Source organism: Prionailurus bengalensis, chromosome A1 (assembly GCF_016509475.1).
Source record: "Prionailurus bengalensis isolate Pbe53 chromosome A1, Fcat_Pben_1.1_paternal_pri, whole genome shotgun sequence".
NCBI classification, from domain to species: Eukaryota; Metazoa; Chordata; class Mammalia; order Carnivora; family Felidae; genus Prionailurus; species Prionailurus bengalensis.
This window is the reverse complement of record NC_057343.1, coordinates 98,398,988-98,543,166: the sequence shown is the minus strand read 5'-3', so window position 1 is coordinate 98,543,166 and position 144,179 is coordinate 98,398,988. Positions and strand designations below refer to the sequence as shown.

Sequence of the window (144,179 nt, the reverse complement as noted above, 5' to 3'; positions counted from 1 at the left end):
GGTGTTCTGGAATGAGGCAGGCTCCCAGAAGTCCCCACTGGACAAAGGCAAGTCCAAATCTGAAAGGACGTGTGGAACATCAGTCTCCAAGCAGGGAGAGTGAAAACAGGACAAATACCCTTTTGTGAGAATTTGCTGATGAGATTCAATCTTCCTGTTTCTTGGAGAATCCCTAGGTAAGAAGGTGCAAAAAGGAATTTTAAAAAAACTTTTTGTGGTAGAAATTTTCCAGCATAGAAAAAGTAAAAGAAATTGCACAACAGGGATGTGGTGCCACGGACCTATCACCCAGTATGAACAATTATCAATATTCTCTCATTCTTGTCCCATCCACCACACCCCCTCCCTCACACCACACACATAGCTTTTTGTTCAATTCTTTTAGTTTCAATGTTTGGAGGAGTGTGAGGGGGTTGGGGAGTACTATATTTTGAAGAAAATCTCAGACATTATATCATCTCTCACTAAATGCAGAAGTATTTATATCCAATAGATAATTGTTTTTTTTTTAACCAGCACTATCATTATCTTATGGAACAAATTTAACCACAATTTCTTGATATCACTTTATAACCAAGCCATACTCCAATTCCCTTAATCATATCAAATGTCTTTTTTATACTTCATTCATTAAAACCAAGATCCAGGGGTATCTGTGTTGCTCAGTTGGTTAAGCATCTGACTCTCGATTTCTGCTCAGGTTATGATAGAGTTCGGGGGTTCAAGCTCCATGTCAGAGCCTCTTTGGGTCGGTCTCCCTCCCCCCACCCCCCCCTCAAAAATAAATAAATAAACATTTTTTAAAAAACAGAAATAAATCAAGATCCACACACAGCATCTGGTCAATGTGTCTTTTAGTCTGTGAGAGCTCCTCCTACCTTTTAGGGGGAATTTATTTGTTGAAGAAACTAAATCATTTATCCTGTAGTATTTTCTGCAGCATGGAGTTCATTGGTTGTATCTTGTGATGTCATTTAAGATGTTCTTATATTACCCATAATTCCTTCCAAACAGGCAGTTAGATCTAGAAAATTAATTAGTTTTCAATTCAGTTTCTCGTTATTACAAGATTATTTTATAAGTGGTGTTGTGTGCCTTCCGATTAAATCACAACAGTAAACACATAAGGTTGTCCCATGTTTAACCATGTTGAGATTAATCAGTGGGTTCCAGTGCTGTCGGCTTAGCCCCTCCACCATAACGATCCCATCAGCCTTTCAATATTTAGCATTAGTAAGCCCTGATGATTATGACTTCATCAGGAGTTGAAATTTCATTAAGAGTTCTAATCCCTTCATTCCAAGGAAGACAATTCCCTTCTTTTCCCACTACACCCATTTTGCCCCTCCCCTCTAATAGCCATCAGTTTGTTCTCTATATTTATAGGTCTGTTTCTGTTTTTGTTTGTTTATTTAGAAGAAGGAAGATTCTTAAGGCATGTTTCCTAGATCCAGAATTTCTCAAGGAAGCAAACCTCTCTTCACAAAAGAAAAGATTATTCCAGTGGTACCAGCGAAGATTCTCCACACTGGGACATACTTTACTCATTCCTTCATTTCTTCATTCTTCATTCTGTAAATGCTTATTGAGTCCCTACTATGTGACAAGCTCTCTAGATCCTGCAGTTGAACGGTTATGAACGAAACAGACAAAAGCATTTTCTCCCAAGTAGTTTAATTCTGGAAGACAAGACAGGTCATCTTTTCAAATACATCAAATATGTAGTAGGTTAGATATTGACAAGTAGCATGAAGAAAAATAAAACAAACTGAATTTGGGTCTGTAAGAAATGGGACATTTCTATGTTAAATGGGAAATCATGGAAGCCTTTACTAAAAAGATCCCTTTTCAGTAAGACCTGAGAGAAATAAGAAAGTTTATAGCTAAGGTTCTATTTTCCACACAAAAAGAAGAGGTTAGAGCCCTGGATCAAGGGTTGCTTGGCCTGATAGACTATCACCAAGGAAGCCAGTGTAACCAGAACTGAGAGCCGAAGAGAACGGTAAGAAAAGAGGTCAGATAAATAATGAGGGACCAGATAGTAAGCTATTGTCAAGACTAGCTTTTATTCTGAGTGACATGGGAAGTGTGGAGAATCTTGAGCAAGCAATTACATTTTTTTTTTAATTTTTTTTTCAACGTTTATTTATTTTGGGGACAGAGAGAGACAGAGCATGAACGGGCGAGGGGCAGAGAGAGAAGGAGACACAGAACTGGAAACAGGCTCCAGGCTCCGAGCCATCAGCCCAGAGCCTGACGCGGGGCTCGAACTCACGGACCGCGAGATCGTGACCTGGCCGAAGTCGGACGCTTAACTGACTGCGCCACCCAGGCGCCCCAGCAATTACATTTTAAAAAGGTCATTCTGCTCTGTTAACAATAGCCAACTGGTAGTTAAGGGCAGAATCAAGAAAACAGGGGATCTATTGGGGCACTAGCATTGCTCAGTCTGTAGAGCAAGCAACTCTTGATCTCAGGGTCATAAGCTCAAGCCCCACATTGGGTGTGGGGCCTACTTAAAAAAATAAATAACAGTGGTCCTACTGCAATTATCCAGAAGAGAGATGGTCCAAAAATAAATAAACTAGACTTCATGAAAATTAAAACCATTTGCTATGTGAAAGGTTCTTTTAAGAGTAGGAAAAGACAAGCTAGAGACTGAGAGAAAATATTTGCAAACCTCATATCCAATAGACGTAATATCGGTAACATGTAAAGAACTCCCACACTTGGAGTAAAAAAGTAAACAATCTGATTAGAAAATGGACAAAAGATGGGAAGAGATGTTTGAGTAAAAAGGATGTGCAGATGGAAAATAAGCATATGAAATGATGTCTAATGTCTTTCGCCATTACGGACATGCAAATGAAAGCCACAATCAAACACCCCTACATACCTATCACAGAAGTTTAAATTAAAAAATTGTGACAATACAAAATTCTAGCAAGAAAGTAAAGAAACTTGACCATTCAAACACAGCTGGTGAGGATGTAAAATGACAGCCACTCTGCAGAAGACTGTGGCACTTTCTTAAACTAAGCATACAAGTACCATCTAATCCAACAATTACACTCTTGGGCATTTGTCCCAGAGAAATGAGAAGGCTGTTCATAAAACATATCCTTGGATATTGAGAACAGCTAATTCATAACAACCAGAAACTAGAAACAACTCAGGTCTTTCAGTGAGTGAATGTTTAAATAAACCGTGATACATCGATACCATGGAATTCTACCCAGCAATAAAAGAGGAATGAACCTGGATGAATCTCCAGAGAACTATGCTGAGAAATAAAGCCAATCCCAAAAGCTTACATATTAAATGATTCCATTTATGTAACAGTTTGGAGATGACAAAATTATAGAAATGGAAAGTGGGTGAACAGTTAAGTGGTTAAGGGGTAGTATGTAAGTGTGAGAGGGAAGTACGTGTGGCCATAAAAATGGCAACATGAAGTATCTTTGTGGTCATGAAAATGTTTTGTGTCTTGATTCTATCAAGGTCAATGTCTTGGCTGTGACATTATACTATAGTTTTGTAATATGTTTCAATTGGCCAAAGTGGGTAAACTTGACATAGTATCTCTCTGTATTATTTTTTACACAGCACGTGAATGCACAATGATCTAAAAATTAGTTAAGTGAGTTTAATTTAAACTAGTTATTTAATTGAGTTAACTAAAAATTAGTTTAATTAAAAAAAAAAACTGGACTAGGAGTACTTGTTTAAAAATACAGGTGGCTGGCTATGGGATTCAGGTAAAGAATTAGCTTGCTTCTCCAAACAGATTTTTCTTAGCACCTGTGCAAGTGTCCATGGAAGGCACATTGAGTAAACCCTCTTGGCTATCCATGGGAGAGCAAGAAAGTTACTGGAAAAAAAAACACTCCATAAACCAGTGTAAGGCTCAAAAATTATCCTCAGGAGCGCTAGACTAGCAGCTAGAAGGACCTTGAAGATCTCTAATCGAATCTAAAATTCTGGCACCAATTCTAACATGCAAGGGAGTGGCTTCCCCAAGCAATACTCCAACACCAGCTGTTCATTCTACAATTCAATTCAATGTGGACACTGTCTACCCCCAAGACAGCATCAGATTCCACAGGGTAAGGGGTAAATCCTATATGACTTCCCCAACCCACCCAACCTACCCCTGCTCCACATACACACACACCTCGGACACAAGCTGTCACCTGTGCTTCTTACCAACTGGCTGTAGTTGGGAGGTTCCAACAGCCTACCCCACCTTGAGTTCAGCTATTTTGCTAGAGTGACCCACAGAACTCAGAGAAACATTTTGCATACTAGATTACCAGCTTATTCTAAGAGGATATAACTCAGGAACTTCCACCAGCCAGTTGGAAGAGATGCATAGGACAAGGTATGGGGAAAGGGCGTGAAGCTTCCATGCCAATCTCCCCAAATCTCTCCCAAATCTCTGTGAATCCCGCCCTTTTCAGTTTTTATGGAGGCTTCATTATATAGGCGTAATTGATGCAATCATTGGCCAGTGAGGCCTGATCTAACCTCCAGCCCCTCTCCCCTCCCCAGAAGTTGAGGGTGGGACTGAAAGTGCCAACCTCTATTTACGTGGTTGGTTCCCTGAACCAGTCTCTATCCAAGGGCGCTTCCAAAGTCATGTCATTAACATAAGCCACCTTCATGGCTCTTATGACTTAGGAAATTCCAAGAGTTTTAGGAGCTCTGTGCCAGGAGCAAATACCTATTTCTTACTATATCACACAACCACCTTCAATTTCTACAGCACTGCCTTCAAGAAGTTGCCTAGTCTAGGGGCGCCTGGGTGGCGCAGTCGGTTAAGCGTCCGACTTCAGCCAGGTCACGATCTCGCGGTCCGTGAGTTCGAGCCCCGCGTCAGGCTCTGGGCTGATGGCTCGGAGCCTGGAGCCTGTTTCCGATTCTGTGTCTCCCTCTCTCTCTGCCCCTCCCGCGTTCATGCTCTGTCTCTCTCTGTCCCAAAAATAAATAAACGTTAAAAAAAAAAAAATTTAAAAAAAAAAAGAAGTTGCCTAGTCTATATCTCACTACTTCCAATGATAGAAAACTTACTTCCCCTCCAAGCACCTACAACATTTATCTACAGAAAACTTAGTAAAATCTTAATTTAAGAAAAGGAAACATCTTGTTTACCGCATTCATCACAGTCAAACTCTCTGGGGACCATATCAGTCTAGAATAAACTTAGGGGCACCTGGGTTGCTCATATGACAGCCCAGAGCCTAGAGACTGCTTCAGATTCCGTCTCCCTCTCTCTCTCTCTGCCCCTCCCCTGCTCATGTTCCATCTCTCTCTCTCTGTCTCTCTCAAAAATAAATATTTTTTAAAATTTTTTAAAGAATAAGCTTAATTGTTTTATTGTAACAAATAACTTCCCCAAAAAACAGTAGCTTAAAATAATAAAAGTTCATTTCCTACTCCTTGTATGCACCACTGTGGGCTGGCCAAAGTTCCACTTCTCATTGTCCTCATTCCTGGATTCAGGTGGATAAAAGCCACCACTATCAGCCTTCACTGACAAAGAATTCCAGAGTTTCACACTGCCATTGAATGTTCTGTCCCAAAAGTAACACATTGCTTCTAGCCAAAATTGTTGATCACAATCTTAAGTGTCTCCCCATCTTCTGAATTTCTTAGGCAAAAATAATCTTGAACAGTACCAATGAATAGCACAGAGATCATGTAGAAAAATCCTAATCACTCCCCATGAGATATGAGACCTAACAAAACTATCATGCCACATACAAAACTAGAGTTAGCACTCAGATCTCTTAGATAAAAATTCATCACCTTTTCCTACCATGCTATGTTGGGATTTTTATACCAGGATGATATAGTTGGGATTACATGGCATTTACTTCATTTTTTGTTTTGTTTCTTTTTTCTAAATAGACTCAACAGAGGGAGGGCTTGGGAGTTCCTAAGCCACTTGCCTTAAACTGAAAAACAACTGGAAAATAATTTCACTGCCTCTTGAAATGTGTGACCCGGTAAAGAGGAGAGGTCTGGGAGGATTTTATATTCTGAATTCAAGGAAAACAAAGGAAACAATCTTTCCAAGACTTTTCAAGCAACAGGAGGAGAAACTCTTGGCTCTCATGTTGCTATTTTGATTTCCTTGTTGACACTCCAGGTCTTTGAATAATGGTGGCAAGAGCCAGAGTCTAGCCAAGACAAAAGTCTAGATAATAGCCTGACAGCTCCTGCAGAACCAAATACTACAGAAAATGCTTGAGCTGAATCCTATTTGCTCACAGGTCTGTGCAAAGCAACAAAGGGTTCTGAAACATTTGCTTCAAATAGCTTTTGTTCTTAGTATCTTAAAGGTAATTTCACTGCAAAATATTCGCTCCATGATGAAAAAGAATGCATACACAGGAAGAAGATTTTTGCATTGAGATAGGCTGCTTACTTTGCACCTGAAGGTACAATGCACCGCTCATTAATTAAAGGCAATCTTCCACTCTTCCCCCAATTGTAGACCAATGAGTACATCATCCCCAGCCTTTAACCCATCTTGGTCATAGTTATTTTCTGAAAGAACATTGTTCTCCTGCTCAAATTGTAAGTGGCTTCTGAATTAAAATCTAGAACATTCAACCCAGTACTCAAAGCTCTGCACAATTAAGGTCCCTGTTGAGTTTTCCAGGTGACAACACAACACCTATCTTCTCATCTCCACGCTACGGGGCCAGACTTCCCCACCTCAAACAGAGCACCTTCCTTGCTCAAGTCATTTCTTTCAAAAGTACAGATTTTCAAAGAGCAATTTGTATTTTGTTTTTGTTTTCATATATGACGCTATTATATACCATTGACTGTAGTCCCTATGCTGTGCCTTTTATCCACATGACATTCATTCTATAATGGGAAGCCTGTACCTCCCTCTCCCCTTCACCCACTGTGCCCATCCCCCCACCCCCTCCCCTCTGGTGAGACCATCAGTGTGTTCTGGGTATTTACAGGTCTGTCAAAGTACAATTTGTTTTTAAGTTGAACTAAAACCCTACTTTGGAAAAGAAGCCTCCCTGGGTGTCCTAATGAGAATGGACCACTGGTAGTTGTACCTCTGATAGCTCTTTTCATATCCTGCCTTTGGATCAGTCTATTAATGAATGTGTCTCATTCACCCCCAACACGGTATGAATCCTTGAGAAGAAGAGGCTATGATTCCTTATCTCTGGAATCTCTGCAGCTCCTTGCACTTAGTATGAGCTACCTCCCTTACAGGCTCCCCCAACCCCCAAAAACAAAGCTCAAATAAATCAAATGCCAAAACACAGGATCTTCTTTTTCTCTAGACCAAACAATATCCTGACCCGTTACGTATCTTTTCCTCATCCCAGCACAGAAGTGCTATCTCTGCATCTATCCCAGAATTGGCACCACACCCACATGCCTGAACCAAAGCGAGAGCCCTGGTCATCCTGTGTCATCAACCCAACTCCCTTCATCTCCCTCTCAAATGATTTTTTCCATTGCCTAAAATTTAGCCATAGAGATTCAATCCTTTGAATACTTAAACCTTCTGAGAAGCACTACCTTCATTTCAGCCATTATTAGCCCCTGTGTTAGGAAGGACTAGGGGAAAAGAGGCTGAGAAGTGGGCCATTTTTTCATGGGATAGGAGATGTGGAAATTGGGAAAAGAAAGGATGGTATCTGGCAGGGAGACAGATGTTGGCCATGGTGGTGAGAAAGTATCGAAAATAAATATTCAACTTCTTCAGAAATTTGCAACAGACAAGCTCTTCCAGAGATGGTGTCCCAGGGTGAAGCAATGTATTAAGAACATAAAACAGGGGCTCCTGGGGAGGTCGGTCAGTCAAAGGTCTGACTCTTGGTTTCAGCTCATGTCATGATCTCACAGTATGTGAGATCAAGTCCTGCCTTGGGCTCTGTGCTGGCACTGCAGAGCCTGTTTGTGGATTCTCTCTCTCTCCCTCTCTCTCTCTTTCTGCCCCAGCCCTGGCTCACATTCTTTCCCTCTTGCAAAATAAATAAATAAACTTTTTTTAAAGAAAGAACACAAAACACATATACCCATTGCAAATTAGCAATGTTAACAAACTGAGATGAGACTCAAGGAGTTCAAAAAACCAGAGTAATCAAAGTTTAATTATAAAAGAGCCCAGAGTTTGCAGTAAAACGCACAACTAGAAAGGACACCACACCAGGGACTCAGCTGCTAGGAGTATAAACTGTAAGCAAGTGAAGCAAGCTTTATGAAGCAGAGTTAGATGATTATTGGTGCCTAGAAAAAACCCTGGCCAAAAGGAATAATCTTAATGGAGCCATATCTCCCTCTAAACCTATCTAGTAGGGCTTTGAAAATCTCCGTGAACCTAACACCTTTGACATCAATTCATGGAACTAAATGAGATTCATGGTCTCAGTGTCCATGCCAAAAGATGGGTGGTATATCTTCAATGAGGAGGGGAATGTGAAATTCCCACAAATCCCACACTTAAAATGCCTCTTGGTCTATAAATTATGCTTCTCTGATATTTACAGGTCTGTAATGGATTAAAGAGAAACCTGCTTCTAGGTGTGACAAGTGAGGTCACTGAAGATTACATGTTGCCATTAGCCCATGGTGTTTGCCCCAGGGAAAGTGATAAAATGGTCAGCTCCCACTTTTTTTGCTGGGATATTTATTGGTTGACTCTACAAGAGTTCGGCTGCAGGCTGTGAGCAAAAGCCTTCTGTCAATCTCATTGAGTGTGTATATGGATAAAAAGCCAGTAGAGGCTCAAAACAGTTGAACATTCCTACCTGATACAGAGCCAGCAGCCGTGTACTAGCAGATGAGTAATTTTCAAAGGTACTTTCAAGTGTGTATAAAACCCTTTGATGGATTCTCTGTCACTTGGATGACCCAAAATTTCCATCTCATTGAAATCTGGAAAAGAATTCAGGTTCTGTCTTCCCCAGAGAGAGGAGGCATCCAAAAGTTTCACAAACCTAGAGTTTATGTAAGCAGTCAAGTCAGATTGTCTTAGTGCTGGAGCGTGACAATACTTGATCTCTGATTTGATACTTGATAAAATCATTTCAAGTATCATTTCTAAGAACCCAGTGGCATGAGATGGTGGGCTAAGTTGAGGATCATGATTAACGCATTAGTCCTCCACATGCCCACAGTCTAAGGCAAGTCTGTGAATATAAAGGAAAGGGAAAATAGAAATGGCAGACCAAATGAGAAGGGCTGAAGTAATTGCTCTGCCATTATGGATTCTTTCCCTCCCCTGCCATCCATCATGGATTCTTTCCATTCTCTGTCTGCCATCCCCCCATCTGTCCATCCATCCATCTGCTAAAAGCATATTCCAACCATGGCGACCAAGGTGGAGGCAAAGTCTAAAAGGACAGTCCAATAGCTTCTGAGATGCTCAGGGTTGGAAAAAACTTTGATGCCTGTGAAATCCAGTCCCCAATGGTACTCCAATTCAATGGTTATCTTGAATTTCCTGTGCAATGAATTTCCTCTACCAAGTAGTTACTTGGCTCGTATTCCAACAACTTAAGGCCCAGATATCCAACATTTCTGTCCCCCAAAAAACAAAACAAACAAGAAAAGAACAACTCTCTGTATTTGGGTGGGGATAACAGAAGACTCTTCCTTGTGATACAGGTGTGCTGTTTCAAAGGGGCACATGCACCCCAATGTTTATAGCAGCACTATTGACAATAGCCAAAGTATGGAAAGAGCCCAAACATCCATTGACAGATGAATGGATAAAGAAGAAGTGATAGATACACACACACACACACACACACACACACACACACACACACACACAATGGAGTATTACTTGGCAACCAAAAAGAATGAAATCTTGCCATTTCCAACTACGTAAATGGAACTAGAGGGCATTATGCTAAGCAAAATAAGTCAGAGAAAAACAATATCATATGACTTCATTCATATGTGGAATTTAAGATACAAAACAGATGAATAGCAGGGAAGGGAAGCAAAAATAATGTAAAAACAGGGAGGGGGACAAAACCTAAGAGACTCTCAAACACAGAAAACAAACTGCAGGTTGCTGGAGGGGTTGTGCATGGGGGGATGAGCTAAATTGGTAAGGGACATTAAGGAAGACACTTATTGGGATGAGCACTGGGTGTTATACATAGGGCACGAATCACTAGAATCTAAACCTGAAATCATTATTGCACTATATGCTAACGTGGATATAAATTTTAAATATATATATATATACACACACACACACACACACATATATGCATATGTATGTATACACACACACACACACACACACACATACATATATATATGGAAGCACTTCCTTGTAAGGACACATCTACTTTCCCAGAGGTTGCTGTTTCTCGTTGCATCCCTTGGGGCCACAAATAACAAATCTGCATCCCTCCATTAAGACGGTCCTTCTAATTTTTGAAGACTGTTATCTCAGCTCTTCAAATCTTTTCTTCAACAACAGAACCCTATTCTTCCAAACATCCAGGGTTCATTTCCTCTTTGCCATTCATCTTTCTCCTGAAAGTGTCCTAGTTACTTTTTGCCCTAATGTGCATTCCCCAGAACTGAATGCAGTGTTTTCCAACTAAGGTCTAACCAAGGCAATGTGGGATGGGGCTCTTACTTCCCTTATCACAGATATCTCTCCCACACCCAGTTTTAGGTAGGCATGTCAAACTGTTCAGTCCTACTGAGCTGACTTGGCCACTCTGAAATAACCACATTGCAATTCAAAACCATTATTTGTTACCAAGTAATATAGCCAAATGGTATCCAGACCCTTTCTGTCCCCTACCCAGAGCCCATCCATAAGTCCCACTCCACAAACACAAAAGCGTGAGTGAAGTTTTCTGTTTTGCATATTCCTTTTAAAAACCTGACAATTGTTTGATTTGGCCAGGATTCTTCAAAACGTCCCCAAGTCAAAAAATGGTCATCTCTAAATTTTATGCAACTTGATGAGCTGACTGCCTAAGCCTTTAAATCTCATGAAGGGATACCTGAAAAGGTAAGCCATTCAAGGTCAAATGGTATCCTGTCTAGTTAAGAGCTGAATGTCAGGGAAGGAACTCAGGTCAGTCTTTAGAACTACCTGAGTTTGAGTCAGAGCCGCATTTATCAAATGGCCCAGGCAACTTACTCTGAGCCTCAGTTTCCTCCCCTAGAAATGGAGATAATCCTCCTATCCTGCCATGTCCTTAAAGTGCTTGATGTAATACCTGGTCTATGGTAGATAAAAACTAAATGGCTTGTTTCCCCTCAGAGCACAGATCATTACTAATTACATCTTATTTCTCTTAATCGATTAGTAGCCCTGAGAGAAAGGGACAAACTCTTGTTTATCCTCATATCCCTCAGCACCTTGACACGTAGCATGAGTAGACACAAACTTCCTTCATTCTTTTAAATGTTTATTTATTTTGAGAGAGAGAGAGAAAGAGAGAGAGAGAACACATGCACGTGAGTGGGGGAGAAGGACAGAGAGAGAGAGAGGAAGAGAGAGAATCCCAAGCAGGGTCCACACTATCCTGCAGAGCCCAAGGCAGGGCTCAAACTCAAGACCATGAGATCATGACCTGAGCAGAAATCAAGAGGCAGACACTCAACCAGCTGAGACACCCAGGCACCACATCACAAACTTCTTTCTTGAATATATATGTGAGCATCTGGCTTCAAATTCAGTTCTATATCACACAGAAATAATTGCATTTATATTCTGAAATCTCCGCTATACCAGGGATATTGACAATTCCCAGGGAGTATCTAAGGTTACCTGTTATAACAAAAAAAAAAAAAAAGACTCCCCTCAAGTCTCAGGCAGCCATGGTCAAATGATGCTTTAGGTTTCAGCTTTTTGGGAAAACAGATTGGCATTGACATTTCTAATATTTTTAATGCTGACCTAGTTTTAAGCTCTATTTCTCTCCTAAAGTAATGATGTTCCTAGACACGGCTAACACATGAGGGGCAATAGGAGGTTACTGGGGAAAGCCAACATCTGATATATTCAATTTCTGACCTATGGCTCAGGAAGCTACAGCGAAGTTTTGTTGGTCTCCCGTGTCTACCCTGAGCAATAAAATTCAAAGAGTTCACTCCCACACAGCCTCGACCAGGTTGAGGTAATTGTTACTGTTATGGCTTTAGCAATTTGAGTGGGAGAAGATGAGAATTTCAAAAGAGATTTATTTACTGCAAGGCATCCCAAATATCTCATTAATCTGCTTTTCATTTGGCAAACTTTTCCTTCATCAAAAGTGCCACGGCCTGCAGTTTATGACAAGGCAGAATTGCCTCTGGGAACACACAACGGCAAAATGAAAAGGATCTGGGCTCGGGAACGAGGAAGATGTAAGTTTGGTTTGCAGGTGTGCTGTGTACTTGCTCTTAACCTTGAGCAGTTTCCCTCAGGCTGCGAGAACCCCAACGTCCTCATCTGTAAAGAGAGGATCATTGTCCTGCCCTGGTTTATGAAGAGCTGAGATCAATGGTCAGACCTTGGGCAGGTCTGTTTGTGTTTGTTACTTCTGGAAGGCTTGGGTGGTCCTCTGCACAATGAAGATTGTAAAAGTAGCACTGCACAGGGTTTATGATGAGGATTCAAATGAGTGAATATATGTAAACAGATTAGAACATTGTCCGGCACAGGGGGGTGCTATATGTCTGTTACCATCATCATGATTAAGGATTAATGACCCATGTAAAGAGCGCCTTGCACAGCGACTTGACATCTGGCACATAGGTAGTGCTCAATAAATGTAAGCAAAAACACCTCTGCCCAAAATGAGAGAGTTTGCACTGGGGTCTGAAGAAACTCCTTGGGTAGGAGGACCTTTTCCACAATTATATACTCAGAGCTTTAAAGAAGGAGAGATCAGGGGTGCCTGGACAGCTCAGTCGGTTAAGCATCCCACGTGGGCTCAGGTCATGATCTCACAGTTTGTGAGTTTGAGCCCCACGTCAGGCTCTGTGCTGACAGCTCAGAGCCTGGATCCTCCTTCCGAATCTATATCTCCTGCTCTCTCTACCCCTCCTCTATTTGTGCTAAAATGAAGTAATATTAAATAAATAAATAAATAAATAAATAAATAAATAAATAAATAAATAAATAAATAAATAAAATGTATGCATGCATGCATGTATGTTACCTTAAGAAATACCTTTCTACAGAGTTCAAACTGTCAGGTGGCATCTGATCCTCTTTGTGACTTGAACAAAAAGGAATCTTTGCACAGAGCTGACGGGAATGCAAACTGACGCAGCTACTGGGGAAAACAATACGGAGGTTCCTCAAAAAATTAAAAATAGAATTACCATATAATCCATTAACTCTACTACTGGGTATTTCCTCAAGGAATACAAAAATACTCATTCGAAAAGACACATACACACTTATGTTTACTGCAGCATTATTTATAGAAGCCAAGATAGAGGAACAACCCAAGTGTCCATCAACTGATGAATGAATAAAGGAGATGTGGCATATGCATATATTACGCAACCATAAAAAAAGAGCTAGACAATGCCACTTGCAACAACACGGATGAAGCTAGAGGGTGTTATGCAAAGTGAAATAAGTCAGAGACAAACACCATATGATTTCACTCATATGTGGAATTTAAGAAACACAACAAATGAACAAAGGGAAAAAGAAACAAAGACTCTGAAATACAGAGAACATACTGGTGGTTACCAGATGGGAGACGGATGGTAGACCAGGGGGTGGGTGAAACAGATGAAAGGGATTAAGAGTAAACTTATGAGCGCACCTGGGTGGCTCACAGTTGATCGTCCGACTTCGGCTCAGGTCATGATCTGGCGGTTCATGAGTTCCAGCCCCACGTTGGTCTTTGTGCCGACAGCTCAGAGCCTGGAGCCTGCTTTGGGTTCTGTGTCTCCCTCTCTCTCTGCCCCTCCCCTGGTGTGCTCTGTCTCTCTCTCTCTGTCTCAAAAATAAATAAATATTAAAAAAAATTTTTGTTAAGAGTACCCTTATCATGGGGCACCTGGGTGGCTCAGTCAGTTAAGCGTTTGACTTCCACTCATGTCATGATTTCATGGTTTGTGAGTTTGAGCCCCACTTGGGGTTCTCTGCCGTCAATACAGAGATGGCTTCAGATCCTCTGGCCTCCTGTCCCTCTGCCCCTCGCGTGTTCTCTCTCTTTCAAAAATAAATGAACTTAAAAGAAAAAGAGCACACTTATCGTGATGAACACTGAGAAATGTAGAGAATTATTGAACCATTATACTGTATGCCTGAAACTAAGATAACACTGCGTGTTCATTTTACTTGAATTTTTAAAAAGTTGTTTTTCTTTAAGAGAGAGTAAAGAAAAGACATGGGCTCAGGACGTTTTGGGGAGATGCTTGCAATGTCAAGGGAGAAAAGGTCTTCCCAACAACATTCCCAGGAGTCCCAATTCAGGGTAAGGAATATTCACCTCACTCTGGACAGTAAAACAGGGGCAATAAACTCAGGAACTTGCCACCTGTGAATTGATTCAAAGAGCTGTGTATCCTTTGGTTAGTTTTATCCCCCTCCCCCTTTTTAAAAAAGTTTATGTATTTTTGAGAGAGTGCAAGCCAGGGGAGGGACAGAGAGAAAGGGGGACAGAGGATCAGAAGCAGGCTCTGTGCTGGCAGCACAGAGCCCAACGCGGGGCTTGAACTCACAAGCTGTGAGATCATGACCTGAGCCGAAGTCAGACGCTCAACCAACTGAGCCACCCAGGCACCCCTAACCTTGGTTAATTTTAAACACTGCTTTTACAGCACAGTTCAGATTCATTTTGTTTTGTACACATAATACCTCCGAGTTCCACATTCCTTACTCCTTAGCCCTAGGAATGACAATGCGTTCCTACTGCTCTGGTGTCACTCACTTCCGGGGGGAAGTAGGATGTTCCTCTTCTCAATGGCCACACATACCTTTGCTTCAGTGGGTTTCTCTCATTTCCTCTCCTTCAGTCAGGAAGATAGATCTGACCTAAGGAGTTTGGCCTTTCAAAGCAGCTCTCACTTCATGAATTTAGGATTAAAAAAAAAAAAAAATCAATTAGCCAAAGGAAACAGGAGACTACAAGAAAGAGAGAACAGAAAATAGAAGGGGTGAAAAAAATCAACCCGGGTTGAGCACGAAGTATTGATATTTTGTGTGCCCCAAGCTTAACCTAGGTTCTACTTTGTGCTGAGATTCTGGACCCCTCTGGCAGTGAATAGGTAATAGTCTGCCAGGAAATGCTAATAAATATTTTCATTAAGAACCAAGGGGAAGATAAAGTGATGGTCTTTAGACAGCTTTTAATGTTTCCCAGTCTTGCCTGTGACCTACCTCCCCTCACAGACTCACCTCTCAGGGCTAAAAAGAAAGGGCTTGAACTTCTGAAAATAAAATGGAAACATGCTAACAACTTTGCCCTGCCTTGAAATCCACACTTATCCCCAAAGGGGAAGACCACACTATATCCTTCTGCCTGACTTACGTTAAGAACCCCAAGAACAGAATCAGAGGCGGGGGCAAGAATGGTACTAGGGGAGGCTGCCAACAAAGCAAAATCTGTGTTCCCTCGGAGGACAGCCAGTTTTCTCCAAATGACACTGAAGCAGGAGAGGAAGGAAACACATCATGACCCCCATGGGTGGTAGAAAGAACTAGAGAGCATGTAGAAGACAACCCTTGGGGACTCTGCTGAGGGTTGGGTGGGGAGGCACAGAGGTTCATACCATCAAAGGGATCAAAAGCTACAAATAAGGGTTATAACCATTCGTGTGACCCCTTTTAAAACTCCAGGCTAGTGTGGCCTGAGAAAATGGGCTGACATTGGTAATATCACCTCCTTCTCTTCTTTTTCTACAATTTAAACTGTACACAGGGTTATAATGAAGCTCCCTAGTGGGCTGTGTTCATCCCAACTCTTAACTGATGCAGGCGTTCCCACTAAAAGAAGTATGATTCTTGACTCTTAGAATTTAATTATGTGCTGCTCTTCAAATATTGGAGTAATTCAAACTACTGAACCACTGGGTATATGATTTGTGTTACTTTCCTTGTAAGTGGGATGGGCAGGTACTGAATCATCCATTTTCTCACTCAAATTCCCTTGTAATTAACTACACATGTTTGAGAAACAGCAGGTGAGGGGTAGGGGCACAATCTGTGTCCATGAGAGAATTTCTCTTCAAAGAAGCAATATAAAGAACCATGAGATCAACGTCTGATACTTTAGCAGCCCCTATAAGCAAGCAAACCAGAACCTAAACCTATAAATGCCTCAAGGTTAAGAAATCAAAATCTCTAATATGGGGGCACCTGAGTGACTCAGTGGGTTAAGTTTCTGACTCTTGGTTTCAGCCCAGGTCATGAACTCATTGTTCATGGGTCCAAGTCCTGCATCAGGCTGCGCACTGACAGTGTGCAGCTTGCTTGGAATTCTCTCTCTCCCTCTCTCTATCTTTTTTTTAACAGAACTAAGCAACTCTGGTCCAGAGGATAACAAAAATATTCATTATTATTAGCTAGAGCTTTAGGTTTAAAATGTCCGGGCCTCAGTTTCTTCATGAATTAAAACAACAACAACAACTCACAGACTTATGAGGGCCAAAAGAGATCTTCTGAAACATTTTTTTTAACCCATAAAGTATCATAAATAATAAGGGGCTGTCTTGTCCATTGGCATAAGAGGTAAGTTAAAATACCTGCTTCCCATATTATGCTGAGTGAAATAAGTCAGTCAGAGAAAAACAGATACCATATGTTTTCACTCATATGTGGATCTTGAGAAGCTTAACAGAAGACCATGGGGGAAGGGAAGGGAATATATGAGAACAAACTGAGGGTTGATGGGGGGGGTGGGGGAGAGGGGAAAGTGGGTGATGGGCACTGAAGAGGGCACTTGTTGGGATGAGCACTGGGTGTTGTATGTAAGCGATGAACCATGGGAATCTACCCAAAAAAACCAAGAGCACACTTTACATACTGTATGTTAGCCAATTTGACAATAAATTATATTAAATAAATAAATAAATAATAAAATACCTGCTTCCCAAACTGTGATATTACAGTTTAACAATTTATAAAACATAACACTCTGGCTCATAATTCCCATGTGATTGCCTGAAGTTCAGGGCAAAGAGAATGAATATCAAATCCTTGCCCTTTCTGGGCAGTTTTAGCTCGTATTAAATCTAGGAGTGACACTTCATTCTAACATCCAATATTAAGCTTCCTCCCAATAAACTAAAAAGTTTATTGTGCCAATACCAAGTTGCTTTTGTCCCTGGTATCTTAAATGCACATGGATGTTTCCTTAAGGCACTTCATCAATCAATATGTCCCCAACCTAGAGAAATGTAGCCACACTCACCCAAAGTGTGACTAAACAGAAGCATCCTTCCCATGAACACAACTATTGGATTTTAGTGAAGAGAGTAAGAAAATACATTGGAATCTGTGCATGGTGACAGCAGAAGTGGGTCATCCTTTTAAAATCTATTTCCCCCAAAGTTTCATGTTAACATTAACAGAAGCCCAACCTCCAAAAATGAGTTTCCCATTGCCCAGGGGGAATGATGTCAAAGTAATTTTAATATTTTTCAAGTAACTTTCCTTAATACTCTATGCAACTGAGAAATCCCACAGGCCTGTAAATGTTAGCAAAACCACTGTTCCCAGCTGTCAACTTTGTCTTTGGGTTTGTCTTTCTCTCTTCTTTTTATGGATGAATAACATTTTCAATCGAGTTGTTTTTCTAGTTACTCTGGGAACCAGACTCCATTATAATAAGCAGATATTCTAATAGAATAAGCGGATAGAATCCTCTATTTCAGGTTCTCTGGCCTCAACTTCTCTGTCTTGTTTCTGCTAGAGCATGACATTCACATTCCAGGAACTGTGTGGAATACAGGGGAGACATTTTGGGTTGGGACAACAGACTTTTGAAATCTTAAGAGCAGGGTCACCTGGGAGAAGACGCTTCACCCCTCTGAGTCTGATTGTCCTCTATAAAACGTGGCCAATAATGACACTAGTAAGAATCAAATAGGACTTCACTCAATGACACCTCCTCTACAAATGCTCTCCTGTAGACTGTCCTTCCCTTAGTGAGAACGACCCACTCCCCACCTTGTGTCCCTTCTCTGATGTGTACCAACTTCAGACACAACCTTCTAGCTCGTTTCCTGGTTTATATTTCTCTCTCCCCCCACCAGATTAAAAACTTGCCTTATTTATTTTAGGAATCCCCAAATCAGGAGGGCCAATGTTTGCTACGCAATGGGTTCTAATAAAATGTCTGTTGAAGGACTGACATGTTAATCAACTAGTTGACTGATTGAATGCTACAGATGAAAGCACCTTATAAAGCTCCAATCACAGACAAATGTAAATCATTATTACATGGAATGCTGTGAATTTGCTTTGAACTTAAGGTAATGAGGCAATTGCTCAAAGTCAAGAGGTAATGGACCTTATAAATGTTATTTCATAGCATCTTTAGTTTTTGTTTGTTTATTTGTTTAATCCAGACAGGTGCCAAGAACTCAGACACTCTAGGAGAGCCTGGGTGGCTCAGTCAGTTGAGTGTTTGACTCTTAATTTCAGCTCATGTCATGATTCCAGGGTGGTGGGACCAAGCCCCACATCAGGCTCAGCACTGAGCATGGGACCTACTTAAGATTCTCTTTCCCTCCCTCTTCACAACTCACATGTGCTCTTGGAAAGAATGAAGGAAGGAAGGAAGGAAGGAAGGAAGGAAGGAAGGAAGGAAGGAAGGAAGGAAGGAAGGAAGGAAAAAATTCACACACTCTAAAATAATAACACACTAAAAAAAGCAGTGTATGAGGGGGGAGGGAAGGGGGTAAAAATAGCTACAGAGAGGGAGGGAGGCAAACAATAAGAGACTCTCAAATACAAAGAACAATGAGGGTGGATGGGAAAATGGGTGATAGGCACTGAGGAGGGCACTTGTTGGGATGAACTCTGGGTGTTGTATGTAAGCAATGAATCACAGAAATCTATCCCCAAAACCAAGAGCACAATGTACACACTTTAGCCAATTCAACAATACATTATATTTTTTTAAAAAAGCAGTTCATGCAACAGAAATACTGAAAAATATTCTGCTGGTTAAGTTTGTGTTGCCTCTAAAAGACATAATAATGAAATAACACACTTGTATCCACTTGTATCCAAGTGCTTCTTGGGTACAAACTGGCATCCTGGTGAGACCATTAACACAAAAGGCCAACATGAAACACTGAGGTGACAGTCCTCAGACACCCATTTTGTTTTTACTGATAACTCTTGGTATAAGGATACTTATAGGAAGTACTTGGGGGTGCCTGGGTGGCTCAGTTGGTTAAGTGTCTGACTTCAGCCCAAGTCATGATCTCACAGTTCATGAGTTTGAGCCCTGTGTTGGGCTCTGCACTGACAGCTCAGAGCCTGCCTGCTTCAGACTCTGGGTCTCCCTCTTTCTCTGCCCCTCCCCTGCTCACACTCTGTTTCTCTCTCTCAAAATAAATAAATAAATAAACAAACAAACAGTAAAAAAAAAAAAAAGTACTTGGCTTTGAAGGAGTTTTTTTTTCCCCCACTATTCAACTTACAAATATTGGACACCAGCTGCACATTGTCCAAATCCAAGAAATGCAAACACAGTTTCTAGATGGGCTGTGGGTTGCATGACAGGGTGTTGACAAGAACACAAATATCATAATCAAGGTTGAATGTAAACAATAAAATACAGACGTAACTTTTCCAGTGTAATGGGTCTAGAGACAGAGAGAAATAACAGGCACTTGGAGGACATCAGAGAAGACTTCATGGAGGGGGCGGTATCTCTGACAAAAAGTTAAGCTTTGAACAGTTTGTCAATGCACATACAAAGGGCACATAGCGTGGAAGGGTGGGGGAAGAGTGGGGATTGGGAGGAAGGATTGTGATGCTGCACAGAAAGCCCAGAAGGGAAGACCAGCTTCCATGGCGGTCTTTAGTCTTCATTTCCAGAAGTTTCCATTCTATCTGCTCCTGGTACACTGACTCTAATTACCAATTCAAAATTGGCTGCATTTAATGTAAAGTAACACTCATATTATTACTGTGAAGATCTCTCCCTTCTCACAACAGTGGTAAATATGATTTTGAAGGAATGCATTGAATACTACGTGTATATAATATCCCTGGAGAAATTATTCATAATTGAAACACATTTGGGGCATACTGTAATTACATTCTTTAATTTTCATTAGAATTCAAAACAAATCCTTCTTAGCCTTTTCTGAAAATGATCAGTGCTTAACATGGAAAAACCTTTTAATTATTAGAGCGTAACATCTTGCCAACTTATACATCATTTTGCCCTTGCGAAATTCTGATGTCTAGCATTAGAATTTGTTTCTTTGGGATATTTTTAAGAGCTGGGAAATGCAGCTGTAGAACTGTATGACATTTCTTAACTCCATCAAAGTTCAGAGAAGCCTCTTCCATCTGTGATAGAAATAAATAATAGATTTAATGGAACGTCTCCCAAACTGGTGTTCTGCCAGATATTAAAAGATGTTTCATTTAAAAAAAATGGGACGTGTTATTAGAAAAAATTTAATTAAAAGTTTTTGTTTTCCCTACAAGACTTCTCAGTCATTAGTGTATTCTTATAAATTGTGAATCTCTAAAGAAGTGAAGGGACCCATGTCTCCATACTTACTATACAATGAAACATTTTTTCAGAACACATTCCCAGAATGTTGTTTCAAGAAATGCCAACCTGAGAAATACTCATGGAATGAATTACTCTAAATTAAAGATAAGTCACAAGTCATGTTTGGGGGGGTCAGTTGACCTCCAGAGAAACTATCTCCTTCATCCAACAAAGAGCAGGCTTAGCAAAACAAATAAAAACACACAAAAAACAGAGTATGGATCTAAAAACAAAACAAAAGTTATATGAATTAGGTGGCAAATGCCACTTAGATCATTCTTTCAAGATGCCAAAACAAAAACTTCAATCATGAATTCCAAAGAAATACTGAGATTTTCCTGTAGTATAAAACATGTCTGAGAGGCACCTAGGTGGCTCAGTTGGTTGAGCTTCGGACTTTGGCTCAGGTCATGATCTCGTGGTTGACAAGTTTGAGCCCTGAGTTGGGCTCTGTGCTGACAGCTCAGAGCCTGGCACCTGCTTCAGATTCTGTGTCTGCCTCTCTCTCTGTCCCTCCCCTGCTCATGCTCTGTCTCTCTCTGTCTCAAAAATAAGTAAATGTTAAAAAAAAATTGTTTTTAAATAACATGTTTGGTGTACTAGTAAGTTAGTCAGTTACCATGTATGAGACAAGTAGAAACACAAGCTACTTTACACAGGTTTCCTCATCTGCTGAACACTTAGCATCAGAATATCTACTTTAATGGGGATCCTGGATGACTCAGTCCATTGAGGGTCACACTTGTGATTTTGGCTCGGGTCAAGATCCCAGACTTGTGGGAATGAGTCCTTCACATCCCCCCTCCCCCACAAACCCATGTCAGGCTCTGGACTGAGTATGAGCCTGCTTACTGCTTAGGATTCCTTTTCTTTCTTCGTCTCTCCCCCACTTGATACCTCTCTCTGTCTCTCTCTCTGTCTCTCTGTCTCTCTCTCTCTCTCTCTCTCTCTCTCTGTGTGTGTGTGTGTGTGTGTGTGTGTGTGTGTGTGTGTCTTTCAAATAAAATAAAATAGCAATAGAAAAGTCCCCTCTGGCTGTTCTCCAGACAGACCTGTATACTCTTCGATCAAAAGTGCTGTGTATTACCACCGTCACCTCCCTCACCTTACTAAGGGAAAAATCAACCCAAAGAGTAGAAAGATAGAAAAGCTTGTGAAGGAAGTAGGTACATCTAAGAAGGATGGAAAAGCCCAAAATTTAGAAGGGAGAAGTGAGAAGACAGAAGTTTGGTCATGCATTGTTCCCCTCTGCCAAGACTATGATTTTTTTTTCTATGTGTGAAAACTTTGAAAGATATTTGAAGTTGTACTTGGTTCCAGAAAACTTCACTTTGTTGCAGAAGGATGTAAGAGTGATTTAGTGATTTGGGAGCAAACTGTTTTGAGTGGGTTGGAAATGCTTTACAATCTTTCCCATTTAAAATAATGGGATATAGGTCACCACAATTCCAAATTTTAACATCCAAAATCTTTGCTTAGATGTGGTGAGGAAAGATGCCTGAATATGTATATGAACTATTCATGAGTTAGGTGGTTCAATACCTGCCAAAATAAAGAGTTAGCCTTTCTCCAAGTAGGCACCTTGGGAATCTATGCCTTTTATCCGATAATGCTGCCATTCCTCAAAATATTTTGGAACAGCTCTTTTAAAATTGCCTTTAGTTTGTGACATATACTTTTAAATTTCCTCAGTGGTGAGAAATTTTCAGCAATTATGGGTAGATTTGATTTGGAGAGTAGACAAAGACATTCAGAGCTGCATCTGGAAAATAAAGTAAATGGTCCTTCCAAGAAATGGTATTTTGCTCCATGGGAGTCTCCATATGATGTAATGACATGACATTTCTCTTGTCACTTATGAAGTGGTTTTTAAATCAGTAGGATAGAAGGAATTCCAAAGTGTTTTTATTAATGGCAGCATCGTTAGAAAAAATATATTTTTCCAAAATGAAAGTAAAGAATAAAATTTTTTGTTATGAACATGTAGATACGGTTTTTCAAAATAGTTCCTATTGCTTTTTCCAGATTTTTTTTCAAAACAACTTGTCCACACAAGGCAAATCCCTATTAACTGGATACCTACCTGTTTTCATCCAAATGGGTTATTTCCCTTTCAAGTATTATTTGGAAGGAGACTTACTCTGTCTTCTCTTGAACCCTCTCATTTACAGGACTTAAAAAAAAAACTGATAGGAGATTTAAAAAAAAGAAGAAGAAGAAAAGGAAAAAAGGCCCAAGTTGGGTGGATGGGAACTGGTAGGTAGTCAGCAGGTATTACCAAATTGTCTTTTGACCTGGAGGTCAATCAGATCCCCAAAGTAAAGACGGTTTCAGTATCTCCCAACACCTCTCAAAGCAACCACACAAACCAATGATGGTTTTGCATCACAGTATTTTTTTAACTTTAATTTCAAATAACCTTAAAGGTCCAGTCCTTTTGGCCCTAAGCAATGTGGCAAAGTGCATTTAAGACACTTGCCTTCCAGTCTCCATTCTGTGCCTGCAGGTGGGAACTTGGCCCCTGAGCCAGAAAACCCTGTTTTTGTCACTAATGAATGAGTCCCAAACACTTAGAATGTGCACTTACAGGTACTCAACAAACACCTGCAGCAAAAGGGCTTAATCTCTCTAAGCTTCAATTTCCTTATCTGTTAAACGGGGATACTGGTTCAAACCAAGAGATTCCATTCACAGGGATACAGTAGTTACTAATAGAGCCTCATCTTTTTTTTCCTTTCATTTCCTTTCCAGGGGTACAAACTTCTCCCCAAACTAGACCAAAGGGCAGAAGATCAGTCATGTTAAAAAAAAAATATATATATATACATATATGTATATGTATACACACACACACACACACACACACACACACACACACATTGTGATGCAAAACCATCATTGGTTTGTGTGGTTGCTTTGAGAGGTCTTGGGAGATACTGAAACCATCTTTGCCTTGGGGACCAGATTACTGTCTGTATTATCAACAGGCACTTTACTTTCATAAACTCAAGATTTTCCCAGAAATGAAAATGAAATGGGACAGAAATGACTGGTTGCCCACGGAATAGCCATGCTTTTCTTCTTTCTCAGTAGAAGTTTCAGTTTTGCTCCAACTATCCTGTGTTCAGCTAAAACAAAGGGAAAATATTTCCCCACAGGCCCTGTGGTCTCTGTAGTTATAGGACACAGCTCTGGGGAAAGCTGTAACATTTCCTAGAAGAAGAACAGAATCTCCTGATAGTGCCATAGCCATCTGGAAACAAGGGTACCCACCAGGGCTGAGATGCTGGAGGTGGGCCCGCCGTGTAGAAACCTCTAGCAGGGGGATAGGGGAGGGCCAGGTGGAACAGTCCCAGGGAGATCCTCCAGGAGGCACTCAGAATCAGATTGTTCCAAGAACATTATTGGGACAGCATCCACGTTTTTCTTTTCATTTCATTTTTCTTTTCATTTTCAGGTCACATGAAAATAAAAACCTAAGTGGAGGGATTGCTTAAACTGATGATAACAAGAGCTAGAAAAGATCAATGATCTGCATATAAAGATGGACACTCATACGTATGTAAAGGATATCAGGCGTATATACACCAAGGCACTATTTACATTCACTGTGTCTTTCTTCATCAGACAGTTCTGGGATCATCTGAGTTGAATCAAAATAGTTCAAACTTACCTAATTATTAAAACTCATTTGCATCACATCCCCTAACACGGTTCTCAACAGCCGCCACTTACTCACCAGGAGCTAATTGAGGTGGGGACTTAGTTTTCAAATTGAACCAAAAGGCTCAGGCAGCCGGGACCCAGAGGGTAGGGAGCTTTAGTAGTCTGAGGACCTCTTTCTGGACACCACGTTTCCTCCCGCTTCGAAGAATCTCCAGGTAATGGTGGTGCCTGCACCCTCCAATGAGGAAAGCCTTCCAGAAGCTTCAAATGGAGGTGTTTTATCTGTTACATGGATCATGCCAACATTGTCAATGTCCACCAGGCCACAGGGCACTGACTCTTGATTAGGAAATTCTTTATGGCTACTTCTTACAGTCAAGCAAATGATTCGTAAGGGAGCCCAGAACTGCTAAGACCTTCCTGGAGCCACAGCATTTATCCATCCCTAGACCTTTCAGGAACCAGACTTCTAAAGCAAAACCTCTGAGTAGATCAAGGCCAAAGCTGACACCCCCTCACCTACCTTCCCTTACAACCATTACTGTGTTTTGTTCTCTAGAAGCTTCTGGGCACTGCACACCACCCAGAAGTTCTGAAGAGCCTAGCATTTCTTTGTTTTGTGTGAGCATTTTTGTCATCCTCCCTAAAATCATATGAATTAAAAAGCAATCCATACTAACATAAACTGGCTTTTGTTCTCTTAGAAAGACAGGGTTTCATTCCATGAATAAGAAGCACCTGCTCCCATCCTTCAGCTTCTCCTCCTCATCATCTACAGCTCCAACCACGTGTGACCCAGTCACTGTGGCTCCAGGAGGGCAATGCGGGGGCTAAGTGGAGAGCGTCACTTTCGGCCATGGCTCACTAAAGCCAACCCAGCAAAGGTTGGCTCGCTCACCAGCGAGGTAACAGAATTTTCTTCACACGGTGAATTTTTCATTCCCATGCACCTCACCACACTCCACCAAGGATTGAGGAAGGAATATATGGCCACTTAATCAGGTTAAGAAGAGAAACCTATGAAACCAGCTGGGAAAATTTACCTGAAAATTAGGTTTGTTCTGTTTTGTTTTTAAGGAAGGCATGTATTTAAGGTAACGTCAGGGTCCATCTTGTTTACATTTAACATTTTAATGGTAGGAAGGTTAAGGTTTGGGAGTGAGACTTGTTGCTACTCATGTCCAAGCAACTGATTTTATTTTAGTGAACCTTACCCCCTCCCAGGCATTTAAAGAGTCCTGTTATAATGTCAAGCCCTGATCTTTTTTCTGAAAGCAGGCAAGAGAAGAATTAACTCTATAAAATGGCGCCGTGTCACAGCAAAGCCAGCCTACCTACAGGGGAGCTGAAAAGACAGAACAGACAGTGAGTTGAAAAGGACAGAGGGGAAGGAGCACCGGAGAAACGAAATTTCATGCTAAGTTGTCTGCAGAAAAACAGGAGGCAAACTCTTGGGAGGGGATTTGAGGTGATAACTCCCATTACAAGCTGGGGTTCTGCGGCCGATTTCTCACCCTGTCTGCCCTCACCCTCCTTCTCTTTCCAAACTTATCTTCGTCCTTGCAGGTTGCAAATAATTAACAGGTGCCCCCAGATGGAGGACCTTGCCGTCATGCCTTAATGTCTTTTCCAATTGCCTAAGAAAACGGGAATCTGGGATTTACTAAACCCGTTCCGCATATGTACCCCAAAAAAGAAAATTGTACACTCACGCCTACTGTCGATGGCCTTTCCACAGTGAAATGTGTTTTCTTCAATTTCGAGCTGCTAGTTAAATAGCCAATTCCACAGAAAATTGTCCCTTCGGAGAGAGTGCTGTGATTTCCAGTGCGGGAAGGTAAGAGGGCACTTTCAGGCCATCGGTCCCCACGGGAGCGAAAACCAGCGGCCCAAGTCAGAGCAGCCTCAAGAGTGGCAAGCTCCCTCCTTCCACAAAGACAGCTCCAGGTGGCCTCGGGACACAGCCCAGATGAAGGAAAACAGGTGAGGAAGAGCAAGTTGCCCTCAAAAAGCACCTGAGCACAGTCCTCATGCCAAATAGGAACTTAAAATACTATCACGTCAGAGAAGAACTTTCTGTTGTTAAACCCAAACTCCCTAACCTGAAATTCCCTTTCATTTTTTTTTTTTTTATATTTTATTTACTTCTTTATTGTGAGAGAGAGAGAGGGACAGAAAAGCAGAGGCAGAAAGAGACTCCCAAGCAGACTCCGGGGCTTGAACTCATGAATCATGAAAGCATGACCTGAGCCTAAGTCAGACACTTATCCAACTGAGCCACCCAGGCACCCCTCTTTTTTTTTTAAGATGCTCTCAGCTACGGGGCACATTCGAATCACCCAGAGAGCTTGGTGGAAAAAAAAAAGTGATGTCTACTCCCATGCCAAACCAATTACATAAGAATATCTGAGGGCAAGGGGCAAGCACTGGGGGGAGGGTACCAAAACCTCTCCAGATGATGCTAATGTGTCAGGAGGGTCCACGGTCCCTGGACTCCACCATCCACACCTTGATTAAGCAGGCACATCTGACACACTTCTTGTGACAAGAAATTCCCTAACCTGGGGCACCTGGGTGGCTCAGTCAGTTGAGCAACTGACTTTAGCTCAGGGCATGATCTCATAGTTCATGAGTTCGAGCCCGGCATCGGGCTCTGTGCTGACAGCTCGGAACCTGGAGCCTGCTTCAGATTCTGTGTCTCCCTCTCTCTCTGCCCATCCCTGTCACGCGCTAGCTCTCTCTCTCTCTCTCTCTCTCAAAAATAAATATTTTTTAAAAATTTTTAAAGGAAATTCCCTAACCTTCCATGGAAATCCATTCCATGTTGAGACCGTTCTGATTTTTAAAGGCTTTTCCTTACCTTGAGGCTCAACCTCCCTTTCCATAACATCCACCAATTTGTCCTTGCTCGCTCTGCTCACAAGGGCCACGGAAATCCACACAACACATATATGGAATTTGGGAAGGGTACAAACCCAGAGGAACTTCTGTGAGAGCACAACTGACAAGCTGAAGGCAAAGGTGAGGCCAAATTTCACAAAATAAAACCCAACATGTATCTGCATCCTGTCTTTTACTTAATCAAAGAAACACCTGTGAGAGGAGACGATGGGGGAGAAAGGGTTTTAGCAGCATGACTTCCGGGATGGACGTCCAGCACAGCGATGGAGGGGTGGGGGCAGGATCTTGATATGAATCATCAGGGGGACGTGGCTGTCCACTTTGCTCATGCTGTCCCAGGCTGCGTTCATAGACGTGTGATCCCCAGAAAAAAGGGCACTCAGGAGACACACCTGTAGTAGAGCCCTATCGTGACCATCCTTCAAAATAGATGGAGGAAAACAGAGGAGAAAGACCCCAATGGTGATCGATTTTTAAAGGTCTTCAGTAAAGAAGTGTTGGCAGAAAAGCCACTGAAAAAGACAACATTAAAATGGCAAGAGAGGGGCGCCTGGGTGGCGCAGTCGGTTGAGCGTCCGACTTCAGCCAGGTCACGATCTCACGGTCCGTGAGTTCGAGCCCCGCGTCGGGCTCTAGGCTGATGGCTCAGAGCCTGGAGCCTGTTTCCGATTCTGTGTCTCCCTCTCTCTCTGCCCCTCCCCCGTTCATGCTCTGTCTCTCTCTGTCCCAAAAAAATAAAATAAAACGTTGAAAAAAAATTTTTTTTTTAAATAAATAAATAAATAAATAAATAAAATAAAATGGCAAGAGAAGGGGCCGGGTTGCTCGGAGCATCCAACTCTTGATTTCCGCTCAGGTCAGCATCTCACAATCATGGGACCTCTACATGGGATGCTCTACAGAGCATCGGGCTCTGCATGGAGCCTGCATAAGATTCTCTGTGTCTTTCTCCCTCCCTCTGCTCCTCTCCCCTGCTCACCCATTGCTCTCTCTCTAAAATAAAAAAATAAAATAAGATAAAAAATAAGTAAATAAAATGGCAAAAGGAAACTCACATTTGAGTTTATGCTCTTTGCCAGGTGCCCTATATCCATTCCTTCAAGTAATCAAGACAGCCTCTGAGGCTACCCGATGATCTAAAGGGAAGGTGTTTCCATGATTTCAAGGAATAAAACCAGGCAGGTGGGGTAGGCTTGAAGCTTAAAGGAACAGGTATCTGCAACTCTCTTTTTTCTTTTTGAGTCTCCTTCAGAGAAGACTCAGTTCATCATGCTTCTCACTTGGTGACACTCCGTTCACTAGTCCGAAAAGCCTCCTCACCTACTTATCTAAATGAACCCTTTTTACCGTTTATTCACATGTATATGGTTTTAAATCCCACTCTTCTCTTCCGCTTCAAAGATAACCATATATATTCTTTTCTTTGCGTATGTCCTTGTAGAATTTTGCAGGTATTCTGTAAATTTTTCTTTCCTGTAATACTTTGCCATTTTCCACTAGAGTTTGTATCTTTTTCCTGTTAATTTGCAGGCATTCTCTGTGTTCTAGGTATCAATCCCTTGTGGGCATTCACCACTTTATTTCTAGTCTATTCTGATCTTTGTAATAACATTTCCCAGATGTCCTGAAAATCAACTTTTTTGGGTATGGATTTTACATCTGAAGCTTTACTTAATAAATCCTTCCCTACCTAAGGTCACAATAAATTCTACCTTTTCTTCAAACAACTGTATCATTTCAGCTCTCCTATTTAGATTTTTGATTCATCCGGAAGCTACCATTGTGTGTGGTGTGATGACAAGGTCAGTGTTCTTTTTTCCATAGAATGAGCCTCATTTTCCAGTAGCATCTGTTACACAGCCCTTCCTTTCCCCCGTTGACTTAGGGTGCAACCTTCATATTTTATCACCTTCCAATCAGTGTATGAGTCTGTTTTAAGCTGTTCCTCCTATCGCATTGGTTGGTCTGTCCTTGTACCAGTACCACACTGGCTTAATTACTATGGCTCTGGAGTCTGTCTTAATATCTGCCCAGGGAATGGTGCCCCACTTACTCTTCCCTGTCAAGATTGGCTTACTGTGAAAAACTTCTGGACATCTGCCATACAACATTGTGTACATAGTTAACAGTACTCTACACTTAAAAATTGTTATGAGGGTAGGGGTGCTCAGTCGGTTGAGTGTCCAACTTCGGCTCAGGTCATGATCTCACAGTTTGTGTGTTCGAGCCCCCTGTCGGTCTCTGTGCTGACAGCTTAGAGCCTGGAGCCTGCTTCAGATTCTGTGTCTCCCTCTCTCTCTGCTCCTCTCTCTCTCTCTCTCTCTCTCTGCCCCCCCCCTCTAAAAAATAAACATTAAAATTTTTTTTTAATATTTATTTTTGAGACAGAGACAGAACCTGAACAGGGGAGGGGCAGAGAGAGAGGGAGACACAGAATCTGAAACAGGCTCCAGGCTCTGAGCTGTCCACACAGAGCCTGACGGGGGGCTCAAACCCACGAACTGTGAGATCATGACCTGAGCCGAAGTTGGACGCCTAACCGACTGAGCCACCCAGGCACCCCTAAGAAATTTTTTTTAAAGAGACTGGCTCACTATTTGTGGACTGTAATTATTCTGTATAAATTTCAGAGTAAAGCCTATCAAGTTGATCGAAAAAAAAAATCCAAATGAAATTTTTTATTGGGATTGAATTGAAATCACAGATAATATATGAAGAATCACCATGTTCATGTTTAAGTCATCTCATGAAATGTCTCTCCATTTACTCAGATCATCCTCTATGTCCTTTACTTACATTTTAAGCTTGTCTCCATAGAGCGTGTGCATAATCTTGAATAAGTTAATTCCTAGATACAGTCTTTCTGGCGGGAATTCCTCTCCATGGACTGATAGAGAAACGATATCTGGACAGCAGTTCACTCTTATCGGTGGAGAATATGTTCCAAGACTCCCAGTAGATGCCAGCAACCGCAGACAGTACTGAATCCTATATGGGCTACGTTTTTTCCTCTACATACACACCTATGATAAAGTTTAATTTATAGATTAGGCACAGTCAGAGATTAACAACATCTAATAAAATAGAACAATTATAACAACATACTGCAATAAAATTTATGTGGATGTGGTCTCTCCCTCTCAAAATATTTTATTGTACTATACTCAGCCTTCTCGGGACCACGTGAGATGATACCATGCGTGTGCAGTAAAATGAATCGAGGTGAATGACACAGGCTTTGTGATGTAGCATTCAGCTACGTATACTGCTGTCAGAAGAAGGACCATCTTCTTCCGGACTTTGTTGACCGAGAGTGACTGAAACCGCAGAAAGTAAAACCGCGGATAAGGGGAGACAGCTATGTAATAGAGAAGCCTCTCACATTCATACCCTGTGCTATCCAGCAACAGCAGGTGTATGCAAAGCAGCAAACCCAGCTGCCATTGGCTCCTGTGGTCAGGACCCTACGCGTCCTTGATCTGTTTCCATCTGCTTCAAGCCCCAGGTGTGTGAAAGCCAGCACAGATTTAGCGCTGGTTGTATAACCTCTGCACCACAGACCCGAAGTCTCTGTTTTTTTCCCAGCTGGTTGCTGTTCACTTCCCGGGTTAGCGCCTCACCCAGACAGATCATGTTCTCTGGTTAGTCCCCAGAGAAGTAGATTTCAGCTCAGTCCCAGGAAGGACTTTCTGTCCCAGCTGTCCTAGGAGAGAGTGGCTAACAGGTAGTTACAACCTCACCTAGTGAAGAGGGCATTCACTCAGCCTGGTCAGAGAGGTGATGGTGCAATAATCTGGAAACTGTGGTCTCTGTGGTCCCTCCCACTTCTGATATTTCGTGGTTCCCAGGCTTCAGGTACCTCTTTTCATGGCCCAGCTTCACCTTCAGAGGACCACTCCCCTTGTTCATCAGTGGTCCCCGCTTACCCCTCTAGGTCTCCAATCCAGAGCATACAGCGCTCTAGTCTGTCTTCTGGAGAGCTAGAGGGAGAGAAGGGACAATGGAAGGATCTGGCAGCCTTGTGGCACATCTTTGGGCACAGTGGGCATCACCCATGCTCCAAGAGTTCAGCTGGTACTAAGGAAACCCCACCTCCCTGCAGAGGGGTGCACTACCCCCACACACAGTGTGAATCTTGTTCATTACTCTAGATCCATAAAATGAGCTGGGCAGTTTTTACTCTCTGGAACATCTAGGAGGAGTTAGAAATGAACTGTTTCTTGGAAGTTTGGTAGAACTTACCTGTAAAACAACTTGAGCCTGGGGTCCCAGGGAGGGGAAGCCTCCTGAAATATTTGTTTAATATTGATGGTTCTATTCAAGTGTTCTATATTTGCACTAGTTCTGCCATTTTATGTTTTTCAAGGAACATATCCATTTCATCTGTTTTAAGTTCCCTTGCCTATAGGAGAGAAAATCCCATAATTGGATAAGTAGAGTGAAAACAAACAAAAGAAATCCATTGTGTAAGCGCAGAGCTGTTGAATTGCAAGGTGAACCAGATGTTGGGGGCAAGCCTGCACAACCAGGGGCTAAGAGGGGCAACGTCACAAAGTTCACACTTACCCGGCTCGCTGCAATGTGATGCCATCTAGTGGTAATTGTCTGCTCTGGCTTAAATACACAGCAGAATACTTCTGGGACCCAAGGCTGGCCAAAACTTTCAGGTCACTGCCAGCAATTCCAGAAATGTCTCTGGTTGCCCAATGCTGCAGATTTGGGCTAAAGAGATCCCTGCTCCCTTTCAGGCCTCTTCAGTAGTTGCCTGCATCTGCCCTACCTCAGTCTCACTCCCACACAACGGCCCCAGAAAAGATCAAACTTGAGCCCACAGCCATTTGAGAACAAGGGCAGGATACATCACCAAGCTCAGTGTATCAAGTTCATGTTATTGGGGGATATTAAGGTAATCTTTTGTGTGTGTGTGTGTGTGTGTGTGTGTTTCTCCCTCTCTGTCTGCCCCTCCCCTCGCTTGCACTCTGTGTCTCTCAAAAATAAATAAAACATTAAAAAAACTTTTTTAAACATAATGGTGTTCTTACCTTACTGTAAATTATAAAGACTTTGGCCTGCTATAGGAAGAGGTGCTCTTGCCTAATTTAATAACTACATATAGACGTATATCTCCAGCTTTCCTGGATCAGCTTATGTCCTATGAGGTAAAAAACCAGCTTTAAGTTAAAAGCTAGCCTGTTTCCCTGTTTTCTGATTGCATTTCTGATTACGGTTTATTGCTTATCATTTATTTCCCATAGGTGTTACTGAATGGAGTTTTACCCTGAAGCTTCATTTGTTAAAAAGAACACTATTAACATAAAAGAACTCTCACTAGAACTCCAAGGAAGATGTATTACTCCAGTTTTTTCTAGTAGCAGCCAGCACATATTTTATTAAAAGATTTAATAGACTATTGTTTACAAAAATGACGCATGGAAATCTAAGTCACAATTTATTTCTGAAAGATATAATGGGAAGGATCAGTCATAGAGGAGACACATGAGGAGTTGAGAAACTCTTTTGTTAGTCGGTGTCTGATATTATATCCAGCCTTCTAAAAAATAATTTCACCTTTCAGGATAGCCTGAGAGGGAAGCCAATCAGCCAGAAAGAGTTCTCTAATTTTCTTCAGCATATAATATCCATGCAAGGGAAGGGGTAATTTTAAAAGATTGAGAGCCTCATATCCCAAAGGTAAGGCATCCCCAAGGTGATATTTTTAGTTTTATAGATGGTTTCTCCATTATGCATATAAGGGTTTTCATCTTTCAGAAAGCCTTGAGTTTGGCTTGAGGTATAGTTTGTTTTTAATTTTGGATCATTTCATGTTGGTGTAAGTCTGTGGTCCAAAAGCTTCCTCGCCCTTCATACTAAGGCGACTGATTCTTCTGCAAGCTATTTCACTGAAGAGAACACTATTACACCTATGTCTACCCAGTGGCCACCTAATCCATTCTGGTTACATTTATAAAGGAGAATAGTCATAAAATTCCATATCCCAACTAGAATTCCTTGCATTACCTAATGAATTCATCTCAATCTGAAGGACTACACAAATATAATGATTTGCAAGACAGGTTTCACATTCCATTTTCATACAATTTGATTCTCACCTCGGACCCATTACAACCGATCCCAGGCTACATGGGCAAAACTCCTATGATGCTTATAGTCTCCTGATGTTGCCTCTGAGCCGCCATAGAGTTAAAAACGTAATTTCTGCAAACGAAAATTGCCTTTCCTGAAATTCAACAGTTTCATGGTAACTATCCATCCATATTTAATTTTTATGCACTATCATTTGGATACATTTTCATTTAATATCATCACATAAGTTCCCCCTGGGGCCCAGTGATGTTCATGTTGTCAACTTAATCACCATGAGTCAGGTGTGTATCTTGGTGTTTCCCAGAATTGCCCTTTTTCCTTTGCCTTATGAAGTCAGTACTGCCCTTCTTAGGCTCAGGAGTATTTTATACTAAAAGAGGCGAGATACCTTCCAGAGCTTTAGAAAAAAAAAACAAAAAATTGTGGTTGGCTTTGTGGTGGAATTGCACCACCCCAGCTCAACGGGCCACATACGCATTTGCTACTAAAAGAGCTTGAAGACCAGGCTCTGATCTCCACCGCCTCTCACCAAAGAGTTCTGGAAATCCCACCTTCCTGGGGCTGGAATCCACTGAAGGCATGGAGATGGGGTGGTGCTGTGACCTGATCATGCCTCAGAATCACCTGGAAACTTGTTAACACAGACTGCTGAGTCAGTAGGTCCAACCAGGCCCAAGAACTTGCGTTTCCAACAATGAACCAGATGGTAAAGACACTGCTTGTGCAATGACCATAATTTGGAAACCACTGCATAAATCCCACGGCATTAACCTCTTATCTGGAAAGATACTAACTTTTCTCAACGCATACCAATTGCAAAGACTGAAAAGACTGGAAAAACAGGTAGCACCGTCAAAAACTCGTTGGCGGCCTACTTCGAGATATGGTGGATTTTGTAAACCACTTGCCAAATCTGGCAGATTTCCTGGCCTTCTAGATTCTGGACCTTCCTCCCTTACCTAGATTTCCAGAATTTTCCAGACTCTCTCTGCTTCACTATTGGACTGTTGTTACCCTTGTCTCAGTATCACGGCTTTATTACCACATATCTTCTGACTCTGATAAAGCCTGCTGAAGAAAAACTTTAGTCATATTCTGAAAGCAGATGAAAACTGCTCACCAGGTCAGGATTCCTGACTAATAGTCTCCTGACTATTTAGATTCCTCTAAAAGCACAAGCCCTTTTAAGGGTTCGACATAAACTAGCAATTCCGGAAGTCCCTGCACATTTTCAAGTGACTCCAAACTCATAGGATGGAGAAGTATCTGATATTGGCTTCCACTATTACAAACACTTTAATAGCTTGTGAACAATTCAGAAAGGCAAAACCATGCCCTCAATGAGCTCATGGCTGCAATAAAGGCTGGATGAGGCTAGAAGAGGGGGTAATGTGACTGGGATTCACATCCCCCTGATAGTCCCCTTAATTCATTCCTGTTCAGGCCCAGCCATTTACAGATGCACTCACAATATAGCTTCGGCTCACTTAGAGTCCCTGGCACAAAAGAGGTTTCACAGGGCACTGCTATTTTCATCATCGAGCAAAATTATGTGTTGATTACCTTGGGATAGTTTGGGGAGAAGTCATGGATAATCTTTATTAAAGACAAACACCTGGTGGGGCGCCTGCATGACTCAGTAGTTAAGGGTCTGACTTAGGCTCAGGTCATTATCTCCTGGTTCTTGGGTTCAAACACCACGTCAGGCTCTGTGCAGACAGCTCAGAGCCTGGAGCCTGCTTCAGATTCTGTGTCTCCCTCTCTCTCTGTCCCTCCCCCAGTCACACTCTGTGTGTGTCTCTCTCTCAAAATAAATAAATAAATAAATAAATAAAGAAGACAAACACCAGTTGGCTCAGTCATTTAAGCAACTGACTCTTGATTTTGGCTCAGGTCATGATCTTACCATTTGTGAGTTTGAGCCCTGCATCAGGCTCTGCGCTGACAGTGTGGAGCCCGCTTGGGATTCTTTCTCTCCCTCTCTCTGCCCCTTCCCTGAATGCTCACTCTCTCTCTCTCTCTCTATCAAAAATAATAATAATAATAATAAAATAAACTGTGAACTCCCTAAGGGCAGGAGAAAAAAAAAAACACGAGGGGCACGGGGTGGCTCATTTGGTTAAGGGTTAAAGGTCTGACTTTGGCTCAGGTCATGATCTCAAAGTTCATGAGTTCGAGCCCCGTATCAGGCTCTGTGCTGACAGCTCGAAGCCTGGAGTCTGCTTCGGATTCTGTGTCTCATTCCCTCTCTGCCCCTCCCCCGTTGCACTCTGTCTCTTTCTCAAAAGTAAACATTAAACAAGCAAACAAACAAACACCATCACCACCCCCCCACAACAAACCCTCTGAATTATCTTCTCACAACCAACATAATGATTGAAAACAATGCCAGAACATATTAACGACTACAATTGATTTATGGCACGGAGCAAGAATTTCAAACCATAAATAAGAAGACCTTGTGTGGCCCAGTTCAGTTGTGCAGCCCCCCGACTTGACATCACAGAGTCAGAGAGGAGAACCCAACTGTTCTACTATCCAAAATGAGGTGGTCACCCTGGTTCCTAAGTCCATGGAAAACACGTCAGCCATGTTGGCTGCTCTCTGGTTATGACTGCCTGTCTTCTCTGAAGCTAAGAGGCTTCTTCCCCCTTCACATTTGGAGAAAGAAAACCTAACACTGCAGAGCAATGAAATTCATCTCCTTCAGGCAAATGTAGCAGAGAGCCTCCTGGCTTCAAAAGCAAGGGTCACCGTTCGCCTTGGGGTCTTCCTTGCCTTAGGCAGTCAAGGCCACAGAAGGAAGGAAGGAAGGCCCTTTGTTAGTCCAGGCACAGACTGGAGTGAGTCCTGAGCGGCCTCTTCTGCTTGCCAGGCACCCTCCCCACCACCTTCTTCCCTCTCATTAGAAAACCTCTCATATCACCACTTAATTTTTTTGACTGATTATACTTCAAGGTAAATGAATTCCAATGCTTCATCCCAGCCAGGTGTTCGCTTTTATGCACTTAATCACTGAGGACAGATTGTGGTACCCTCTCTCAATACTGCTGTTTCGGCCAGCAGCAAGTAGTTGGAGGGCAAATTTTCAGGGAATGGTTGAGAATTGTTTCCCAGAAATAGAAGGGATATGGTAGGTGGGAGCAAGAGCCAGAGGAAAGTGGCACCTGAGGGACTGGAGCCCTTGTTCTCCAGCACAAATATCCCAACTGCCATACAGGGTCAGCCTGAATGTCAAGAGCATGCCTTGGGGAGCCTGGGTGGTTCAGTTGGTTGAGCGTCCCACTTCGGCTCAGGTCATGATCTTGCGGGTTCATGAGTTCAAGCCCCGCCTCAGGCTCGCTACTGTCACCGCGGAGCCCCCTTTCAGATCCTCTGTCGCCCTCTCTTTCTGTCCCTCCCCTACATGTGCTCTCTCTCTCTCTCAAAGTAAATAAACATGGGGGCAACTATGTGGCTTAGTCGGTTAAGTGTCCGACTTCAGCTCAAATCATCTCATGGCTCGTGAGTTCAAGCCCACTTCAGGCTCTGTGCTGACAGCTCAGAGCCTAGAGCCTGCTTCGGATTCTGTGTCTCCCTCTCTTTCTGCCCCACCCCTGTTGCACTGTGTCTCACTCTCTCAAAAGGAAATAAACATTGAAAAAAAATTTTTAATAAAAAAATAAACATAAACATAAAAAAAAAACACAACTTGTCCTTTCCTACACACACCAGTGCCACACCAGATGCCAGGATCCTGGGCCCATTAGGACACACAGGGGTGTCTCTTGTTATCACAAAAACTCAGGAGGACCCCCAGCATTTCCCAGGACTCCTTACTCATCTTTTCAAACTGGACAGAGGGTGGTAGGTCACTGGATCAATGTCTTTCGTTGGATTACACAAATATCCAGTGATTCCCCTAAATGAGCAGCTTCTTATAAACAGAGTTGGAAAACACAGCTTAGATCTAAGGCCACAATATAGCCTTTTACCTCAACTTACTGTGTCCAAGAAGTCAGGGTAATGAGGGGCGCCTGGGTGGCTCATTTGGTTAAGCATCCAACTTTGGCTCAGGTCATGATCTCACCATTCATGAATTCAAGCCCTGAGTCAGCCTCTGTGGACAGCACAGATCCTCTGTCCCCCTCTCTGTCTGTCTCACCCCCATTCTCTCTCTCTACCCCCCTCAAAAATAAACATTAAAAAAATTTTTTTAGGGGCGCCTGGGTGGCGCAGTCTGTTAAGCATCCGACTTCAGCCAGGTCACGATCTCGCAGTCCGTGAGTTCGAGCCCCGCGTCGGGCTCTGGGCTAATGGCTCAGAGCCTGGAGCCTGTTTCCGATTCTGTGTCTCCCTCTCTCTCTGCCCCTCCCCCGTTCATGCTCTGTCTCTCTCTGTCCCAAAAATAAATAAACGTTGGAAAAAAAAAATTAAAAAAAAATTTTTTTTTAAAAAGAGGCATAATGAAAAAGGCTATAGCCTATAATTAAGGATATCAAGAACTGTGAACAGGGAAGTTTCCTAAAAAGGGGGTGTGACTGAGCCAGCATTACTGGCCACCTTTGGAAGGAGGGCTGTGACTGGAACCTGATATCTGGGAGGATGAGATGCATTGGCTTTGCACTACACTTACATATATGAGGGGACTACCTTTTTTTATGAAAATGTTCAAATGTGCACAAAAAACAGAACAGTATCATCAACTCTTATCTCTTTGACCCTACATAATTCAGTGTGTCATTTCTCTAACAGAAGGACACTTTCTTTTAAAAGTTTATTTATTGGGGCGGCTGGGTGGCGCAGTCGGTTAAGCGTCCGACTTCAGCCAGGTCACGATCTCGCGGTCCGTGAGTTCAAGCCCCACGTCAGGCTCTGGGCTGATGGCTCAGAGCCTGGAGCCTGTTTCCGATTCTGTGTCTCCCTCTGCCTCTGCCCCTCCCCCGTTCATGCTCTGTCTCTCTCTGTCCCAAAAATAAATAAACATTGAAAAAAAAATTTTTTTTTTTAAAGTTTATTTATTTTTGAGAGAGAGTGAGCAAGTGTGAGCAGGGGACCGTGCTGTCAGCACAGAGGCTGACACGGGGCTTGAACTGACGAACCGTGAGATCATGACCTGAGCTAAAATGGAGAGCCGATCACTTAACCAACTGAGCCACCCAGACATCCCAGCACATTTTCTTACATAAGAGAACACCACAGCTGCCCTTAAAAAAATTCCTAGATATCATCTGGCATCCAGTTTCATATTCAATCCTGAAAGAAGAGACATGTTTTTATTTTGCGTGGATAACAGGCAAACTGGTAATATTGAAAAATCGGTTATAGCATCGCTGACTGTAGATACCAAACAACTGTAAAAGAGAAACAAAACTTAGGAACATTTGGTAATTAACACTAATCACAATGATTTATTCAACTGCCTGACACTTATCCCCAGTAACCACAGATCATAATAACAATTATGCATGTCATTAAATGTTCACGGGAGTACAGCTGGAATCAAATAAAATGGACATGAATAGGGACAGCATCTGCTTGCAAATTTACAAGAAAATTGTTTCCTTCTGACAAAATCGAATCGACCTAGATCATCTGAGTTCAGACCCAAGGAAGGGTAGTTTCTATCAAGAGAACCAAAACACTTTGGACTTCATCAAACTCCTACCTTTTCTCATTATCTTTGCAATGATACATTATGCTCTCGGCTAGGTGGAGAAAACGCTGATCCCAAATCAGCTGAATTACAGACCCAGCGCACCTGTTCTGGCATCTCTGAGAAGGAGCTCATCTCCCATGAACGTGACAGAGTGAGAAGGGCAGGTTTTGTGTACTGTTTAAGAACACTTCGTCCTCCCTACCCCTCCCTAAATGCACTTCAGTTTGCAGGACTGCACATAGGTGAGGGCACAGAAAATTGACCTGGAGCAAATTCCTTCTGTGACTCGGTTTGTCATTTGGGGGACACTGATGGTTACATCAGAAGGCTTTCTGTCATGCTAGTGCACTACCTGTGTGACAAATTTGCGTGGTCCTTTCTAAATCCAGGTATAGGGGCACCTGGGTGGCTCAGTCGGTTAAGTGTTCAACTCTTGATTTCAGCTCAGGTCCTGATCTCAGGGTTCGTGAGTGTGAGCCCTGTGTCAGGCTCTGCATTGACATCACAGAGCCTGCTTGGGATTTTCTCTCTCTCTCTCTCCTCTCTCTCTCTCTCTCTCTCTCTCTCTCTCCTCTCTCTCTCCTCTCTCTCTCTCTCTCTCTCTCTCTGTCCCTCCCTTGCTCTCGCTGTCTATCAAAAGTAAATTTAAAAAACATAATAAATGAATCAATCCAGATATAAAAGGATACATTTAGTTCAAAGGCAAAGGGTCCAACAGAAGGTGAGGGCACTCTGTGCACCTAAGTCTCCATTCCCTAGCAGTTGGTGTTTGCCATGAAGGCAGCCCAGATCTCTGTCTCATCCTCTCCAGTGCTGGTGGCCACTTGGTTTTTTGGACACAGAATCTGGTGAACTCAAGGACCCCAATCTGCCCCAGGGATCAACAGCTGGGCTTAGAGCCCTTCTGACAAAACCATCCCTGTAATGTTGACCTTGACTTTTTAGTAAGGTTGTAAGTATAACTGAGCGGGTTTTGTTAAGTTTACATTAGCCTAAGCCTTCTGCACAAGGGGAGGGAGGAAGAGAGGAAGGTGAGAAGACAGGCAGGCAGGCTGGGCTTGGAAATGGGACTCTCTGAACCTGAAACACTAGAGAGCCTGTTAAAGGCTTTGGGTCTGACAGCCCAGCTTCCCCATTCCACGGCAGCTATAAACAGAATATAATTATACTTAACAGAAGCCACCTGCGTTTTGAAGTTGCCCTAAATTTAAAGCTTCTGGGAGAGTTAATTAAATTTAATGAAAACCAAAGCCGCTAAACAAAGATGTATTGTAGCTCCCACTTAGGTATTCCTGAAGAAATTAAGTAGAAGTCATGAAGACCTACCTCACCTTTCCCATTTAAACCTCTGGATATTAACGCCCTAAGTCCATAAATAAGGTAATGCGGTCTTCTTTTCGTTAACTAATAACACTGTCAAACTGCTCATCCGTTCCTGTAGCAAGCAAGTAAAACAAAATTAGAAGGGAAAAGAGGAGGAGAAAAGAAGGAAAGCTATCCTGAGCATGACACGGGGTAATATCCTAACTGACTTCCCATCCCTAAAGCCCCTCCACCCTCTCCACCCCACACCCAAGTGGCATCTCTTTAGTTTGTGAGAAAACTGTATGTTATTTGCCATTGCAGAGCAATGCAGATCAGAATGGATACCTGTAAATCACAGCACCGGAACATGTGGCTTGCTATGCTCTTGTGGTCATCTTATTTAACCCAGACTATTTCTATGTAGACGCCATGGTGATCCTTTGGGTGGAGTTTAGCAGTAGGCTGGTAGATGGTAAAAGGTGACACCAGGCAGAAACTTTTTTTTAAGTTAATTTGCTTATTTTTGAGAGAGGCAGAGATGGCATGAGTTGGGGAGGGGCAGAGAGCGAGGGAGAGAGAGAATCCCAAGCAGGCTCCACGCTGCCAGCGCAGATCCCCACGAAACCACAAGATCACAACCTGAGCTGCAACCAAGAGAAGGACGCTTAGCCAACGGAGCCACCAGGTGTCCCAGCAGAAAACTTTTGTCTAGAAGAAGGACAGAAGAGGAGGAGGTGAAGTGACCTTATCTGCCTGCACAGAGGGTAACCAGACAGTCCGGGACAGGGTGCTCATCACAATCCCCTGGGGAGCTTGTTAAAACATAGATTGCTGGACCTTACTCCCAGAGTTTCTGATACACATACGCAGATGCTGACTGATACTGTGGTCCACCAGACCATATTTTGAGACCCACTGATCTAACATGTAGTGTCTCCAAAGTCTAGAAAACAGGGGCATTTTTTAGGAAGTGTTTTGGTATTGGGTCAATCCAATCCAAAAGCACAACACAGTGTTGAGAAAACTGAGCCGCCAATGACAGGAAGTAGGCAGGTAATGGCTGAGTCCCAGACATCTGCCCCATCTGGCAGACCCATCAGTATCAGGTGAGCAACAAAGCCTCCCCCTTGAAAAGTGAAAAGAGATGGGTGGGGTCCTACAGCCACTATCTAGCTGCTGGAATCAGATTACAACCTCAGCCCTTAGGGGAACCAAGAATAAGCTGTGGAGGGTCCCCATGGGCTGAGGAATGAATTTGGGACAGACTGCTTCAGGCCAAGGAAGCTGGGAGCATCTCCTACCTATGAAAAAACCTGACCCTCCAGGAATATGCATTCCCCTCCTGGCATCAGAACCTACCCTCTCCCCACCCATGTCCACAAATGCTCCAGCTCTTTACAATTCCTGTATAATTAAGCAAAATACCCAAATCACTAAAGTCCACACTCATCTGCCTACAATTAGAGCCCTGTACACCAGTTTAATGAATGATAAGGCAGAGAACCATAACGCAAAGTTACTAAAACACTTTCATGTTCACTGTCATGTGACTCTTCAAACCACCCCATGAGAGGTACCAAGAGAACAGGCAAGATAAAGTAAAGGATTCTCAGGCATCACAGGACTGGCCCTCAGACCCACAACTGTGTGAAGTCGAGGCCAGCCTCCTGATTCCAAGCCTGGCCTTTTGACTGCAAGTCTAGTATTTTTCCCCCCATTAGACCACACTCCCTCCCATTTAAAAAGGATTTGAGGGGCACCTGGATGGTTCAGTCAGTAAAGCATCCGACTTCGGCTCAGCTCATGATCTCGCAGTTCATGAGTTCAAGTCCTGCATCGGGCTCTCTGCTGTCAGCACAGAACCTGCTTCAGATCATCTGTCCTCCTCTCTCTTTGCCCCTTCCCTGTTTGCTTTCTCTCTCTCTCTCCCTCAAAAACAAATAAACATTAGGGGGGAAAAAACACTTATGTAAAAATAAATAAATAAACAGAAGAAACTTCATCTCTCCTGCTTCATTAAGCAAACACCCAAATCAACAGATTATCCAACAAGCATGTTTCATCACTGCACTGAACTTTATAACACTTAGCTTAGTCCATTTCCCCACGGAAAGGGAAGTCCCTCCCCTGCCTTAGGAAAAACAGACTTCTCCATCCCTATAGGTAACCAAGCAAAGGAACGTTACAGAATTACTCACCAGGTACATTAAAAAGGGGATTCAAGTATTCAGTGGGATGGATATTGACAGATATGGCTATTGATTCTACTGATTATAAATTCTCTTAATTTCTTCATTAGGCTATTCATTAAAAAACACTCAAGGGGCACCTGGGTGGCTCAGTCTGACTTTGGCTCAGGTCATGGTCTCACAGTTCATGAGTTTGAGCCCCACATTGGGCTCTCTGCTGTCAGCACAGAGCCTGCTTCAGATCCTCTTGTCCCCCTCTCTCTCTGTGCCTCGCCTGCTCACATTCTCGATCTCTCTCTCTCTCTCTCTCTCAAAAATGAATAAACATTTTTTAAAAATTAAAAAAAAAGTATTTAAAAAAACACAATATCCCTATCACCCTCTCTGTCACTTTTTTTTAATTTTATTTATTTATTTTGAGAGAGAGAGACAGAGACAGAGAGAGAGACAGAGAAAGAGAGAGAATCCCAAGCAGGCTCTGTCCTGTCAGAGCAAAGCCCAATGCAGGGCTCGACCTCAGGAACCATGAGATCATGACCTAGACGAAAGAAACCGAGTCAGATACTTAACCGATTGAGCCACCCAGGTGCCCCACTCTCTCTGTAACTTTTAGGTGCAAAAATGTTTCTGTGGGCACACTAATTTCAAAGGACCATGAAAGCCTGGTATTTTTGTCGCAACAATGAACATAAATGACAACGTATTGTTTCATACTTGCCAGCTAGTTCATTTTTGTCAAGTGGAAGAACACAGTAAGATATTTCTTACTGGAATCCATGGGTTTGGAATTCCAAAATTAGAACAATCCTAATACCTCACAACCCCAAGTCTGTGTATTTCTTTTCCAATGGTATCTTTGCTATTTGAAAGTGTTATCTTTAATCTTCTTTAATGTATTCTTCCTCCTTTTCTATTGTTCTCACTGTCAAGTTTTCAAATAAATGTCCATATGCATCAACTCTGTGATGTTCATTATGAAGTCTACAAATTTTTAGTACAATCATTATAAAAAATTCTGCCTGTTAAACCCGAGTACGAGTATGGATACATGAATATTTTTTTAATATGAAATTTATTGTCAAATTGGTTTCCATACAAAACCCAGTGCTCATCCCAACAGGTGCCCTCCTCAATATCCATCACCCACCCTCCCCTCCCAACCCCCATCTACCCTCAGTTTTTTCTCAGTTTTTAAGAGTCTCTTATGTTTTGACTCCCTCCCTCTCTAACCTTTTTTTTTTTTCCTTCCCCTCACCCATGATCTTCTGCTAAGTTTCTCAGGATCCACATAAGAGTGAAAACATATGGCATCTGTCTTTCTCTGCCTGACTTATTTCACTTACCATAACACTCTCCAGTTCCATCCACATTGCTACGAAAGGCCATATGTCATTCTTTCTCTTTGCCAAGTAGTATTCCATTGTATATATAAACCACAACTTCTTTATCCATTCATCAGTTGATGGACATTTAGGTTCTTTCCATAATTTGGCTGTTGTTGAAAGTGCTGCTATAAACATTGGGGTACAAGGGCCCCTATGCATCAACACTCCTGTATCCCTTGGGTAAATACCTAGCAGTGCTATTGCGATACATGAATATTTTAAATGGAAAGCCCATCAAGGCAGTGTGCCACGTGGAATTAGGAGACAAGTGGTCTAAGTTTGACTCCCGGCACCACTACATCCTAAGTCTGTGACTTTGGCAAAGTTTCCTCTCTGGGAAAAAAAAAAATGAAGAAAACTGCACATAAATCACAGGAATAAAATGCAATAATGTCGGGGGTGGGGGGCGCCAGCATAATGGATAAGGCAGCATTTTACCATGATGAAAAATGAAAACCATGTGTCTCCAAATCCCAGATCTGCCACTTGACAGTGATATGATGGTGAGCAAGTGATTTAACCTCCCCAAACCTATTTCCTCATCTTTGTAATGAGGGTCATCATATCATCTACCTCACAGGTTTGTTGTGACGACTGGCTGGGATGGTGCTTGTAAAACTCTTGGCACAGACTGCTCCCTTTCCCAGCATCCTTTTCCCCAGGGTCCTCAGGTCTTCCTATGCACCTCTCTCCCTATCTTGCCATCTTACGTGGCCCAGAAGGAGATAATACATGTAAGCTAGATGCTGAAGCCTCTCAGGGAAAGAAATGTATCTGTTGAGGTATGTACAATGGAATCCTTGTTATTGAAGAGAAACTCCCAAATGGCCTGGTTGAGAAATGAGCCAAACCACTGGATATGATAAAGGGGGAGAGCATGGAGCTTCCAGGGGCATGAGAGGTGAGCAGAGATGTGAGAGGAGCCATCCCATTGGGGAATGGCCAAGGCACTTGGACAGTGGGAATGGCCAAGGCATTTTTAAGAGCCAGAAGGTCTAGTATATGCCATGAGTAGCCAGTTGGGCTAAGCTGTAAGGTGAGGTTCATCCAAGTGTTTCGGTATCTGCCCAGTACACATAATTACCTTGAGTGTGTGTGGACAAAATGTCAACAAAAGTGAATGCTGCTCCAAATTTAGTTTCAGGGTAGAAAGGAATGGCTGAGCCGGGTGAAATGAGAGATTATGATCCAATGGAATCAGGAAATCATATCAAAAGGTGACTGGAAAAGCCATTAAAACTCCCCAAGAATACTTGGGTGCATTGGTGGGGACACTGGATTTCTCACTGTAAGCAGGAATGAAACTCTGGATTTAATTATTAATGAGGGGTGATGGAGTGCTGGAAAACTTGGGCCTGACCCCCTTCACCTATCAAGACTGCTAACAGCTTAATTGTGCCATTTTCCCCTTTTCATCACTGGCTTTTAACTGGACATATGTATGATTCTTACTCAATGAAGTGAAATATTTGATTTCAAAGCAACGTTGGAAAGTGCATGCTCATAGGGTTCTGGAAATCTTGAAGCAAGACAACCTTCTGGCAGTGACCTAGTCCATGCTCGTAACAGCTAGGGAACCAGCCTGGGGAGTGGCATGCCCAGATCTCACAGCTCATTCCAGCAGTAAATGGACTGGAGCTCACAGCCACAGGCAGCCATTCCCCTCCTTATCACTGGGCTGGTTTGTTTCCCGTCAGAAAGGGAATAAAAATGAGCCTGAGTGTGTAAGGTGGCTCACAAAACCAGGCAGCTCTTCCTAGTTCCCTGCAGACGTTCCAGAGTAGAGACACTAGTGAATCCATTTCAGCAACAATCTGTTTCAACTACACCAATCAACTATGTCAATAGGTTATTAGATCCAGTAACTCTGACGACAAATGAATGTTCTTTTGAGGATAAAATATCATGATAAGACTCATTCTTTGACATAGAAAAGTGAGATGAAGTATGAAAACAGGCCCATTGGACTATCAGAGCTTGTAAAGTTTTAGGGCACCTGAGCGGCTCAGTCGGTTAAGCAGCGGATTCTTGATTTCAGCTCAGTCACGATCTTACGGTTTGTGAGATCAAGCCCTGCATTGGGCTCCATCCTGACAGGGCGCTGAGACTGCTTCTGATTCTCTCTCTTCCCTCTTTCTGCCTCTCCCCTGCTTGTAGTTGCTCTCTCTCAAAATAAATAAATACACTTTTAAAAATATTAAAAAAAAAAAAAAAAGAACTTCTCGAGTTTTCATTTGCTTTTCTGTGTCGTGAACTGATTTTCTGGTGAGTTGAAACAAAACGAACACAGGTTTAGAAAATTGAATGCCTTTACAAAGAATACAAGACTGAGCAATTTTTGTGGTTGTAGTCTAATTATTGAATATGTGCTTAAATTAAATGTCACTGAATGTATGAAATAAAAATGAACTAACCGTTTTAATTAACTTCATTTGGAGATTTTAAACCTGTGATTTTTACAGAATGGCTGAATGATAAAGGCATAACTCCCACAGTTATGATATAGGCATAACTCCCTATTACATTTATAATAGTAATAACTGCACTTTCAAGGTATACAAAGAAGTCAACGATGAGCTACTCTATAGAACTTGAAATTTGGGCAACTGGGTGGCTCAGTTGGTTGAGCATCTGACTTCGGCTGAGGTCATGATCTCACAGTCCGTGAGTTCCAGCCCAGCACCGTGCTCTGTGCTGACAGTTCAGGGCCTGGAGCCTGCTTCAGATTCTGTGTCTCCCTCTCTCTGCCCCTCCCCTGCTCATGCTCGGTCTCTCTCTCTCTGTGTCAAAAATAAATAAACATTAAAAAAATATAAAAATAAAAAAGAACTTGAAATTAACAGACCATGTCTCACGCCTCTAAGTATTTGCCTGGATAATAGAGTTATAAACCTAATTAAATTCAAGAGAAAACTTGGCTGTCAACTATAAGATTTTGTCAGAAAAAGACAAAAGATATTTGCTTGGGTATTAGAGGAGGTGTGATGGTCCAGGAGAGAGGACTCCCCAAGGTATTGTAAAAAGGAAGTTAGGGGAAAGAACTTTAAAACATTGAGGAGCTAGAGGGGAATAAGCCAGGGGCATGTTTTCAACCCTGCAAGGAAAATCAGAAATAAAACATGTCCAACATAAAGGGGCTTCTCTGGTCCAAGTAATTCTACAATACCCAGCGTTCTCCTATTTCATCTTTTTTTTTCAACGTTTATTTATTTCTGGGACAGAGAGAGACAGAGCATGAATGGGGGAGGGGCAGAGAGAGAGGGAGACACAGAATCGGAAGCAGGCTCCGAGCCATCAGCCCAGAGCCTGACGTGGGGCTCGAACTCACGGACCGCGAGATCGTGACCTGGCTGAAGTCGGATGCTTAACCGACTGCGCCACCCAGGCGCCCCTCCTATTTCATCTTTAGAGAATTTTCTATAATTCCAAAGTTAAAGAGTAAAAGTCCTGCTGGCATTATAGATCAGCACTCCTCTGAGCTCCATTTAGTTTAATTTTTTTTTAATTATTTTTAGTATTTATTTTTATTTTTGAGAGAGACAGAGTGTGAGTGGGGGGAGGGGCAGAGAGACAGGGAGACACAGAATCCGAAACAGGCTCTAGGCTCTGAGCTGTCAGCACAGAGCCCGACGTGGGGCTCGAACCCACAAACCGCAAGATCAGGACCTGAGCCAGAGTCAGACACTTAACTGACTGAGCCGTCCAGGCGCCCCACATTCAGCTTAATTAAGGGGCCTAAGTCAAATCAGATGATGTACCAAAGATAGGGATGGAGGTTTAGAGATATCACTTCGAATGCATAGTAGAATAAACACGAAGTAGGAGTGGGTGACCTTGTTTCTTGGTGTGACATTCTTGAGTCTCCCAGGGTGATCTGGCGCAATTCATTATCTTCTGAGTTACATGGCCGTCTGCCAAATCAGGTTTTTTTAATTGTCAACTCTAAGGAGTTAGAAGCTAACAATTCACAGGTAGGAAAAATACATATTTCTCCTTTTTTAAGTTTATTTATTTATTTTTGAGAGAAAAAGAAAGGGGCAGAGAAAATCCCAAGCAGGTTCTACGCTGTAAGCTCGAACTCGCAAACAGTGAGTTAGTGACCTGAGCCGAAATCAAGAGTCAGACACTTGACTGACTGAGGCACCCAGGTGCCCTCATATTTCTTTTTTTAAGATTATATTATTATTTTTTAAATAATCTCTACACCCAATGTAGGACTCAAACTTACAACCCCGAGATCAAGAGTCACATGTTCCACCAACTGAGTCAGAGAGGTATCCCAAAATACATATTTCTTGAACGACTCCTAGGCAAATATATATTCTCTAATTAATTTAAAAAATGCAACTGGGGGCACCTGGGTGGCTCAGTCGGTTAAGCATCTGATTTCAGCTCAGGTCATGATCTCACAGTTTGTAGGTTCAAGTCCCACGTCAGGCTCTGTGCTGACAGCTCAGAGCCTGGAGCCTGCTTTAGATTCTGTGTCTCCCTCTCTCTTTGCCTCTCCCCTGCTTGTGCTGTCTCTCTCTCTCTCTCTCTCAAAAATAAACATTAAAAAAATTTTTAATGCAATTGAATTCAAACCTGAGACATCATGGAACATGTGCTAAAAATAGTAATTTCTTTAAATGATAATATCTTAAGACGTAACAATAAAATTGCATTCACTCTTCAATGGAACTAGCTCCGTAACGTCAGATATTCTGTCTTCCTTGTTCACATCTGGATCTCCAATGCCCAGTACACATTAGGAGTCCAATGAATACTCCTTGACTGAGGATCCATTAATGGTCTTGAAAATTGTTCTCTGGGAAACAATTTCTGCTACTGCTTCCATATTAAGCTGAAGGGTGAAGAGTGAGGGGAAATAATTTGTTCCATCCAGTGTGTCCTTACCTCCACAGGCCAATAAAACTGAGTACTCTGAATTAGGCAGAAGAAAAAGAAGGGAGGTCTATTTTCATTGGGGACAGTGGGCAAGAAAGTCGTGGTACCAACACCCCAATCTCTAATCTCCCAATCAGAACTCAAGGGTAAAACACACTTTCACTGTCCATGTGTCCTCCATTGGGGCACGGGCAAACGTGAAGGCTCACTTTGGGTTGAGGCTTGGCTGTCATTGGACCCAGCTTCAGGTGATTATTCACAAAGGTCAGGACGACTGGGTGACTCAGTAGGTTAAGCGTCCAACTTTTGATTTTGGCTCAGGTCATGATCACACGATTCATGAGATTGAGCCCCACATCGGACTCTGCACTGACAGAGTAGAGCCTGTGTGGGATTCTGACTCTCTCTGCCCCTCCCCTGCTCATCCTTGCTCACTCTCTCTTAAAATCAATAAATAAACTTAAAAATATTTTTTTAAGTCAAAGATTCAACTCACTTAAACACACAACACTATGGATTTTCTTACAATACACTGGGTGAACAGGACTGTTAAGTCCTGATCACGAACCCACTTTCAATCAAAAACAGGGCCCAGCCCCCAGACACAGGGCACATACCTCTTGTCCAATTTACTGCCACAGCCACCTCATTTTAATCAGACATCTGAGTCTTAATTGCTTCAATTGCTTTTTCTTGTTCGGTGATACAAAACGTAGTAACGCTAAGCAATGAAAGCCTTGCTGCTGTCAGCAGGGAATGACTTTGCTTAAGGCCATCGCTTTTGTTTTTTGACAAAACTCACCGTTATGGACACGCTGACACCTGCCTTCCTCGCCTCACCTCCCCAAGTGAGACAAGCCTACAGGGAACCTGCCAGCTGTAAAGCCGCTCTTACCATCTGACCCAGTAAGTAATTCCACTCCTGAAAGTTTTAGTCTAAGAAAACAACTCCGAGGAAGGGCAATGTTTACAACAGCACTGTGTAAACAGGGGGGAGGCTCATGAATGTTGACAGGGATGAAAAGCGAAGATCGAGGTGATACCTGAGTTGCTGGTTTGGAAAACTTGAGTAGGTGCCGGTGCCTCTCAGTGATACAGGGAATGCGCAGCTCAGGCTGGTACGAGCTGGTAACTGTGTGTGCCCGGCAGTTTTATTTATTTTTTATTTTTTTAATTAATTTATTTTTTTAACATTTATTTATTTTTGAGACAGAGAGAGACAGAGCATGAACAGGGGAGGGGCAGAGAGAGAGGGAGACACAGAATCGGAAGCAGGCTCCAGGCTCTGAGCCATCAGCCCAGAGCCTGACGCGGGGCTCGAACTCACAGACCGCGAGATCGTGACCTGAGCTGAAGTTGGACGCTTAACCGACTGAGCCACCCAGGCGCCCCCTGCCCGGCAGTTTTAACTGCCCTGGTGTGTGAGTGGGAGAGGGTCTTGTGTACTTCCATCATTGTTTACAGCAAGAAAGAATGACAGTCTTAAATACTGTTTTCTTTTTTGTTATTATTCATTTATTTTGAGGGAGAGGAGAGGGAGAATCCCAGCGAGGAGTCCCATGCAGGGCTCAAACCCACAAACCACGAGATCATGACCTGAGCGGAAACCAAGAATCGGAGGCTTAACCGACTGAGCCACCCAGGCGCCCCTTAAGTACTGTTTTCTTAACTGGCACTCAATATCTACCCCAGGCCCATGCTATAGGCCAAATCCAACCCCCGACCTGTTTTTGTACAAGTTTGTACCTTTTTTAACAAAGGTGTTTAAAAAAAAAAGTTGTAACATCAAAAGATATTATAGAATACAAAGCTGAGCTGTTCAATATCCCTTCAAAGGACTCTTCCTCGATGTGATACTTTTTAGTCTGTTTTTCTGGTTCAATTTTACATCTTCTTCCATTATACCTCCAGAAACTTCCCCCAGTCAATGCTGCCCCAAGCAACACACAGCTCTTTCTGCTTGTGTATTTTGTTATTCTCGTCAGCTGTGGACAATTTATGTAGCCAAGCTTCTTAAAACAGAGGTTCAGGGGTGCTTCGGTAGCTCAGTTGGTTGAGTGTCTGACTTCGGCTCAGGGCATGATCTCTTGGTTGGTGGGTTTGAGCCCCGTGTCACGCTCTGTGCTGACAGCTCAGAGCCTGGAGCCTGCTTTAGATTCTGTGTCTCTCTCCCTCTCTGCCCCTCCCCCACTTGTGCTCTCTCTCAAAAATAAACATTTAAAAAATTTTAAAAAGTTGGGTTCAGGACAAGGCTACAAATAACTCACACTTACATGGGTACATTTGGAACTTTAGTGCTTCAACATTTTATCCTTTCAGGTATCTTTTTCCATTTTTTGAGCAACGCTAACCCTGATGTCTAGAGGTCACTTTGAGCCAATATACTGCATATTCATGTAAAATATATCTACATTCATTTTTACCAAGGCTTGCAATTTTTTTTTGCCTATTTATGGGTTTTTAAACAGTTGTTTTTTTTTTCTTTCCTCTCCTCTCTTAAATACCTTAGTCCACACTGACTTAAAAATGCTCTGCTCTTCAGAAAATCACTCTCTGTAACTTTCAAGTTTTAAGGTTTCTCACTTTCAGGATTTCTCAGTGGAATTAGGTTATCATTTAATTTGGCTGCTCTATTTGTTGACTTAATAAAGGGTAAAGTTTGTGTTAGAGTACTATCATTAAATAGATTATTATTCAAATCTATTTCCCTTCACTATAAAAATCCACTTGCTTAGATTGTTTCCTTTAAAACAGATATATCCGTGGCACCTGGGTGGCTCAGTTGGTTGAGGGTCCGACTTCAGCTTCATGATCTCATGGTTTGTGGGTTTGAACCCCGCATCAGGCTCTGTGCTGACAGCTCAGAGCCTGGAGCCTGCTTCAAATTCTGTGTCTCCCTCTCTCTCTGCTCCTCCCCTGCTTGTGCTCTCTCTCACAAAAATAAACATTTTAAAAAATTAAAAAATAAAATAGATACACCGACTTCTGTGAGAAGTCAACAGTATTACTAAGAACAGTTTCACACAGGTGCACACTTGAAAAGTTTAAGGATATAGAGGAGTTTACCAGGTGATGAAGTTAAAAAAAAAAAAAAAAAGAGCTAAGGAGTCTTCGCAGAGGCACCACTGTGATTTGGTTTCCCAGTATTCTCGATTTCCTCAGACATCACACCTGATGAGCTCTTGGGCCATGAGGTTCGGGAGAATGATCCCATGGATGCAGAAGAGTTAACAGGGCAGCTCTGAGACAGCTATCCTTAGAAAGGTTTGCCTGCAAGGTTGGCCCTCGGCTGGCATGTGGGAACTTAGATTTCAGGAGGGCTCCCCCATTCCCTGAGAAAGCGGCTCCCTGTTCCCAAACTGTACCAGGGGGTTTATGCTAAATATACCTGCTTTCCTTCTATGAATCTGGAATTTTGCTACGGGGTCTGGCAAGACGAGCCTGTGTGACAAGCCTCCCAGTGAAAACCCTGGACACTGAGTCTTGATAGACATTTTAAACGTGTTGTCACGATTTCATGCTGGGGGGATTAAGCGTGTCTTGTGTGACTCCATGGGGAAAAGAAGTCTTGAAAGCTTGTACCTGATTTCCTCTGGACTTCACTCGATGCAGCCTCTTCCTTTTTATGCTTTTGTTTTATATCTTTTTGATATAATAAATTGTAGTCTTGAGTGTGGCTGTATGCTGAGTCCCACGAGTCCTCCCAGCAAATCATCAAAACCAGGGGAGTCTTGGGGACCTGCCAACACACTACCCTCAGCCATAAGTTTGGGTCCTGATAGATGCATGCATAGCCAACATCTCTATAGAGGTGATCCGAGGATTGGCTTCTGACTCCAGCATGGCTAGTGAGACCAGATGAGGCCTTCCCTGGGGTTCTGAGAGAACCCAGCGTTCTTTATTCTGCTGGTTGATGTGGGATGGGACTGTGAGGCTGCACCTGGTGGTTGCCTTCTTATGACCAAACAAGAACAACCTGGAGTTACCAGGGAGGGTACCACATGGAGCCTATGGATAAGGCAGGCACAGAAGGCAAGGAATTGGGCCAGGATCACAATCAATTGCTTGATCAAGCCCCTTCAAAGACAGTCCTACCCTTCTAGATGTTTCCTCTGTTACGCAGGCAAGTTGTGTTACCAGTGTGAACTAGTTTGGCCACCGAAAGGATCCCAACTGATGCGACACTGAACCATGCCAGAGTCTGACGGAGAGAAGACTAAGTGAGAACCCTGTCAGGTTTCTGAGTTGGGAAGTCACATATTTATTCAGGTGTGTGTCCTAGTAAGGCCCCTCTGGTGGGCAGGAGGTGCATGGTGAAAAACTGGAGACCAGTGGGAACACCACTAAATGAGCTATCCACTAAGAGGGTATACATGGTAGCAGCAACTGGAAAACTCTGGAAGATTCAGTAAATGGAAGTGAAGGATTGGATGTGGGGGGTGAGCACTAGAAAAGTCGAAGATGACTGGTTTCTTAGTTTGCCTCAGCAAAGCAAAAGGTGGTGTTCTTTTGTTTTGTTTATTTGAGAGAGAGAGAGAGGGAGAGAGAGAGAGAGAGAGAGAGAGAGAGAGAGAATGAATCCCAAGCAGGATCCCCACTCAGTGCAGAGCCCCATGCGGGGCTCAAACTCATGAACCACAAAATCCCGACCTGAGCCAAGATCAAGAGTCTGACACTTACCCGACTGGGCCACCTAGGTGTCCCTAAGAGGTGATGTTCTTAACTAAGGCAACAAGAATACATGCGCATTTAGGGGTGGAGGGGAAGACGACGTGTTGACCTGCACAGTAACCAGAGGACAACAGCCTCGTAATGACTTGTAACTGTGGGTGGGACTGTGGGATTATGGAAGGAGCATAACTAAAATACAGGTTCAGGGGCACCAGCACTCAGGCGATGGGTGAAGATATGAGAGGAGATGAAACCATCCAGGAAGAAAATGTCTTCCAAAGGGTGGTCAGGCCTGAAACCTCAATCCTGATCCTACAGAGATGGGTAGATAGGAGAAATTATAGAAGAGACAAAGAGAAAACAGGGAGACTAACCCATGGGTTCATTAATAAGTTAATATATTTCTTAATGAAGGATAAAAGGGAAATGATGAATTAAGGAGGACAGTGTATTCAACAGTATGAAGATTACAGAAAAAGTTAAGGAGCACAAAGATGAAGAAGAAGCTGCTCAATCTGGATAACAGCCTCTCTCTGACCTTTGAGACTGACAAGAGAAAGGTTAGGAAGATAATTAAAACATCTCTTTCTTAACATGCTTTAAAGATGTAGGGTCTACATTCAACACTCTCATCAGTGTGTGGCATTTGATTCATTTTGACATACTGTTTCTATTTGGAAGGACACTAAGCTCTTCCAAGCTCAAGAGCAACAACGGCTATGACAAAAGACCAACGTTAAAAGGCTGCCCCTTTAAAAAATAAATTCAACTGGTGTAACAAAATATCACTCTGAATTATAGTTTTAGGATACCATACAGAGATCGTGAGGCTGAGGCATAACTTCTAGGTCTTCTCCGCATCCTGCTCACTCATTAAGCCAACAATCCTGAGGCGTGCCTTCGTGTTCCCCCACTGTGCTAAATGTTCCAATTCCATGTTTCTGAGACCGTTTCCCTTGATCCTTGAGCCTCCTGAAGCGAAGTGCCAGGCCACACTCCCCGAAGCCCTATTTGGGACTGAAGATGGTCCCCCAGCTCCTGAGCAAGTCAACAGCGGTCTCTGAGCACACTCGTCGGCCCCAGGTCACAGTCCGTCCATAGGGCAGGCCGTAATCGGTGACTGGTTAGCGCAGGGCAATGCTGACGGGCACCAGAGCCTCCTCTGTTCTCTCTCTGCCTCCTCTGCTTACCACTCTCCACCCAGGCGTTGATCCCCACATCTCCAAACACATTCCTGCCCGGAGATCTCCACGTCAAAGCCGGGTGGCCAGGGAACGCAGCCCATAACAGCCCTCTCCGCACACATGTTCTCGGCTGCACTCCACAACTGGAATTCACTCCATCTCCGACCTTGGCATCCCACTTGCTGGTCGCCTCTGCGGCCGACCCATCAAAAGGGCATCTCCTCGGCACACATCATCCGAGCTAAAATGGTGGGGAAAACACCAGTGTTGACAGCACTTGCCTGTGACCTATTTCTGATTTGAGAGTACTGATTAAACAAGAAAATTCTTATGTTTGGTAGATTTACAGGCATTCTAGGAAAATAAAAAAATTTCAACAAAACCGAGGCGAGAAGAAGGAAAACTATTTGGGAACATAAAGACGTTTTTCCTGCTTTAAAGCAGAACACTGTCATAGCAAAGTATGGAAAAATAAGTGAATACATGTGACAATTCATGTTAAAACTGGGGTATCAATACATTAGAGAACAGAAATTAGCAAAACAAAGGGCAAAAGACATCAAAGTGGCTTTCTTCATTTAATGTTCCTTTCCACTTATAAATGCTATCACAGTTCTAAAGAATTGGGAGAAAATTTTTTATTATGAAGATATAGCTCTAAGAACAGAAAGATAATTACATGCTAGCTTATAGTTCATTGTAAAAAATAATTATAACATGAAAAGTTAGTAAAAAATTAAAATCTAAAAAGTTATCTAAAGTCTGAAAATGTTAAGCAGAGTCCTCTGTATCTTGGCTGTGATCACTTTTGCATATCTGGGTGAGGAGAGTACTTAATTTCTCTATTCTTATTAATAAGGTGGTGTGTCCTTCACAGCTTGGCATAGTCTTTAAGAATCATCTGAAGCTTCTGGCTCAGCAAGATGTTCCCTCTGGCCTTCAGTCTGCCACTAAAGAATGCCTGGAAAGGAGAGCGGGACAAAAGAGCGCCAGACTTTATCATGTTGCATTTCATTTCTTTTTCGAAAAGATCTCTGTTCAGACTGGATACAATTGAGATAATACCTCTGGACGACAAAGGCAACTTTTATCTAGCAATAATACTTTAATGATTATAGATACTACCCAAATCCCTAGATACCTAAGGAAACAAACAAACAAAAAGACTCCTTGTGTATTTTGGAAAACCACAGAATAATTTATCTGAACTGACAGATCTGGGAGTTCTGTGTCTCAACCCACACTTGGATGTCGGTCTATGTTCTTAAATGTGAATTTAAGACCCTATGAACATAGGGCTTTGCTGTAGTCCTGACAATAAAAGTATTTCTTACTCCTTGAAAGAGAAAGCCATGTAATGACAAAACAACACCGTGTAACTAAGTAGCGAATCGGCCCTGTGCTGTAGCATCAGAAGGGCTGGGTTAAAATCGAGGCTCTGCCACTTCCAAGCAAGGTGAGCTTGGGCAAATTACTTAACCTCTCTGAGCTCCAGCTTCCTCATCTACGGGGGCATGACAACAGTACCTAAATAACGCAGCTGTGTCGCTGAGCTGAACGAAATAGTGTGTCAAGCGCTTAGCTTAGCGTGTGATGTGTGGTAAGGGCCTATCAAACGTGTCATTATTACCAAGTGAAGGCTGGAGAGTTCGAACACTACAAAATCGCCTGTGGGCCTGGCCTGACACAGAGACTTGTCCACGTTCCTTAAGTTCACCCTCGCTATCAACTTCCCTCGCAGTAAGAAAACACATACGTCAAAGTTCATACAGCTAATGGGGAAAAAGTATATAGACTATGAAGCAAAAAAGAAATCCCTAGGTTTTTAGATAGATGGAAAAAAATGTAATATCCATGTATTCTTACCATTACAAAGCAGCCTAGGAATACAGTCTCACCTGAGAAGCCAAGCCATCAGCTTGCAGTGAGCCTGTTTCCTGCCAGTCGACAGCTGAGAAAACTTGAGAGCTGTAATAACCAGCTCAAGGCCACAGCGCCAGTGAGAAGAGGGGCTAGGCCTTGAACTCACACAGGTTCTTCCTCAACACAGCCTCTGGATTATCAACATACAGCAACTTGATCTTAGAAGCAAACCCTCATCAACTGGAGGGAAAGCCAAAACTACGCCAACTTCTTATCCCAGAAAAAAATAACGGGGAACTCATTCACAATCAGGATCAACTGCGAGGGGTCCAAAGAGGAGCCTGGGATTTCAAAGCTAAGACTGCTTTCGTGGGGCAGTGACAGGCGCTACGCTCCACGAGCCTGGCAGAGGCGTCAGTACCGAGACCTGCCTGCTGGGGTCCAGCTCTGAGACGGACCTGCCACTGAGGATCAGAACACCTAATTCCTTGAAGTAGATACACCAAAGGCAACGAGGACGGGTGTCTTAGAGTAGACGAATTCTGTACAGAGATCTCTGTCCCTATCTATTTCCTTAGGATAGATTCCTAGAAGAAGAAATACTGAATCATGACACAACCACACTTGCCCATCACCAGTGTGCAAACTGTGCGGCACAGTATGGAACAATATGGAACATTTAACATTTTCGAGGGAAATACAGAGACATCAGTGAAACACAACTCTTGCTTGGACCTAATCACTTAATAAAGGGCTGTTAGGTATTTCTCTGAGCCTAGGAGTGTGAGGCAAAAAGTACTGAGACCGCAGGTTGCCACAGAGGAACAAAGTCTGAAGCCCTCCCACAGTGCTTTCCAGAAAGACTGTACCCAGTTTATACTCGCTCCAGCTACCTATGAGTTCTCTTATCCCAACTGTAACAATACTGTTCATTTTAACCTTTGAAAATTTGAGGCAAAATGACATCCGCTAATTTGCATTTTGTGGCTACTGGGAAAAATTAATAGTTCTTATGTATCTAAGTCATTTCTATTTACTGATTACTGGATCATACCTTTTGCTAACTTTTTTCTATTTGGTGTTTTCCAGAGCGTTGCAGAGGTTACTGACACCACTCTACCGTGTATCGTCGTTGTCTGTGTTATTTCCCCCAGGTTTATGGGACCACCTCGAGGAGTCCGACAAGCTGGCGTTTTCAGTTTCCCCATGGCCTCAACTGCTATTGGTGAGCTCCTGTTCCTGATTTTTATCCTTGCTTTCATCTGCTCAAGTATCAGTGAGGGCCCACAGTATGCTAGGCGATAATCTAGGCAGGAAATAGGTTATCTTCCTCTGTTCCCATGGTGCTAACATTATGGTAGGGGAGTCAAAAAATAAAATGTAAGCAAGTAATTAAAACCTGTTATAAACACTAGGAAGGAGAGAGCAGGATGCTAGCTCACATCCTTCCTAACAGAAAGGAACTACTCTGGATGAACTGAAGCCAGCTCTGCCAAAAGCTCAGGGGACAAGATCCAGAAAAGGCAACGGCACAGACACCAAAGCAGTAAAAGGTGATGGGAAGAAATGGAGAGAATGAACAATGTGAATGAGTTAGAATTCTGAGTGGGGAGACAAACGGTGTGGGCTGAAGCGAGAAAAGACGAGCAAGAAAATCGCCATGCAGGACATGGGAGATTGGTAGTCTGGATGTCATCCAAGTGCAAACGGAAATCTTAGGGAGGTTTTCAGGTAGGGCGACCAATAATCTAATTTACATTTTTAAACGGTTCCCCTGGACCCTGTGTGGAGAACAGACTGGTGGAGAGGCAAGTTTGGAAGTAGTAAGACCAGCCAAGAAGCCATAGGAGTAAGCCAGCAGAGATACTGGAGGCTTGGATCGTGGTGGTATCTCTAGCGGGGAAGGTAGAGGATGAATGTTAAGATATATTATGGAGAAAGATCAGGCAGAATTAAGGACAAACAGAATATAGAGGTATAGAAGGAAGCCAAGACAATCCTTACATTACCAAGCATATTAACTTGTATAGATAGATGGTAGTACCATTTACGGAGACAGAAAAGACTGGGGGAGAAAATGAACTCATGAGTTCTATCTTAGATGACGTCAGTGAGAGATGCCAGTAAGACCTCCCATCAGAGGGTCAGGTGGAGAGATGCCGACAACACTGTGGAACTCAGAGAAGACAAGTCAGACATTTAGATCTGTGAGTTGTCAGCACATCCAAGGCTTTAAATACCATAGGATGGAGGAACGCATTTGGGGAAAGACGTTACTTAGAGAAGAGCCCTGAAATGAGCCCTGAGAAGCACCAAATTTAATGGGTGGGGTAGAAGAAGAAGACAGTAGAGGATATTAGGAAAAGCCAAAGGTACAGAAAGCAAAACAGGAGAATATGGTGTCAAGAAAGCCAAGGGATGACATCATTTCAAGAAGTTGGTGGTTAACTCAGTTGAATGCTAAGAAGGGCTAAAGCAGACTTGGAATGCAGTAAAAGATAATCAGAAGAGAGATGAATGAACAAAGGGTCACTTGTTGGAGAAGCCATTTTTATGAATCATGAGGAAAGGTACCAAGGTCAACAAGAGTCGGTGGCAGAGAGAGAAAGACTGTATATACGAGGAGATGCGGTCTCTGATGACTGAAGACTAATGACCTTAGCACTGAGGTTGGGGAGAAGGTAACAAAGCCAAAAGGCTTCAGAAAAACTCCGATATTAATTAGAATTTCTCAAAGGATTATCATTAAGAATAATAAGTAGCTAGGTTTCTGTTAAGTTTTTGCTTCTGCTTTTATTTTTTACATTTAATCCCATTCCGTCTGGTGGTGACTTAGGTACATGGAGTGATGAAAGCACTACCATTTCCTATGCCACTGCCCAGTGCCATCCACTAAATGATCCATTCACCCCCAAGGGTCTCGTATTCCTGGCAATTACAAAAATGTTTCCCTGATCCTACATTAAATCTTTATATAAGGGCACCTCAAATGTAACACGTCTAAAAAAGAACTCCTAATGACCCACTCTCTGCCCTGGAGTCAATTTTCCACTCAGCGGCCAGAATGACCTTTCAAACTCATGCCACAATGGCTTCCTATCATACACGAGATCTAGACTCCTTGCCAAGACTGCGAAGGTCCTGTGCAAACCAGCCCTTCCCCACTCTCCCACTTCCCCCCTCCCCACCCCCCCCACCCCCCCCCACCCCCCCCACCCCCCCGTGCTCTTCACCTGTCTCCTCACAGTTAAAGTGCTTCAGTAAAGTCCGGCTACATCAACACTTCGTGTCCTTGGCCTCATGGTTCATCCATGAGCACTCACTTTGGCCAGTGTTCTGTCAGGCCTTTTTGGACAACCCCATCTCAAACAGTTCCCCTAGCCTATCACCATCTAATCCAGGGGCCAGCAAACTACAGCCTGCAGGCCAAACTCTGAGGCCAGTTTCTGGAAATACAGTTTTACAGTTGGAACACAGCCCCATTCATTTATTTCCATATTATCTGTGGCTACTCTGACTCTACAGGGGCAGAAGTGAGGGGATGCAGCAGAAACCATCGGGCCCACAAAGCCTAGAATGTTCACTAGGTGACCCTTTACTGACAAAGTTTGCCAACCAGTGCTCTGACCCATTACTGTGCCTTATTTTTCTCAATACCTGAAATTAGATTTTTTTTCCCTTCCACTCCAGAACTAAGCTCAAACGGTAGGGGGCACGGTCATGTTGAGCCACACCTAACGCCCGAATCAGAGTTAAGTGCTAAGTAAATTTCTGGGAAGGAATCAACTGAGGTCAGCTGGTGCAAAGCACCAGACTGAGCTCTTCGTATACGTTATCAGGTTTAGTTATGACTATTGTTTGGGATTATCACAATTATTGTATTAACTTTATCGTTGAGAACACGAGAATTTAGAGAGTAAGTGACAGCGTGGATTCAAACTCAGACCTATCTCATGTCAATGATCGTATTTTTAACACTACACTAATTACTGTACAGTTCTTTCTAAATTAGTCTTTCTATCCAGGAAAAGTGCACTTTCTCAGGTATCCAAATTGCTCTGCTCCTTGTAAACTTGCACAACTGTTCTCACATAGGCTTTCCTTGTTCGGCAAGTCACTGGCATTTCACAGTTTGCGTTGTGATTATAAACAACTTTTATTTTCAGTGACATCTTCTACTTGGGTTCACTGCTGTGTGAAAGCTATTTTTTAATAATAATTGAATATCCAACTGCTTGCTTGAAGCCCTTCATTCTAATAAATAGTAGTTGATTCTCTTGGGATTTCTAGCTACATGATCATGGTTTGAAAGTAACAAGTTTTTCTCCTCCATTCTAATTGTTACATCAGTTTCTTTAATTTTGCGTCTGTAGTTTGGCCAAAAGTCTCAGAACAATATTAACTAATAGTGATCTGAGAGGGCAGCCTTGTCATAAGCATTATTTTCCAGGGAAAGGCCTCTAAATGTTTCATCTTATTAAGTAAGACACCAGCTGTTACATTCTATTCTTCTATTTCCAGTTTTCAATGATGATTAGGACAACTTATTAATCTTCTACATCAGGAATGAATTTCTAATTTCATAAAGTATCTAGTAATGCATGGTTTTTCACCTCTGAATTAATGACAGAATATATTTAAAGGTCTAGATGTGGGTTTTATATTGTTCTAGTCTATGCTGAAGAAGAACGTCACCCCCAAATTCAGTTTTAAAAGGTGTTATTTGGAACTCCTTTAAAAATATATATGATCTGTCAACCCAGATATTGATATCAACTGTGTCTTCTTCAAAGTTGTAAGGAACCTGTCTTATAAATCAGCATTTGGGAGTCAGCTGAAAACTGCAATGATGATGAATGGACTTGTTAGGAACATTACCTTCTGAGGGTCAAGCTTGCCCAGGACTACCTGCATGAAATCTTCGTCTGAAAGTGTGAAGGTCGTATCCGCAGAGCCTACTGCAGGGCCTTGATAGACTTTTCCAGAACCATTTTTTAGGTCAATAGCTGTCAAAGATAGGAAGAGAGCAACGTGTGTTATTTTTTTTTTCTTCACAACAGGAGAGTAAAATAAAGCAAACAAAATGCAAACATATTTATAGTTTCCAAGATAGTGTGGCGCTTTCTATATTACACGTTCTCTGTCATTTAGAAAAATTAGAAAATCCTTTATTTTTCTTTTTTTTTTTTTTAAATTTTTTTTTTCAACATTTATTTATTTTTGGGACAGAGAGAGACAGAGCATGAACGGGGGAGGGGCAGAGAGAGAGGGAGACACAGAATCAGAAACAGGCTCCAGGCTCTGAGCCATCAGCCCAGAGCCCGACGCGGGGCTCGAACTCACGGACCGCGAGATCGTGACCTGGCTGAAGTCGGACGCTTAACCGACTGCGCCACCCAGGCGCCCCATAAAATCCTTTATTTTTCAAGATATCTTTTTTATAAAGAAGTTCTTCACAAGAGTAAAAATCAATAATAGTTTCACTTCACTAAAGTATATACAACAGAGACATTTTAAATGTGAATTAATGTAGAGTAAGATATAAGGAAGCTAAATTGTTGGTGGTTATATGGTTAAGGCCTTTAGGTTCAAATACAAACTCTGTAGTCAACAAAGGAAGAAAGACGAATTTTAAAACAGGTGCATGCTGGATACACCTGGGTGTCTCAGTTGGTTAAGCATCTGACTTTGCCTCAGGTCATAATCTTGCGGTTTGTGGGTTCAAGCCCCGCATCAGCTGTGCTGGCAGCTCAGAGCCTGGAGCCTGCTTTGGATTCTGTGGCTCCTGTTGTCTCTGCCCCTCTCCTGCTCATTCTCTCTCTCTCTTTCTCAAAAATAAATAAACATTAAAAAAAAATTTTAAACAGGTGAATGTTAGTTCGGTTGGAGGAAGGAAATACACAATCTAGTCACCTTTTAAATACCTATGTTCATCAAAGGTTCTGTCATAGCAAGATAGTCAAAACAGATGCGTAAAAATGTTCTAATTTGTTGCATGTACTTAGTATTTATTTACAAAATATTTCTTGCCCTAATTGTTGCAAATAAACATTAAAATCTAACTTCTTTTCCAGGGCACCTGGCTGGCTCAGTCGGTTAAGCGGCCGACTTCAGCTCAGGTCATGATCTCATAGTTCGCGGGTTCGAGCCCCGCACTGGACTCTGTGCTGACAGCTCAGAGACGAGCCTGCTCCGGATTCTGTGTCTCCCTCTCTCTCTGCCCCTCCCCTGCTCTCTCTCTTTCTCAAAAATAAACATTAAAAAAAATTTTTTTTCAATTTAACTTCTTTTCCCTTAACTGTTTTTGACAGAAGTATTTAAGTATCCCAGAAAAAGGCTGGGTAACTGGGAAAACTATGAAAAATTACCTTCATTGCTCTCTATAACATTTATAGAGTTGGATACCAAAGCCACAATTTACGAAGTTTTAAGTGCCTCCCATGTGACTGAGACCATCATCCCCTCCTCCAGTGCCAGCCTCCGGAAGGCGCTTTCTCTTGCTACAGCAAAGGAGCTACAACCGCATCACTGTCCCTAAGAGTGTGCAGAGAGCTCCCAGCTTAGGGCCAAGCTACACGTGCATGAGGAAAACCCTGAGTGCTTAACTACCTCCTGCTTAGCCCAAGGCCTGCTCCAGAGGGAAAATGATATCACTCCAACTCTTCAGAGTACAGAAGTTGGCCAACGAAGGTAAAACAAGAACTCAACAAAAAGTCACCTTGGGGAAGGAGAAGGGCAAGGAGAAGGGGAAGTTTTTGCTTTGTACACTTCGTTCACTTACTCCACTGCTGAGTTGCTACTACGGGTGTCAGACGAACGCAAAGTACTAGAAGTCACGCGTGAAGAGCAAAGGCTCTGTTCTTACTGGCACTTACCCATGACATGTGTGTTCTCATGTATTGCTTGTAGAGTTAAACAGAAAGAGAGAAAAAGGGAGGGAGTCAGGAAGGGTGGGGAAGGAAAGGGCGGGAGAAAGACTCTAAACTCTTTTAGAGTTTTGCCTTTTAGGCAAACCTCTGGCGGTCAACAAACAACCTTCATGATGTTAATTCGTCACAAGTGAGTCTAAAAGCCCACACCAGTCCTGCTCAGGAACGTTAGTGGGCCGCACAGGTCTTAATGCTCAGGTGAGGGAGGAAGGCTCTGAGCTAACGAAGGTTCTTATCTGTCCGCCTGCCCTCTCACTCCCCCTGGTTCTACGTGCGGCTTCACAGCCATGACTCTTGGAAAGCAATATGACTCTCTTCTGTGGAAAGCTAGAAACTAGGACTGATGAAAGAGAAGAGGGCTCAGAGAAAGAGAAGGTTCTTATCAAGAACACAGAGAGTGAGGGGAAAGGATTGGCATGTCCAATTCCAAGGTGGCTCAGGTCATGGTCTACAATATGGCTCGTTCAGGAGACGCATCATCCACCACCATTACCTTGAGTTTACATTCACCCACCGGTAAGGTCATGGTTATTCTTACTGAAATGAAGAAAACATACTATATGTATTTTCTTTTACTGGTAGCAACTATTTTAAAAGCTTTGTGAATGACTTCAGCTCTGTATTTATATGATCATTAAGGCTCCGAAAGAGTCTATGAAAATTTCAGTTGTACTTTACAACATTTAATGGGGGTGAGAGACTATGCCATTTGGAAAACTGGGGATCTCTAAAGGTCTTAGGATATATGTACCTTACAAATCACAAAGGAGAAGGCAGCTGTTTATATTGATGCCTCCTTCCCTGAAGATTATAAATGCTCTGCTGGAACAAGAATGTCTTGTCTGTATCCCCTACACTTCCTTGAATAGAAAGACTTAGAAACTATTTATTAATGGATGATTAAAAAAGCACATCGACGAAGCATCTCTATTTAAAAAAAATAGTAACAACAACAAAATGAAAACTTAAGTTAAAAATAAAGATTTTTTTGGGGCGCCTGGGTGGCTCGGTTGGTTAAGCATCCGACTGAGGCTCAGGTCATGATCTCACGGTTTGTGAGTTGGAGCCCCATGTCGTGCTCTGTGTTGACAGCTCAGAGCCTGGAGCCTGCTTCAGATTCTGTGTCTCCTTTTCTCTATGCCCCTCCCCCAGTTGTGCTCTCTGTCTCTCAAAAATAAATAAATGTAAAAAAAAATTTTTTTAAATAAAGATTTGTTTTAAATCACACCATGAAGGACACAATACTTTTGTGCTGTTCCTGCCAAAAACTCAAACTTAAACTAATAATCATGGGAAACATCAAATAAACATAAACTGAGGAACATTCTACAGAATATCTGGGCTCTATTCTTCAAATATGTCAAGGTCACAAAAAACAAGAACAGACTGAGGAACTCATCCAGATTAACAGACTCAAGAGACCTAATAATGAAATGTAGTATCTGATCCCAATTGGACCCTGGACAGCAATTTCTTTTTCTTTCTTCATTTCTATTATTGTTGCTATTATTCTTTCTATTGTTACTCTTTTGCTATAGAAAACATTAGTGGGACGACTGGTGGAATAATAAAGTCTGTAGATTCATTAATACTGTATCAACGTTAACTTCTTGATATTGAGAGTGGTTCTATGAACAGATAAGAGACAGTCTTTGTTTTTAGGAGACGCTACTGGACTATCCAGGGAATAAAGGACACTGTATCTGTAAGTTTCAAATGCTCTCAAATGCTTTAGAAAAATGACCATAATATGTATGATGAAAAAAAATAGTAAAGGATATGGAATAAAATCATAATTTGGAGAAACTGAGTGAAAGACACAGACCAGTTCTCTGTACTATTCCTGCAACTTTTCTGTAAGTCTGAAATCATTTCAAAAGAAAAAAGTACAAAAAGATGTTATTAAGATGAATAGCACCCACAGCAAGATGGAAAGCCATTAACGATTTAAGTGATTTTGTGAGTGAGTGAGTGAGTGCGGGCAAGCAGTCAGGGGCTGTGCTGTAGGAGGGGATGTGGTCACGGGTGCTAAGGGAATCGAGAGTAACCTGAGGTAGACACCCCTCTGACACACAGGTCCCCACCCCTGACTGGATGCCATGGTGCTTTCCAAAGGTCATCTCTTCAAGTCTTTCCTGTAAACCCATGAGACGCTTTCGGATCCCAGTCCAAAATGTGGAACAAGCATCCTCAAGCCTGAGTTTATAGCCCATCTGAGAAACCCTCAAAGGTGAACTGGCTGGTCTGCTAGAAGATGAACACCAACCGTGAAGCTAATAGGTCCTAATGATCAAACGGTGCCACTGAGGATGAGTGTATTCTGATCTTAACAGAACGCCAGTTGCCAAATCCATATATATCCTTCCACATTCTGGCAAATTTCTAAGGTCCAAAATAAATGACCTCTAATATTTAAAGAACATCTTTGTCCAGACATTGTTACATGGTGCATAATGGATGCCTGGATCTAGTCCAATTACGTAGACTTAGCTCTATACAATTAATTTCAGTATACATATTTTTTAAACCCAAATAATTTCATTACATAACCAGCAGTATGCAAGCAATAATGCATAGTATTTCTACAATCTTGCTATATCAATGCCAATTCCAATCATGTTCCTATAATGGCAAAGAATACAAATATGTGAAAAGAAACTAAATTTCCTTTAGGGGAAAAACAACCAAATCGTTCAACGCCAACCAGCTTAAACCTATCATCAGAACATATTTGTTACTCAGCAACACTGTATCATCACTACACGAAAAGAAATGGGTCTTTATCAAAAGTTTCAGTAGCGTGGCTATTCTACATCTACTAGATACAATCAAACAACAGATAGATTCTTATTTGGAAAGAGGGTAATATTCATGTCTAGACTTACAACAAATTGCATCTTTAAGATTCCCGGGCCACAGAGTAGGATGCTCACTTTATTTAGACACAAATGGAGACGCTGGGGCCATTAGCTACGCAGCAGACAGTCTTGTCGGAACAAGGATCTCCCTCCATTTTCTTCCTGCGTGCCATGAAGCACAGCAACAAAGCTACTGCCCGGAGTCCCACCCACCATTTCCCTGAGCGTGGTTTCCAAGGCCCTGTCTCAGCTGTGACTTTATTTATCCCATGTTCCCGGCCCACGGTTCCTACCCACCAGCCCAGATCTCAGTCTGCTACAGGTAAGCACCATGGCTTATCCTCTTCTCCCAAACCCCTCCCCTGGCCCACGTTTCACACATCTGGCAACAAAGTCAACAACCCCAGCCACACAGGCTCCAAACTCTGGCATCCGTTTGGACTCCTTCTCTTTCCTCTTGTTTTTTAGACATTATCAGTAGCCAAGCCAGTCAATTCTTCTTAGCAATAATCCACATATGCCCTCCTCCCTCCATTCCTTCCATGACCTTCAATTAGGTCTTCCTTCCCTTTCATCTGCAATGCAACAATCCTTGTCTCTCCAATCTCTGTATTCAAATTTTCCTGTGTCCCGCCTCTAAGAGTGAACAGCCAGTCTTCTCAAATTTGTGATCTGCAACCTAGCAGGCACCTGGCACATTGTGAACACTCAATTATTACTTGAACGAGCCAATCCCCCTGTTCTGTGAGAGTTGATGACACCTTCTCCATGTCTCTTATCAATTCTGTTCAGAATTATTGATGGATATGAATAGGCCCCGATTCCTTATTTGTACTCCTCCAAGCAAAACGTGTTTCAGAATTCAGAATCTTCCAGATTTCAGGAAGGAAATACAGTGCATAAAACACGTATCATCTATTATGGAAAAGCTGCAACACTGTAACACTCTATACACAGATACACGATTTCTGTACTCAACTCATTCACACCGGGTAAGATGCGGACAATTATTTGCATCATATGAGTTCCAGTCAGGTTCTGGCATCAATGAGTTGGAAGGAAAAAGACCTTTCCAGTTTTAGACTTTGTGGTCTCTGGAATGACGGACAGAAGAAGCTGTGTTTTAATTTTCAGGTAAAGCCTCTGATTCTTTATCATCCTCTATGCCTTCCTGTCATCTTTCATTTCCTCTGAATTTTTCCTGTTGCTTAGAACAACAGAATGGGATCCAAAGGGTTTAGCAGAACAACTTTTGGCTGGCTTTAGAAATTAACAGCCATGGGGGCGCCTGGGTGGCTCAGTCGGTTGAGCTTCCAACTACAGCTCAGGTCATGATCTCACATAGTCCATGAGTTCAAGCCCCTCATGGGGCTCTGTGCTGACAGCTCAGAGCCTGGAGCCTGCTTCAGATTCTATGTCTGTCTGTCTGTCTGTCTGTCTGTCTCTCTCTCTCTCTCTGCCCTTCCCCCCCACTCACACTCTCTCTCTCTCAAAATAAATAAAGATATATAAAAAAAGATTTTTTTAAAAAGAAATTAACAGTCATAGATGTTATAAGCTATATTGCTTACTTATAAAAGGTTTCAGTGGGATCACCCTGTTCCTGATTATTTCACTCATACTAACTAGAAAATATCCACACAACACGTTATCATTTTAAAAGACAGAAGGTACCAATTTCAGAACTTTAAAAAAAAAAAAAAAGCAGGTGTGTGATTCATCTAAGACTATATACTCTACATGGCTTTTAGCATTTAGTCAACATACATGGAAAGAGGCTACTGTGTTATAGGTTGTACTAGAAGCAAGAAATCAAAAATTAATCTGTACCCTTTCTCAGGCTTACCCCCAAGGTCAGATGGGAGGAGACACCTAATTATGAACGATCATAACCCAGTAAGATAACTGTGACAAATAAAAGACTGTTCAAAGGAAATTTAGAGATTTCTTTCTCCCACTAATGTCCATCTACACCCCTGCAACAGAATCCAAGAATCCTTATAAAAATAAAAAGCCAAAGGAGAACCTTTATTCAAAAGGGTAAAATACCCTATTCAAAAGGGTAAAAGGAACAGAACATGAGAACATGGCAAGGCTTTCAACTACATTTTAGAGCCACAAAAAGACACAAATAACAAGATCATTATGTCCTTGATATCATTATATGGTTACATGTTATAAATACTATTTTATACACTATTATATGGTAATGATATGATATATAACATTATTCATTATTAACAGTGAAATAAGAAAAACAGGCTTCTCAATTTCTATCTACATAAAGCACTATGTACAGATTGTAACATTTTTAGTAATATAAAACAATGCTCTGTAATCAAACCATTGTCTCCAGAAACAGAAATGAGAAGGTCCTAGTGAGCCTCCTCCCCAAAGTTCCTCATCAAGGCCCTGCTTCCGGCTCTTTATGCAGATCCAGCGCCCTCATCCCACATCTCTCTGTTCCGTGCTCTCGGCCCACGAGAAAGGAACAGACGGGCTCTCCAGCCTCTCTGAGGCCATCTCTGCCCAGCGAGGCAGAGGCCACACCGGCCCTCCTGCTCCTGGGTGACGACGCACAACAGGCTTCACGGGGCCTCACCTCAAAGACGCAGATATGGCTCCTCTGCAGCCGAAACCAACCCTGACCCAAGGGCCAACACGAGAACGCAGCTAATTCTCCCGAGATTCAGACAAATTTGGTTTTAAAAGACTCTTACTCTCCCCACCTCCAACCACACATGACTGGGTGATGTTGGGAGTGGCATCGGGATAGCAGGAATTGGGGGGGTGGGGGGAGGGCGGGGAGAAGATGGGCACAGTCCAAGATCTGCAGTTGGAATGCACCTTCTGGGCCAATAAGCCCAAACCCCCAGGTTCTGAGACTCGCACAAGGTCAGTCACTTGTGATGGTCACTCCGGTGACACCCGTGCTCAGCCAAGGTGCAGTGAGGAGCTGTGGTCTTCTCTCCTGTCCACCAAGACGCGAACGAGGCTGGGACAGCTAAGAGCAATTTAAAATACTAAGATGTTTAAGAAAAAATCTTTAAAACCGCTTGTGCAAAAAAAAAAAAAAATAAGAACTCCCTAAATCAAGGCATTCAACCATCCATTTCGTGGCATTAAGCGCCAAGATGAAGACAACAGATGCCAACACGGAATCATTTTCTAAGATACCATAAGCCCAGAGGCCTAGACAGCTTCTACTGCCGCCAGCCACGGTGACACAGTCTGTGACACAGAGACTGGGAAAGCAACAACCAGAAGTGGAAACAGTTACAACACAGCTGAGAATCAGGTGCAATAATAGGTGGCCAACCAAAGGGAACAGTGAGTCCTTTCAGGGAAAGCTTTACTAAGGACTGCTCAAGATGAGAAAGCAAGCAAAAAGCTACCAGGCATCAATAGTAAGTAGTTATTAACAGGATTCCAATATTCCCATTTTTCCAGTGGGACTGTCAGGAAAAAACCCTTCTCCTGAGTTAATTAAAGGTCATTTGTAAAGGGAAGCACATTTGCTAACACTGTCTACGAGGAAAGTACCAACAAGTCAAGGGGCAAATCTGAGTTACTAACACTAGTTTGCCAAGAGTGAAGCTCTTGTCTACGTTACACATCCCTGCAGGGTTCGAGGGTGCCAACTTTGGGACCCATGGTTCCAGCACCTTCTCTCACTATTTACAGATCTCATTCCTCTCCTCTACCAGTATCTTCAAAGATCCTGTGCTGTAATTCAACTTCTAACAGACGTTCCTCCCTAGGGAAAAAGCTGAATTCCATCATGGAAAGATAGACAACGGGAAGGGTGTGATAACACCTGCACACACAGTGTTGATCTACGAAGTTATTTAGACAAAAATTAGACACTTTGAAATTTGGGGGACTAAATAACTATCACATGTTTGCCTTCCTTTATCCCCCCAGCACCCTTCTGAATTAACTTCCTAGAAGCCCAGTGAGTCCCAGAAGAACAAACATCAAAATATTAACTAAGGGTGGTGGCACTATATACATCCTTATATTCTTCTTTATGCCTTTATAGATCAAACTATATGTCATAAGCATACACTGCTTAAAAGGAACAACAGTTGCTACATTACAAAGAAGGTTGTTAATATTGATCCAAAATCAGTTTAACAAAACTTCTAAATGTTCTTCTAGGAATACATAACAGGAGACTATTTCAAAAAGTTTCAGTTGCTTTAGAGATATATTTTAATTTTCTGCTCTAAGTGAGCATTTATAGCAATGTTTAGTTGTAGGGAAGAATAAAACAAACTGATTTTCAAGGCACTCACAAAGTCAGTCTTAAACAGCAATCTGAGAATTAAGGTGAAATCCAAATTAGTAATGTTTTGGGATGAGGAAAACAGTTTTAAACGTGTCAAAATATAAAGACTTAAAAATATTTCATTTGACCTAAAAATTTGCTTTCTGTTGAAGGGGAATTTAAAGACAAAAGAAGCACATAGCTAACAAGACTGTTTAAAAGTACTAATTTCAGTTATATACAATGAAATCTTTAAAAACAGATATTTTCATTTTCACGGATTCTTTACACCTCTGAAAAACACACATGGGTTCAGTGCCCTAAAACGTGTTATGTCCCATGAAAAGGTAGGGTTCACCTACCTTCAAAGACACAGGCTCTAATTATAATAAGGACATTTTTCCTCTATGTACTAAGAGTTACCTTAGAACAGGATAAGGTCAGGGATAGGACTTACTCCACTTGGCTGCAGTGTCTCCACCTTTAGTGATGTGCCACTCAAACACAGCATCCACTTTCTTCACCACCTCACGCCCGATATCCCCAAGGCGGCGACCTATTTCCTCAAACACCAGGGTACTCTGAAGCTCCTCACGCTGGCAAAAGGAGAAAATTTAATTTTAAAAGTTTGTAAAATGATACAAGGGGAGAAATGATTACAAAACGTATGTGCAATAAAGTGATTTTTTTTAATCTGCATAAAAATAAGGCAAATTAGTTTTTTGCACACCAGCCTTCTTTTACTCTTTCCTTACATTCATTCATGTCACCCAAGACCTCAGTCCTCTTAATGAGGATTTTACTTTTATCAGAATTCAGAAGTAATATTTGAAAAGCACACTCGACAACCTACGTCCTAACTAACTTCAGTAGGAAGACACTGGACAAATCAGTCTAACCTCTGCAGTCTCATGCCTTGCTTTATAAAATGGGATTAAGTTATATGAAGCCTGATTTTCCTTGGAGCTTTAACACTTCTAAAGTTTTTGATCTTAGATTCTTCTTAAGGGATTTTAATCTTCAGTCATTTATGGGATGACACAGCTCATAAGAGACAATTAAAGATCTTGTGTCTGAGAACCTCAGATTACAAAGTTAATACTTTGAAGACCGAGAATAGAAACATTTGCATTAAAAGCCTCAGCACGTTAATCGAGTAACACAAATATTTTAATAAATAATACATGCTATTGTTTTCATACTTGCACACAAAACTTTACACAGATCTTTAAATCAAGAAAAGGCACAGGATATTTAACTTTTTCATCTGCTTTTCCCCAAAATATTGTTAGCTTAAAATTGCCAACGAAAAAACTGATTCAGGGGCGCCTGGGTGGCTCAGTCGGTTAAGCGGCCGACTTCGGCTCAGGTCATGATCTCACAGTCCGTGAGTTCGAGCCCCGCGTTGGGTTCTGTGCTGACAGCTCAGAGCCTGGAGCCTGCTTCAGATTCTGTGTCTCCCTCTCTCTCTGACCCTCCCTTGTTCATGCTCTGTCTCTCTGTCTCAAAAATAAATAAACATTAAAAAAAAAAGTTTTTTTAAAAAAGAAACAACTGATTCAGTTACCCTAAAACTAAAATATTAAGTATTTTCTCTTGAAAGCCAACCCAGCGTCTCCCTTTAAAAAGTTTTAAAAATTTCTAAGTTGTCAAAGTATTCCTTTTACTTTCACAGTTTTGAATTATTATCCTTCAGGAATAAGAATCTTTCAGAGCTCTTAATTTTCTAAAGCAGCCTGAACACTCTAGAAGTGATGTTAACTAAAATGCATAACTCAGGAAATGACTGGGATACCAGTTTCTACGACCTACCGCAGAGGATGTCTTCGCTGAAATACCAGATGCTGGCACAAGATCCACATATGCATTTGAAATGACGATGTCTCCGGTTTCATGAATCTTAACAAAGAGAAGAGGGAAAAACACCAGTTCACTCTGATGATTCCAAAGAAAACACAGCATTGCCATAAAACAGTATAAAGTCAATTAAAATTACAGTTTTTCCTCATAAGAAGAAGAAAATAATAATCCAAATTAAATAAAGTTTATAAATTAAATATCAAGATGAATAAACATGAAGTCTTACTGTTTTACTACAACTGTTATTAACCTTAACTGGAGTCAACTGATGCCCTTTTAAAAAATACCTATGACCAAGGTCCCATCTCCAAACTTCTAATTTAAATAGTCTGGGGTGGACCCCTGGCATTCGTATTTGGAGATTTAAAAAAAAAAAAAATTTTATGTTTATTTATTTTTGAGAGAGAGACAGAGCACGAGCGGGGGAGGGGCAGAGAGTGAGGGAGACACAGAATCTGAAGCAGGCTCCAGGCTCAGAGCTGGGAGCACAGAGACCGAGGGGGGGGGGTGAGGGGAGGGGTGGGTGGTGGGGCTCAAACTCACAAACCATGAGATTGTGACCTGAGCCTAAGTCAGACACTCAGCCTACTGAACCAACCAGGCGCCCCGACTGCATTGGTCTTTTTAAAGTAATAATCCAAATTCTTTCAAATAGGAAGTACACATAGCATAAACAAAATGCTTAAATATACTTTCATCAAAATATTCATTTGAGGAATTCAAATTCTAATTCCTAATACTTCATCTAAAATTATTCCAATAGCTACTCTTTCATAAAATTGTGATATTGCTACAAATATACAGGATAATGTCTAAAAATTAAGGTGGCATTAATGTTGACTTTTAACACTTTAAGAAGATCATTGTTGGGGCACCTGGGTGGCTTAGTCGACTCAGGTCATGATCTCACGGTTTGTGAGTCTGAGCCCTCTGCTTGTGCACTGTCTCTCTCCCAAAATAATAAATAAATAAATAAATAAATAAATAAATAAATAAATAAATAAAACATTAAAAAAAGAAAAGAGCACACTCCTTTGACTACTTGCCATCGTACTTGAGAAAAAAGATTTTCAAACAATTTGTTCATTTTGTTCTAATTATATACAGTGCAAAACATGGAAAGAGACAATTTATGAACAAAATATACTTTAGTAAATTACTTTCTTGTGACCAAGCCAAGCATGTCATTTTGGAATATTAGTTTAAAATGTTTCTTAAAATACAACATGAAGGAAGAAAGAAAGGAAGGGAGGGAGGGAGGGAGGGAGGGGAGGAGGGGAGGTGGGAAGGAAGGGAGGAGGGAAGTAGGAAGGAAGGGGGGAGGGAGAGGACGGAAGGGAAGGAAGGAAGGAAGGAAGGGAGGGATGGAGGAAGGGGAGGAGGAAGGAAGGAAGGGAGGGAGAAAGGATCCTATATATAACTAATAGGAAAGAGTATCTCTAATCACTGGGGGGAAAGAGCAAATATAGTGAAAAGATAAGAAGATATGCTTAGGTTTTATCAAAATGGCAAGAAGGTATTATATTCAGACATCAAATTATTTCTCAGCCCTTTCAGTTGTATCCATGGAAATTATTTCTGTGCTGTTCATTACTAGAACTGGAGAAAACAGAAACCTGTAATATAGTCATGGACCTTAACACTTTCAGATTTCATCATCTTACTCAAAAAATAAAATTTAATCAAAATAATGAGAAAACAGGAAGGCTCCAGAATATGTGGCACAAACATTAACCATAGGAGGACTTGAGGGAAAGGCAATATGTGAGTTTGTGTGGGCAGAAAAAGAGGAGTGAGCAGTAAGGAGCTGCTGCCTCCAAGGGCAAGGTAAGAGCTTGAAAGGAAACTGCAAAGACAAAAGGCCACAGGAAATGAAGCATGTGCACAAATAAAGTAGGCAAGTGATAGTGCAAGCTACAGGAATTAATGAGGAGTAGGGCAACCACATAAAGAAGAGTTCCACAAAGTTATTTATTTATGAAAGAAACTGTGATATAGAAAGAAGAGCGAGGGCCCTGGGAGGTAGGCTGTGAGCCAGAAGACCTGGGTTTGTACCCCGGCTCCACCACCTTCCGTGGGACCAGGAGCTGGTATTTAAGAGACCCAAACCCAGGGCGCCTGGGTGGCTCAGTCAGGTGAGTGTCCAACTTCAGCTCAGGTCATGATCTCATGGTTTCATTGGTTCGAGCCCCACGTCATGCTCTGTGCTAACAGCATGGAGCCAGCTTCGGATCCTCTGTCTCCCTCTCTCTCTGCCCCTCTCCTGCTCATGCTCTCTGTCTCTCAAAAATGAATAAATGTTAAAAAAATAATAATAATAATAAAAAAGAGAGACCTGAACCCAGATTTTCTTTCATCAAATACAGAGTTCTTAGGTATGTTACAGATAACGGTACAGCCTGCTCAGAGATGTTTAATAGCTACTATAATTATTCATGATGGTGCCTACACTGCCCAACACAAACCATCTGTGTGGTACAAAATGATCAGGCCAAAAAGTACCAGCTTGGTCAACCATATTAACAAAAATTAGCTTTAAAAATCTCACATATAAAGGAATGATCGTATGTCCTTTTAGTATTTTACCGGAACACTGCTAACAGCCTCACCCAAACATTACTTAACTCTTTAGGGATACATACTTATTTTGTGTCTTGTTTACTATTCATTAGGCCCAAATTCTGTGACATAAGGTGTTAACTTGTGGATTTTTAAAATTTAAATCCAAGTTAGTTAACATATAGTGTAATAATGCTTTCAGGAGTAGAACTTAGTGATTCCTTTCTTACATAGAACACCCAGTGCTCATCACAAGTGTCTGCCTTAATGCCCAGCACTAATTTGGCCCATCCCCCCACCCCTCCCCACCTCAGTTTGTTCTCTGTATTTAAGAGTCTCTTATGGTTTGTCTCCCTCTCTGTTTTTATCTTATTTTTCCTTCCCTTCCCCTTTGTTCATCTGTTGTGTTTTTTAAATTTTACATATGAGTGAAATCATATGGTATTTGTCTTTCTCTGACTGGCTTATTTCGCTTAGCATAATACCCTCTAGTTCCATCCACAATTTGTGGATTTCTGTATGATTGAGATATCCAGTAGAAAACATACCCATAAGGGTATGGTTTTACTGTCCTGTACAACATTAACTAGTTTTGTCTCTAATTCAGCAAAATTATTTAGAGTGGGTCCTGTTGGGCCATACATTGTTACTCCAATTCTCTTTTGGACCACTTTTATCATCTTGCCGGCTCCCTCATTAAGCAATTAGATTTGTCATATTTTCATTTAAAAAAAGAATCTTTTTTAATGTTTATTTCTGCAAGAGAAACAGAACATGAGTAGAAGAGGGGCAGAGAGAGAGGGAGACACAGAATCCACAACAGGCTCCAAGCTCCAAGCTATCAGCACAGAACTTGACACAGGGCTTAAACTCATAAAGCGTGAAATCATGACCTGAGCCAAAGTTGGATGCTTAACCAACTGAGCCACCCAGGTGCCCCTCATTGATGCAATTTAAAAAAAAAAAAACACTTTTTTATTATGTTTATTTATTTTGAGAGAGAGAGAGAGACAGAGTGCGAGCAGGGAAGGGGCAGAGAGAGAGAGGGAGACACAGAATCCAAAGCAGGCTCCAGGCTTCAAGCTGTCAGCACAGAGTCCAACGCAGGGCTCAAACCCACTAACCGTGAGATCATGACCTGAGCTGAAGTCGGACACTTAATAGACTGAGCCACCCAGGCACCCATCATATTTTCATTTTACATCTGCGGAAGAGTGATGCCTTTAATATTCTGAAGATTACATTTTGACAAGTTGATTGGCTGAGTCAAAAAGGCTGGGTTTTCAGAACAGCTGTGCCTCTTATACAAAGGCAGGCACCAATTCAGTAAAAAATAAAAAAAACAAGGGACACAGACACCTTTTCAATTAAAAGTTACCACTGATTAGGGACACCTGGGTGACTCAGTTGGTTAAGCATTCGACTCTTGATTTCAGCTCGGGTCATGATCTCACAGTCACCACATCAAGCCCTGTGTCAGGCTCCATACTGAGCGTGGAACCTGCTTGGGATTCTCTCTCCACCCCCTTCCCCCCCTTTCTGCCCCTCTCCTGCTAACGTGCACGCACAGGGGACCATTCTCTCTCTCTCTCTCAAAATAAATTTTTTTTTGAAGTTACCATTAATTAAAAAGAAAGTCTCTAGATTTTCTATCATACCCATAGCACTAACCAAAATAACACTGTAAGACAGAATACAATTACAGGGTGTGGTGAACCAGATAACAAAGCCCCTCTGACTACATTACTCATACCTTGGTTTGGAAATGAATTCTATTTCCTTCTTTCCACATCTCAGTTTTTATAGTCTGTCCTGGATATACTGGTTTTGAAAAACGAACCTTTAAAAGAAAGGAGTTTGGGGGTTAACAATGTTTTAAAATGAAACCTTTCTACTCGTGGGGAAAGAAATTCCAAGGAAGGTTGGAGAACAAAAAAAGAAGAAAACAGGTTTAAATATATTTAAATTCTTAAAAGGACAAAAACAGTAGTAAGAAAAAATTACAACAACGATATAGTTCTTATAAACTCATTCTTTATCTTTCAAAGCACAGAATCCATGAATAGTGTTTAATCTTGAGAAACAGAGACATCATTGTATTAAGGACAGTTATACAGGCAGTCCCAGAACAACTTCATCAATGCAGATGAAAGTACTACTAAGTATATCCAGGGACTAAGATTTGGGGTGGCATCTAGAACAAAATAATCCCACTTCTGATTTCATAATTTTCTATGCCATGTTATTTGCTCTGCGTATGTTTAGCTAATAAGAGTAGCTACAGCAAAATGAAAAGCATGAAAATAATCTGTGTTATTAAAGGCAACACATCAGAAAATGCAATTTCACTGCTGCACAGAACACAACTGATAAAAGCTTTTGGAGCCAATTTGATAATGTCTTAAACTATTTGTTAGTGTCTATCTTTAGACTTAACTTCTGCAAAGATGCTGTGTAGAGACAGGGTTTTTTTGTAATTTATAATAGATGAAAACGTGAAACCAACTTAAAAGTACAAAAACTAAAATCAATATGCAGTCGTCATGTTGACATAGGTATACGTTAATGAGTTCAAATGCAGCCACTTAACATTTTTTAATTAAATTAAGACAAATTACAAAATAGTCACAAAAAAAATGTTTAAGGTAAACCTCAAGTTTTTATTAATGCGTATATACTGACATATGCATGTATGCTCCTAATTAATGAAACAATCAAATTAATCTGTGGACATTATAATTGTATATGATATCTTTCATGGTTCATGCGTAAGAGGTATTTATAGCTACAATAAGAACACGGGCTGATTGCCAAGTCAATGAAATAATAAAAATGTGTATTGCTTCAGTACAGTACCTATTTCAAATGAAGTCACTAAAACTCCTTTTCTAAAAATAAAAAAGGGAACTAATGTTCAAATTATGCAATAATACACGTATACCTTAATTGCCTTGAATCTTGACGCATCATTATCTGCAAACTTCTGTAATACATGCCTGGCAGAAAATCCAAATGTACATAATCCATGTAATATGGGCTTGTCAAAACCTAAAAAAAAAAAAAAAAAAAAAAAAAAAAGAGAGAAGAGAGAGAGACTTTAGTTAGTTAGATATAGGTGTATTTCCTACTTAAAAGCCAAGGGCCCCTGAGTGGTTCAGTGAGTTAAGCAACTGACTCTTTGTTTTAGCTCACATGATCTCACAATTTCATGGGTTCAAGCCCCACATCAGACACTGCACTAGCAGCTGGCTTGGGATTCTCTCTCTCCCTCTCTCTCTGCTCCTTCCCCACTCACACTGTCTCTCTCTCTCAAAATAATAAAAACTTAAAAAAAAATTTATTCATATATATATGCGCACCAAGGATAATTAATTCAGGATTTCAAAAACACATCTTCAAATGGCACTATAATGGGGCATCTGCATGGCTCAGTTGGTTAAGCCTCCGACTTGAGCTCAGGTCATGATCTGATGGTTCGTGAGTTCCAGCCCTGCGGCAGGCTCTGTGTTGACAGATTGGAGCCTGGAGCCTGCTTCAGGTTCTGTGTGTCCCTCTCTCTGTCCCTCCCCTGCTTGTGCTCTGTCTCTTTCTCTCTCAAAAATAAATAAATATTAAAACTTCAAAACACAAACAAAAAAAAACAGCACTAGGATGAATTAATACCATCTATTTTAAGAAACATGGAAAATACTTTATAAATAATACTTCCAGGGAGAAAACTATGAAACAAACAGAGAAGAATCAAGAAAGGAATGTGAGAGATGTGGGAACACAAAGAATTGTTTTGTTTGGCTGTGGTCCTGAGGATGAAATCACCCCTGCTGATTTCAATATCCAGGTATGCAGATGATCCTTTCCTAGCCTTTCAGTTCCTTCCTCTCTCCTCCAATGTCCTTGCCCAGCAGGATAACTCCGACACCCACCTACATGATAAAATCCTAACCCTGCACTAGGAGCTGCCTTCCTCCACAATCTGAATTATGAATTCCAAGCACACCACCTCCTGAACACTACTTCCTACTTTCTCTACCCTTAGCATAAATGTATTAGGAGAAGGCTATTTTTTAAATACAACAGGGATGCCTGGGTGGCTCAGTTGATAAAGGGTCCAACTTCGGCTCAGGTCACAATGGCGTGGTTCATGAGTTCGAGCTCTGCATCAGGCTCTGTGCTAACAGATTGATCGGAGTCTTGAGCCTGCTTCAGATTCTGTGTCTCCCTCTCTCTTTGCCCCACCCCCACCTCCCTAAAAAATAAACATTAAAAAAAATTTTTTAAATACTACTCAAACTACCTGTCTTAAGTAGCAATGTCCCTAAGAGTTATTCGGATAACGGAACTACTAGTTTTCATTGGTACACATTATAAGCAACTCACCAGCGAAACTAGAGAAGTTAGGATCAATGTGTAAGGGATTCCAGTCGCCACTGAGGCGGTACAAAGCAGCCTGCAGAGAAAGAATTATAAAAATAACTAGCACTCAGTGCTTTCTGAAAATACATTAAAAGAAAAACAGGAAATATGTTCAATTTTTATATAAGAAATATATAATATACCAAATTGAAGCTCTACTTAGAAAATAACCATCTCTAACACAGATGAACTGTAAATCAAGTGCTTTTTATAACACCTGCCACTGGAATCAGCTGGGGAGGAGGGGACCTGTCGGGTAATGGGAAGGGGCCAAGAACTACACCTGGGTAAAACCATGGTTAACTCTGCCTGAGGAGCAAGTCACAGAAAGGAATCCATCTATCTACTCTCATTACAACACAATGAAAGGGTGGGCGCCTGGGTGGCTCAGTCAGTTAAGTGTCCGACTTTGGCTCAGGTCATGATCTGATGGTTCACAAGTTCACACCCCGCATCAGGCTCTGTGCTGACAGCTTGGAGCCTGGAGCCCATTTCAGATTGTGTCCCCCTGTCTCTGCCTCTCCCCTGCTCGCACTCTGTCTCAAATATAAATAAACATTAAAAAAAACACACACACATACACACAGTGAAGATAAGGTAGATGTTTACAGCCTGTGCTAACCAAGCATAATTTAGGCCAGTTAATGGGGTGCTTTCAGTTGAAGCCTGTAGACTACCACAAACTTCCATCCTCCTGGTACCCTAAGTCCTGAGCACTAGCTCTCCTGCAACAAAATAGACTGACAGGCTGCCATGAAGATTAAATTTCTGCTTGGCCCAGACCTTCATATCACTTCTTCACTTAGATGAGGCAGGATGAGCAGAAAGATACAGGTAACAATAGAAAAAAAGTTACCAGAGCTCCCAGCATTTAACTTGTTTACAGTTCAAACTAGAAAGTACTTTTCAGAAGGGGAGAGATTCACAAAATAGCAGACAGTAGGCATTTAATATACCTGTATTTAATTTTGATCCTCTTGTGCTGCCTCAATACTTCTCCCTGTTCTCACAGATTGCAATGTTAGACTTTCCAAGACTACCTAAATGCTGCATGAAGACTAATCATGTCAGGGGCACCTGGGTGGCTCAGTGGGTTGGGCGGCTGACTTCAGCTCAGGTCATGATCTCACGGCTTGGGAGTTTGAGCCCCAAGTCAGGCTCTGTGCTGACAGCTCGAAGCCTGGAGCCTGCTTCAGATTCTGTGTCTCCCTCTCTCTCTGCCCCTCCCCTGCTCACACTCTGTGTCTCTCTCTCTCAAAAATAAATAAATTTTTTTTTAAAAATTAAAATAAAAAAAGACTAATCATTTCAGCATATCTGACTTTCTTAATTACTGGGTTTTTTAATTATTGATTATTCTTTTTAAATAGATTTTATTAACAGAAAACAACATTTTCTATAATGCATAGGAAAATGTCATTTCTTTTTTAATATGCTTTGTACAATTTTAATAAACTCTTTCTCTTCTCCATCACCCCATATAATAGTTGTATCAATTATTCATTTTCTCAATTGCCGAATATTATTCCCTTTCTACTACCTTCTAAGAATAACTAAATCAGATCAACAATTATCTTACAGCGGTGGCTGACAAGATTCCACATAGTATGTTGGAGGATTAAATGACAATATTTGAAAAGCTCTTTACAAACAATGAAAATCCTAGGCAAATATACATCACTATGTTGCATACAAATGAAAACAAAGATACATTTCAGAGTCTGAAAGGCAAACTGTCCAACACATGATAGACCATGGGCTTTGATACCAGCTCTGCCTTTAATGGCCGAGTTTCCTTATCACCCCGAGCTTCAATTTGCTCACCTGATAAACCTTTCAGAAAGCATAACCCATGATAAATATTAATACCTCAATAAATGTAAGCTATTGTTATTATTTTAAAAGGTATTAGCAACAGTATATCAACGGAAAGAAAGCCGACCTCCAAGTAGGTAGGTAAATAAACGCTTTATTCGTTGCCTTACTGAGGATGCCAGCCTGGGAAAGTCTTTCCATTTGCCCAGAAGAACTGCTCTGCTCTGCAGCGCGTCAGCCACAGGGGAAGGGGGAAGGTGTGCTTGCAAGCAGTTCTCCAAATGCTTGCACATCACAAGGTGTATGTGTTATGAATGTCAAAACTAAAGCTTTCTGATTTCCACAGAGACACAAGAAAGACCCTTAGGTCATCTTAATACATTAGGTTTCAGGGCGCCTGGGTGGCTCAATCAATTAAGTGACCGACTCCTGATTTCGGCTCAGGTCATGATCTTGGAGTTTTTGAGTTCGAGCCCTGCTGGGTGTGGAGCCCGCTTTGTCTCCCTCTCTCTCTGGCCCTCCCCTGCTCGCTCTGTCCCTCTCTCAAAATAAGTAAATAAACTTAAAAAAAATATATCAGGTTTCTATATATCTGATTGTTTAAAAATATTGCTTCCATGTCTCTGTTTAACCGGTTCTCCAGTTCTTGCTGGTTTTGATTTCTCCTTGAGGTCACTTGAGACAGTTCCAGGAGGCTAATGTCAGTCACCTACTGCAGTTGTAGTGCACAAAAGTAGGACAGTCAAGTTTTAAGATTAGTACCAGTATTCTTATCCCACAGAGATCATTCCTATAAATGGAAAAACAAAACAAACAAACAAAAAAAAACCAAAAACCAATTCTCCTAAAGAAATCTTCTTAAAGGAATATGAGAATTTTCATATTCTTTCTTTTTTTCTTTAATGTTTATTTATTTTTGAGAAAGAGAGAGAGAGAGAGCGTGAGTGGGGCAGGGGCAGAGAGAGGGGAAGACACAGAATTTGAAGCAGGCTCCAAGCTGTCAGCACAGAGCCTGATGCGGGGCTTGAACCCATGAATCACGAGATCATGGCCTGAGTTGAAGTGAGACACTTAACCGACTGAGCCATCCAGGGGCCCTGAGAATTTTCATATTCTTTCAATGATAGCATTGCTTCCTACAGATGGCAGAGAAAGCAAAGACAAAAAAAGAGCCATCATGAGACATGACTAAAGTCAAGTAATTGGAGGTTCGACGAAATTCAATCATAAAGCAAAATAACCATTCTCCAAATAATAAGGAACACTGTGTTCAAGGCTTACTTTCTGAATATCTTGAGGGACATTCATATTTTAAGTTTCAGAAGGAGAGTTAAAAGCTTCTTTTGTTACATCTCTGCCTCAATAGAAAAGTCATTAAAGCTTGCAAACACGTATACACAGAACTTAGAAAATCAGCTATGAATTACCTTGCCCGTGTATTACATGTCAGTGGGAGTATCTTCTACATATGAGTAAATTAGTCCTTAATTTTATTTTTAAAAGTTGTATCTTTAAGTTAAACTAAATGCTAAATAAAAGAAATCAGGAACTTATGCTTCCCAAATCCTCACATGCTCCAAAAAAAGGTTACAATCAACAAAAGGAATAAAATGACACAGATCCCAAGCCTACAGTGTAACCAAAAGACAGAGAATACTGCCCACTTCAAATTGCTATAAACACAAAAATGAACACCGATCTCCCGCACCCTCTCCAAGCTACTGTAGAGTGGTGGGGGTAGAGAGGGGAGCACGGAAACAGTGCATGGAAGAGAGAGGAAGAAAAGAAAAGTCACTTCTAGAAAGACCACCTTAAGAGAAAAAAGTACTGAGAAGAATCCTCGAAGATAAGAGCACTGACTACAAAGAGAAGAATTAAGAATGTATCAGCCTCCAAGTCGCAGTCCAGACTGGCCACATTTCTAAGGGAGGAGAGGGTTAAAAAAAAACAATGTCCCTTTTGAAGACTGAATAATGTAGGAAAAAAGAAGAGAGGAAATTTAAGATAAAGAGAACTAAAAAAATGTTTTGAATAAAACAGCTCCCGACAACGTCCCACTCCAAAAAAGCCATCTCTAAAAAAAAATGCACTTTGCCACACTGACAGAAGAGGGCAATCTTGAATTTCATAATGAGAGAATTGTGTAAACCATCACAAACTACCAATCTTCCTCTCAAACTGCATACATTTAAGTAATCTCCATCTATATATATGAAGCTACTCTAAGACTAAAAGAGGAAACAAGAACCAAAACATTACCATAAATGAAATCTCCCCAAACAACCAACTACCAAACAGAACAAAACTGTAACACAACATTCAAGCATTTGGGGATATGAAAGAAACACCATGAATTTAAAATTCAAAAACTAAGAACAACGTCAACAGACAACAAACATGAAGGAATGAAATAAGATATAATTAAACTCTAAAAAGAAAAGGAGGGGGGGAAATCCTATCAGAAATGAAGACTAAACTATAAGATGCCTAGAGGAAAACATATTCAAATAAAAATTTAATCAGGGGCACAGAAGAAAGGGAGGGAAAAAAAAAACAAGAGAACAGAAATGAGACCAAGAGGGGCACCTGAGGGGCTCGGCTGGTTAAGTGTCCAATTCTTTATCTCAGCTCAGATCATGATCTCATGGTTCACGAGATTGAGCCCCACATCAGGTTCTGCACTGACAACATGAAGCCTGCCTGGGATTTTCTCTCTTCCTCTCTCTCTGCCTCTCCCCTGCTCCTTGTGCTCTCTCTCTCTCAAAACAAATAAATAAACTTAAAAAAAAAAAAGAAAAGAAAGAGAGAAAAAAAAAAAGGAAACAAAACCAAGAAAGAAAAAAAAAAAAGCTACAAAGTGGCTAAAATAAGACAGAAAAAAGATCCAATGCATATATAACTTAAGTATTTGAAGAAGAAAAACAGAAAAATGAATGAGAACTACTATTTAAAATTATAATCCGGGGCGCCTGGGTGGCGCAGTCGGTTGGGCGTCCGACTTCAGCCAGGTCACGATCTCGCGGTCCGGGAGTTCGAGCCCCGCGTCGGGCTCTGGGCTGATGGCTCAGAGCCTGGAGCCTGTTTCCGATTCTGTGTCTCCCTCTCTCTCTGCCCCTCCCCCGTTCATGCTCTGTCTCTCTCTGTCCCAAAAATAAATAAACGTTGAAAAAAAAAAAAATTTTAAAAAAAAAAAATAAAAAAAATAAAAAAAAATAAAATAAAATAAAATTATAATCCTAGGGGCACCTGGGTGGCTCAGTCTGTTAAGCATCTGACTTCGGCTCAGGTTGTAATCTCGTGATTCACGAGATAGTCAGCTGTGCTGACAACTCAGAGCCTGGAGCTTGCTTCAGATTCTGTGTCTCCCTCTTTCTCTGCCATTCCCCTGCTTGAACTCTGTCTCTGTCTCTGTCTCTCTCTCTCTCTCTCAAAAATAAAAAATAAAATAAAATAAAATAAAATAAACATTTAAAAAAAATTTTTTTTTTTAATTTTAAAAAAATTTTACTATCTAAATATACCTACTAAAAAGGCCCACTAGTGACATAGGGTCAATGGCCAGGAATGGGCAACACTGAGACCCAGCCTAGTAAAACTACTTGACTTTAAAGGTAAAGAAAAAAGATAAAGAACAACTCTAAGGGCCTAAAGAATAAAGACCAAGAAACCTGGAGAAAGATAAAAAGACTGTCATCAGAGTGTTCAAAAGCCACATTCAAAGCAAGGTCCATGGAGCACCATTTTTAAGAAACTCAAGATTTCATATCTAGCCAAGTTGTTCTTCAAGTATGCAGGGTATAGAAAAATAGTTTTAAATACACAGGAACCAAAGAAACACTATATACATGAGCGCTTCTTGGGGCACCTACCACAGGAGGGGCTTTATCCAACCAGGAGGTGTTGGGGGAAGGTTTGGCAAAAGGACTGATACAATCAGTCACAAATCTAACACTAAAATGAAGATGGGGAAGAGAATACACAAAGAATATACAAATGTTAAATGCTCCGAAAAAGTAAAATTAATGCATATCAAAAGATGAGAATAAAGGAGAGAGAAACAAGAAAATAAAATAGGCTCTCTAACTGTAATACAGGAAACAAGTAAAAAACAGAGACAATGATAAATACTGAAAAACCGTATGGTAACAAGTGAGAAAATGAGAAACTACTATTTTATGGTAAAAACCATAAAAGGTTTGTACCAAGGGCATAGGAAAAGGTTTATGATTTCTACTTCTGGCCATGAGAGAGCACTCTTCTGCCAACAACTAGCAAAAAAATTTTTAAGGCAAAGAGGGAGGCACTGCTCTTAGATGTTACACAGTAAGCAGTATGGGATTAAGACTTGATAGAAGAGACACAAACAAGAGCCACAGCTCTCTGACAGCACTTTTCAGACTGTGGGGCAATTAAGGAAATCCAAACACAGCAAAACAGTCTCAGTGAGTTAAAGAGATAGAGATCAGAGTTCCAGGAGTCTATGCAGCTAGAATCTGTACATACTGAAGAAGAAGAAGCTACACAGAAAAGAGCTCCAGAAATCTAAACACAGGTCAGTCCCCTTGAGGACCATACAGAAAGGCCCTGGAAGAGGAGACATCACATGAAGAAAGAGGCCTTGTGGAGAAGTTTAGAGGCACTCTAGCCAAAAGTCAGCAAGAAGCCCCTAAACTTAGCAAAGATGGTATCTTTGGCCTCCCAGCCCTACCCAGCCACCATCTGAGAATAGCTACACAAGCTAAGGCAGAAGGAACACCCAGTCAATCCACAGTCATTAAAAAAAAAAAAAGTAGTACTTATAATACACCTCGTAACGTAATAAAAAATATTTTAATGGATGATATAACTAATATGCCAAAGACTAACTTTATTTAATAATGACAGTAGTGGGGCACCTGAGTGGCTCAACTGGTTGAGCACCCAACTATCGATCTTGGCTCAGCGAATGATCTCACTGTTTGTGAGTTCGAGCCCCACTCCAGGATTCTGTCTCTCCCTCTCGCTGCCTCTTCCCCGCTTGCTCTCTCTCTCTCAAAATAAATTAATTAATTTAAAAAAATGAGAGTAGCTAAAATCCTGTTGGAATAAGTGGTATAAAATAACTATCTGGGAAACTAGAGATACTTTTTTCATTCTTCCCCCAACTGTAAAGCCTGACATCTAATATCTATTTATTCTTTGGCCTTTCTAGATTACTAAGGATGAATTTTTTATTTATTAATTGTAAAACACTCAAAGGACACTTACAACTTCATAAGTTTGAAGATGAAGAAATTCCCCTAACGACATGATAAACAGACCACCCCAGAAGTGATCTCAGTACAACTAAAACTACGGTTGCCCGCTTCCTCAGTGATTGAAAAGTTACTGACTTAATTTAAAACCTATCGTACAGTTGACACTATAACAGCGTAATTTTTTTCTTATTTCCACTCCTTCAAGATCTGCCCATCCATGACCATCTCCCACTTCTCTGTCATGTGGCTGCTCCAGTTTTTACTCTTTCTACGCCATCATGCTCTTCTCTTCTCTTACAGTCAGCTATCATGACATCTTATCCTCTTTCCAGCCAAACTGCAAGCCCTACATCTCTGGTAAAGAGAGAGTATCTACACGCCATTTTGGTTCAGCTAAGTTCCATCTTTCCTACCAAAGCCTGCTGAACATCATTCCCTGTTGAGTATCCCCACTGTGAATGTCCACAGCACTTGCTCAGCAATTCAAAGCCTGTGTTTAGGGGCGCCTGGGTGGCGCAGTCGGTTAAGCGTCCGACTTCAGCCAGGTCACGATCTCGCGGTCCGTGAGTTCAAGCCCCGCGTCAGGCTCTGGGCTGATGGCTCAGAGCCTGGAGCCTGTTTCCGATTCTGTGTCTCCCTCTCTCTCTGCCCCTCCCCCGTTCATGCTCTGTCTCTCTCTGTCCCAAAAATAAATAAACGTTGAAAAAAAAAAAAAAAAATTTAAAAAAAAAAAAAAAAAAAAAGCCTGTGTTTAATCACTCACAGTTTGGAAGAGGTGCCCTAGTTATTTTGACATTTACATCTTGAGTATTTGAGTGTCTTTCAGCTCCTTGATGACACATCAGTTCTTCCACTTGATCTATATGTCTCCTATATAGCTCAGATTCAGTTTAAAACAGCCCATAAAGCCCCTGAAATTTATGCAAAGTTTAATTAAAAATGGTTTTTGAACAAACGGTGGCTTTTGTGAGATTTTCTTTTTGTGTTTTTTTTTTAATTTTTCTTAATGTTTTATTTATTTTTGAGACAGAGAGAGACAGAGCATGAGCAGGGGAGGGGCAGAGAGAGAGCGAGACAGAGAATCCAAAGCAGGCTCCAGGCTCCAAGCTGTCAACACAGAGCCTGATGTGGGGCTCGAACTCATGAACCATGAGATCATGACCTGAGCCAAAGTCAGACACTCAACTGACTGAGCCACCCAGGCGCCCCTCGTGAGATTTTCAAATGACCACATGAGACTAAAATGCTCTGTCAAATGACAGGTGCCCATTATTTATACAAAAAATATTTGTTAACTAGGATCGCCCGGGTGGCTCAGTCGGTTAGGAGTCCAACTTTGGCTCAGGTCATGATCTTGCAGTTCATGAGTTCTAGCCCTGCATCGGGCTCTGCGCTAACAGCTCAGAGCCTGGAGCCTCCTTCAGATTCTGTGTCTCCTCCTCTCTCTGCTCCTCCTATGTTCATGCTCTCTCTCTGTCTCTCTATAATAAATAAATGTTAAAAAAAATTTTTTTAATAAAAAAAAATTTGCTAACTTAAAAACTGCCCTTTGTCACACAGCAAAAGAGAACTCTGCTGAAAATAAACGAAAAGTTCTACTCTGAAAAAGAGGAAAAGAAAAAAAAGTCTCTCTACTTACTGTGTGTAGAAATTCAAGCCTTGCAAACTATTCAGCTTTTCTTATCTACAGCAGATACCTTTCATCATTTCAGTAACTCCAGAATAATAAGGGAGCACTGTGGGGTTTTGTGAACCATGAAACCACGAAGTCCTTTTCTGTTCTTTCTAGTGCCTTAATAAAATTAATTTCACTATGAAACTTTAATTAAACACAAATATGAGTGCACACATAGGAAACTGATAAGAAACAGGGATGGGAAAAACATTTAGAGGCAAAAACTAATCTCTGGAAAAAAGTGTTCTTCTTTCCACCACCTGGTTATACAAGCACAGGAGAAAAATATAATTAAATATGTACCAATCTTAATTCTTTCTGGCTCGTGAAATTATATTTCTATTTGCCAGCAAATAGAAATCCTGCATAAGTTCTCATATCAAGCATATCAAAGTTAGTATCAAAAACCACATATACTTTATAAATAATTTGCTGTCATTACAGTAGCTCCCTCACAGTGTATCTTCAGAGCTTTATGTTTTCGTTCTGTACCTGTATGGTTACTCCTCTGGCCACTGTGGGGAAGAATCTTTGGGGACTCTCAAACACAAAGTGGCTTTTCTCATCTTTATGGTTACCTTCTGTTTCTTAAATAAATGTCTGCATGCTCAAAAAATTTGTCAACTGATAGGGCATTTTATCTCCTCCATCAGAAAACAAATTATTTATGCCCAAAAAAAGACATTAAATCACCTACCCCTCCTAAGATGCTTTATTTTGCCTATCTACTAAAGCTGGCATAAAATAATCTGTTTCCGGGGTGCCTGGGTGGCTCAGTCAGTTAAGCGTCTGACTTTGACTCAGGTCACAATCCCACAGTCTGTGAGTTTGAGCCCCACATCAGGCTCTGTGCTGACAGCTCAGAACCTGGAGCCTGCTTCAGATTCTCGGTCTCCCTTTCTCTGTGCCCCTCCCCTACTCATGCTTGCTCTCTCTCTCTCTCTCTCTCTCTCTCTCTCAAAAATAAACATTAAAAAAGAATTAAAAAAATAATAATAATAATCTGTTTCCAAGCAAAGTAGCTCAACTTTCTTTCCTGAAAGAGGAAAGGGTGACCAAAATTTGCCTTTTAATTCTTCTCCTCCTGCTCATTAGGGGTTGAATGAAATTCTTCACTACTAAGTTAGGCAGTGTCTTTAAGCACTGCCCAGCAAAGCAGGATGCTTCCTGAGGTGACATGTGAAAAGTCTTTCTATATTTTCTTTTGATTTATGGTAGAGAAAAAAATCTGATGAGCAAAAATGTAGAAACACCAGATTACAACTATGGAAATATACCCTTAATCTTTAACATGTTCAAGGATAAAGCCCTACGTTTGGACTCACAAAACTATAGGATATCAGAGTTATATATTCAAGAGCCAGCAGTCAGGTGGCTTTATCGCTTTTCAAAAAGCACAATCTCACCTGATTAAGTGAGGTGACATCTGTAAGTACAGCATCAGGAGGTCTATTAGGCACGGCTACAGCTTCCTGAAACCAAAAAACATCACAGGTTAAATACTAACAAAGTAATTGGTACTCTCTTTACTCAGATTAGTATTTGATGAACAACCATGTTTCAGTATAACAAAATCTGCAAGTTAGATAAAATGTTTTTAAAAATAATTTCTGTTCAGGAGATAACATTCAAAATCTCATAACTGCTAGCCTCATCTATGCTGTGATTTCCCTGAAATGACCCTGTTTAACGAAAGGAATTATACAACCAGATCCATTCCCTGGGCCACCAAGGAGAAAGAAGTAAAGACCCTTTTCCCAGTGCAAAAGATGATAATAACTATAAGAACTAGACAAACAATTCACACCTACATTGATTTAATCTTTAAATATACTTTTTACTAACAGTGCGGGTCTCTTTGCATCTATATCCTATTTGGAGTTGGTTCAGATTCTTGCATGTGTAGATTAATGTTCTTCATCAAAACCATCATTCCTTCAATTATTTTTTCTATTTCTCTCTCTCTCTCCTCTCCTTCTGGTCTTTCCATTACATGCATCTCGCTATACTTAAGGTACCCCACATTTCACTAAGACTTCTTTTTCTTTTCATCTTTTTTTGTCTCTGCAGATAGATAGAGAGAGAGAGAGAGAGAGAAAGACAGAGAGAAAGATCTTCAGGCTTTTTGATTCTTTCTTCTGCCAGTTAAAATCTACTATTGAGTGCTCTAGAAAATTCTTCATTTCCCTTATTGTAATCTCAGCTCCAAAACTTCTATTTGGTTGTTCAACATAATTTCTATTTGTTGATTTTCTCTACTTGATGAGTCACTGTCATCATACTTTACTTCTTTAAGCGTGCTTTCCTTTGATTCTGTGAACACATTTAGAAGAGCTGCTTTGAAGTCTTTGTCTACAAAGTCCTCTCAAAGGCAGTTTCTATTGCCTGTTTTGTTCTGGTTTTATTTTCCTGTCTATGGGTCATGTGCTCCTGTTTCTTGCATGTCTTGTAATTTTTTGTTGATGACTAGACATTTTAGATAACCTATTACACAACTCAGGATATTGACCTCCTTTCCCTGTGACAGGCTTGTGGTTATTGTTAATTTATTTATTTGTGTGGTGCCTTGGCTAGATTATTTCAGCTAAGTCTATTTCCCCAATAGTGAGCAACTTCTGGTGTGGCTCCTCAGAGGTATAGCCTTGGGCAAGAACACAGTCAGTTACCCAGGGATAACAGTGGGTTTATTTACCAGGGTTCTCTGTGACTCTCTCTCCCTGACCTCTCTGCTCAAGTGTCTGCCTCATTTGGTATCATACCCAACCGTTAGGCTCCACTAATCGCCAGATGATTGCTCTATTACTTTCAATAATGCCCTGGGGCATAAATCACTCTACAGTCTGATCCAATTAAAGTCAGGCCAGTTTTTGTCATGATCCCATGAGGGCTCTTCTTAGCTCTCTCTTTCCATGGTTCTCTCTAGAAAACTTCTAGTTGGGCTGGTTGTTAGCTTATTGTTCTCATGGAGCTACAAGGTTCCTCTTGGTTGTTAATCTAAAGTAACTTAATATCTGTGGGCACCCTTACCTTTGAACTTTCAACTACTCTATTCCTTGGGATGAGCTTCAGAGATCTCTATTATTACAGGCTGCCTCAGTGCCTGGGTGAAACCTCTCCTCCACTGCCGTAGAAGTAGGGGCAAGGATAGTGGCCTACTCATCTCCAAGTGACATCCTCACTCTACAAGAAGTTGTGCTGGGCAGGGGTAATAGCTTCTGGCCTCCTCAGCTTTCCTCACCCTGTGGGCAAGTGGGGGCAAGAGGGATTGGGTCCTTCAGTCTTCTCATACTACCATGTGTGGAGCAGAGTTTCCACTCTACATGTGGAGGCCGGGTAGAGAACGAGAATGCTGTAACTCTTAGCCACTTCTACCTGGAACAGAGCTTCAACAACACAAGCTGGGGGCTGTGGGAGGCATAAGAAAATCTGGTGACCTGCTCTTGCTGGGAGGATAGCCTGCTCTGGGAGCAGGGACAAGGGATCCTGTGCTTGGGCTACACATGCCTAGAGTGGAACTGCCATTATGCTGAGCCCAGCGATGAGGGGAAAAAGGAGAAAGCCGTGGCTCAAATGCCACAGATTCTCAATGGTCTTACCAAGATAAAGACTTCCTTGAATAAATATTTCCTAATTTGCTATATGCCCTGAGGACAATCTCCAGATACTTTAAATGGTTTTCTTTTTGTTTTAACTTTCACCCATTATGATGTTATAGCTGACTCAATGGGGAGAGGGTCCAGGGGACTCCTCACACCATCATTCCAGAAGCAGTTTCTCAATACTGCTTTAAGCGTACTTCCATTTATCCAGAATGTTTAGAACATTATAATCTCGTTACCTCAAATAAATCGGAAGTAAAGGCCAGGTTAAATGAAAAGTAATGTCCAAGTTATAAAATATTTTTAGAAAAAAAAATGTTTTTAGGTAGAATTTGAGAACTAAAGAGTAACTAGAATCGTCTTACACAAGACAAGTGCTTAAGTCATTTAATGAATAAAGATTTTATTTTATACAAGGATGACTCGCATGTGTTAGGTTTTCCTAAAGACTTCTGGGTGATGCAAAGTCTGTAGAAGAAAGTAAAAACGTTCCCATAATTATCTCAGGTACATTACACTTATGTCAGCCAGACTCCTCTACAAATACGTGTTATATATTAAAATATGCAAACATACATAGCTCTTTCAATTAATTCAAAGATACTCTGATTCAAAGAAGTGTGAATTACTGAGGATCTACTCTGTTAAATCACACCTATGGTAATATGATAAGTTCAAAATATACATACAGATACTTACATACCCATATATTTTGCTTATAAAGCTTATAATAGCCTACCTTGACTTTGTCTGACGTCCGTTTTCCACCAATGCCTCCACAGCCAACAAGGAAGAGAGAGAACTGATTGTAACATATAAGTTCCTTCTCAAAATAAGAATAGACTGAAAAGCAAATGAAAGAAAAAATAAAGGAAGTTATTATTGAAAGACATAACCAGTTAACCAAGACATGATTAGCAATTCCTTTAAAAGTTTCAAAAACAAAAAGTAGTCACTAGAAGGTCTGATAACTTAAAGATGCCCAAGTTTGGTTTATAAAGCATCTTTCAATTTCTTCACTACCGGTCTCTAGAAGGCAGAGTGAAGAGGACCTTCATATACCCTCTCTTGACTGTGAAACAGCAGTTTCTCTCTCCTCTTCTTCAATCTCCCCAACTGCCTATCCTATCTTAACTCTCTCCATCTCAAACATTTCACAAAATCCCACTATACAGTGCAGGTATCCAACACTCTCAAACATTCCAACATTCTGCCAAAGGACTCAAAAAGAGCCTGGAGGGGTTCCTGGGTGGCTCAGACGCCCCTCCCCTGCTCGAACTCTCTGTCTCAAAATAAACAAACAAACAAACACACACAAACAAAAAACAAAAAAAAAGAGGGGCGCCTGGGTGGCTCAGCTGGTTAAGCATCCGACTCTTGATTTCCACTAAGGTCACGATCTCACAGTTCCTGAGTTCAAGCCCCACAATCAGGCTCTGTGCTGACAGTGCGGAACCTGCTTGTAATTCGCCCTCTCCCTCTCTCTCTGCCCCTCCCCTGCTCTCACTTTCTTTCTCTTTCTCTATCTCTCTTTCTCTCAAAATAAATAAATAAATCTAAAATTTAAAAAAAAATACTTGAAAAAAAAAGAACCTGAAATACAAAAGAAGAAGTGAAGATCAAGGTATAAGCTTCAGGAGGACAGAATCATGGGTCTTGCTCACCATTATATTCCTAGCAATCAGAATGGTACCTGGGACAGAAAAAGCACCTAACCAATATTTATTAAATTAATGAGTAATGAGGGGCGCCTGGGTGGCTCAGTCGGTTGAGCAACTGACTTCGTCTCAGGTCTTGATCTCACAGTTCGTGAGTTTGGGTCCCGCGTCGGGCTCTGTGCTGACAGCTCGGAGCCTGGAGCCTGCTTCGGATTCTGTTGTCTCCCTCTCTCTCTGCCCCTCCCTCACACACACTCTGTCTCTCTCTGCCTCTCAAAAGTAAAGAAAACTAATTAAAAAAAAATTTTTTTTAATTAATGAGTAATGAATAAATGATACGAGTCAGTGAATGAGTAAGCAAATAATGAATGAATGTAGGACAGCTGTCCCTCTTTCTACTAACTTCCTAGTGAGGGTGTGAGAACTCTATCTCCAGCTCTAAAAAATTAGAAATATGACTTTGAACTGCACACAAAAGAAAAAAATCTAATTATAACAAAAAATAAGGAAGGTCATGGCAATTTGTATTAAAATAAGATTTTTAACTGTATTACACAGGAAATTGGATATCTGATTTCATTTGCACTTTGCGTACAAATTCTAATACATTATTACCCAATATCAAGCTGTAGTTAACTAAATGGAGTGGGTCAAGAGAAAATAGTAAAAATGAAAGTTAAGGTTACTACAGAAACTTTGTTCTGAGGTATGTCACATGTCTGGTAGCTCAGGGAGAAGAGTAAAAGAAAACTGGGAGAGGGGTGCCTGGGTAGCTCAGTTGGTTAAGCGCCTGACTCTAAATTTTGGCTTGGGTCATGATCTCACAGTTTGTGGGATTGAGCCCCATGTCAGGCTCTGCACTGACAACGTGGATCCTGCTTGGGATTCTCTCTCTCTCTCTCTCTCTCTCTCTCTCTCTCTCTCTCTGCCCTTCCCACAACTCTGATACTCTCTCTCTCTCTCTCTCTCTCGCTCTCTCAAAATAAACTTTAAAAATAATAATAAAAAAAGAAAAAAGAAAACTAGGATAGTTGCAGCCAAATGTTGGCCAACTTCTGGAATGACAAACAAACACAAAAATCTAAAACATGGGGCATCTGGGTGGCTCAATCAGTTGAGTGTCCAATTTCAGCTTAGGTCATGAGATCATGACCCCATGGTTCATGGGTTTGAATCCTTTGTCGGGCTCTGTGCTGACAACTCAGAGCCTGGAGCCTGTTTCAGATTCTGTCTCCCTCTCTCTCTGCCCTGACCCCACTTGTGCTCTCTCTGTCTCTAAAATAAATAAACATTAAAAAAAAATTTTTTAAATAAAAAAATAAAAATCTAAAACAGAAAGGGGAGAAGGAAGAAGAGGAAGACAAGAATGACAGAAAGAGGGAAAAAAAAGACATACTATGAAATACTATGAGCTGACAGAAATAATGTAGTAGGAGAATATTTAAGAGCAACAAAAATGTTCTCAACATATTATGTAGTAAAAACAAGGCAAGTTCCTACACAGCATATACAGTATGACCTTCCGTGTATTTAGGACAAAGATGATGAAGCCTATATTCCAACTATCAGACAATATCATATTTCCCACTCTAATTTATTTCCAAAATTTTTGACAACAAAGATCTATTTCTTCTTTTTTTTTAATTTTTTTAAGTTTATTTATTTATTTTGAGAGAGAGAGAGAGAGAGAGAGAGTATGAGCAGGGGAGGGGCAGAGGGAGAGGCAAAGAGAGAACCAAGCAGACTCTGTTGTCAGCACAGAGCCTAATGTGGTGCTCGATCTCACAAACCATGAGATCATGACCTGAGCTGAAATCAAGAGTCAAACAGATGCTTAACCAACTGAGCACCCAGGTGCCTCAATATCTATTTCTTCTTAAACTTCAGAATAAATAAATTTTAAGCAATGTATCTTGAGCTGATGTTTAATTACTAGTATGTCAACCTTTACTAAACTACTATAACCTTTTTTTTCCCACTGCAAATAAAATATGGCTGTGGTGTTTAAACCACATTTGAGTTCAAGAGGCTTGAATGCACAACATTAGGAACTTAACCACCATTCATGAAAATGATTGAGAGCCAAATACGTCCCAAAGAGTTCCAAAGAGCGAACAAAGACAAGAGTATCTACAATACTAATTATCCAGTGATGGTTGTCGATGTGTTCCTTCCTGCCAAGTCCAAACTCCAGTCCGCCACTACATTCTCTGTACCAGCCACAGTTTGCACCTCTGTGCTCTGGTCATGTGGTCTCAAATCCCCTGAAATGCCCCACTCTTCCCACCGCTACCCTAACCTGCTCCTTTGCCTCATCCTCGCTTATTTCCTGAGAGCTTATAAAATTTTTAGAACGCTGATCGTTATCTTGGTTTCTCGAAAACTGGAAGATGAATGTGAACGTACCGATCAGTTTCTATGGTGAAGCACCACATGACACACACGAGGCCTGTCAATCTAACAATATTATTGTAAGAATTAAAAGTGACTTACCATCCATAAGAATTACTAAACCAGATCCTTTATCTAGGACATCGGCAATAACAGCTTCACATTTTAAGTTTCCTGAAATGAACGGTGAAATCAATCAATCATCTGTTTTTAAAAAGACCATAAGATCATTATATTAAGATATGAGAGAATTTAACAAAATCTCCACTGTAAGTTCAGCAAAACTAAAAGCTATGCTTTGATATAGTTTTCAAGGTATTGTTAAATCATTCAACATTAAAAGGAAAGAGAATACCTCAGTCACTACATTTGAAACATCAAGTAGAAACACAATAAAGATCAAACTTCTAATACCCAGAAAATCTGGAGACCAGCATAGCCTGAACTAGACCATGGTCTAGTTCACAATGGACACAAAGGGCTGCTGTTAGGTTTCTTGTCCTCCATCTAATGCTTCTTTTTTTTTATCCCCAGGAGGAGTCACACGGCCTCTGACAGTACCAATGAAGCTGACAAATCCAGTGAGAGAGACAGAGACGCTGACATCAGTCTCCTGATGCTTGTGGTCCTGAGTCTCATCACCTGCTGGGTTTCACAGGAAGATTATAAATAGTAGCCGTACCTTAGCTTTCTGTAGTTTAAAGAGATTCCAAACCACAAGTATCTCGAATTTTGAATATTCATATTAGAGAGGCATTAGAGAGGTAGCTTTAAAAGTGCTTAAAGAAAATGCGCAGAAGCTACTGAAGAAAAATAATTCATGAGAAACCTAACTTGACGCTAAGGAGGTACACGAAATTAAGAAAAATATTTGCCACACCTTCCTATTCATATCACTTTCCAGGTATAATCATTTTGGAGTATATGCCTGTGTCTCTCTCTTGATATTTAAAATCCCTAAAGGCAAAAATCTACCTTACACATTCGTACTTTCCTTGTAACAATGGTTCCCAAGGGAGCCCACGGTCGAGTGACTGGCACATGCCAGACAGAGGGAGCCTCCTGGCCTCTGCCCTGGCCACCAGTGCCACCGCCACATGCCCGCACACGATGCACACGTGCACACAAAACCTCCACGGTGGGGATCCAGACACCGTATTTCATTTAAAATAACAGGTAACTTAACGTAGTAACAGGCTGTTTCAGTAGGTAGCCAGGTTAGAAAATGTATCTAAAACTGAAAACTCTGCCTTGTCCATGGCAGGTAAGCAGCGGATGTCTGATGAAGGCAGTCACCACACATCACCTCAGATAAAAACGGTTGTGTGAAAACTTCTGCTATAACACTGAAATAAGGCTATTCAAATTGAAACAGTGAGAATCTCATACATTTTTTTGGTAAAATAAAAAGCTTTGGAAAAACATGAAAGGAGGATTCTAGCTTCTTGCTGACCTGCATGTTACATAAGGCGAAATGATAAATAAGCCCTTTTTTTGGTATTTTACCACCTTATGTGGTCAGTATTTAATTAGACAATATGCTGACATTAGAGCACTGAAACAAATCTATCAAACTATAGTCAAAGAATAAGAAAAGCAGCTTTACTGAACGAGTAGGATACTCCTGAGAAGAAGAAAATTCATTATTAAGGCAGACCTGATTTTACTTACTCTAAAAGAAAACAGGAATAGTTAATTACAACAAATCCTCTATCTTTTAATGCGCTTGCCTTTATGAAAATTGCTACCAACATAAATACCTGAGAAAAGAATCAAAAACCATTATTCATAGGAATCATAGCTGCCTATATACAATTACTAAGTTTAGAACACATGTATACAACAGAGATGCTTTTTCAGTTGCTAATGACACCTGTATCATTAGAAATACACTGTTAGTATTTCGAGATAATTTAATAAACAAGACTATTCAAGGACAAAGCTTAAGGTCACCAAAATAGGTCCTGCTTCACATCAATCTATTCTAATCCATATCCACGCCTTGCGATATGACTTATTTAAAGTCACTCTAGGGGCGCCTGGGTGGCTCAGTCGGTTAAGCGTCCGACTTCGGCTCAGGTCACGATCTCGCAGTCCGTGAGTTCGAGCCCCGCGTCGGGCTCTGTGCCGACTGCTCAGAGCCTGGAGCCTGTTTCAGATTCAGTGTCTCCCTCTCTCTCTGCCCCTCCCCTGTTCATGCTCTGTCTCTCTCTGTCTCAAAAATAAATAAACATTAAAAAAAATAAAAAATAAAAAAAAATAAAGTCACTCTGTGCCAGTTTAACACAATGACACAGTTTGGAAGGTTAGTCAGGAAATAAAATCAGGGTACAATTAAGGAATCCATGTATCAGGAACTCACCTGATCTGGGAAGTGGTTTATACAACTCCAAGTACTGCTCCCCATGGAGAACCTATGTTAGGGTAAACAAAATTTTATTGGCCGACTTTCCTGTTCCACAAGCTCTGCTATGAATATGGCTAATCACAAGTGATATTTCACTGGCCGCTTGCTCACATCAGTACTCCCCCCAAATTATCTGTCTCAGTTTGGCTTCTACTTCTTAATCATAATCATAATCAATCATATTCAGAAATAATCAGCCTCCCAATCTAAAGACTGTTAGATCTTTTGGAGCAGAAAAGGTGTTCTTTCTTGACATTCATAAATCCTTACTGACTGGTAATTATGGATTACTTACTGATGCAAACACTAAACTAGGCTATATTTCCAGGGCTTATCACTGTGCCTGGAACATAAAGGGTAATTAATATATATCTGTTGAATAAAAATGGATAAATTGGAGGTGCCTAGGTGGTTCAGTCAGTTGAGCATCCCAACTCTTGATTTTGGCTCAGATCATGATCCCAGGGTCATAGGATGGAGCCCTGCATTGGGCTCTGTGCTGAGCATGGAACCTTCTTAAGATTTAAGATTCTCTCTCTCTCTCTCCACCCCTCTCCCTCACTCACACACGTTCTCTCTCTAAAATTAAAAAAAAAAATTTGGGGTTCCTGGGTGACTCAGTTGGTTAAGCCTCCGACTTCAGCTCAGGTCATGATCTCACGATTTGTGGGTTCAGGCCCCGTGTCGGGCTCTGTGCTGACAGCTCAGAGCCTGGAGTCTGGTTCGGATTCTGTGTCTTCCCCTCTCTCTGCCCCTCCTCCCCTGCTCTTGCTATGTCTCTCTCTCTCTCAAAAATAAATAAAATATTTAAAAATAAAATAAAATAAAAGTTTTAAATGAATTTCAAATCACATGTACCAAATACAAACAACTCAACTAAAACACAGGAGAGTATTACAACCATGTTCAAAGTAATCACAACCATGTTCAAAGCACTATCATTGTCCGTATTTCCTTAGTGTGATATCTTACAAATTATCTATAGATACAAAAATAGACATAGATGCATCTTATAAATTAACTATCAGTAGATACTAAGGACACTGTGTAACACTTAACCTCAATGTATGGAAGCAAAAATACACCAATATATGTAGGAAAATAATAAGACAGAAAAAACAAAATCTGACCCATATACTCAAATGACCACACCCCACTGCCATGGGACACCTTTAATTCTGTCTTCCTCCGAACCCAGAAGGAGAAAAAATGAGACAAATGGAGGATGGCCCACCATATCAAATGGCCTGGACACTCAAGGTGGGAAGACAGGGATTTCAATTCAAGAGGGCTATTATTTCTGGCCACAGATTCTGAACACCATTCATGATTTTTCCAACTCCTCCTGACTCTGAAGGAGTACAAGTGCAGAATTCTGAAACATTTGCTTTAACTGTTTGCATTTCAATTATTCAAACAGAACTGTATGCAGCAAATACCATGGGGCAGGGACTAAAACAACAAACTGCCTGGTCCATATCTCTTGCCTCCCTCCCAACTCATCAGATACTCAAATAAAATAAGTTCTCACAGATTCAGAGCAGCAATGGGCGAATCGCTCCTCCAGTAAATGGGTCCTCCAATCACCAAAGCCAGAGAAATTGACTCACAGCTCTAGAATTCAACAGCTATCCCTGGACTCATGACCTGAACCTTGACTCCAAGAAATGAAACATGCCCCACCTCAAAAGCTTTCTCACAGTTGTTCACACCTTCCTTCTTGAAACGACTTGTCCATTTTGCTTCTCAGATACCACATTCTCCCGCTATTCCTCAGAGCTCATACCTTGCCAGCCATTCCTTCTCGGTCTCCCTTGCTGATTCTTCCTCATGTCTTCAACCTTTCAACACTTGTAGCGTCCGGTCTCTGAGCTCAGGCTCTTCTCTACCTACGCTCACACGTTACGCTACGTGATTTCATCTAGTCTTGGGTCTTCAAATATCACTTCAAGTCTAAGAACCCCAGCGAGACCGCTACCCCCCAAACTCACGACTCACATATTCAACTGCCCGTTTTACATCTCTACTGGATTGTATAAGAGAATCTCAGGTTTGTCCAAAACCAACCCCTGACCATCCCCACCTTAAGGTAACTGTATACATCTATCTTGTTATATATATGTTCTATATAACTACTATACATACTAAATATATTGTATATAGTTAATTATAAATCATGTATAGAGACACATATGCATATATTTCATCCCAGTTACAAAAAACTTCATCTTTGACTCCTCTTTCCTTCGACTCACATCCAGCCTTTTGTTTAAATTACTATAAGAGACTCTTAACTCGTTTGCCTGCTTCGGCTTGGCCCCCATATAATCTATTCTCCACACAGTAGCAAAAATGAGCCTGTGAGTGAACACAGCCAGATCATATCACTCCTCAGTTCAAAGCACTACAGACTGTCTCCCATGTTAGTTAATCAGAGCATAAGCTAAAATTCTTATAATGACTACAAGGCCCTCTTCTACCACCGCCACCCCACCCACCCCGCCCTGGTTCATCCTGTAACAGACTGGCCCCCTTGCTGCTCCAAAAACAAGCCAAGTATGCATCTGCCTCAGGGCCTTTTACACTTGTTCTCTCTGGCTCAAATACTCTTCCCAGATCATTACCTGGCTTGCTCCCTCACCACTATCATCAAGCAAGAGTTATCACATCCATCTTATAGATAAGGAAACCAAAGCTTCGGAAAGTTCTGTACCCTTGGTCAAACAGCAAGCAAATGGCAGAGAGAGGATTGAGAACATTATGTCAGGGTCGTAGGACTGGACCTAATTGCAGTTTTCTTCTTTCTGCTTGTCCTTTCAACTAAGTCTCTTCTCTTATATGCTCAAAAGGAAAATCAAAGATATGCTAAATCTTTATTCCTGAACCAACCATGTCAAACTATTTTATTAATACATGTGCCCGCAAACAATGTGACATTTATCAATCATATTTGAAGAAACCAAAGAAAAGCAAAATAAAGGCTTCTTATTACTCTTACCTTTTCCAAGCTGACCGGAAGCTCAGGAACCTCTCCTAACCCTCCACCTACTAAAGGTTTCTGAGCTACGATAACTCCAAATGTAGGCAAACAGGAGAAGTCAGAGCTTCCTTCGTATATAAATTTCATATCTTTTGGCTCCTTCACCGATGCTCCCACACCAAGGGCATACATAATAGTTTCCAGCTCCGTGTAAGCAGAAGAAAATGGAGGGAATTTATAGCCAATGGCTCCAGCCTATGAGAAAGGTATACGAGAGTGTTTTTTCAATGATATTTTTGTCAAATCCTTAACGTTTTAACTTTTTCAAAACTATTAACTGCTTACGTACCTGGTTTTTGCTTTTGAAGACAGGTGAATAGAATGTCATGTTGGTGAATTTCATGGAGTGTCATAACTGTTTCATTAGATTTTATTTTAATAGAAACCAATTAGAAAGTGTGTGGGAAAGGACTTCATTTACAGATAAGAACTTTTTTTATAATTTGCTTCTTACTAACAGTATGTCTCATTTTCAAATTTCCTATCTCTGATGGTGAGACGCCCTATTAATTCAGCAACTATTACAAACTAAAAAATACAAAATAATAATAATAATAATAATGAATAGGTCATAAATAGTGATAGTGAATCGCCCTACAGGAGCTACTTATAAAATTAAATGTAAAAAGAGCAAAATGCTGCTTAATGCTTGTAAATTAGATGGCCTCAGAATGGTTTTAGTTAAAATGAGATTTTACCTTAAGTTCCTGGCTGGGAATGTCCCTCATCAAACTGGATATTGTATTTTTGTACTTAGTGATGATATGTCTTGCTAATGTGTGAAGTTGATACTGGGCTAAAAAGCAATGATGTCCAATTGTCAATCACTTTTATTCCAAAACAGGAGTCCACAAACAAGGGCTGAGAGCTAAGAATGGTTTTTACATTCTTAAAGAGTGGTTTAAAAAAAAGAAAAACAGGAAGAACATGTGACCAGGAAGGGTAGGTGATCCACAAAGCCTAAAACATCTACTATCTGGCCCTTTCCCGGAAAAGTTTGCCAACCCCTATTCTAGGATAAAGTCATATTTATAACCCAATCATATTCTCAAGGTTAAAATTAGATTGTTAACATTATCACTCTATCTTCCCTGAGTCACAAAACACCAAAACCAAATGCATCAAATGATTTATTTCTATTTATGCACTACATTTTTTTGTTTAAAGGCGACAATAAATCAGCAAACTTCACATGGGCTATAACCACTATTCCATCAGAATTTCTACACAGTCGGAGGTCCTTTATTTGCAGCGATGTTGAAATAGTTCCAAAATACAATCTATCAATGCTTTCACTAAAAAAAAATGACTCAAAAGAGGCACTTAAATAGATATCCTTTTCTAAAAAGTTAGAAAAAACAGTAACTACAGTAGAATTATCAACAATACTACCAAAAAAAAAAAAAAAAGACACTTGTGTAATTATACTGAAGAAAGTAAAAGTTACATAAGGCTACATCTTAGCCTCATGTTCATCCAAATTCTATAAATATTTAGTACATATTTTAAGAAAAGTCTTGTCACTTATCTTTCCTATTTAACAATGGACTAATAGCTTGGAAAATAACATTTTTGTATGAGAGAAAAGAGAAAAAGGAAAAAAAAAAAAAAAAAAGAAAGAAAAGAGAGGATCTCAAGAAAAGGCACAGCTTTTAGGCTTTTCTCCCCAACTTACAAATCCTGATGGTGCTGTTGATGCTGCGTGACTCACATGATTTGTCGAAACTCCTCCATCTGAATCGATTTTACTTATAACTCCAATGATACTGCCAACTGATTCTAAACAGTAATAACAACAAGGATGCTTCTGTTACAAGACATGACTAAGAAAAGTGACAACGTGCTCGATTATCATTCCTCTAACAGTGAGTAAGCCTGCCACAGGACCTTCACAGGCACTCATGAACTGAATATATGAGGTAAAACTATTAAAGGAAGAAGCTGTGAAAGACTCCGAAATAGACCAAAGATCACTGGGTGTTGTCAATGGAAAACAAGCCATTGTCCAACATACTCTTCCTGGGTTTTGATTCCAAAGAGGCACTGAGCTTTGCAATGTCTTTGATCAATTTTACAGCTCTGTAAAATGGGACCCTTGTCCAGAGACATGCAATTTTTGGTGAAGGAAAAACAAATTTCCCTTTCTCGCCATCATCACCCCTCCTCCAGGATGGAACAATGCCAAGATTATCCTCCGAACCACCCCCCCCCCCCACGTCTCAAGTGATAGCTCTGAAGTCGGTACTAAAAATTCGTCCAGAGAAAACCATCATTACGAACAGAGACTTCAGACAGGGTTCAGAAGCTACTGTTCTGGGGTCTAAAAGGTTAATAAAGGAGACTCATGGGGCTGCCACATATGCCAGAAGATTCCAGGGACTCCAAGACCTAACAAACCTGACAGGTACAGGCCTCTTTCTAACCTTGGACACAATCTATAAGCAAACCACAAACTGTGGTGTGACCAGGGATATCAGCCAGCTTCTTGCCTCTGAATCCTCCCCTCACCGCCCCACTAAGAATGCTGCCAGAAGGAGGCTTTTAACTGAAACTTACCTTGCTACGGGCTGAAAGGACACACAGAGACACGGGCAACCTGAGTTAATGTGGCTCAAACACTGAGAAAGCTTGGGCCAGTTACGGCACTTTTCTGGGATTTAGTTCCATTATCTGTAAGCCATGATCAGTTCTACAGAAAAATGTGACATGTTTCTTCTAACTCTACTTCTAACACTCAGAGGTGTATTTTCATTTAGAATTACGTAATTCATTTAGCTTTTTCTTTAGAATACTTTTAAGGCAATACAGTGGAACTTGGACATCAGAGGAAAGTTTTTAATGTACTTCTTTCTTTTTCCTTTCATTCATTTTCAATGATGGGTGACTCATTCACAGGCTAAATTCATCACAAACAGAAAAATACGGAATACAGGAAATGCTACCATTAATGACATTACAATCGTGCTATCATCTGGTTGAAAAAGAGCATAATGAAAATTTCAATGAGGGTACCAGCAGGCAGGAAAGTGTCATTAAGGAGGAAAAAAAAACAAGAATAGTCATTTTTTGAGATATATTCCCCTACCAAACACTGAATATAAAATTACTAAGAGGGAAAAAAAAAAAAAAAAGATCTGTCTACAAAATAACCCTGAATCATTATCTTTCCCAGAAGAGTCGTTTAAACTCCATATACTAAAAAAATAGGTAAATAAGTAAAAATAAACTTCATATACTACATGCATATGTGAGTTACACTAGAAAAAAACAACGTGCCTTTTGCTGGTTGTCTATTCCTATGGCAAATCATAGACAGCTCGATAATTCCAAGGAGTAAGCATTTGCTGAATCCTTTCTGAGTTTGGCTCCAAGCGAGCACCAAACACAAAAGAAGTACCTCCAAGACACAGTCTCCGCCTCCAAAGGACCTTACTGTGCAGTTAAGAAACCACATATTTACGAAACAAAAGCAGCTCTGAGGAGATGCTAAGTGGTCAGAGTCCAGCTAAGAGAGAAATCAATGTAGCCTGAAATATCTGGGGAGGTTTGGTTGAACATCCAGGGCTTGAGTTTTGATTTTACGAGAAGTACTCGGGTCAGCACAGGTGATAAAGGCAGGAAGGGGCATTTTGAAGTTTCTTCTCATTTATTTTTGAGAAAGATAGAGACAGTGAGAGCAGGGGAGGAGCAGAGAGAAGGGAAGAATCTCAAGCTCTACGCTGACGTGGGGCTCGAACTCACAAAACTGTGAGATCATGACCTGAGCTGAAATCAAGAAGCAGACGCTTAACTGACTAAACCACCCAAGCACCCCAGGAAAGGGCATTTTAGAAGGGTGAGACACAGCAGCAAAGACGAAGGGATAAAACAACACAAAATTTACTCATTAGACAGAAAAGAGCTAAGCCTAAATAAAACTGGCCTATGTGAACTTTTTGGGAAACAGAGAAAAACCAGGTGAGGTAAGCAGTGACTGGTTAGGTAAGAGAAGACTCTGAAACCCGAATCATCAGGGAGGAAGCACGGAAGGGTGAACAGCTTGTACTATCCCCCACCCGGACATACACCCAAAACACAGGATTACAAAACAAAACAGAAAAAGTGACAGTGGGGGTTGACATACATATCTTAAATCTGAAGAGTTCTAATAGCTCCTGGTGCAAAAAACACTCACTAGTTAAAAACAGAAGACAGGTCCCTAAGAGAAGAGAATGCTTTGTTGCCTCTGGCTCCCCAGCCAGGAGCGAAGGGATCTGGGCCTCTACCTTGAATTCTCTGGGGCTTGGTGGCGTTCTCAAAGTCACAGATCTTCTTCCAATTAGCCTTCACCCCCTCAGGGGTCATGGGTTGATTCTTCTGTCTTACGATGGCTCCAAGGGACCGTTCCCAGCGTACTGAAACAAACGTACAGAAACGTACAGAAACAAAACGAAGAAGCTAAGCACAGAGTTTAAAAGGGACACAGGAAGTAAAACTCATCTGAGACCCTTGAATTTTTTTTAACCGCAAGAGAAAGGAATTCAGGCGGGACAAAATGAGTCTAATATCTGAAGAGTTATACTACATGACTTTAAAGAAGTTGTTCTTGAGATGACAATCCCATGAGGAAAATGTGAATTAAAAAAAAAAAAAAAATATATATATATATATATATATATATAAAGCTGAAAGTAAACAGCTATCCTCTGACCATGCCAGATACTACTAAAGGAAGACTGTAATGCTGCTCAATCATAAAAATTTTAATTATAGACAATCACACCAAAAGACTGACTTCATGACCAAAGATCACTCAGGTAATATACTTCAAGATCTTTGCTAAACAGCAAAGTGAGGGATAACCAAATTAATATGTCACATAGCCCCAGATAATTCCCTCATGCCTCCCTTTGCTCTTTGCTCCTTTTTCACAGGAAGTCAACTAGAATAGGGCAGATTCACAAAAATCATATTGCTGTAGAAATTCTGTGAGGAGAATTTTTAAGACTGTTTGTTGCCTTTCAAAAAAGCCCAAGGAATAAAATAACCACTAGTAACCTTATTTAAACATATTGGTCAGATTTTGATGATTATTAAATTGAAGCTTTGTCTCAGGCAATGACAGAAATGCATGCTTCTAGAGTTTTCTTATTGACAAAGTCTCAGAAAAAACTTTTATTGCAACATTTCCTTTCTTAAATGGATATCCTGAGACACTTATGTTGAACAATGCTTGAGTAATATACGTTACTTTGATAACCAAAGAGAATAGTCATTAATGATGAAAATATTGATACTCTATGCTATATCAATGCCTTCCAGTAATGACAACCTTTTAAATAATTTCATTAATTCTGATACCAGCAGCCAACTGAAAACTTGATTTGGGATACTGGAATTTTTCACAATTTTTTTAAATGCCATGAAGCAATTGTCCAATGTGGAACTCACAAGATTGGGGAGCTGGGGAAAGAGATGGTTGAAGCCAAATGAGTTCACTATTGGACCAGAGGGCAACAATTTCCAGACATCAGTTGCAATTTCTGTCTCAGCAAGTTGTCCTCTGTGATTCGTGACCATTACCTCCTGATGTCTCATAGCCCCAAGGAAGAAAAGAATCAAACAAGAGAATTGGAAAATTTTCCTGCTGTGCTCTCTAGGACAAGACTCTTCCCATCTTTAGAAAACAGCCCCCTCTCTCACTCATTACTCTGCAGAAACAGCAAGAACAATCATGTGGGGGCACCTGGGTGTCTCAGCCAATTAAGCATCCTGATTTCGGCTCAGGACATGATCCCATGGTTCCTGAGTTCAAGCCCCAGCATCAGGCTCCACGCTGACCATGTGGAGCCTGCCTGGGATTCTCTCTTTCCTTCTCTATCTGCCCCTCCCCACTCATGCATGTGCACATGCTCTATATCTCTCTCAAAAATAAATAAACTTTATTAAAAATAAATAAATAATGTGGGATGCTGGAGACATAGGAGGACACAGGAAGACAAACAGACTGTGCTGTCTGAAGGAACAGCCAGTTACACATAGGCCAGATAACTCCTGAATAAGGACTGCCAACGGGGAAAAAATCCTCAACAGTTTCTTGAAAATGCCAAAGGCCTTCAGGACAGCTTCCACATTTTAGAATGCCTATTGGTATACCCATGTTTGAGGTAGAATATGCATGCACGAGCTCCAATAGTTAGCCATTTGGCAAGACCTTTACCCAGCTCCAACTGGATGTGCAAGGTTAAAAATACAGAAACAATATACGGCAAATGAAAAACTAGAAGAGACTTACATTTTCCAATCCATCCTCCTCCAACCTACCAAAAAGAGGGGAAGACAGTTATACCATCTAAAACGGATCACAAAGAGGCTTTTTTAATAGAAAAACAGGCAGGTGTCATACTAAGAGTATTAGAAGGCTAGATGACAATGGATGAAAATAACACAGTTCTACAAAAGTCCATGGGCCTCCATGATTTTGCTTTGTTCATGTTACCACAGTAGAAATACAGAGCAGCATTAGGTGGTAGACAATGCATGTGGTAGAAAAGCATGAATGATGGCAGAAACTAAGGCTTTAGGGCCGCCTGGGTGACTCAGATTGTTAAGCGTCCAACTTCGACTCAGGTCATGATCTCGCTGTTTGTGAGTTCGAGCCCTGCATTGGGCTCCATGCTGACAGCTTGGAGCCTAAAGTCTGCCTGGGATTCTATGTCTCCCTCTCTCTGCCCCTCCCCTGCTCATGCTCTGTCTCTCTCAAATATAAATAAACATTAAAAAAAAAAAACTTAAGAAAAAAAAAAACTAAGGATAGATTCTTCTACTGACTAGTTGTGTGAGTCCCATCAAATCATTTTTGAACCCTAAATCCAAGTTTTCCCCTATGTAAAATAAGGATAATAATATTCTTCATGAGCTAACCGTAAAGGTTAAATATTATAAAATAGTAAGATTGTCCCAACAACACAGGCATGAAATAATAGCTCCCTCTAGAAAGATCTAGTAAAGAAAAACATAAAAAGGGAAGAAAATAAAATTAGGATTTGACTTAAACAACTACATATAGTCGTTTCAATAAGATATCTTTATAGAGAGAAGGCAAACGACCAAATATATTAGTTGCCACACAGAAAGATCACATTTTTTCTAGAGGTCATGCAGGGGAATCCCCAGAAGAGAATGTCTGATGTTAAAAAAAAAAAAAAAAAAAAAAAATCTTCAAGCACCACAACTACAATGTGTCAGAATTGATCATGAGAATTCCACAGGCAGAGGACAACAGAATATGTTATCAGTAGAGAGCACACAGGTTAGTGGCTCCAGGTCAAGGGCATGGTTTTTTATCACCCTTTGCCTCTATATGAATATGCCCACAACTTTTACAACAGACCAGTCAGCCCTGATGCTGTCAGGGTAGATAAGTCAGCAGTGGTTTCGGTAACAGACAAGACAGATGTCATATTGTACCGTATTTGGGAGAGGCTCAAGAAGCTGGAAACTCCTCCAGGCACTAGAAACAGGAGGTCCAACTGAGCCAAAGAATCTCTATCTCTCCCTCTAGGTACCTCTCAGAATTTGGCAAACAGTGGCAAAACTTACTTTCAAGGTTTAAGGGGGATATTACAGATGTTTCTTACTGTATTTTATCAATCATGCATACCAAATGTTCCTCAATAAAAATGTTCACAACATACAGAACACATAAAACTGTACCTATAACATGACCTTGTTGTCTCTATAGGTTTTGCTGTATGTATAAAATGTATATCTAAGAAAAGAGACTATTCGTGTAAGATAAACATCTAGGGGCGCCTGGGTTAAGTTAAGTGTCCAACTTCGGCTCAGGTCATGATCCCATGGTTTGTGGGTTCAAGCCCCTCATTGGGCTCATTGCTGACAGCACAGTGCCTGGAACCTGCTTCAGATTCTGTGTCTCCCTCTCACCCTGCCCCTCCACTGCTTGTGTTCTATGTCTCTGTCTCCCCCTCAAAAATAAATAAACATTAAAAATTTTTTTTAAAAAGATGCAAATCTAATTAAAGACTGGAAGAATACATAAAAATATTAATAGTAGTTATCTCCAGATAAGGGTAATATGGATGGTTTTTATTTTCTTCTCTAAACTTTTCTGTATATTTAAATTTTTCTATAAAAGCATATACGATTTTTATCTACAAAATAATAAAAATTCCTTAACGACATAAAAGGCAGGCCAACTTCTGAGCTCCAGATGGCTTGATATTATTAAATCTGTAAAGTTCTTAGAAAGTTCTTTTCACCTCTAATTTTCCACAATTCGCAATGTCTGTAATTAAGAAAGTGGAGGCACACATCTCTGCTTAGATATGTGTACATTATTTTTTATTTTATCAAGTTTTTATTCAAATGCATCAGGTTAATATAGCATTCACTTCCAACTAAGCCAGATAATTTTGCTACCAAGAAATATTTCTGGATGTCATAGTATTCTTCATATAACAGGTTCCTTATTACCACAGAGAATCAAATAAAGGTGGGGCAGAGAATCTAAAATATAACAGTACTAGGGGGAAAAAAGAGATCACACTTAAATGAGGAATCAAAAATGTATAAATTGGCATAAAGAGATCTAAAAGGACTTTGATTACAAAGTGAAAACTGGATCTCACTGGATGTTTGGATTATGTGTGCTTATTTTCACAATAAACACTTAAAGCTCTACGATGAGGAAAAATACGAATGTTTATTCTTAAAGTTAAAATACATAATAGGTTATGTTTACTGACCTATCATGCCCAGACTAAATTTCTGGTATGCTGACATAACAGTTACAATTGAAAACTAACTGTTATGTACTAGATCCAGTGCTAAGAGTTTAAAAATAGGATTTCTCGTTGTCACAAAAGCCCAAGAAAACTGATGCTCAGGGACATTAATTTGTACAATATTCCAGCGAGCCAGCAACTGTCAAAACAGAGAATTCAAAACTCAGGCTGGCTGACTCTGAACCATAAGCTCTATCCTCCTACTTTAACAATCAGGTTCCCAAACCAAATAAAACCTTCTTCATTTGACTAAACACCTCTAACCAGCCACATTTTCATTTGGTAAGCATATTAGAAATGAAGAAAGAAAGAAAAACAGAATTTATCAAGTTGCTATTTCTTTCTCAAAAAAGGACATTTGTCAACACTTGTTCCTTAGTTAACTATAATATTTAAAAAATACAGGGGCGCCTGGGTGGCGCAGTCGGTTAAGCGTCCGACTTCAGCCAGGTCACGGTCTCGCGGTCCGTGAGTTCGAGCCCCGCGTCAGGCTCTGGGCTGATGGCTCGGAGCCTGGAGCCTGTTTCCGATTCTGTGTCTCCCTCTCTCTCTGCCCCTCCCCCATTCATGCTCTGTCTCTCTCTGTCCCAAAAATAAATAAACGTTGAAAAAAAAAATCTTAAAAAAAAAAAAATACACAAGTGAGGGGCACCTGGGTGGCTCAGTTGGTTAAACACCCGACTCCTGATTTTATCTCAGGTCATGATCTCACGGTTCCTGAGATCGAGCCCCGCGTTGGACTCTGCAATGGCAACATGGAGTCTGCTTGGGATTCTCTCTCCCTCTTTCTCTGCCCCTCCCCTATTCACATTTTGTCTCTGTCTCTCTCTCTCTCTCTCTCTCTCAAAATAAGTAAATAAACATTAAAGAAAAATATACAAGTGATATCAAATGATGCAGATCTTTCCAAATGTGAGCAAGTGGAAAATATTAATGCTTAAATCATTTTTTATGTTTAATTACACAAATATTACTTTGAGAGAAAGCAGGAAGGTGCAAAATACCTCAAACAAGCCACCGTTCTCCTCACAGCTCTCATGGCAAAGCCAAAGGACCAAGGGCGCCACGTAATCAGGCTTCAAAGTTTCCAGGAGATCTAAAAGACATCCCAAAAATGTTTATGAACAAGAATATACACATATTCAATCCACCATTTTGCTTTCTGAAAACTCCTTACTTACAAATTTTGGTAATTCAGAGGCTTTTTTAATAAGAACAAAATGAGATCTACAAAATTAATCAGTCTAACATTCAAAGCTTTTGAAAGAACTGTTTCATCCCTTCTAACTTTGAAGGCAACAGATACACCTTTCCAAGAGGGGTAACATACTATACAAACGACAAGTTAAGTTAAAGCTACCTAGGCAGTAAGTGGTGAGTAGAATTCTACTTAACATGAGGAACTGAAGTCACCATTCATTCCCAAAACTATTTGGCTCTCCCAGCAATTTAACCAGAAGCTAGAAAACTACAAAACAGCCTTGACCATTGTAATGGCGGTAAGATAATGATGTGAAATGAAGCTTGCAACCATCACTGATGAGTAACGAAGTGTAAGAAATATTTTCCCACTTGTTGCTTTCCATGAGCAACTTAATAGAGTAGAAAGGAACAGGCATACCTTGGAGACATTGTGGGTTTGGTTCCAGACCACCACAATAAAGCAAATATACCAATAAAGCTAGTCAAATGAATTTTTTGGTTCCCCAGAGCATATAAAAGTCATGTTCATGCTACCCTATAGTCAGTTAAACTGTACATTAACATTATGCCTAAAAAAACAATGTACATATTTTAATTTTAAAATACTTTAGCCACACCTGGGTGGTTTAGTTGGTTAAGCCTCCAACACTTGATTTCAGCTCAGATCATGATCTCGCGGTTTGTGAGACTGAGCTTTGCATCAGGGTCCACGATGAGCATGGAGCCTACTTGGGATTCTGTTTCCCTCTCTCTACCCCTCCCCTGCTCATACTCTCTCTCTCTCAAAATAAATATTTAAAAACTAATAATAAAATAAAATACCTTATTGCTAAAAAACGATAATCATCATCTGGGTTTTCAGTGAGTTATAATATTTTAGCTAGATGAGAGTCTTGCCTGAATGTAAATGGCTGCTGATTAATCAGGGGGGTGGCTGCTGAAGGCTGGGGTGGCTGTGACACTTTCTTAAAATACAATAATGAAGTATGTCCCACCACTCGACTCTCCCTGTCAACTGATTTCTCTGTAGCATCTGATGTTATCTGACAGCATTTTACCCACACTAGAACTTTCAAAACGAGTCAATCTCTCAAACCCTGCTGCTGCTTTAACAACTCAATTTATATAATATTCTAAATCCTGTGTTATTATTTCAACAATCTTCATGACCTCTTCACCAGGAGTAGATTCCATCTCAAGCACCACTTTCTTTGCTCATCCCTAAGAGCTCCTCATCCGTTCAAGTTTTATCATGTGATTGCAAGAATTCAGTCACACCATCAGGCTCTACTTCTAATGCTAGTTCTCTTGCTATTTCCACTGAATCTGCAGTGACTTCTTTCACTAAAGTCTAGAACCCCTCAAAGTCATCCATGAGAGTGGAAATCAACATCTTCCAAATTCCTGTGAATGTTGATAGTTTAATCTCTTCCCACAAATCACAAATGTTCTTAATGGCATCTAGAATGGTGAATCCTTTCCAGAAGGTTTTCAATTTATTTTTCCCAGATCCATCATGGGAATCACTGTCTAGGTCAGCTATAACATTATAAAATGTATATCTTAAATAATAAGACTTGAAAGTTGAAATGACTCCTTGTAGCAAGCCTGAAAACAACATTAATCTACATCTCCATCAGAACTCTTGGGTGAGCTGGTGTACTGTTAATGAACAGTAATATTTTGAAAGAGATCTTTTCTTCTGAGCACTAGGTCTCAACAGTAGACCCAAAATATTCAGTCAACCCTGCTGTAAACACATGTGTTGTCATCAAGGCTTTGTTGTTCCATTTATAGAACACAGGCAGAGTAGATTTTGCATAATTCTTAAGGGTCCTAGGATTTTCAGAATGGTAAATGAGCACTGGCATCAATTTAAAGTCATCAGCTGCATGGGACGCCTGGGTAGCTCAGTTGGTTAAGCGTCCGACTTCAGCTTGGGTCATGATCTTGCAGTCCATAAGTTCGAGCCCCACGTCAGACTCTGTGGTGACATTTTAGAACCTGGAGCCTGCTTCGGATTCTGTGTCTCCCTCTCTGTCTGCCCCTCCCCAACTCATGTTCTCTCTCTCTCTCTCTCTCAAAAGTAATATTTAAAAAAATTTTTTAATAAAATATTATAAAGATTTCCTTTTAGAAATATGTTAAAAACCAGAAGTATTAAAAACCACAAGGTTGTCCACTAGTCAAGTAGTCTATTATATAATCAAGTATAAGAACAGGCTCTCAATCATACACTTAAATTTTACATTTTCAAAGAACAAAGTTGGAAGACTCATATTACCTGAGTTCAAGACTTACTATAAAACTACAGTAATCAAGGGACACCTTGGTGGCTCAGTCGGTTAAGCATCCGACTCTTAATTTGGGCTCAGGTCATGATCTCACAATAGTGAGATCAAGCCCCATGTCAGACTGAGCCTGCTTAAGAGACTTTCTCTCCTTCTCCCTTTGCTCCTCCCCTACTTGCACTCTCTCTGTCGAAAGAAAGAAAGAAAGAAAGAAAGAAAGAAAGAAAGAAAGAAAGAAAGAAAGAAAGAAAGAAAGAAAGAAAGAAAGAAAGAAAGAAAGAAAGAAAGAAAGAAAAGGAAAAACTATAGTAATCAAAACTTCATGGCATTGGTAAAAAGACAGGCACACGTCAGTGGAACAGAACACAGAATTCATAAACAGACCCGCACCTACATGGTCAATTGATTTTCCACAAAAGGACAAGGACAACCCAAACCAAGAATGAGTACTAATCTCTAGGACAAATTAACTAGTTTCTTCAACAAATAAATGGCTTTTTTTTTTTTTAAAGAACAAACACTTTTATTAAATAAAACAAGAGCTATGGTAACAAAATGCCTGTGGACTTTATCTGGATCCCTGTGGAATAAGCCAACTCAAAAAGGGTACCTTTTAGACAGCCAGTAAATCTTAATATTAATTTGTTATTAGGTGATATGAAAGAATTATTTTGTTTGATGTGATGATGACACTGTGGTTATAATGTCCCTATCAGTTAGAGATATATTTCCAAGAATTTATTAGGTGAAATATAAAGTCTAAGACTTATTTTGAAATATTACAGAAAAAAAAAAAAAAAGGAAGAAGGTGACAAAAAAAAAAATCATTTTGAAATATACCCAGAGCATGGTGCTTTCCTTAACAAAGGGCTATCTTCACGGGAGACTACCAGAGCCTCATCTGACCTAGGGAAAAGGCAATTACCAAACTGGAGCCTCTCTAGCATTCCTGTCTCAATTAAGGAAAGACGGTGAAAATGGCTAAGAAACTCTTCTGAAAGTCACAACCCAGGACTTTGACTCCCTAAAGAAAAATGGAGATTCAATCATAAGATTATAGAACATCTTTCCTCCCCGTGACTTACAGCCACAGCAACAGGGCTCTAGTATAACAACAGTGGGTTCTACCTGACAGAGCTCAAAGACGCATTCTATTTAACAAAGAGTTTTTGGGGAAACCCAAAGACAACAGGGAACACAAAAACAAGGACAGAGAGGAAAAAAGCCTCTGACACAGATAGTCCCAACAAACAAAAAACATGGCCTATGGCCTAAGCACATATACTTAAAATCTCACACTAAAGGCCTATTTACCTCACTTTCTACTATACCCCAGTGCACCATGTTCAGCTTTCAACAAACATTTCAAGGCATGCTAAAAGGCAAGAAAAGCACAGGCTGAAGAGACAAAGTATCAGAACCAGGTTCAAATAAAATAGACATTCTGGAATTATCAGATGAAGAATTTAAAATAGCTACAATTAGGGGTGCCTAGGTGGCTCAGTCAGTTACACGTCTGACTCTTGGTTTCGGCTCAGGTCATCACCTTGCAGTTCGTGAGTTCGAGCCCCACCTGAGGCTGTGCACTGACAGTGCAAAGCCTGCTTGTGATTCTCTCTATTCCCCATTCTCTCTGCTCCTACCCCAATCGTACACATGTGTGCGCGCTCTCTCAAGACAAATAAACTTTAAAAAAAGTCTTTAAAATAAATAAATGAATACATACAATAACTATAATTAATATGGTACGGGCTGTAATGGAAAAAGCAGACAGCATGCAACAATAGATATGGCTACAATAAGCAGGGAGATGGAAACTCTAAGAACAAATCAAAAGGAAATGTTAGAAAACAAAAACAATATAACAGAAACGAAAAGGGCCAGTGAACTTAAATATATGTGGATAGAAACTTCCCAAAATAAAATGCAAAAAGAAAAAAGAATTTTAAAAAAGGAAAAGAATATCCAAGAACTGTGAGATAACTGCAAAAGAGAGAATGTGTACATAAGGGTAACACCAGAAGGAGAAGAAAGAAATAGAAAAAAATATTTAAAGCAGTAAAGGCTGAAAGTTTTCCAAAATTAATGACAGACACCAAACCACAGATCCGTAAGTTCAGACACTATCAAGTATCAGTATATTGCCAAAAATCTCCACTAAGTACATTATATTCCAGCTGCAGAAAAACAAAGAGAAGTATCTGGGAAGAAGACAGGGGGGAAAAAAACACCTTGCCTACAGATGTATAAGGAAAGGATTACAGCAGACTTCTCTTCTGAATCAGAAACCATGTAAGAAGCAAGAAGAAGGTGGAGTGAAATAGTTAAGTGTTGAAAGAAAAACAACTACCAATCCAGGATCCCATTATCAGTGAAATCATCCTTCAAAATTGAAAAACATTAAAGGGAAAAAAAGACAAGCTATAGAGTGGGGAAAAAAATTTGCAAAACATGTATCTGATCAAGAACTTGTTTCCAAAATATGCAAAGAACGCTAAAAACTCAACAGTAGGAAAATAAACCACCCAATTTAAAAATGAGCAAAAGATAGGGGGCCTGGGTCGCTCCATCGGTTAAGCGTCTGACTTTGGCTCAGGTCATGATCTCACAGTTCGTGCGTTCAAGCCCTGCATTGGGCTCTGTGCTGACAGCTTGGAGCCTGGAGCCTGCTTTGGATTCTGTGTCTCCCTCTCCCTCTGCCTCTCCCCTGCAGGTGCTCCGTCTATCTCTCTCTCACAAAAATAAGTAAACATTAAAAAATGAATAAATAAGGGGCACCTGGGTGGCTGAGTCAGTTGGGCATCTGACTTCAGCTCAGGTCATGATCTTACAGCTCATGGGTTCAAGCCCCACGTCAGGCTCTGTGCTGACAGCTCGGGGCCTGGAGCCTGCTTTGGATTCTGTGTCTCCCTCTCTCTCTGCCCCTCCCTGCTCACGCTCTGTCTCTCTCTCAAAAATAAACAAACGTTTAAAAAATTTTTTAAAAAATGAGCAAAAGATGTGTGCAGACACATCACAGGAGTGAATAAACGGCAAACAAGCATAGGAAAAAATGCACAAGATCACATATCATTAGGGAGCTGCAAATTAAAACATGAGACACTACTACAGACCTATGAGAAGGACTAAAATGCAGAAGACAGACAACAGTAAATGCTGGCAAAGATGTGGAGCAGTGAGAACTCTCCTTCGTTGCTAGTGGTACTACAGCACGACACACCCCTTTTGAAAGGAAGTCTGGAAATTTCTTAACAAAGCTAAACAGTCTTAACATACAATCCAGCAACCACGCCCCTTGGTATTTACCCAAACAAGTTGAAAACTTACGTTCACACAAAAACCTGCGCATGGGGGCACCTGGATGGCTCAATCAGTTAAGAGTCCGACTCTTGATTCGGCTTAGGGCATAATCTCCTGGTTCATGGGATCAAGCCCTGCAGTGGGGTCTGTGCTGACAGCACAAAGCCTGCTTGGGATTCTCTCTCCCTCTCTCTCTCTCCCCCTCCCCAACGCATGCATACACACACACACACACACACACACACACACACACACACACACTCTCTCTCTCTCTCTCTCTCTCTCTCTCTCTCCCTCTCCCTCAAAGTGAAGACACTTGAAAAAAAAAACTTCTTAAACTGCACATGAATGTTTACAACAGCTTTTATCCATAATTGCCAAAAGCTGGAAGCAACTAAAATGTTCCTCAATAGGAGAATGAATAAATTATGGACCCTCCACACCAGGGTATGTTATTCATGGACAAAAAGAAATGAACTTCAGTCCTCCCAGACATTCAAGGAGAGGGAGGATGAAGAGGTGAAGGCACGGGGGTACTTTCAGGGCAGTGAAACTATTCTATAGAAGAGAATTCTGTATATAACAGTGGATACAGAACATTACGCGTTTGTGAAAGCCCATATAACTATACAACACAAAGAGTAAGCCCAAGTAGAAACGATGAACTTGAGTTAACCATAGTGGATCAATACTTGTTCATCAGTCATAACAGAGGTAGCGCACTAGCACAAAGTGTTAATACGTAGTAGGAAAAACCGTATGGGAACTATCTTCACTCTCTGCCCAATTTTTCTATAAACCTCAAACTACTCTAAAAAATACAGCCTATTAGTATTAAAAAATAATCATTGCTGTAAACCAGAATGCTATTGCCACCTTCAGTAAAAAGCAAAAACAACAAAGCAAAGATATTTAGGTATTCATGTGTACCTATGCAGAGAAAAAGAATGAAAGTTCATCTCTGAATGGTAAAATTATGGATCATTTTACATTTTTTTCCCTTGGGTTTTCCTAAATTTTCTGTAACGAATACAAATTATGCCTAATGCTTTTTGAAACTGTAAGATAAATAACATTTTAAGTATTCAGAAAATTAAGTACTTCTGCAAAACTCACTCCACACAGATTTGTAGCTAAGAGCACTGAAAAATCTAAGCTACTTACCTTCAGGCATAACTGTCTGGGTCATCCGGGATCCAGCTGTAGGGGCAATAGTGTTACAGTGAATGTTGCTTTTCTTGCCTTCAAGTGCAATAGTGTTTGAAAGCCCCAGAAGACCCAGCTTCGCAGCACTATAATTGGCCTGGCCAAAGTTGCCGTATATTCCTGAAGCTGATGAAGTCATAATAATCCTGAAAAGAAAAATCCATCTCTCAAAATCTCTTTCCCATGTTTTGACAACAATGCAAACTCCAAACTTAATTTTTTCTTTTTCCGTACTATTACACCTGTCAAAAGCAACTCTGTATACTGTCATTAGGTTCCTACAGTCATGATTCATACATGTAAAATAATCTTAATAATAAAAGTAATCTCTCAAAATTTAACTACAAGATTTAACTTTTAAAAAGAATCCCCAATCAGGACCAAATAAATTCAAGTGTAAGAACGTATATTCATTATCTACTGAGAACAACAATAAATATTTATAAACAAAATAAAGTGGCAACATATGAGTTAATGCTACAATAAGAAGTATAAGGAAAACCAGTTCTAATTCTTTACTTCTCATTACACTGCCCCTTTTTGTGGATAATGTTAAATGCCTCATACTAAAACTATGCCATCTCCAAAACTGGACCCAATCTCACTCACTCTATTTAGTCGACCAAAGAAAACAATTCACATCATTCATTTTCAGAAACTGAGGGTCAGGAGAAACGCTCCAAGAACAGGTATCACAAACAATTTACTGCTAGAAAATGCGTGTGAACCATAAGTTAACAGGACGGGCTATGTCAGAGGGCACCAAGCCACCTCCTAGCTCTGCTTTGTTCCAAGGCACTCGCACAAACACTGCCACAGATGGGACCTACAGGTCCCAAACCATTTATAAAGAGCAGCTCCTGTCTGACCAGTACCAGCCAGCTGGACACACAGCTCATCTCCCCTCACGTGATCAGTAGACACAAAATAATACTTTGGTTAAAAAATAACGTACGGCTGAATCCTCCATGTTTGTACTGCTAGAATATCAGAGAGCAGCAGGAAATTCATTAATAATGAAAAGCAGGAGGTGAAAAGAAATACAAAGTTGGCCAGCTCAGCTAATAGGTGGCTAAATGACCCCCAATTTAATGAGAGGGTATATGGCAACACTGCATTAAAAAGCCTGTGAGGGGCACCTGAGCAGTTCAGTCGTTTAAACGTCCAACTCTTGGTTTCAGCTCAGGTCATGATTTCACAGTTCGTGAGTTTGAGCCCTGCATCGGGCTCTGCACTTAGAGTGCGGAGTCTGCTTGAGATTCTCTCTCTCTCTCCCTCTCTCTCTGTCTCTACCCCCCTTGTGCTATCTCTGTGTCAAAATAAATAAGTTAAAAAAAAAAAAAAGCCTGTGCAGATCTGAATATATCTTCATCAATGTCAAAGCACTTAATCTTTCCCTGGACACGAGGACCCACACACAGCGTCTCCAGTCCCCCAACAGCCACATGCAACTCTACCTCCCAAACTTCTGTTTCTTCATATGATCCCAAGCCGCCCGGGTCACTTGGAATGAGCCTCGTAAATGGACTCTATGGATTATATCTAAAAACAACAAATTATTTTTATTACATATTTTGTTAAAAATTAGATAGGCATGTCTCATAATCAACATAAGCAATGATTTATTTATACATAGACATCCATTTTATACCAAACATTCATTTAACTTTTTTAGTTAATTTACTTATTTTGAGAGAGAGAGAGAGTGAGCGAGCATGAGCGGGGGAAGGCCAGAAGAAGAGAGAGAGAATCTTAAGCAGGCTCCACGCTCAGTACAGAGCCCAATGCAGGGCTCGATCCCACAACCCTGGGATCATGACCTGAGCTGAAATCAAGAGTCAGATGCTCAACCAATAGAATCACCTAGATACCCCTATACCAAGCATTCAAAATCAACTATTGTCACACTACTCCCTGAGTAACCATTTTTTGCTTTTATCCCAATTATGTAAGCAATCAATAGTTAATACTCATTTTCCCTATAATTCATGATAAAATTATTATAATCCCCGAGTACATCTAAATACAATGCCATCTTTAATTTAAAAATAATTTAATTTAAAAATCCACTACTACAGGGGTGCCTGGGTGGCTCGATCAGTTAAGTGTCAGACTTCAGTTCAGGTCATGATCTTGCAGCTCATGGCTTCAATCCCTTCGTCAGGCTCCAAGCTGCTGGTATAGAGCCTGCTTGGAATTGTCACTCTCTTCTCTCTCTCTCTGCCCCTCCCCCATTTGCACTTTCTCTCTCTCTCAAAATAAATAAACTTAAAAAAATAAAATCCACTGGAGCACCTGGGTGGCTCAATTAAGTGTCTGACTTCAGCTCAGGTCATGATCTCACAGTCCGTGGGTTCGAGCCTCACATCGGGCCCTGGGGTGACAGCTCCAAGCTGGGAGCCTGCTTCAAATTCTGTCTCCCTCTCTTTCTCTGCCCCTCCCCTGCTCACACTCTCTCTCTCTCTCTCTCTCTCTCTCTCTCTCTCTCTCTCTCTCAAAAATAAATAAATATTAAAAAAAATTTTTTAATCCACTACTATAAATATCCAAGAATTTTACACATACATTGGGAATCAACACAAACATTAAAGTGTAATGTATATAATTGTTGAATCACTATGCTGTGCATTTGAAAATAATATAACATTGTATGTCAACTATACTTCAATAATGAACATTTTTAATGAAATAAATAAAATTTGAAAAAGCGTGATTATAAACTACACAGTTCACTGTCAAGAAAACGTTGCTCACTATTTCCCTATTTTTACCAGGGTAAACTATAAATGAGTTGGGGCAGAGGGGATAAGAAAATGGAGGGAGAGAGGGAGGAGACAGGGTTAAGACAGACCCATCTGCTTTTAGAGATGTCAATCTCATGAACACACAAGTTGGGGAATGATTCAGATAGACAAACAGCTGCAGATTTCATTTGTCCTCTTAATTATCAAGGTTTTACCGTTACTTATTTTTGTTCTGATCTGGAACATCGACAAATGTTTTCACGTGTATATTAGAAGAATAAGGTAAAAATGAAAAGAGAGAAACTTAAGAAAGAAAAAGAAGAAAGGGAAGGTGACTAGGGGGTTCGGAATAGTGAGCCTGGGATAAAAGCAGAGGAGGAAACGGCCTGGCCCCACCAGAGTGGAAAGGAAATCGAAAAGGTAAGCCCCTTTTGCTAACTTTCTCAGCTTCTTTTTTTGCCCCAGTTGTTAAAACAGAAAGAGGAAATTAAAAGCCCTTCTTTGCTTAATTCTCAATCATAAAAATATTTTGCTTCTTCTGAAAGAACTCCTGGCCATTGTCCCCAGAAGCACATTCTATAGACGGTGATATGATTTACCTCAGTTGCCATGCCTCCCCAGGTCTCAGCCACCTTTGTTTGCTTTCGTTCTGACAGCCAATGAAAGTAAAGGCATGAAGACCAAACGGCAGGGGACATGGGACAACTGTGACTTGTTTGTTATCTAAACTCAATCTTTCTGGGGCTCCTAGGTGGCTCAGTCAGTTACGTGTCCGACTTCAGCTCAGGTCATGATCTCACAAGTTCCACATCGGGCTCTGCACACGTCGGATTCTTGGTCTCCCTCTCTCTCTGCCCTTCCCTGGCTCACCACCCCCACCTCCAATCAAAAACAAATAAATAAACATTTAAAAATAAATAAACTCAATCTTTCTGTGGCATTCCTAATGGGATTTTCCCCTACTCATTAGAAACTTTGAAATTTCATCGATGGTTCTCCCTCCCCAGTTCTCAGAGCTCCAACATCTTCGGTGCCTCACACCCCTTCTATATCCTGCTCTGGCTCTTGAAATAGGAATCACACAAGCAGATAAGCATGTTGAAGACGGTTACAAAGAGGTAATACAGCTGAGGGGCACCTGGATGGCTCAGTCAGGTAAGTGTCCGACTCTTAATTTCAGCTCAGGTCATGATCTCACAGTTTGGAGATTCAAGCTCCATGTCAGGCTGTGTGCTAACAGTGAGAAGCTTGCCTGCCGTTCTCTCTCCCTCTCTCTCTCTGCCCCTCCCCTGCTCTCTCTCTCTCTCCCTCTCAAAAATAACTAAAAAAAAAAAAAAAAAAAAAAGAGTTAGTACAGCTGGGAAATGCTAACATCTTCTCAAGATAAAGGGGAAAATGACTTGAAAGGCACAAAATCCATTCAGGTAACTTCTGTCAACTGATTTAAAGTTTTCTGGTTTATCAAATGTTAAAAGAAAATAAGCTACTTCCAAATGTTGTTGTCATTTTCAGTTGTAAAGTTTATTCATCATATTCATCATCTACATTTGGAGGAGCAAAAGTAGGCAGAAGTAGGTTTTTCCTTAAATATACAAATGTCTCAAATATTATAAGGTTAAATGGATAGGTTATGTCCCACAGAGATATATGTTACAAACAACTTACCCCAGTCTTCATCACTTATTCTAGCAAAAGAACCATCCCTCAGAATTCTAAAAACAATGATATTATATAGGTTAGAGGGGAGGAGTATCTACTTGGAAAAAAAAAAAATTTCACAGACACATTATTTTACTTAAAATGAAAAAAGAAATACTCACCCAGCATTGTTGACCACAACATCTACAACATAAAAAAGAAAATATATATATATATATATATATATATATATATATATCCAAGTCACAAATATAAAAGCAAGCATGTTAATTTGTATTGGCTTACAATTCATATTTCTTTCAAAATTGGGGTCCCTCCCATGGAAAAGTAAATAATAATAGGAAAGAGTGATATCAGAAAAAAATTTTATACCTAAAGTAAAATAACAAAAAAAAACAAAAACAAAAACAAAAAACAATTCACAAGTATCACATCCTTATCAGTGCTTTCCTCTCAAACTTACATACATACGTTTTTCCACCTCCACCTTCTGCCAAAATTCTATCAGCTTATTTGTAGGATTAGCTGTTGTCCAACCTGTAAGGTTCTTAGCATTCAGTGGTAACCACAAGCCATCCCTCAATTAATCTCAGAATTCACTCAGAAAATCAAGTTTAAAAGATTTGTTTTTGCCACTCAAAAGTCAAAATCCCAGAAAGGAACCCATCAGAGTGAGAAACTAATGGCCTATCATAACACACACTTGTATTCCCACTATTTAAAAAAAAAAAAAAAAAAAAAAAAAAAAAGGAACCATTTTTTTAAGGTTCTTGTGGCTGTTTTCAGCCTGTGACTTCTCACCTCTGTGGCCTCTATCCCTCCGTCAAACTATATGTAAACAAGTCCCTCATAAGATTAACCAAACATAACTAGAAAAACAAACATCCTAGCCAAAAATAAAAGCAGGGGGAGCACATTCAAATTATAAAAGTTAATGTCTTCCAGACTATAAACATGTTGGGCTTACCAGAGGTAATGTTTCCCTGAAGTAACTAATAACCTTTACTAAGAATGTGTGGAACTAAACGAAGAACATTATCTAGAGAGGGATAAACTAAACAACACATATGAAATGCTTCTTAAAAATATATTTTAATTATATATAATTCATCTTAACTAATTTGCAAAACATTGAATCATTTTAATCTAAATCATAATTATCCCAAAATTCTACTGGGTCCTCTATTGCCAAAATATTTATTTTACAAACATATTTGAGGTATAATTAAATTATGATAAATAAGGAACTTAGAAAATGCTTCTAATTTTTTAAACATTCTTAAAATCTGAAAAAATATAAAACAAACTCAACACATTCTTGCATTAAAAAAAATGCCACCTCTTAGCCCTTTGTGTGAATGAGGTAGAGTATATAAAATAATTTGTAAAACAAATCTAAAAATTTAGTTATAAAGAAAGAAGGAGTTTTGGGGTGCATGGGTGGCTCAGTTGGTTAAGTATCCAACTTCAGCTCAGGTCGTCATCTCATGATTCACGAGTTCGAGCCCCGCGTCAGGCTCTGTGCTGGCAGCTCAAAGCCTGGAGTCTGCTTCATATTCTGTGTCTCCCTCTCTTTGCGCTCCCCCTGCTCACGCTCTGTGTCTCTCTTTCAAAAATGAATAAACTTAAAAAAAAAAAAATGTTTAAAAAAAGGAGTTTTTTATAAACCAAAATTACATCAAGAACATTTTATTAGGAAAGGTAGAAAGTGCTCTGTCAGGACCATAAACACAAAGAAACATCACCTATTCTTCCAAAAGCATCCAGTGCTGTCTTCACAACCTTCTCTCCTGCTTCTACTGAATCTGGGGGAAGGGAAAATTAGTGTAAAACATCAGTAATATCCCTCATGAATGACTCCTAAATTCTGTGGATCAGAGCACAGGACAGATACTCTTCTCAACAGAATTCATTTCCACAAAAATAAACGTGTATTACAGGCACATAACAAATCAAAATATAGATGACCTAATGTTACAAAAGAAATGTAGCCCTTAAAACAATTATTTAACCTACTAAAAAAAGAGAGAGAGAAAGAGAAGGGGAATAAGGAATATTTGGCAAATGCTACCTGAAACAGCACTGTCTAGTACAACTTTCTGTCCTATTTCTGTACTAAGACAGTAGCCACCAACTACTGACCTTGAAGTGTGGCTAGTATGACAGACAAACTGAGTATTTCATTTTGTTTAATTTGAAAAAGTCACAAGGACACTTCCCCTTAAAGATGCAAATTAGAAACGAGGAGGGAGGAAAGGGGGTACACGTTTAATTTGAAAAAGCATGTCCAATGCTATATAACTACACATGGAGACACTGCATTATTAAATACAAAAAGTAAACCTCAACAAAATAGCATAGCTTTCTTATTTTCTGCTCATCAGCCCAAGGGAAGAGCTCACAGGCCCGCAGTTGTGTGTCAAATGGTCAGGTGTCAACTCAACATCACCCCTGCCTTTCTCTATGCTCTCTGCCATCACTTGGGAGGAGCCGGGAAATACATTCCCTTCCCTGAGATCCATACAGTGGAGTTAGATCTGCCAAAAAGAGATACCCACTAAAGGACAGAAAAGTAGGAAAAGCCTGCGGGTTCGGGCAAATCTTATGAGCAGAGTGCAGATGAAAGCTCGCAGGCACATCTAGGTGAGCCGTGAGAACCACGGGCTGCAGGCTGACAAGGTTACCCGGTTTCCCAGACATGCCCTTCCAATGGTCATGCAAGCCTCTAACTCTTTGCATTAAAACGCTTCACACTCGGAAACCTAGAGGGGCCTCTGTTTTCCTCACTGAATCTTGGGTGATACGGGTTGCGTGTCAAAAGTCGGGGGGGGGGGGCGGAGAGGAAGAGGGGGGGTCTGGAATTATTATCTTTCTAAAAGTGATTCTTTAAACTCCAGAACTTAAAAAAAAAAAAAAAAAGTTGAAAACATTTTTCTAGATCCTCAGTGTGAAGAAGATGCTAAGATGTCTGTCTCATTATTCCCTGGAACACTCAAAACAAATCATTTCCTATTTCCCTTCCCTTAAAATTTCAAAATGAAGTCACTGGCAATCTAATTTTATCTCTGGCCAATAAAAACAATCTGATTTGCAGAGAAGTCAGTAAGTACTCATTTCTGTTTGAGAAGGTTCCTTACAGATACTATTATAATCAACGTACCAAATGCTGTTTTCCTCCTGGCTTCATTTTAATGCCTAACTTTGAGTCTTAAGTTTTTCTACAGGTAAGAAAGTTACATAAGCAATGATTACTTATGCAAAATGGAACGCAGTGGTTGAGTAGAGAAAGGGGGCATTTCACTCCCCACGCTGTATTACTTCAACAGCTGTTCTAAAACAATTTTTAAAAGAAGAATCTCATGTTACTCTGTACAAATACATAAAATGTTTTAGCTAAAATAGGTCTTCCAAGAACAAGAGCATATTCATATCCACATTATTAATAATTTACTGATTTTATCATGTGCTTATTAATAAAAATATTACATAAACAATATGCTAAAAGCTAGACTCATGAAATAATCTACATCAAAAGTTTATGAAAACCTCATATGTTATATAAGATAGATAGCCAAACAGATTTGGCTGACTCAGAAAAAAAATCTAATCTCCTAATCACAATGGAATGCTGAGGTATTTGTTCAATGATCATTAATGGAAGCAAAAGCGTTAATTGAAGGAGAATAAAAAGAGTATAGTTCTTTCGAATATCCTACCATAGTTGGCCACGGCTTTTCCACCTTTACTTCTTATTTCTTCAACAACCTTATCAGCAGCAGAGGAGCCTTTACCAACTCCCCTGAAGTCCCCACCTAGGTCATTCACTGCAATGCAAAAACATACACAAGTCATTTCTAGACAGTCCAAATACGAATTGGAAACAAAATCCTACAGTGAATATATTTCTTCAGTCACCTCTTCAATTCCCTCCTTCGGTAACCCCATCTCATTAAACACGCCATGACAGGCACCTGGGTGGCTAAGTCAGTTAAGCATCTGACTCCTGATTTCAGCTCAGGTTGTGATCTCACGGTTCACAAGTTTGAGCCCCAAGTAGGGCTCTGCATTGACAGAGTGGAGCCTGCATGGGATTTTCTCTCACTCTCTCTCTGCCCCTTCCCCGCTCGCAAGCATAACGCTCTCTCAAAATAAATAAATAAACCTTAATAAAAAAACAAACACATCATGAGATACACACTTTCAAACATGCCTCTTTGTTTTTAGATACAGATATGAAGCAGGTATTAAACATAGGCTCATGTCATGAAATGTTCAACTTTGCAATGGTTTTCCTTTTTGGAAAGAAAAAGAATGTGATTCAACCCAATTTCAGCAAAAAGAAGAAAAGTACTCATAAAACATATTGTATCAGGGTCTACAATAAAAGAGAGAAAGATTATTTATTAAAAGAGATCAGAAACTACATATAAAACTCACGCATTCAGTCACCACGCTCACTACATAGCATCTCCCTATATCCAGCCATAAAGGTATAAACATTAATTGAGCATTTACTATTAGCAAGGAAATCTACGGAGAGGCACAAAGATGTGTAAAAGTGGTGTCTGTCCTCAAAGACTTTCTCATCTACTGAAAATTAAGTATGGGATGACTACAATAATGCACACATTTTATTTCTTTTTTTTTTAATGATGACTAACCAATCTTTTTTGTTTCTTTAATGTTTATGTATTTTTGAGAGAAACAGAGACAGAACAGGGTTGGGGCAGAGAGAGAGGAAGACACAGAATCCAAAGCAGGCTCCAGGCTCTGAGCTGTCAGCACAAGAGACCGATACGGGGCTTGAACTCACAAACCATGAGATGGTGACCTGAGCTGAAGTCAGACATTTAACCAATTGGGTGACTGAGCCACCCAGGCGCCCCTGCACAGATTTTAGCAACAAGTGTATGAAGGTAACAAAAGTGAAGAATGGGGACAAATAACAAAGTTAGTTTTATGTGATAATTTAAGGTAAAATTTACATAATAGTATGCAAAACCTAATGAAACGATATATAGAGCAAGACCAAAGAACTTGAAAAACACAATTTAATAAAAACACCTGGGACAAAGAAATAATTTACTTCGCAAGATGAACATCTGGGGAGTAAAAAATTTACCAGTTAATAAATGGCATGGTAGCATATACTAAAATTTAAAGTTTTTTTTAACATTACCAAATCGACGGTTGCCACATACGGAAAATTTTTTTTTTTTCTTTTGAATAGTTTTTCTTTTTTTTCCCCCCCTTTGGATGGGAGTCAAGGCTGGTGGGACTGGGTGATTAAAGAGACGAAAGAATGATGCAGAGAAAAAAGCCAATACTAAGGCACCTGGTGGCTCAGTCAGTTGAGTGCCTGACTTTGGCTCAAGTCATGATGTCACAGTTCATGAGTTCAAGCCCCACATCAGGCTCACTGCTGTTAGTGCAGAGCCTGCTTTGGATCCTCTGTCCCCCTCCCCTGCTTGGGCTCTTTCAAAAGTAAATAAATATTAAAATAAAAAAGAGAGACATTAGAAAAAGCCAAGGCCTAGCCATACTGAAAATCCACTAAGTCAGGTGTATTTTCACATAACGTTTTTAAGGAAATGCGCTTCTCAAAATGTGGCCTGGGATACATTTTTCTAACGATACAGTCTTATTGTCTTACCACAAATACAAACCGGTATGGAGGCACAAAGTAATGAAAAGAGGTTTACATTATCCCTCAAGAGATGAAGAAAAGATTCTCAAGACTCAATTCCTATGAAATGTCCATTTCCGTGCAATTATTCTAATGACAGGAAACAACCAGTAAAAAAAAAATCAAGATTTTAAGACATGCAGCTAACAGTCTTTTAAGAGCCTTTTTAACTTAGTAAGGAAAAGTTCAAAAGCGAATTGGCAAACGGGATATTTAAGTAAAGAAACAACTGCTCTGTTGTGCAATAGAACACTACCCTCAAGTGGAAACTGTTCAAAGTACAACCAAACACGTAAGCACTGAAGCCTGGGTAAATAATTCACTGAGGTCAATGATATGCAAAGAAACAATGTGAGACAGACTTATTTAAGACAAGCCTTTACACGAGAGTGCACTAAGTTAACCGTGACCCCCATCGGTCATGCCATCATCACCGGACCTAACTCACAGGGTTACAACCTGAACTACAAAAGCACTCTGCTTTTGTGAAAACCTTTTTTAGCCACTGTATTATGCAAAGAGACATGTATCCATACTGTGTGACACTGTTACCACTCAAACGTGTGGTGAAGGAATAATAGTAAGTATATTTTTAAAATACCAATGCTACCTTACACTGGGAACGTAAACTGTGCATTTGTAGACAGCCATGAGGTACACTGCTGCCTCTGATCTCCATAGACCTTCTTAGGAAGCTGGTGGGAACAGCTGTTCCAACTTTCATGGATAAGGAAAGTTTGGACAAGTTAGGAAACCTGCCCCAAGCTCCAAGGCAGTATGAAATGGCAAACCCAGACTAGAGCGCAGACGAACTAACAGTGCCTCTAATGCTGTAAACAAGTCTCTTTTATCCTAAAAAGGGTGTAATTTTTTCCACTAAATGAAAAGAGAACAACACGGAGTCGCCATACTATTTTCACTGTTCATCAGCCTAGTTCATCAGGAATCTTCTCCAGAGAGCCATAAATGTATCTAAATATTTGAAGGACCACAAAATGTGGACACAGTGCAGATGTAGGGGTAGAGGTAGTGTCGAGGTAGGGGCGTCTTAAATTAGGTTCCAGTAACCAATTCTCCTGTCTCAACAACAAGATGGCATCAAAGGTATCTTTACTGGGAGAAAAAACAGAAAGTGGGAAACTGATCATCCAGAGTTCAGTCCTCGGACCTCTTCTCTTTCTCATTCATACTTACTACCTGGGTAACCTGATCCAGTCCCCTGGCTTCAAATACCACCTATAAACTGAGAATCTCCAGATTTATATAGTTCGCCTGTGTCCCCCACTAGTCGCGTATCCCGCTGCCTACTTAATAACTGTCTGAAAGTCTACCAGGAGCGCCTCCTCTCTGCCCATCTGGCCCTCCTTCAGGGCTTCTTGTCTCAGTAAATGGCCATTCTATCCTCTGCCTTCCCTTGCAACCCACATTAGCAAATCAGCAAATCCTGCCATATCTACCTTCACGATATACCCAGAATTTAACCCCTTTGTACCACCTACACTCCTATGACCTGTTTAAATCACCACCGTCTCTTACATGCATTACTGCAATATCTTGACAGGACTCTGTGTTTCCACTTCTTACCCACCCCCTCTCTTTTTTCGTGGAAAATCACAAGAGTGTACAAGAGGAGTTAATAGCATAAAAGCCCCAACGAGCCCATCATCCTCCTCCACTTCTAAGACCCTTGCTCCTCTGCAATCATTCTCCACATGACAAGCAGAGTGATCCATTTAAAACTTCAGGGCGCCTGGGTGGCTCAGTCGGTTAAGCGTCCAACTTCAGCTCAGGTCATGATCTCGCAGTTTATGAGTTCAAGCCCCATGTCAGGCTCCGTGCTGACAGTGCAGAGCCGGCTTGGATTCTCCCTCTCCTTCTCTCTCTGCCCCTCCCCGACTCGTGCTTTTCTCTCTCTCTCTCTCTCTCTCTCTCTCTCACATAAACTTAAAAAAATTAAAATAAATAAAATTTAAATTAGGGCATGCTGCTCTGCCATTCACACTCACCAAAGGCTTCCCATCTCCATCAGGGTAAAAGCCGGTCCTGACTCAGAACTAAATGGTCTTATGCACCCTGGCCTCCTGTGAACTCTCTGCCCTTATCTCTTGGTTTTGTTCCCTGTGATGATTTTGCTGCAGCTGCACTGGGCCTCTCATTGACCCCAAACATGCTGAGCCTGCCCCTGCCTCAACACAGAGGCACTGTGGCTGCACTATGAGGCACATAGGCTCCTGGGCCCCCCATCTTGTCCCCTGCCTGTAGGTCTCTCCTAAGAGCTCTCTGGTTTTCTCTCCATATCGTTATCTGATATATATATATATACAGGTATTCACTGTCTGTCTCCCCACCACGCACCCCTAGAACATCAGCTCTGTGAAAGCCGGGCTCCTGTCAGTTTTATTCCCCACTCCACCTCCTCGACTCCTAGAGCAATGCTTGCTACCTAACAAGCATCCAGTAAATTAAGTGCTGGATGAATAAATGAGCCCAGATGATGCTACAAACTGTATGGATTACTTTTAGTTTCTCAAAACCAGGGTTTTTAAGCGATAAATGGCTAAGAGCTATTCTAAAGCTATCTTTACAGGCTGTCACCCATAACCTGGGTTAGTGACAGTCATAGGAAGCATCTGAGGAAGACGTGAGCATTGCATGTATAGGTCATTTATTATAAGCCGGAATCCACATGTGCTTTCTCGTGATCTCCGTGTGTCATGTAACCCATTCCCTTCATCAGCACGGAGGTCTTGACTGATTACTAAGCAAAGCACTATGCTCACACGTGAAGAGAATACCTCAGTACATAAGACAGGCCCTTTTCTTTAAGAATCTAGAAAAAAGGGGCGCCTGGGTGGCGCAGTCGGTTAAGCGTCCGACTTCAGCCAGGTCACGATCTCGCGGTCCGTGAGTTCGAGCCCCGCGTCAGGGTCTGGGCTGATGGCTCAGAGCCTGGAGCCTGTTTCCGATTCTGTGTCTCCCTCTCTCTCTGCCCCTCCCCCGTTCATGCTCTGTCTCTCTCTGTCCCAAAAATAAATAAAAGTTGAAAAGAATCTAGAAAAGGAACACGTGTTAGATAAGGAGGCCGGGATGCCCGTGAGTTGTGACATGACATATATCCAAGTCCTAAGCACAGTGCCCAGCACGTGGCAGGCAGTCCTGACTACTGGCTCCTTGCTTTCCCCTTAGAAAGACATCAAATTGTTGATGCCACTGAACCCCTACCATAATCCTGAAAGTCAGACAAGGTGGTTACCAATAGTGTGTGAGAGGTCACACGATTAGGCAGTATGGCCAGGACTGGAAACGTGACCTAACTTCAAAGGCAGCTCACTTTCCCTACCACGGTTCAGCTTTTGGCCATGAGGATCACACAGGGGTAGAAACATGGGCTCTGGCATCAGCCCCCAAGAATCTGAAAGGCACCTTTACCAGTCACTGTGTAACTGTAGCCCAGGAAAGAAATGGTGCCCACCTCACACAAGAGGATTAGGATTTGGGTTACCCAAAGGTGCTACTTCTCCAGCTCAAGAACAGAAAACTTTCCTCCTTGCTTACTGTCAAAGAAGAGGTTCTTCTTGCTACACAACTTCAGTTTTTTTCATGTTTGTGCCCTCAAGAGAAAACTTAATATTTAGAGTAGTGGACACGGCTCACCTACTGAGCAAAATTCAAAACTATCCCACTCCCAGCATTCCCTTCAAATATGGGCAAACATTTCCTGTAAGCTGTAGTTTCTAGAAAACCAAACATCCTTTGTTGTAACTATTAGCCAAAGGCTGAGCAGTCCTTATGCCCAGACTGAAACCTCCCCTAAGGTTTTCTATTATGCAACATAAAACACAGCAATCAGGGGCACCCTGGTGGCTCGGGCGGTTAAGCGTCCGACTCTTGATTTCAGCTCAGGTCATGATCTCACGGTTCATGAGATCAAGCCCCATGTCCAGCTCCACAGAGATAGTGTAGAGCCTTCTTGGGATTCTCTCTCTGCCTCTCCCCTGTTTTTGCATGCTCTCTCTCTCGAAAAAAAATAATAAACTTAAAAAAAAAACAAAAACCTCTATTTAAAAAAAAATAGCAATCATATTAATACAGAGTTAGAGAATATCTTAAGTGATGCTTGGCCAAGTGATTTCCTTTGGTCACTGAAACATGAGTGGAAGTGGATTTCAGAGCCACTAAGCAGACCCACTGGTATTTCTCATCCATCCACCACCAGCAATGTCCCAGACAGGGCTGCTCCTTTAACTGGAATCCTGAAATTAGGAAGACGCTTAGAGCAGAGACACAGCTGACCAGAAGCTGAAAGCTCACAAAAAACATGAAATAATCCTTTATTATTCTACATCACTGAGATACATTTGTTTATCCGGCATAACCTGACATAAGTTGACTTATATGAGAAACAAGTTCTTCTATCCCTCTGTTCTTACTTCTTACTGGACTCTGAGCTAGTCATAAAATTATCGGAGGAATCACCCTCCCACAAACGAGATGTTCTGATGTCACGCCATTCCAGGTTTACTTATTCCTCTACTTTTTCTTACTCATGTAAAACATACACGAGCAGAACTAACATTAACAAAGGAGAAACATTAGTGTGCGTGAGGCACCCCGGAAACAGGGCATCTAGGTTTTCATAAGCTGAAAGAGAGGGCAGCAGTGGTTGGGGAAGAACACGACTCACGGCTGGCCTAGAAAGCTCATGGGTAAGTCACAGAATAAAAAGCTGTAGAAAATATCAGCCAAAAGCTAAGCAGTATGACACAGTCTGACTTCTCCCCTCCACCAAACTACATCTGGCTCTTCAATCAAGTTTGACAAATATTTTTCCAAGGGGCAAAACTGCCTGCCTCGCCAGAGTTCTACCAGCACTTGTGGCAACACTCCTCTAAGGGACATGCCATGCCTATTTATCTGCTTGCTGGAACTCAAAAACTCCTCTCCCCAATTTAGTAAGTTCAGCGGTAACACAAAAATATAGGGAACCTGATCCACACAAACACACATTGCTGTAAATTTCTCTCCAAAACAAGTTTATAAACTAAGATTGTACCTAATCACAAGTAGGACTTTATCCAACCAGTCTCAAACACACACCAGGCCCTCCCCCATTCCCTTCAGAACGAGTCTGCTTCAAACAACAATAAGGGCCCCAAGGAACAAAGTACCTTCTTTGCACAAGGATATATTCCAGGTCCTATAGGAGATAGAGAAGATAAAAAAGGACCTTATAGGGGCGCCTGGGTGGCGCAGTCGGTTAAGCGTCCGACTTCAGCCAGGTCACGATCTCGCAGTCCGTGAGTTCGAGCCCCGCGTCAGGCTCTGGGCTGATGGCTCAGAGCCTGGAGCCTGTTTCCGATTCTGTGTCTCCCTCTCTCTCTGCCCCTCCCCCGTTCATGCTCTGTCTCTCTCTGTCCCAAAAATAAATAAACGTTGAAAAAAAAAAAAATTAAAAAAAAAAATTTAAAAAAAAAAAAAAAAAAAAAAAAAGGACCTTATACTTACAGAAGTGAGTAGAAAAAAAAATGTAAATGCATAAAAGTTAAAAGTTAATAATATTAAGAAATGGATAGCAAAAGAAAAAAAAAAGACAAAACAGTAAAAACATGAAATATCTTGGGAAAATGTGGCAAAGAGGGCCGGAACTATACACCCTCTAGCTAAATTCCACAATGTCAAAATGTGTCCTTGTCACAAGAAGATGGGATTAATGGACAGTGGACATGACCTTAAGCAAGGAACATCCAAAGACTCTGTGTCCCTTCCATAAAGGTAAGCTACATAGGGGCACCTGGGTGGCTCAGTCGGTTAAGTGTCCGACTTCGGTTCAGGCCATGATCTCACAGTTCATGGGTTTGGGCTCACATCAGGCTCTGTGCTAACAGCTCAGAGCCTGGAGCCTACTTGGGTGTCTGTGCCTCCCTTTCTCTCTGCCTCTCCCCAACTTGCACTCTGTCTGTCTCTCTCTCTCTCTCAAAAATGAATAAACATTTTAAAAAATTAAAAAAAAAAAAAGATAAGCAACGGATCCACACTGAGGGAGAAGAGTATATTCAAATGTCCTGCTTGGGTGTTCTTTAGAAAACCAGGCTATGCACTTACCCTTTTGTTATGCATGGCTCCATAAACAACTTGGAGGAAATTTGTTTCTCTGTATTACTTAGTAAGAAGTAGAAAAACGGGCTATAGAAAGTCATGATGGGTGAACAATTTTATCCCAGCAAAGATACTAATAAATATTGGGCCATATCATCTGCCTTGCCCACCTACCCTGCACTGAACACTCATTCATTTATTCCCCACAAAGGAATGGCTGAAGACGAATCCACTCCTGTGTGCACACCACATCATGTCAGTCCAAAACGTTTAGATTCCTACAACCTCCCACCTTTGGGATTCTTCAGTACAGCATCTTCTAACTGATGAGCCATAATCAAATTCATGCAACTGCCTCTCCAATTAAAACTTTAAAAATGTGTTGCAAAAAGCTTCCACATGAAAAATTTTAATGAAAGAGGTTTAAAAAAAAACCAGCAACAACATACTTTGGATTCTCTGACTCCAAACTTCTAGTCCTCAAAATACTTCTTATTCTTATCAATATACTTACTTACACAGATTCATCTCGAACCAGCCTTCTATCTCAAAAACTTACAGCTGGCAATTTACCAAATTCAAGAACTTCCTTTTATACAATAAATGCCTGACCATCTTTATCAATTCTGTTCATGTGCAAAGTCTGTGAAACTAGTCTACTTTAAAAAGTAAGTTATAAAGTCATTCTCAAGGAGGACAATTGTGCTGGCAGAAGAAATTAACCAGTGATGAAATCTGACTTGGGCAAATTATTTGCTATAAAGGCAAAGCTGGCTGACTTGTGAAGACTCTACTTTAAATACCAGCTACTCATTAAAAAGAAAAATATCAACTTACCAACAACTGATGCACCTCTTTCTGCAAACGCCAGGGCATAGGCTCGGCCCAGTCCTAATGAAAAATAAAATAATCAGAAAGTCGACCAAATGTTGGCATCATTTTTTTGGTCCACTCAAATCAACCCCTATTTCAAAGTAACTGGTGAGGAATTAATTATATTACAGTGGTAGTGTCTTCATTGGTACTCTCAACATCTACTTTACCTTCTTCAACCTATAGAGGTCTGAAAGCTTAAAACTATATTTTCTATCTATTCTGCCTACCATTTCCTACCCCTCTACCTAGCTGCTAGGCTGGCTCGATGTGGGCACCACCATTACATGTATTTGCCTACCTGGAAGGTGGAAAGGAGGCAAAAGTTACCTTACTGTGACTTCTGGCTGTTGCTGTTGCTTAAAGGCTGATTTCTTGAAGTTTCCTAGATATTAAGAAACAGTGAGGGGGGAACCTGGGTGGCTCAATCAGTTGAGCGTCTGACTCTTGATTTCAGCTCAGGTCACAATCTCATGGTTTATAAGACTGAGCCCTGTGTTGGGCTGTGTGCTGACAGCACAGAGGCTGCTTGGAATTCTCTCTCCCCCTCTCTCTCTGCCCCTCCTCTTCTCACTCTCTCGCTTTCAAAATAAATAAATAAACAAAAGAGAAGGAAGGAAGGAAGGAAGGAAGGAAGGAAAGAAAGAAAGAAAGAAAGAAAGAAAGAAAGAAAGAAAGAAAGAAAGAAAGAAAGAAAGAAAAAAGGAAAGTAAAGAAAAAGAAAAGAAAGAGAAGAGAAAACAAGGAAACAGTGGTTATAGGGGCAACTTCTTGATCTAGCTCCCTAATCTCTGGACAGCACCTTCCATTCTCTAGATCCTTGATATCCAGGGCTGTTTGGGCTGCAGCAGTTCCAGAAGCAGCCGCAGGGGTAGTAGCTCCCCTAATGAACCACTTCCATATCGTTCCACAAGTCAATGCAAAAGGAAGTGCCTAAGACCCAGTGCCTGTGTTAAATCCTTTCCTGTTCCAAATATCTAGAGATTTCTATATCCTGCACTGAACCCTGACTACATAATCACCAAACACAAAAAATATTTAATTCTGACTCAAAGGTATGAGGTGTAAATTTGTTATCTGAAAATATATATACACTTAGGAGTTTTCTGGGAAACAGAAGTGTGTGACTAGCAACCAAGGGAGGAATTCTTGCAGGGCACCTGGGTGGCTCAGTCGGTTGAGTGCCCAGCTTCAGCTCAGGTTGTGATCTCGTGGTCCATGGGTTTAAGCCCCACAGCTTGGAGCCTGGAGCCTGCTTCAGATTCTGTGTCTCCTTCTCTCTCTGCCTCTCAAAAGTAAGTAAACTCATGCTGTCTCTCTCACTCTCTCAGAAATTAGTAGACATTTAAAGAGAAGAATGCTTGCTTTTGTATTGTTTAAATTGTTTTAGCATGTATACATTTTTTATTTGAATTGATTGGCAAATGTGATTAGTAGCTTAAATTTAATTTAAATGGATAAAGAAGTATACAAAGAAGAAAGAACCCAAGATAGTTTTCAAAACTGAAAGATATCACCAAATAATTTATTTTACAAGTTAATTCACCTTTTTTTTTTTTTTTTTTTTTTTTTTTTAGAGAGAGAGAGAGCAGGAAGAGGGGCAGAGGGAGAGAGAGAAAAAAAATGAACTCCAAGCAGGCTCCATGCTCAGTGCAGAGCCTGACTCAGGGCTTGATCCCACAACTCTGGGATCATGACATGAGCCAAAATCAAGAGTGGGACGCTCAACCAACTGATCCGCCCAGGCGCCTCTTTTTCAGAAATTTTTTTAGAAGTTAATCCACTTTGAATGGATAAGAGAGACCTCAGCCAATACAAGAATTCACGTCTTCTCATATTTTATACAAGCAAGGCTGAAGCACGTGTTCTAAACATGGTGTTTAAAGAAATCACATGCTCATGACCAGAATACAAAATTGATGGTAACACAGTAGAAAATCATCAGATGAAAGGAACAGGGTAGGTCTCTCGGAGAGAGAGTGACCTAATCAGAAAATTACCTCAACTTAAAATCAAGATACACAGTTCTCTCAAAAGATTGTTAAGTGATGTACTTTTATCACAAAGGCCCATATAAACTGTACACAAATCTGCACACAAAGTAAAAAATGACAGCCTCCTTTTTCCTCCAATACCACTAGCCCACAGCAGACTGGTAAGGGTCCTTCCAGATTCTAACATGTGTGCTTAGGTAAACATTATTTAACTACTTCATGTCCATTAGTCTGCCTCCCCACTTAAACTAGAAGGCTCTTGATGGCTGAGATTGAATATGTCACTCTTTTGCATTTCCCACAACTTGGCTTTAAGGGCCAAGGGCACAAAAAGTTAAATCCAAGAGCCTCCATTTTGTCTTAATCTCTTAAATCCTGTCTTAAATCTCCCCCACACCTAAATACACTGCCAATCACCCCCTCCCCTCCATTTCTTTCTTTCTCTTTTTTTTTTTTTTTTGACCTTAATTTCTTTAGCATTGTTAAATCTCAGTTGATTCTTAACTCAAACTGCTGGTTCAGTTTCTCTTCGATGGCTTACACTTCTCTCTACTCTAACAATGGAGCCCCTGAGAATAGCTTCCTAGACTCTTTCACTCTGTAGCTTTATCAGTCTAAGGAATTCAGATGACTTCCAAATCTCTCCCCTGACTTCAGGATCTCCACCTACTCACACCCTTCTCACTATCTCCAGATCCAACATTTGCTAATCTCATAACCATCTCGAATTCAAAATGGCCTGACTCCCTTCTTTCCCGGCCCAAATCCTCCACTCTCAACAGTTACATCCCCAATAACCATTTCAGTCAGCTAATAAACAGCTGTTATACCCTGTTATTCCCCTGTTGTACTACCAATCATGGCAAAAGTGTTTACATAAAGCCTGGACAATTCTAAACCTCTCCTATCAGGTTATTTCACGTAATAAATCTCCCATTTTGTTGCTCCTGAAATACATTAAACTAATCTATATTTCAAGCTACACAACAACACTTTAATAACGCAGATATATTTCTCTTTAGCTGCAGAATATGAGTGGATTGAAGTCAGACTAATTCCCACACAGGCCCAGTAGGCATTCATGGACACCCTCTCCAGAGATGTTCAGCACTACCTCAGTTCAATGGGTTTGGATCTCTAAATAAGAACCCCAAGACTCAAGGACAATGGCCTCTGTGGCAGGACTGGAATTTGATCCCTAGCTCCCTTCCCCAGTGATGATCTGGAACAGTCTCTACTTCACCACAAAACTCCCTCATATTGGCAACAGCTAATGATTGTATCATAATCCAGGCAATGGAAAGTCTGCACAGCTCTTTAAGACACAAACCAGTTTGTAAACAGGAGGTACTAAGTCCTTAATTGTCGAGTCACAACTCTAATGATTCACAAAATCAATTTTGTAGGTTTTGCAATCTGCATGTACTTAGTGAAAGAGAATAGAAAATTTTAGAGTGCACTTTATTTACTATGTACCATGTCAGGAACTTGCTTCAAATATAAATGATGTACCTGTGTACTGAATCTTGGTGCAAAATGCATTTCATACTGTGAATCACTATCAAAAGAGGCTTAAAACACTGAGGGCATCACTTAATTATTTCCATCAAAAGCAAAGTGTAAACCAAATGTTTTCCTAAGGACATACGATCATTTTAGAATGAATATGGCGAGGAATACAAACTTGGCCACCAATTAATACTAAAGCACTTTCCAAAAGGCAGCATTAGAATCCATTCTATCAATGGAGATACAAAGATACAAATGGACCAACTGGAATAATTCCACTGATGTGACTGTTAATACACAATTTAAATTAATTACACATTAGGTCTATTTTAGATATAAGGTACCACCAAAGGGGATTCAAAGGCACTGAAGGTCAAGATCCCTACATGTGGTGGTTACAGAGGGGAAACACTGTAAAATCACACTGCCAAGCACCGGTATGGGTATGGTATGGGTATGAGTGGTTTTAGTTTTTTCTCCTTCAAGAATGGGGTTATTTCACATAACAAATCTCCATTTTGTTTCTCCCGAAATACAGGAAGATCTGGTCTACTTCAGAAATGTCTCTGCCCACCAGTTTGTCCCCACTCCACTCCCACACTAACGCCTGCCTGACTACTGTAGGCATTTGAGGCTTGATAAGCATACCAACTTAAACGTCAACAAGAAGACTCTTATCAGATAACTTCTTTAAAGAGGAACTTCTCAAGATGCCCAAATCAACCGACAGATGAAAAGAAACACTGCCTGGTTGACTTTTCAAAGGCAAGGGGCTGACATCTCTACTCTTCTGCTGGGGGTGGGTGCGGCGGGAGGTTCCTGCCGCGAACGACTTTCCTGCAACCTTTAAAAGACTTGACGACAGGCCTAAGAGTCGCAAGAAGGGTCGCGATCGAGCGTCATTAGCAACTTTTACCCAGTCCTGCAAGCCGTAGTCCAGCCCGGCCTCCGTCTTGCAAGACCCAAGGCCTTGGGAAGCGGCCACAAGGAAGGTGAGGCAGGAAGCGAGCTGCACGGGACTGTGTGACGAGGTGTTGATGGCTCCCCACTCAGTGCTGGCCAGGCCCACCTCTCCCTGCTCGGCAGAGTCGACAACCCAAGAACAGCTGTTACCCGTCCTCCCTCCCGGCCCACCGGGTCCAGTGGGTCTCCACAAATCGCCTACTCCCGCCGCCCCACCGCTGCCCGCAGCCCCGACGCCAGGAATGCAGCTCTGGCTGCGCGGGTATCCTGGGACGAAAAGGGGATCTCAGGGTGCAACAGCTAGACCGGCATCCGCCCTCCGGCTTTCGCGTGCTCACCTCCCCCCGCGCCGGTGACCAGTACCACCCGCCCGTCGAATCGCAGCGGCGAGGCCATGAGTCCTGCCTGCGACACACACACAAGCCGAAATGCCGCAGCTCAGACTGAGAGACCGAAAGGAGAGGGGGAGACGCGGAGGCGGGATGGGAGTGACCTGCAGGTTTTAGGGAAGGACGCCGTAGTTTTCCAAGTGCGCCCGCGCGAGAATCCCTTGGAACTCTGGGAAATGTAGTCCGGCGTGCTTCACGTGGCTGCAAGAGCCAGCTCAGGCGGTTTGGCTTGAAAGGGCCACTTTTGCTGCTGGAAGTAGTGGGACCTCCTAGGACCTGTGGAGTAAAATGGCTCACACGACACCAGGCTTACCTCCATGCTCTTGTCGTTTTGTCATTCACTCAAAACTGTTTTCTGGACTTTGGCTCTAGCCTTAAATAGCTTTAAGACATAGCCTCTAAGAAAGGCACCTTTACCAATGGGTAAAGATTTCTTACAATGTAATACTTGAACCTCATGCATGAAAATCATCCGAGAACTGTCAAAAACGGACAGTCCTAGACCCTGACAGTGAACTCCCAAAGAAGAAACTCGGGGGACAAAAACAAAAACAAACTTTTAACAAGTGCTCCTAAATGACCTTCGCTTTTGTATATTAAGAAAGGTCATATGGGGCGTCTGGTTCGCTAAGTTGGTTAAGTGTCGGACTTCAGCTCAAGTCAAGATCTGGACGTTTGTGAGTTCCAGCCCCGCATCAGACTCACTGCTCACTGCAGAGCCTGCTTCAGACCCTGTCTCCCACTCTCTCTGCTCCTCCCCCACTTCCGCTGTCACAAAAATAAAACATGAAAGAAGAAAAGAAAAGAAAAGAAAAGAAAAAAGAAAAAAAGAGGGCACAGTGGATTGGGTGGTGACTTCGCCCCAGGTCATGATTCCTGGTTCGTGGGTTCCAGTCCCGCTGTCGGGCTTTGTGCTGACAGCTCAGAGCCTGGAGCCTGCTTGGGATTCTATTTCTCCCTCTCTCTCTGCCCCTCCCCCACTCACACTGTGTGTGTGTGTGTGTGTGTGTGTGTGTGTGGCTCAAAAATAAATAAACGTTAAAAAATTTTTAAAGAGAAAGGTCATATAGTGTGATTCATTTATCACTGATTCAATACTTACAGGCGGTAGACACAAGTTTACAGATGAACAATCAGGTCCTCCAGAGGTGTTTAAAGTTACTAAAGGTAAGCCTTTCATAACCTTACAGCATGATAAAACACATGACAAATCTGTACAGGTCTGCAACTAGTGCCAAAATAAACGGCCCCTATCCTTAGGGTGAAAGGGGAAATTTCCAAAGGAGATGATGCACAAAGACCCTTAAAAAGTGAGCTCTGCAAACAACGAATATTACAGGCAATGGAAACACTAGCTAGATGCGGGGGAGGGAGGATGTAAAGCCGCAGAAATAGCCAGTCGGTCAGATCATGTTTAGCTGTTTTAACTTATTGCAAATGGTTTTAAGCAGGATTACTCCAGACTACACATTAACATCGTGGAAAGCTCACTCTGCCTCATTATTGACGATTGGTTGGAAGTGAACAAGGTGCGCAGAAACCTACTGGGAAAAATCTTGGAGATTCAAAGTAAGACAGAGGAAATGTTGGAGAGGGAAAATCTGGAGATATTTCCGGAAATGGGGTCAGCTCTTTGTGATTAGTTGACTGTGAATGTGAGGAACGATTGAACCCCGATATTTCTGGCTTGAGAATCTAGGTTACGGTGGGCCATTCTTCAAAATAAGGAATAGTGAGAGAAGAGCAGCTTTTGAAGGGAACACGGCTTCGATTTAGGGCAAACTGCATTTGGGAAGGGAAGCGAAGCTACAGCTGGAGTTGTCTACAGACAGCTGTGATTCTAGAGCACTGAGAGTTTTTGGTATCCTTGAACTCAAGCCTAAAGCTCCAGAGAGCAGTCCCTTCTTTCACAGAAAACTAAACCAGCACCCTGCTGTCTTAGTCATTTGTCCACATCTGCCTTATGACGTTTGAACCCTGAATTCTGCTGCTCATTGAAACCCAGGAAGGACAGCCCAGAGCGCGCTGGGCCCAAAGACAAGAGGATAAGGGTGTTAAGAATTCTTTCCCCGCACTTCTGGCGGAACCTTGCCCCGCTCAGGCATCGCCTCCAACCAATGGGGACGCGCCACCTAAAAGGCGGAGCTCACCTCTCAGTTCCGGGCCTGCGCAGCTGCCACCCTCTGCTCCGCCCGAAGGCTCCTCGGTTCAGGCCAATGGCAAACTTCTTTGCTTATTGGTCATGAAGAACGCCTGGAGGCCTCAACAGCAGGCATTTCGAAGGCAAGCTCTGCTCACCCTGTAAGTGAGCCGGGGGCAAGGCCAAATGGGAATCCCAGGTTCAAGAATAACCCTGTGTGACAACTCAGGAAATATTGGTCTCCAGGTCCCTACTTCCTACCCACGAAGGATGGAATTTCAGCGACTGAGTAAAGCCTCAAGCTAGAACCCACAGGGAAGCACTGGCCCATTCGCCAAACTCCCCTGATTTAAGATGTTGCAATAGCTGGACATCTGTTTTTATATAGTGTTGTAATCTCTGTTGCTTAATCCAGTAACCCAGTTCTTCTGTTGGAAGGGGGGAAAAAAAAGACTGCGTTCATTATTCCTACTTGCAGAAATGTAAGCACAAAATGAACCCAGGTGACTTACTCTAAAGTGCTTTCAGCCAAAGGCCTACAACAGGAGCCAGAAGTAAGGATTTCTCAGCCATTGCTGGGGAGCCAGTCCTCCATGTCCCAGACTCACAACTGGGCACTGGCTTGTCCCAGACCAGGGCCAACAGGCATGACCAAGCACCAGCTAGTCTTCAATGATTGCCCAATAAATATGCTTTGAATATGAGTGAGAGGCAGCACAGATTTAAGACCTAGAGTCTTGGAAGTTAATACACTACCAGAGCACTGCTATCTATGTGTAAGTTATTCTCTAGTGTTCTTAGGTTACCCTCACATCCTCATTCTTGTGGGAGGGGAGGCGAAAAAGGACACTTGAACTTGCCAGTTAAAGGCAACTCCATCTGTTTGAGGGTGAATGCTATCTTTCAGGATTTCACCCTCCTCCTTCTGGCCCAAATGTCACCTTAACAGAGAGGAAAGGTTTGGCAGAAGCGGAGCCATGCTGGCCTCTTTTTTCCCTTCTAGCTACTGATAAAGTGCATGGGCTTAGATAGTCCTAGAATCTGCTCTGCATTCTTTGTCACTCTCTGAACTGTTTTAGCAACTTCTGTGTAAGTCTAGACCCATAAACATATGTAGGCAAATAAAAAAATTACTCAAATACAATTTTGAAATAAATCAGAAATATGTATGTATGTATCTATCTCTTCCATACCAGCCAGGAGCCCAAAGAGACAGGAGTAGGACCTAATGCTTGCTCATCCCATACACTAACAAGACCATTGCCATGCTGCTGCAGTTACCCTCTAATAATTCAAGGTCACTTGCATGGCAGTGACTTCTCAGAGTCAAAATTATCCTTTTCATTGTCTCATTTCTTCAAACTAAGATCCCAGGGAGGGAACAAGGAGTGCTGCATCCCTGAAGAACCCAAGCCAACCACACCCCCTATCAGCTACCTTCCTAATCTTTCTCATCCTCTTCCCAATGAGAATTCTATTTAATCTTTCCTGCTGGTCAAAACTCCTCCTAAGTTTGTCCTCTTTGCTCCCATTTTATGGATGTCTCTTTTCTAAGGGGTTACTCTTCTAAGAGAGATGCTAATAAGCTTTATGGCTTAGTCCCAACAGTATATGGTGAACTGGGAGAGCATAAAAGGATATGATAGTGCAGTGAAAGATATTCTTTTTACTGCCAGACTGAACCCACTTCCTATTGTTGGAGAATACCTTCAACAACAATGAACAAGAGGATATATCTAGCCCCTCTTTCCTATGGCCCCACTTAATATGGATCTCCCAAAGAAGGAGGGATGGCTAATCCTACTGCATAGCCAAGGACACATGTTTTGAACCACATTTACCACGGTGAGGATATCATGCTCTAAAGGCAGTAATCAAGCCCCATTTCCCTTTCACTTCCTACACCTACACAGTGGACTTTCTTCTGCTTCCTCTCATCTTCCGTGCAGATCAGCAAGCCAGGCAAGACTGCTTCTCAGCTGGTATGAGGCTCAGCCATCTCCCTCCTGCCCTTTCTTTCCCAATATGACAGCTTGATCTAGATGATCACTTGAGTCATAGAGTGGCCAGCCTAGGCCTGCTTGGCATTGGGCATTAGGACAAACATACACTTTTTTG

General features: G+C 41.1%; 2 protein-coding genes across 3 annotated transcripts in view; both read right to left on the bottom strand.

Annotated features, from left to right (window-relative positions):
- FAM170A (family with sequence similarity 170 member A) overlaps nt 1-166 on the bottom strand; it is a 4,997-nt gene extending 4,831 nt beyond the window's left edge. Inside the window, exon 1 of the mRNA XM_043573346.1 lies at nt 1-166. This exon is cut by the window's left edge and continues 1,242 nt beyond it. The gene's annotated coding sequence lies outside the window, so the exon portion shown is untranslated.
- Nucleotides 167-55,213: 55,047 nt separating this feature from the next.
- On the bottom strand, nt 55,214-142,675 carry HSD17B4 (hydroxysteroid 17-beta dehydrogenase 4). Of its 2 annotated transcripts, none has more exons than XM_043586061.1 (24): nt 142,574-142,675; nt 135,031-135,084; nt 126,128-126,235; nt 124,157-124,216; nt 122,573-122,594; nt 122,418-122,464; nt 119,466-119,550; nt 117,967-118,154; nt 111,013-111,104; nt 107,497-107,521; nt 105,488-105,616; nt 102,898-103,001; nt 101,181-101,417; nt 98,138-98,189; nt 95,878-95,949; nt 92,466-92,569; nt 89,534-89,599; nt 79,365-79,434; nt 77,929-78,035; nt 76,741-76,827; nt 72,381-72,467; nt 71,026-71,164; nt 61,390-61,517; nt 55,214-55,609 (listed from the first exon to the last, which is right to left on the bottom strand). In XM_043586061.1, exons 7-24 carry the CDS (start codon nt 119,486-119,488, stop codon nt 55,520-55,522), a joined length of 1,800 nt encoding a protein of 599 aa, XP_043441996.1. In that variant the 5' UTR covers nt 119,489-119,550; nt 122,418-122,464; nt 122,573-122,594; nt 124,157-124,216; nt 126,128-126,235; nt 135,031-135,084; nt 142,574-142,675; the 3' UTR covers nt 55,214-55,519. The 2 variants fall into 2 exon arrangements, with proteins under 2 accessions (XP_043441996.1, XP_043441987.1); XM_043586052.1 differs by lacking the exon at nt 142,574-142,675 and adding an exon at nt 139,871-140,058.
- Between the last annotated feature and the right edge of the window lie 1,504 nt (nt 142,676-144,179).

Bases quoted from the DNA above. Each gene is read 5' to 3' on its own strand.
- HSD17B4 (XM_043586052.1), bottom strand. From the start codon at position 139,928: ATGGCCTCGCCGCTGCGATTCGACGGGCGGGTGGTACTGGTCACCGGC. The intron at 122,465-122,572 runs GTGAGTATTTCT...CATTGTTTTTAG, and splicing joins GTTGTGGTCAACAATGCTGG to AATTCTGAGGGATGGTTCTT. The intron at 95,950-98,137 runs GTGAGTTCCTGA...CGTTCATTTCAG, and splicing joins TAAACCACTTCCCAGATCAG to GAAACTTAAAATGTGAAGCT.